Consider the following 140,608-nt stretch of genomic DNA (forward strand, 5'->3'; position numbering starts at 1 on the left):
AAGCTCCCTGTGTGTTTTTGAACTTTGGAAAATCAGAATTTTGGCTTAGCAGGGTCGTGCCTGAGTTGCAGGTTCTTCGTGCAGAACCTGCCACTCTCAGCTGCGTGCACAGGCAAGGAGAGAAGTTGGAAATGATGCTGAATTGTAGGAAAAAAGGGAATTCTGCTGGAGCTCCTCCCAGGCTCTGAGTGCTCCAATCCCCCTGGCAGAGCCTCTGCAGCCAGATGTGCATCTCAGTGCCTTGGTTCACCTCCTGAAGAAGCTGTAATGTATTTAATTAATACATTACAGCTTTTAATTAATAAAATTGGGGTTTTTACCCCGTACTCTCAGTGCCAGCTACTACTCTGTGTTCATCTCCCACTTTGCCATCCCTAAAACCCAGGGAAAGCCCTTATGGAAAGGTCTGCCAGGGAATCTGGGCTGCCATTAGTTCACGTTCTTCCCTCAGGGAGGGAATCTGGATTTTTAATAGGATTTTTCTTCCCTAATTGCTTCATTTGTGAGGTCTTTTCTGGAGAACTTGGAATATCTGAGGAGGGGAAAGGCTGTTGATCAACCTGAAGCCTCACAAGCAGTTGTTGCTGGAATAAATCCGTGGTTAGATGGATCATTAAACTGCAGGAACAGTCATTAACTGAGGAGAGGGTGCTGCTGTGGCTGGGACAGAAATAGTCCCTGCCCAGGCTGGAATCTCTCACTCTGTCAGGAGCTGGAGCTGCCTCTCCTGGCACAGCTCCTCTCTTTTCCAGAGCATCAGGAAGGGGCCTGGCACCCCCTGTCCGGGCTAAAAATGTGTAAAAATAAAAGTGCAGTCACAGGGTTGTTGTGTCCCTGAGATTCTCCTTGGGGTTGCTGTTCCCCAAGGTGCTCAGGGTTCCCCCAGGGTTGCTGTTCCCTGGGAGTTTCCCCTGGGTTGCTGTTCCCAGAGTTAATCAGGTTTTCAGTCTTCTCTTTGCCCTGGGTGTTTCACACCAGAGGTAGAGACGACAAGCTGAGTCCCCAGTGCACATTTCCAAGGTTGTTTATTCTTCATTATCTCAGTTCTGTCCCAGCTCTGCCAGGCCTCCCTGGCAGGGAACCTGATCTCAGTTCTGTCCCAGCTCTGTGAGGCGTCCCCAGCAGAGCAGGACACGCGGGGGACTGGGCGGCTCAGAGAGCCCCACACCTTATGTACAGTACCCCTGACCCAACCACTGTCCACAATGAACTTTTTATTTACAAAATTGTACCAATGCCTACTACCTATGCTAACATGTCAGTTCTACTCTAAACCAATCTCTAAAACCCAACTCAGCACAAGATGGGGGACGAGAGCAAGAACAAGGAGCACAGGGGCCACTCCCCAATTCCTCCATCCTGTCTCTTCAGCCCCATATGCTAAGAATCCTAATTTCTATATTTATATTCTATAATAAACCATCCACTACTTATTTTAAATTCTTAGGATTTGTGATTCTTCCTGCCTGTGAGTGTTCACTGCCATGGACAGGGATCAGAGTCAGTGTCCTCCTGGGACCTGTGTGGGTCTAACTGAGCCCCCTGGACAGATCCCAGACCCCCTGTACAGATCCCAGACCCCCCTGGACAGATCCCAGACCCCCCTGGACAGATCCCAGACCTCCCTGGACAGATCCCAGACCCCCCTGGACAGATCCCAGACCCCCTGTCCGGTCTCCAAACCCTCCAGGGTGGCCACAGGGATGTTTTAGACTCCAACAGTCCAGGTGAGGTTTGGTCACTGATCCCTGGAGCTAAAGGGGCACTCACTGTGCTGGTGCCTCTCTCCAGAGGAGAAGGACTCCCAGGGTACAGAGAATTATTTCCTTTTCAATGTATAAAGGAGGTGGGAAAAGGATTTTCTCACTGGAGTTTGGCAGGGATCAGGGTGAAAAATGAGCCTGGTGACAGCACCAGCTTTTCCTTGGGTAATGTAAAAAAGTCATATTGTGTGGATCTACGCAGATATTTACTATATGTAATATGCTAGGTAGAAAAGTTATGCTGTATTAACATTTGAATAATATAGTAAATGTAGTTTTGTAATTAACAATAAGTTGTGGTACAATAGAAGCTGTATATGTGTGGGATTTTTTTTTTTTTTTTGCTCAAGAAGAAAAATTCCTCAGCACAGAGATAACATTCACAGGGGCCCCTAAACCTTCTAGTAAAGAAGAATTTATAGCCTCTTCTCCACAGAACCCTGAGCAGGGAGGTGGATTGTGTAAGGTTCACATTCTCCTGGGTAAAATTCTGGAGTGACTCTGTGGGGATTTGATTCCCAGATGCCCTGGGAAGAAGGTGAAATGTTAATTTTTTAGGGATTATGAGAAGTGCTTGTGACTGTGTGGTGAGGAGGTAGAAATCATGGCAAGATGTGGGAGAAAAGGGATCTGCCCCTGAGGCAGAGAAAATGCAAAGCTACTTCTGAAATATTGGCATTTTGCCTAAACTGTAGATTTCTGTTTCTTGGACTTAAAAACAAAACAACAAACGGCATTTATTTGAGTTTCTCTTTTGAAGTGGGTGTTTGTGGAAGGCATTCTGTTTGTGTTGTGTGCACCTGGTGCATGGATACCAAGGTGACAGATTCTCCAGAAATCCGCCTGAAGAGCTGTCAAGCTATTAACTTACAGAATGAGCAGAGCAAAAAGGACAGTGCAGAAATTAAATATAGCACTTGAGCATTTAAACTGCTCTGTCATTTGATTGAAATGTTTCCTTCCCCCTTGTTCCTGCTGCTACAGATTTTCCTTTCCTGACACATTATCCTGTCCTGGATGGCAGTTTCTGATGTTCAGAGTTCCTGTGAAGTTTATTTTCAAACAAAACCGAGGCAGTCCGTGCAAGAATAACTATTTTGATTTGGGTTGACAAATATTTTCTAACCTGAAGCTAATATTTTTAAAGGTCCAGGCTGTTGAACAAGGAAAACTAAAGCTGTGTCAGGTTGATTTAGAGATGTTTTTGTGTTGATTTTTTTGTTTATTTGAGGGAAAGAGCACGCTCGAAATTCACGCAGCTGAGTTTTAGTCACTGCCTTAGAGGACTTTAATTTTATATCCTTTTTTCACATGAAAATAAGGCCTCATGAAGGATAAGCCAGCGAAATTCAGAAGGGAGAATGTGTCACAACATTTTTCCTGGTTTGATTTCAGCAGAGTTTTGAGGGCCGTGTCCTGTGGCTGCTGCTCGGGGTGTGTGACACTCCCGGAGCCCCCTGAGAATTTGCCCTGCAGCTCCTTTATCCCGGTGTGAAACCCATCCTGAACCTGTCCTGTCCTTCGTGGTGTCTCTGTGGGTTCCTGCACCTCGCACCCTCCATCCCGCACATTTTGGCATTTTGGAAGCAGCATCCTCCCCACGAGAACTCTTTTAAATCAGATTTCACCGGCGTGAAACTGAGCTAAAAGCCCGAGCACTCCTGGTGCCACCTGCTGCTGCTGCTGCTGCTTTTTTGGGTTGTTCCTCGATCCCCCCTCCTCCTTTGGCTTCTCTGCCAGCAGTCAACGGGGAAAAAAAAATTAAAAAAAAATTTAAAAAAAAGAAAGAAATGATTGTGAAAGAAGGCTGAAAGTCCAAGTTCGCTGCCTCCCTGGTGGGGTGGGCAGGAAGGTGGGACAAAAGGCACAACCCTGCCCGAGCGGGGCTCTCCCCCCTCCTTCCCCTTGTGCTGTGGGTGGGTTTGGAGCAGCAGCACAGTCCGTAACACAAACCCTGGGATTAGAGCGCGGTCACCCTTGCGACAGCTGCCCGCGGGTGTCCGACACAGCGCTCGCTGCTCCCGCCGCTCTTTTTCCTGGTTTTTATCCAGCCTTGTTCCTCCCCTCCCTCTGTTTCTCTCTCTGCCCTCCCCACAGCTCCACGCCGCTCCGCTCCATGCTTGCCTCGCCTCCCGAGAAGAACCACGGCCGAGTTTTCCTAGAGGAGACTTTTGCTCCCCTGAGCCGGCAGAAGGCAGAGCGGGGCTGGGGAGGGGAGCTGAACCCCGGCCAAGCCCTCGCTGCCAACCCTCGTGTCAGTGCTAAACCCGCTCCGAGACACAGGGGAGGGACTTTTTTTATTTGTAGAGGAGAGAAGGAGAAAAGAAACTCGAGCCTGGCTTCCCTTGTGGCGTGTGCGTGTCGCGGCCATCCCTCCCCGTCCCGCGGGTTGGTAAATGAGAGCACGTGAAGAACATGAGGTTTCCTGCTTGACGGGGCGGGCAGCGCCGGCACGGAGCGAGCAGGAAGGCGAGCGGTGCCTTTGCGGTGTGCCTCACACCCAGAGCGGAGCGCAGAAGTGCCCCGGGGGGTGGGAGCAGAAGGAGAAAGGGCGTCCGATGCCAGCTGCCAACATGACAGAAACCCTGCAGCTCCCGGCGCTGCGGGTCCCCGAGCAGCAGGGGCTGGAGGGCGGCTGCGCCTGGTCCAGCTCGTCCACCCCGACCCTGCGCAGGAGGCGCTTCAAGATGAGGCGGATGAAGAACGTGCAGGAGCAGAGCCTGGAGGCCGGCAGGTTCCAGGAGTCTCCTTCCTCCTCCAAGGAGTACCTGCAGCTCCCGTCCATTGAGATCACCCCCTCGAGTGACGAGGACACCCCCTGGTCCAACTGCTCCACTCCCAGTGCCTCCCCCCGCCGCAAGCGCTTCCTCCTTCGGAAGTGGCTGCGCGTCCGAGAGAAGAAGGAGTGCAGTGAGAGCAGGTAGGTCCTCTGGCCGCCCCCCTTCCCTGCTCCCAAGGTGATGCTGTCCAGAATAGGCTGGAAGGGTCTGTTGTCACCCTGGATGTGCCCCTCCCTGGAGTCTGGCCTCGCCTGTTGGCTGGAATGTGCCACGGTGCTGGTGGGATGTGCTGCTGCCACAGCAAAAGGCCTGGGAGCTCTCTGGGCAAGGCTCTGTCCTCGCTCGTGGCCCTGCAGGTGACACAGAGCCAGTGGGTGAGAAGATTTAACTTCACCAAGGTGTCCTGAGGAGACCCTGAGAGGGAGCAGTGACCCCTCTGCTGGCATTACCTGTACGTGATGATGATGATGATGATGATGATGATGATGATGATGATGATGATGATGACGATGATGCCAAAGCTGTGCCAGGGTTTTGTGGCGATGCTCATTCCCACCACTGAGACTTCCCTTGGTACCCTTAGTTCAGTGTTGGGACAAAGAGAGGACAAGAGAGGGAAACAAGCAGCCCCATGTGTCAAGGTGTCCAGGCTCAGCCCTTGGCAGCTCTCCAGGCCTGAAAGTCACACAGTCCTTCGGCTCAAAAGAGCACAAACCACTCCCAGAGACCTCCACGGGGCTGTCAACACCGGGAATTAATGCCCAGGCATTGTATTGTGTGGAGCTAAAGCTGCACCTTGTGTGACCCTCTGCAGGGCACCCCACAGGCACTGGAGTTAACCCTTCCTTTGACAGCCTGCCTTCCCTGAAGGCCCCAAATGCACAAGGAACGTGTCAGATTTCTCCAAGGAATTGCTGCTTTATAAATGCTGAGGCTGGCTCAGTGTGGGCCGGGTTTTGTGCCACTGTTTGCAGCTCCCGTGCAGCTGATCCGTGGGGTTGTGTTTAAAGGATGTGCTGCACTTCCACAAAAAGAGAGACCTTCAGCATTTCTGCACCCACCAAAGCACACTGACTCACTGCTGCTGCTTGAGTCTTCACAGGGCAGAGCTTTCAATGTCCACTCTGATTATCTGATAATTCTTCTTGCATCAGGTCCCTTTAGCAAGGTCAGTCTGTCAGCTTATTAATTTTTAAAGAACTTTCATTAATGAATGCATGCCATTGAGGAGCTGATAACCCCTCTCAGCAAGTTAACATTGAAAAAAACATCTCTTGGCTTAGGAAATATTTCTGATTTTCACGTAGCAGTGGTGGTGCAGGTAGGGATTCAGGCACAGCACACAAAATGGGAAAGATAATGCATGAGGCACATGCTGAAGTGTCAGAATATTGAAGTTATGGTCTGAAGTTCAGAGGATGAAGGATCCAGTCCTTCAGCTGAAGGACTCAGTTTGGATTTATTGTTGATGAATGAGCTCCAGGCAGGCCAAGACACATTTCCTTTGGTGTGAAGGCAGAGGAAAGAATTAAGTTTCCTTGTACACACATTGTTGACACGGCCATGCTGACAGCTTCCTGTTTATTCATCTCCAAGGGGGATTTGGGTGATGTTTCCTAAGCAGTGACTGGAAAAGAAGGTGAGGTGGTGGATGGCACAGGTGGCATTAGCACACCACAGCCAGCGTGACACCTCCTTCCCTCACGTGCAGCAGGCTCCAGATCTGCCCCTTCCGCCACGGGAAACACGGTGTTCTCAAATGGAATTTTCCGCTCCCTACCCAGGGAAAAGCTGGGTTTGGAGGTCACTGTGCTGAGCCTGTGGGCTGGCAGAGTGCAGAGATCACCCCAGGGCTCTCACCCCTCAGCAGAAAACAGCAGAGAGGCTGCAGGATCTGTGGGGAGCTGCCCATGGGAGGGTGATGAACCCTGAGGGGTTTTGTGGCATTAATTTGAAACTTTGCCGTGCCCTGAGTGAAATGTGGCTTTTCTAGGGCAAGAAGCTGTTTTCCTGTAAAAAAGAGATTTCCTGTGTGCTCCTGCTGCTTCAGCAGGGTGAGAGAGAGCACCTGCTCTGTCCTGCTGCTGCTCTGCTGTGCCGCTGCTGTTGGTGACAGATGCTCCCGGTGTCACCTCAGTGCCACCTGTTTGTTTGGGGATGACAGGGACAGCTGTGCTGGAGGCTGAAGGGGTTTGTGCAGCAGCTCATTCGCCTCCTTTCCTTTCCTTTCCTTTCTTTCCTTTCCTTTCCTTTCCTTTCCTTTCCTTTCCTTTCCTTTCCTTTCCTTTCCTTTCCTTTCCTTTCCTTTCCTTTCCTTTCCTTTCCTTTCCTTTCCTTTCCTTTCCTTTCCTTTCCTTTCCTTTCCTTTCCTTTCCTTTCCTTCCCTTCCCTTCCCTTCCCTTCCCTTCCCTTCCCTTCCCTTCCCTTCCCTTCCCTTCCCTTCCCTTCCCTTCCCTTCCCTTCCCTTCCCTTCCCTTCCCTTCCCTTCCCTTCCCTTCCCTTCCCTTCCCTTCCCTTCCCTTCCCTTCCCTTCCTTCCCTTCCCTTCCCTTCCCTTCCCTTCCCTTCCCTTCCCTTCCCTTCCCTTCCCTTCCCTTCCCTTCCCTTCCCTTCCCTTCCCTTCCCTTCCCTTCCCTTCCCTTCCCTTCCCTTCCCTTCCCTTCCCTTCCCTTCCCTTCCCTTCCCTTCCCTTCCCTTCCCTTCCCTTCCCTTCCCTTCCCTTCCCTTCCCTTCCCTTCCCTTCCCTTCCCTTCCCTTTCCTTTTTCCCTTCCCTTCCCTTCCCTTCCCTTCCCTTCCCTTCCCTTCCCTTCCCTTCCCTTCCCTTCCCTTCCCTTCCCTTCCCTTCCCTTCCCTTCCCTTCCCTTCCCTTCCCTTCCCTTCCCTTCCCTTCCCTTCCCTTCCCTTCCCTTCCCTTCCCTTCCCTTCCCTTCCCTTCCCTTCCCTTCCCTTCCCTTCCCTTCCCTTCCCTTCCCTTCCCTTCCCTTCCCTTCTCCTTCCCTTCGCCCCTTTCCCTTTCCCTTTCCCTTTCCCTTTCCCTTTCCCTTTCCCTTTCCCTTTCCCTTTCCCTTTCCCTTTCCCTTTCCCTTTCCTTTTTCCCTTGGAGCTCAGTGTCACAGGGGTTCCCATCCCATGCCAGGAGTGCAGCTATCCCAGCAAGGTGCACATTCCCAAATTTCCCCTGGCAAGAGGAGCAGCCCTCAGGCTGTGGCTCCCTCTGCAGAAATAAGCACAGCTCGCTCCCAATCACTCCATTTTTCTGGCTGAGTCACCTCAAACTGCTGGAATTTCATTTTTGGAGCCTGGTACCTTTTACCCCCTCCCTGTGGCCAGGGTTTTCCCAGGAAAACCCTGTTTGGTGGCAGGGTTTTCCCAGGACAGCTGGGAGGGAGCAGGCTGTGCTCCAGCTGAGCTGCTCCTGTGTCACAGTGGACACGGGAAGAACTACACGAGGACACGCTGGTGAGCGAAGCAGGAAAAAGGGGCGAGTTTATTTACAAAACCCAGTTTTATACATTTCCTATGCTGCCCGTGGATTGGAGGATGGAATTCCACCTCTCAATCCACGTTGGTCGAGCTAACTGTTAATCACATTTTTCCTCCTACCTAGAAATATGTAAACAATAAAAGACAGTTAGCAAAACATGGCCAGTGTTTATAGTAGAAAATGTGATAAGGTGAAATTTCTGACTCTAATATGAAGAATATAACAGAAGGCTTAAAGAAGTCTTCAAGACTAGGGTGACACTCCTGCTCTGCTCACACAGCCCCAGCAGGAGCTCTGTGACCATGAGCACACAGAAAGCATCCAGGTGAATAAAAAAAAGGCTTTCAGCACCCCCAGCGCTGCCTCTCGTGCTCCAGGTCTGCTTTTCTCATCCGGAAACTCCAGCGTGCTGGTTGGTTTTTAACAGCCCAGATAATTGTGAGCTTTGTTTACCGGCTGGTTCTGTGAAAGCTGATAGAGCAGGGTGGGGGGAACTGTTCTTTTCCTTCCATTAAACCCCAGGGCAGGCTGTGAGAGCCTCTCCTGCCCCTGGCACTGCTTTGTTCAAGGCAGTTCCTCGGGGGTAGGACTGTCCCTGGAACGTGTCCTTGTTCAAAGAGTGATGGTCCAAACCTCAAGGCTGCTGTGCAGATGATAAATAGGATGATTTTTATGAGGGATGCAGGCAGCTCCTCCTCTACCCCTCACCCATCATTTGCCAGCCAGGTAATGAAGTTATTCACTTTTATAAACTATGAACCCTGCACACAGGCTAATAAAAACAATATTTTTTTTTATTAAGCCATGATGATGTTTCTTTCTTCAGGGGCGTTTTGCTGTGCATGCAGCTTGCATGCATTATTGATGTGGGCATAAGGCAGCTGATCAGCTTTAATTTATTATTTACCTCTTCAAGCCACCCTTGTAATTTCAGGAGCTGCATGTGATTTTTGGGGCAAGAATTGCTGAGTAGATCATTCAGGCATCAATTTAAGGACAGCTCTCCCTTTGGCCCAAGATCAGGGCTGGTTAAGGATGTGTGGTGTGCAAAAGATGCAAAACTTTTGGATTTTGTTGGATCATAGGGGAGCAGCTTGTGCAGCAGCTCTTGATGCTTCTGCAGATGAATTTTCTCAGGTTGGATTTCTGCTGGAAAATCTGACCCTCACTGTGGATTCATCCAAAAGGAGACTTGTGTAAGTCCTAGAATGCCTCTAACACATTAAAAATGAAGTGTATTATGAGAAGAATTCCACCCCAGCTCAGCAAAGTGTCTGTGCTGAGGAGCTGGAGGTTTCTTGAGCTGGCAGCTACGCAAATGTGGAGGTTTTTCAGATGAGATCCTGATAACTTATCTCAAAATGTGGAACAAATGAGGGGAGACTCCAGCACTGCTCAGCACTGGGCTCTGAGGCTGCTTCCCTTCATGTTCTGAGGTAAAAATTCTCCTTTTTTCCTTACAAAACATTCTCTTGATCCCTCTAGTGATATAAATGAGTTAACAGTGAACTGCTGATTTGTTGGAACTTGAGCTGAAAATGTTATTTACAAATTGGTGGCTTAGATATTTTGAATTGGCTTAGAAAAATAAACAAGCCTTTCGTTTCAAGTAGCCCATAATGCTTTTGCTTTCCTTAATTAAACTGAAATTCACTCTGAGCCTTCCTGGGAATAAATTTATGGTCATTCCCCTTTCTCCGACTTCAACATGTGTGAAAAATATTGTGATATTTTCTAGAAGAAAAAAACCCCTGACTGATATGATTTTTGTTTTTCCCCTAAGATTGTGAAAAGTGAAAAACCAAAAAAAGCTGCAAGATTAAGGTTATAGAACCTCTTCCATTATGGAAAAGTGAATTTTAGGCACATCGTGGAGGTGTTTAGGGGTGTTTGGAGAGCTCTGCACAGCCCTGGGGAGGTTTTGGTCTCTCTGTTCCCAGAAGTTGCAGAACGAGCAGCTCTAAATTTTGCACTTCTCAGTTTTTCGGGTTTTGCTGAACTTCCACTGTGGCTCAGAGGGGAGGAAATGGGGCTGCTCCTCTCCGAGCCAGAATTGGGAAGTGGGTGTGGGCTGGGCTCGCTCATCTCTGCTAAAATTCTTGTGAAAATCTCTTTTGTGTAAAGAACTGATGGCTCCTCTGGGATTCCATCATGGAAGAGCCAAATGCTTTTGTTTCCCCCTGGTTTTGCTTGTAGCTGGAGCTGGTTAATTGAAGATTTTTGGGAAGACAAATGTTTGAGAAGCAGCTGCTCCCCTCTGCTTTTGGTTGCCTTGGAAAACCCATGAGCACAAACTTCCCTCTATGTGGTGTCTCCTAATCTGAAGTTTGAAAATGCACAAATAACGGCTTGGTAGCAACACAGTATTAATGTAACTTTTCCCTTTTTGAACCTGCAGGTTCAAATGAGGCCTAAAGTGCTCCCAAAAATGTGATTTTTTTTTCTTTTTTCAGCTGCTGCATGCCTGTCCCCTGGGAGTGCTGATGTGCTGTTTGCTGCTACTGCAGATTTTTTTGCCATTTGTTTCTGGCAGTCTGTGCCAAGTGACTGTGGATTCCACCAGCCTTGGCATTTTATTTATTTAATTTTTGTTTTGGCTGAATCTCACTGCCTTTGTGCGGTAGTTTGTGGTTCTCTTCTCAAATATTTGCCTTCCAGTATTTGTGTGTTTTAGGGCAGCCAGTCACCCGAGAGTATTAAAACCAGAGTGATTTACAAACAGCCTGGGACTGAAATGCTGATGATCTTATCTGGTCAGCAAATATTTGCCACTGGGCCACCTGAGATCTGTGCTGGTGGAATTTAGCAATTCATTCCCGATGGAGTTATTTAACAATTAATTCCCCATGGAATTTAACAATTAATTCCCATTTTCCTTAGCTCGGTGGTTTCCCACTGATTCTGTTTCCAGTGCAAGGCGTCTGCTGTGGGTTGGTAAATAAGATATTGGTGAAAGGGCACAGGGGGAGGTTGGTGTTGATGTTTTTCCTTGTGAAATGAATGAGGTGAGAGGAGAGGACTTGACCCTGCATCTGATGGTGAAAATATTCACGTGTTGTGAATATTTTGGTAGATTTCAGTTTAAAACTGTTGCCAAAGCTGTTGAAAACAACTGAAGAATTTGTGTCCCTGATTGCCAATTGTCAATTATTCCATTTCTTTTGGACACAGGTAATACTGAACCCAAGGCCTGATGAATAAAGGGGTTAATTAAACAAAGTGAATGCAAAATACTCATTTGGGTTCAGACCTGCAATTCTCACTAATAGCTGTGGGTTTTTTGCATAATGTTCCAAACTCCTTAAGTGATCCCATTTTCCAGGACACAGCTCTTTCTGTCCTATTTCTCTCCTTATCCCATTCATCCTCAACTTTGGGAAAAAAAAATGTCCTTGGATTAAAATTCTGCCGAACACACCTGGAGATTTAAAAGTACAATGGGTTTGTCACCCACACCTGGAGGGCACAGACGTTCCAGAAGGTTCTTGGTGTGCAAAAATTGGCCTGAGTGCCTGGACTTTGTGAAATGGTGATAAATATCTCCTGCTGGGAGACCTGCTCAGCTCTGAAAGCCTGTTCATGCATAAAATCAGAGATGCTGGCCCTGCCTTATCCTTCAGAGACTGAAATCTCTGAATAAAATGAGACTTTTCTGCCTTTTTTAATAAATAATAATTGTACAAAATCTAGTTTATAGCTCATAACTTCCCTAGTGCAAGAGAAATATTGAAATATTTAAGGTAACAACATCAAATTCGAATTTGCTTCAAATGAAGCGTGTGGGATCAGAACACCTGGGTTTAGTCAGTACAAAAATGGGGTTTTGTACCTACCTGGGTAAATTGCTTGGTGGAGGAGTGCTGGAAGCAGAATCTTGAAGGATTAAATTGTTAAAAGGCCTGGTTAATCTGTGCTGAGGAATTTTCTGAAGTAATAATGAAAGTGTGCATGAGAATTAAGGAAAAGCCAAAGGGCACAAACCTTGACGTTTATATTGTCTTAGAAATTACAGGAACAAAAGGGGCACCCTGGGCTTGTGCACCTGCAGATTTAAACCTTGTCCAAATTCAAGTTTATCTCTGCTGAGCTTTGGAACGAGCCAAGCTTGTTTTGCTGATTTCCTGAGAGTTTTACCCAGCTTTTCACCTCCTCTGTGGATACAAAATTCTGGCTGAATATTTCCTTCTGTGTTATCCCTCAGTACAAATCCCATGTTTCTTTATCTCCTTTCATTGTGCCATATTTTAAATTGTCATTATACCAAAGGAACACTTAATAGCAGGTTATCCTCAAATGGACTGAAAAACATCATAAAACAGCAGGCTCTGCATTTCAACCACTCGGAGCATTTCAGTGAATTTAACAGCTTCACTGCCTAATAACCAGCGAAATAATTTTCTTCTGTGTGAAAAGCTCCCAAAGCTTTATGCAAAGCACTCTTGTGGTGAGCAGCTCATGCTGAAGGGACAGGTGGGTTAAAAAAAAAGGGATTTTTTTCTCTGAGTGTTTAATTGCTCGCAGTCTGAGCTGAGGTGTTGTATTTCAATGGGCTGCAATACCTGGGTTCTGTTAAATTTTAAACCTCCATTGGGAATGTGAACTTTATTGGGTGGATGAGCAGGAAGGGGTCTAAGGTTCATTTCAGCTGTCCCAAAGGGAGTTTTCACGTGGTGCTCCCAGCATTGCTGGGCTGGGACAGACTGGGAATTCTCCTTGGGTAAGTTTGGTTCCATCTGCTCCATCTGAACCAAAATGGGAACATTTGGTGGGAGGGTTTTCAATGCAGAAACAAGAAATTATAAAAATAATCCCTGCAGTGCCTCCTCTGATCAAAGGGGGATTTCTTTGGCAGAGGAGGGTAAATGTGGTTCCCTCTCTGCTCTTTCCCAGTTCACTGGGCTGTAATTAAGCTCAGAAGTGCAAGAAAAAGATTTATTTGCTTTTATGAATGAGTTGTTCTTACCCAGCTGTCGATTTACAGCTTGGAGCCAATAGAGAATTCTTCTTCCCTTATTGCAGGAGTTTTGTGCTTTCCTTTGCCCAGCCCCAGAGCTGATTTCTGCGTTGATTTTTCAAGGATTTTTATAACTACTGATCACTAATTGCCTTTTCTGAAAGCTTCAGCCTTCTCTCCTCTCTCTCATAGCACCATCAGCGTTCTGTCTTATGCTCTGGAAATTCTGGACAATGCCAGGTGATGTCCCCAAATTCTAAAGTGTCCCCAAGCCAGGTGGTGTGCTCTCAGAAAGGTCATGTTCAGTAAGGTGGAGCCCTTGATGGCCTCAGAGAAGCAGCTGGTTCAGGAAAATATTGACTGAAATTAAGATTCACTGGCTTTTTAATCTTTGCAAAAACCTGCAAATTCTTTGGACAAAAACTCTTATTGGAAGGGAGAAGAGAAAACCAATCATTACTTTACTTATCTTATCAAATACATGGAACTGTGCTATTTGCAGTTTGGGTACTGTTTCCCCCAAAACAGATGTTACTGGATAAAAATTGCTCTTTAGAATGAAAAGTTGTATTTTGGTGGAGGTTTTTTTATCCCATATTTGTATTTCTGTGCCTCTGCACAATGTGATGTGTCCAGTGCAGCAGAGCTGTGACTGCAAGCAGCTGATACATAATTAAACTAGTTTGATTTAATGATTTAGATCCTACAAACAGAGAAATTTATCCTGAGTTTGTTGAGTTTTATCTTCTTTTTGCCAGAGTTGGGATTAAATGCTTGAGATGGTGTTTCTTGTTTGGAGTCAGCTGTTTATTAATTCTTATCTATAGTCTCACAAACTGTGAGTGCTACAGCGCTTCAAGCTAACAAACCAAAAATAGAGCCATATCTCTCTCTCTATAAGGCCTGTAAAGGATGAATTGTACAATTAAGGAGTGACACCTAAATTATTTTTACTTTTAACCCAATAACCAACCACCCATGGCCCACAATGCAGATTTTTCTACCAAATTAAAAAACACCACCCAGACCCAGGAAGAAAAAGGTGAAAAAGAAGAACTTAGCCAAAGCCCTAAATCTTCCATCTTGCTTTATATATATTACTATATTCTAGAACCTTAAACTCTGAGTTTTCCACCCTTTGATAGCACAGACTTCTATCCAAACTCCACAGCCACAATCCCAGCGCTGTCACTCAATTTTGGAGCCTGTTCCACGGCCTCAGGTCAATGCAGTGTTTGCTTGGGGGTCAGCACAGAAAATCTGAAATTCCCAGTGCCCTGGGCTCCAGCAGGAGTTCCCAGACACGTTTGTGCTGCTGCTTTCTGTGATTTCAGAGCCAGCAGAGCAGATTAAATCTCTCCCAGGAGCCCCTCCAGCCTCACCTGGAGGCAGCATCAGCTCTGCCCATGCCCACAGCAGAGGAAATGAAGCTGCAGCAGGAATCCTGAGCAGCCCCTGGAGCTGCCAGAGGGGGACTGAGGCGAGCTCCACAGGAGAAATGTGCAGGAAATGCAATTATCTCCCTCAGAACACCCAGTGCAGGGGGACAGTGACATCTTGTGGGCTCAGCTCGCAAATCTCACCAGAAATTCAGTGTTGGCCACTTCAAAAGTTGGTTTTTACTGCTCTTTTCTGCCTCTGCCTGGGACTCGGGAGGGGATAAACACCCAGCAGCTTGGTGTTGGAGTGTTTGGCTGTAAGGAGTTCTGAGATGCTGCCCAGGTGATGTGCAAGGTCACTTTTATATTTCAGAAAGTTCTCAGCGAAGTGTCACAAAGTGAGGTTAGGAGACTCCAAACCTCGTGCTGGTTGTGAATCAGGTATAAACTCAATGCCTGCTGCTGTTTCCTCCCTTCAACCCCAAATGTGGAGTGTGAACCTTGTTTTTCCTCCATCTGGATTTAAAGCTGAGTGCTCCACAGGAGTTACCCAGCTCTGTCTGTGTTTTCTTCCATCTGGGTTTAAAAATGAGTGTTCCAGAGGTCACAAAGATGTTTTCTGTACCTGGATTTACAGCTGGGTGTTCCAAAGGAGGTCAAACAGCTCCGTCTGTGTTTTCCTTGATCTGGATTTAATCTGAGTGTTCCAGGGAAGGTCAAACAGATCTGTTTTCCTCAGTCTGGATTTAATCTGAGTGTTCCAAAGATTACCCAGCTCTGTCTGTGTTTTCCTTGACTAGATTTAAAGCTAAGTGTTCCAGAGGTCACGAAGATCTGTTTTCCTCAATCTGGATTTAAAGCTGAGTGTTCCAGAGGTCACAGGGATGTTTCCTGTGATCTGGATTTAAAGCTGAGTATTTTAGAGGATGTTACCCAGCTCTATCCATGTTTTCCTCAATCTGGATTTAAGGCTGAGTGTTCCAGAGGTCACAGAGACATTTTCTGTGATCTGGATTTAAGGCTGAGTGTTCCAGAGGTCACAGGGGTGTTCTCTGTGATCTGGATTTAAAGCTGAGTGTTGTAGAGGATGTTACCCATCTCTATCTGTGTTTTTCAATCTGGATTTAAAGCTGAGTGTTCCAAAGGTCACAAATATGTTTTCTGTGATCTGGATTTAAGGCTGAGTGTTTTAGAGGAGATTCCCCATCTCTATCTGTGTTTTTCAATCTGTATTTAAAGCTGAGTGTTTCAGAGGTCACAGAGACATTTTCTGTGATCTGGATTTAAAGCTGAGAGGTCACAGGGATGTTTTCTGTGATCTGGATTTAAAGCTGAGTTTTCCAGAGGTCACAAATGTGTTTTCTGTGATCTGGATTTAAGTCTGAGTATTCCAGAGGATGTTACCCAGCTCTATCTATGTTTTTCTCAATGTGGTTTTAAAGCTGAGTGTTCCAGAGGTCACAGAGACATTTTCTGTGATCTGGATTTAAAGCTGAGTGTTCCAGAGGTCACAGATCTGTTTTCCTCAATCTGGATTTAAGGCTGAGTGTTTCAGAGGAGATTCCCCAGCTCTATCTCTGTTTTTCAATCTGTATTTAAAGCTGAGTGTTCCAGAGGTCACAGAGACATTTTCTGTGATCTGGATTTAAAGCTGAGTATTTTAAAGGATGTTACCCAGCTCTATCCATGTTTTCCTCAATCTGGATTTAAAGCTGAGTATTCCAGAAATCACAAAGATGTTCTCTGTGATCTGGATTTAAAGCTGAGTATTTTAGAGGATGTTACCCATCTCTATCTGTGTTTTTCAATCTGGATTTAAAGCTGAGTGTTCCAGAGGTCACAGAGACATTTTCTGTGATCTGCATTCAAAGCTGGATGTTCCAGAGGTCACAAATACATTTTCTGTGATCTGGATTTAAAGCTGAGAGGTCACAGGGATGTTTTCTATGATCTGGATTTAAAGCTGAGTGTTCCAGAGGTCACAAATACGTTTTGTGTGATCTGGATTTAAAGCTGAGTGTTCCAGTTGTCACAGGGGTGTTCTCTGTGATCTGGAATTAGTGTGAGTGCTCCAGAGGAGGCTCCCCAGCCCTGACTGTGCCCTCTGTGTTGCAGCAGCCAGCAGAGCAGCCAGCAGAGCAGCCACGACGATGACTCCGCGCGGTTCCTGAGCCCCCTCCTGCGCGAGGACAGGTGAGTCTGGCCTGGCCCGCTCCGTGGAGCAGCATCGTCTGAGCTGCTCCAGGCCCTGATTTATTTCCCTTGACCTTCTCAGAGCTGTTCAACAAAAAATGTGATTTGAATTGCTCTTATTGATGTCTAAAAAGCTGCATTTTTCATCACCTTGGAAGCGGGACAGTGCATCCACTCCTTGAAATAGCCAGGATTTTCTTTTGAGGCTCATTCCCCAAACTCCATCAGACGTGCTGTGTGTTGGCCATTAGCACCTCTGATCCCTAAAAACGCACAAATGGAATTTCCTGGGTGGATCCTGTCCCCTGCAGACACCTCTGAGCTTGGTTGTTTATTCACTTTTGATGTGTTGTGGCAGTCCTGAAGTTGTGTGCAGCACCTGGGACAGAACTGCTGTGAAGTTCCAGAATAACTTTAATTTGGGTTGATTAATGGCCATTTCAATGTGCAGCATTGGCACAAAAGCTGTTGAAACCCGATTTTTGCTGTTTATTTTGGTGCATGATGTATGACTGTTGCTTTGCTCAGAGCCACATGATGAGTTTTGTTGTAGGTCAACTTCTGAGCCTGAATCTGCTGAGTTACTTGCATTGGGCATGAACTTTGAGCCTTGAGTTATCACTGATTTATTCTCCTTGCACTTCTCAGAGCCATCTAAGAAGAAATGTGATTTATGTTGGTCTTAAAATGTTTAAAAAGCTGCATTTTCCATCAGCTTGAAAGTGGGAAAATGCATCCAGCCCCTGAAACAGCAGGAATTGTCTCACTTGAGAGTGACCCAATGAACATCCCACGAGGGGTGTCAGCTCAGAATCAGCACTTGGGAGTTGTAACTCACCTTTTCCTCCCTGTTTCCCTCCAATTATCCATCTCCCCATGGCTGTGGAGCCCGGACTAATTAACCAAACACCCCTAATTGACTGCCAGGTTTGCAGCTAGGAAATGAACCCAGCAAAGCAGGGGAGTTGTGGGGGCATCACCTCTGTGGGAGGAGCTGATGTTCCATTTCTGCTGGAATTCCACAGGGTTGGAACCTGTTAATGAATTTCTGGGTGCAGCAGCAGGGAATCCTCTGGGAGTGCTGCCTGTTTCGGATGGATTTAAAGGGAGCATTTAGGTTGGTTTTACTTTCCTGGGTGGAAGGCGCAGATTTCAGCAGCACAGGCAGACCTCAAAATTTTTATGCAAAGCCAGAGCAATGCTGAGCCTACTGACCCCTTATATTTAGGACCAGCAATGTTCCTGCTGTTTAAATTTAATTACAATTAACTTCTCTTTTCGTGGATCCTAAAATTATCTATGTGAGGAACAGTAAATTACCTTTTCTGCTGTTTTTTTGGTCTCATTTGCTGATGTAATTCCCTCGGCCTCCACTGGTACAGTCTTCCTTTGGATTTTGGTGGTTTGTGCTCATGAAACAGCACCAAAAAATTACTCAGACACACCTTTGAATGTAAGCTGGACACGAATTAGTGAGAAGGCTGCCAGAGCCTTTGAGAGCTTGCTGTCTGCAATTATAAATAACACAGATGAAGGCTGCTTCTGAGGCACCTTGAATCTAAAAGATTTCCCCAGAACTTGAACGAGGAGAATTTATTTTTGCTTTTAGGTTTTTTTTTTTGGGGGGGGGGGTTGTTTGTTTGTTTGTTTTTTAGGGTTTTTTTTGTTGTTTTGTTGTGGGGTTTTTTTGTTTTTTTTTGGGGGGGGTTGTGGTTTTTTTGTTGGGTTTTTTTGTTGGTTTTTGTTTGGTTGGTTGGTTTTTTGTTGTGGGTTTTTTTGTTGTTGTGGGTTTTTTGGTTTTTTGGTGGGTTTTTTTTGTTTTTTGTTTTGTTTTGTGGGGTTTTTTTGGGGGGGGTTGTGGGTTTTTTGTTGGGGTTTTTTTGTTGGTTTTTGTTTGGTTGGTTGGTTTTTTGTTGTAGGTTTTTTGTTGTTGTGGTTTTTTTGGTTTTTTTGTGGGTTTTTTTTGTTTTTTTTTGTTTTGTTGTGGGTTTTTTTGTTTTCTGGGGAGGGGTTGTGGGTTTTTTGTTGGTTTTTTTTTGTTGGTGTTTGTTTGTTTGTTGTGGGTTTTTGTTGTTGTTGTTGTTGTGTGTTTTTTTGGTTTTTTGGTGTTTTTTGGGGGTTTTTTTTGACCAGCAACAAAGATTCCTCCAAGCACAGATTTGAAGCTCTGAGCTTCTGTTTCGAAGAACTCCGAGGCAGTTCTGGCCACTTTTCCATTGACTATTGTGCACCAGATCTTAAAAAAAAACCCTAAAAACCCCAGAACCACCCAGGATTTCATGTGAGCTGTAGGATGTGAGCAGAAAGGAGGGCAGGGAGCTGTGCTGTGCCCTGGAAGGTGCCCCTTGCCTTGGCACGCTGCCCTGGCACCCAGAGGAGGGCAGGGGCAGCAGGGGATGCTCAGAGCAGGAACGAGCTGCACCCGCCTCAGCACAGCTGGGAAAGTGCTGAAAGAAGCTGCCCCGGCCAAAAGCAAAGAGCTGCTGAGTCGATTCTGAGCTGAAAAATAAATAAATGAAGAACACACAGCTGAGGATGGCTGGGCTCCTCCCAGCCGGGATCTGCACCAGAGGCGCTGCTGGTGGGGTTCCCTTCTCGGCCAGGCATTTCCAAGGGCCCTGCTCCAGCTCCTGGATGTTTTTGGAGTGGACTGAACATTTTTCCCTCTGCTCTGGGTGCATTTGATGCATTTTTGTGGAGCTGTGAGTGCTGCTGGTGCCTGCAGGGCCGGGCAGTGCTGCCATGGTCCAGAAGCCGTGCCCTGGCCAGCTGTGCCACCCCTGTGTCTGCTCCCTGAGGAAAAAGCTGTCCCTCTGCAAATCCGTGTGAGTTATCCTGGGAGCTCCACCTCGGGCTACCACTGTCCTCCAGGGTGTTTCTGGAAGGAGTGGGGTGTGCTGGAAGGGGTTTTGTGGGAGTTCAGGGCTCGGATCTTGGCGTGCTGCTTGCCTGGGTGAGTCACTGCATGTTGCTATTTCTGAAATCAGAGTTCCTTTTTTACCTCGCAGAAAAGCAGAGGTGGTGAATTGAGCCTGGGTGGCTCAGATGCTGAAACACCACTTCTGTGGAAGTACAAATTCAGGCAGAGCTGAGGGAGAGGGTCCAGATAATTGTGCTTGACTTCAAATAATTCCAGAGGCGGGCAAGGCTGGGATGGAGCCACAGATTTGGATGAGATGAGGGAGAGGGTCCAAATAATTGTGCTTGATTTAAAATAACTCCAGGGATGGGCAAGGCTGGGATGGAGCCACAGATTTGGATGAGATGTGTGCACACGAGAGACCCCATAACCACTGAAAGGAGACCAAGTTTTGCATGAATTACCTTGAATTTTCACCAAATTAACCCCAAATTCGTGAGGCTGTCCCTGCTTGATCCAAGGATTTGTTCTTTATCACGGCATTGAGGCACCCATCAGGTTTAAGGGTGCAAAGTGTGTTTTAATTAAAAGTTAAGCTACTGAACGAGAGTTAAAATCAGTTCTTAGACTCAGCCTAAGGAGGAGACAAACTGTTGGAGAGAGGAGAGCATGGAAAAGCAAGGCTGGAAATGGAGCAGAGGGAAGTGAGTGGCAGTTTACAAGAGATAATAAAAAACCTATTTACACAAAAACCCCAATGAATCAGAATTATTTACATTTACACTGCTGTAAATCCGAATGATTTACATAGAGATCATATCGAATGGAGGAAATGGGGAAGCACAGTTAACTTTAAGATCTCTGTCCTTGTTAAATCTTCATCTCATCTCAGTTCCTTAATCTGTGCAGCTCCCAATTCTGCAGCCCCAGGGCTGCAGGGCTTGCTGCTGCTCTGAGCAAGCTAATCAAGATTTCTGAATCAAAATTCACAAGGCAGCTTTCAGGGAATTAGAGAAAAGCTCACCACAGAGACAAGTTGAAGAAATTCTGTTGGCTGCTTGGATTTTCCCAGGAAGTTGCGGGAAGAGCAGAAAACAGGTCAAAGTTTGAAAATTCTGTATTATTTATGTTCCTAGGGCTTGTTTATTCTGTGTCTTTCTCCCTCTGCCCTTTTCCCTTTGGCACAACATCCCGAGCCCCTTTTCCTGCAGGATCCAGCCCAGAGCCTTGGCAGGAAGGTCCTGACCCACCCAGATCCCTGAGGAGCTTTCGTCCCTCGCGGATGGATCATCTGCAGAGAAGTTTTTAAAGTTTTTAGAGTTTTTAAAGCTGTTCTGGGCAGGGCTGGGCGGCCCTGGGCTCTCACAGGGTCCCTGATGCTTTTGCCACTGCTTGAAAGTGAGTTTGGATTTGGATCTGGCTCCAAACTCTGAGTCAGTTTGACTTATTATTAAATAGAGGTTTAAGCAGAATGATACAAGTTGATTTTTTGTAAAAAAGATGGTTAATTGTTGAATTTAATCACCAATAACAAGACGAGGCGAACAAGAAGCGTTCCATGAGGTTTTTTTATTTTATTTCATTATTTCATTTTATTTCATAGAAATATAAAAATAGTAAAACTCACAGCATAACAACAGAAGCTAAAGTTCTCTTTGTTCCAAGGCCTTTTAAAAGTTTTTTTAGCCAATAAGCTAATGCTAAAAGCTTGCAAGCATCTACTTAAGCCCATCACTAAACACTGCACATGCACCTTACAGCGTACAATATTTGCTTGTTCTGTATTTTTGGCAGCTCAGAAACTTTCTGTGCTCCAAATATTTCACAGGATCACAGAATCACAGAATCACACATTTCAAAGCCCCAAATCCAACCCTGTCTCAAACCTCTGTCTGTGTAAGCTCATTGCAACGCTGTGAAAATCCTCTGCTTTTTCAGTACCACAGGTAATATCATAATAATACAGCATAATGCTATATTACTAATAGACTTACTATTTATAATGTAATTTATAATATAATTAGAATATATTTATTACTACAGTATTATAATAGATTAATTTATGTAATATAATATATAGGATATAGGATATAGTATGTAATGTATAGTATATAGCATATAGTATATATAGTATATAGTCTATAGCATATAACATTATATGTTATATGTTACATGTTATATGTTACATGTTATATGTTATATGTTACATACTATATATTATAGACTATATATAATATATAATATATAATATATAATATATAATATACACTATATACTATATACTATATATTATATATAATACATGTTATATATGATAATAAATATATTTATATTTATAATATAATTACTAATCTGGTCTATTACTATAATATATAGTAATAATATAATAATAATTTAGATTATGTCCCTTTTTTGCCCCTCTCTCCCCTCTGGCTGCCACGAGCAGCTGAAGCTCAGCTCAGTTCTCAGCCCAGCCACAGTGAAAACTCCACTGCCCCCTGTTCCTCAGATGCCATCACCGTTGGTTTTTGGTGTTTTATTGGGGTTTGGTGGTTTATTTGGTGTTTTATGTGTCTCTGCAGGAGCGCTTTAGGCAGGGTGAGATCAGCCCTGCTGTCTGTGCCTGTCACTGAGAGCAGGGGAGCCTGACAGTCTGTCACTGCTCAGAACACGAGGAGGAGGTGCAGAGGTGTTTTAATGCCCCTCTTTTTCCTCCTCTGAGACCCTGGGCAGGCTCCTCACCCTCCCTCCCGTTCCCAGGAGCAGAAGTTTGTTGTGTAACCACGCTTCACTTCCAGGCTCTGAGAAATGGTCACCCTCAGCTCTGGGAGCGCTGGGATTCTCGGAATATTGTGGTGGAGAAGAGGCTGGGATGATTCCTGGGGCCTGTGACAGAGGTGTTTTCTGTGATCTGGATTTAGGATGAGTTTTCCAGAGGTCACAATGATGTTTTCTGTGCTCTGGATTTAGGATGGGTTTTCCAGAGGTCACAATGATGTTTTCTGTGCTCTGGATTTAGGATGGGTGTTCCAGAGATGACAAAGATGTTTTCTGTGATCTGGATTTAAAGCTGAGTGTTCCAGAGGAGCTCAAACAGATCTGTTTTCCTCGATCTGGATTTAAGCTGAGTGTCTTAGAGGAGGTTCTCCAGCTCTGTGTTTTCCTTGACCTTGATTTAAAGCTGAGTGTTCCAAAGGTCACAAAGATGTTTTCTTCAATCTGGATTTAAAGCTGAGTGTTCCAAAGGTCACACAGATCTGTTTTCCTCAATCTGGATTTAAGCTGAGGAAGTTTTAGAGGAGGTTCCCCAGCTCTATCTGTGTTTTTCAATCTGGATTTAAAGCTGAGTGTTCCAGAGGTCACAAAGATCTGTTCTTCTCAATCTGGATTTAAGATGAGTGTCACAGAGGAGGTTCCCCATCTCTGTGTTTTCCTTGATCTGGGTTTAAAGCAGAGTGTTCCAGAGGTCACAAAGATCCATTTTCCTCAATCTGGCTTTAAGCTGAGTGTTCTGGGGGATGTTACCCAGCTCTGTCTGTGTTTTCCTCAATCTGGATTTAAAGCTGAGTGTTCCAAAGGTCACACAGATCTGTTTTCCTCAATCTGGATTTAAAGCTGAATGTTTTAGGGGACGTTACCCAGCTCTGTCTGTGTTTTCCTTTGGTGTGAGTGACCCAAAGGTATTTCCCTGTGCTCCCTGAGCCTCCAGGTGTAGCTCAGCCCTTGGCAGTGCCCAGGTTTTGCCCACAGCCCTTGGTAGTGCCTGTGGTTCACATTTTAGCTTTGTTCCCTGCCCCATGCCCAGCTCAGGGCTTGTTTCCCGTGCAGCCCTTGCTGTGAGGTGCCAACTGGCCGGGGAGAGCAGGGCTGCGTGCTGAGGGATTAATTCAGATTTATTCTGCTCGTTCCTCCTTCCGTCCGCATCCCGTTCTGAGAGGGGATATGGGGCCACATCCTGTTCTCAGAGGGGATGTGAGGCCACTCATTCTGCTTGAGGCTCTCAGGGATTGTCTGAAAAGGGTCCAATTGTTGGCCTGATCGAGGGCAAGACCAGCAAAGAGAGACAGGGCCATTGTGGGCTCCTGTTGCAGCACTGGAACATCAGTTCTGCTATAAAATGAACCATCAGAGAGCCTCAGAACTGAACTGGCTCCAGCCTCTCCCAGGCAGAGCTGGGGCTTTCAAAGATGCCCAGAGGGGAGGGTTTATTGGGCAGCCTGGTGTTAATTCTCTTTGTGTGGCCGGGTTTCTGCAGGGAGTGGCTGCTTTGGGGCTGGCATTGCAGATTTGGCATTTAAACCCCGAGGTGGGAGTTGCCCACCTCCTGTCAGGGGATGCCTTCTGAGCTGGGCTGTGTGGGATGCATTGAAAGGTTTGTAACTGTCCTCCCAACCTTACTGATGTGCCCAAACCCGAAGGATTTGGCAATTTTAGCTGTAGCAGTCAAGATAACAGAATGGATGGATGCTGGGAATGAGTGCAGGGCTCCCTGAGAGAAAAGCAGAGTGTGGGAACACCTCTTTGTGTGCCTGTCACACAAACCCACCCTCCTTCGTGCTGGGAACATTTCAGCTGGGCTGGCAGCAGAAAGCAAGGTGTGAGTCACACCATGAGCGTGCCTGCAGAGAATAAAAGCTCTGGGACTGCGTTTGCCCCTTGCTCTCACCCTGTGTGGGGCAATTGCTGTGATAAAAAGTGATGTGCAAGTGAAATGGGCTGGGATGGGGTGCAGATCCTCAGGAACCCTTCTTCTTTTCTGACGTCTTTTCCTTGTGAATCATTGCAAATCCTGTTTGCTGTTGTGAAAAAAAAATCATTTGTAAATACTGTTTGCATGTGGAATTTCCTAGGGGGTGTTCTGGGACTTGGTGTGCTGTTCAAGGGGATGTAAAAATCGCTGAGACAATGATCCCTGTGATCTGAGATGCTCAGAACTCCGTCTGTGGGCCTAACCAACAGAGAAGACAAATAATGCATGAGAATGCACATAACAGAACACGGCCCTCAGGTTCTTTGCAGCCAAAATCCAGTTTAAAAGGGGATTTCCCCATTTCAGAAGGCTTCCTGGGAGGTGGAAATGTGTATCCACTCAATAAAACTCTCAAATATGATGTCAGGCATCCCAGCTGGACCACAGAGTGCCTCCTCTTGTGCTGAAGAGATGAAGCTGCTGCTGGTGGTGTCTGAGGAGTAAATGCCATCTTCTCTCACCCCTTTTTACAGAGAATTTGAGCTCAGAGCACTGGGGTGGAAAGGGTGTCTCAAGGTAGGAGCTCCTTGGGTTGCTATGGCTTTAATCTGCTTCTGCTTTGAATAAAATCTCAAAGATTTCAAGATTCACCTAATCTTGGAGATGAGATGGGGCAAAATCTCTGAGTTTATAGTGACTTTTTTGATGCACAGTGGGCAGAGAAAGGGTAAACGCACAGGTGAGGAGAAACAGTGCAGGGATAAGTGAGATAAAACCCACTTGGGAGGCAGGCAGGACTGGAGGGCACAAACAGAAGGTTTATTTTTTGTGGCATATTTCCTTTCGTTCTCCCCCTTTAAATTTTGGAGAATTTGGGCCCACAATAAACTGGAGTTCTGCTGGTCACAGCCCTGGCTGAGGGAAGCTGAAGGCACAGGGGGATGCTGATCCTCCTGCAGGAGAAATTGCTCCTGAGGCACTCTGGTGCTGCCTCAGCTTCCCCTGGGACTGGGGCAGGTTGTGAGTGCTGGGAAGGGATCTGGGAATTGCTTCCTTCAGCTGGAATTCCTGTGCTCCTGTCCTTACGGAGAGCTTTAGGTGTCACAGCCATCAGCTCTTTCTGAAATACAGCTGCTCACTGCAGGGCTTTTCTTCTTCATTCTCTGTAGGAACAAAAAAATTCTGGTCTGAACTGGGAATCCGAGGTGTTTGCACTGGTTTGGTGAAGGATCCTCCTGCTCTGGTAGGGATTGCTGTCAGTGTGGGTGCCTGAGCACTCTCCTGACCCACCCCATCGTGGCCTGTCCCTGCTTTTAGTGCTGTGAATCTTTGGAATATGAACAGATGTGCAAGGGTTACCTTGGGAAAGACGTGCATCTTCACATTTCATAGTCAGCAATCAAAGGAGAGGCACCAATTGTTCAAAAGGAGCCTGGAACATCCTTTTATGGATTTTACCTCTGCCAGGCATCCCCTGGCTTCCCTCTGAGCTGAACATCCACACTTTTCACCAGGTGTTTTCTCCCCTGTTTCAGGAGATTTGGGAAAAGCTCTGATAGTGGTAGTGGAGTACTGATGATTGATAGAGAGACAGGAAGACTGATTCGGTGATTATAAATTGATTTCACTCAGATTTTCCAAAAGCTTATATACCATTTCAGGAAGGTTAACCATTTTCCACTGCAACAATCAGGTTAAAGATCATACAGACAACTCATACATGTTACAACATCTTTTGCTTGCAGAAGTTTTGATTGAATCTCCTCTCTTGGCATAAGCAGGTTTAATCCCATCTCCAGTAATCTCCCAAGCTCTGTTTGTTCCTGGCATCTTGGTTATCAAACCAGCGATGCTAATTAAATCTGTCTCACTCTGTGTCTTGTGTATTCCCACAGTGGACAGCCCTTGGGAATTCCATCCCAGCCATCATTACCCTCCAGCTCCCTTTGTCTCGGCAGGGAATTCATTCTCCCTGCATCTCACCCCACAGCAGCAGCGCATCTGCTGAGGGCTCCGGGGCAGCTGCTCCTTTAAAACCGGATGGGAGAAACCTGAGAGCAGAGCAGAGAGCTGCTGCCTCCTGCGCAGCGCTGTGCAGCTCCTGCACAGCTCCTGCACAGCTCCTGCACAGCTCCTGCACAGCTCTGCCCTCTCATCATCCATCCTCGGCACCGCTGCCTCCTCCGGGGCCCCAAAAATCCATCCCAGGGCTGCCTCCGCCCGTGGCAGCGCCGCGTCCTTCCACGCTGGACTCCGAGGTCACGGCTCTGTGCTGCTTTTCCCCCTGCCCCACTGTGCGTGTGTAACCCGGCTGGGATTTTATCCTCTTTGACTCCAGCGGTGTTTCCTCCCCGCTGCTGAAGGGACGCTCCCCCAGGCTGTGGGGGGCTGGCCTGGGACAGGCTCCCCCCTCCTGCCGATGACTGTAACCGTGTGAGTGCTCGCTGACCTCTGCCTTTCTTCTTCTGCTTGTCGTGCTCCATCCATCCCCTCCCGGCCTGTGCAGAGGATTTGCTGTGCGTTTTGGTGATAAGGGGGCGTGTGTGGAGCAAGGGCAGGCACTGGGATGGCACCAGCCGAGCTCTGTCCTTTTTCCCCTCCAGCTTTACCCTGATCCTTTTCCTTAAGCTTTCCCTGCTGCCTGCTTGCCTTTCCCTTGACCAGCCCTGCCCAAACCCTTGGCTGCTGAGTGCTGGCTCTCCTGAAGCCCTTCCTGCTGTTTCCCTGCCAGGCCATGGCACTGTGGGCCTGTTTGGGGCTCTGGCACAGCTCCCAGCACTGTGAGGTTTCATTATTTCTGTATTCTGCAAAAGGATCTTTGCTCCAGGCTTAGACTTCTTGACGTGAGTTTGGGCTTTGTGCAGCACCTGCCTCCCCTCAGTGCCCTGAGGAGCCAGGATTGATGCTGGGCTCCCCAAGGGAGTGGCTCTGTGGGGAAGGGGCATCCTCTGCACTCTGCTCCTGTTGCCTGCCCTGTTGTTGATGCCACTGTCACTGGGAGAGCCCCTGAACGTGCAGGAGGGGCTGGGGGAGGCTCTCAGTGCTGCTCTGAAATGCCTCTCTGCAGCCTCAAGTTGTGTTCTTTAGCTGCTTTCTTCTGTCTCAGGTTTCAGAAATGAAGGATTCAGGATCTTTCGCCTTCTCTGCAGTCATCCCTCTAGCGGCTTTTATTCTTAAAACCCAAAAAAATACCATAGTGTGCATTCTTCACTGCTCTACCTGAAACTGGAGGTTGTTTTTCAATAGGATATTGCAGGAGATACCCCCAGATCCAGATGGGAACAGAAGGTTTGGTGTCTCCAGTGTCTCCATGGATGATCCCTCGGGCAGTGCCAGCCCAGGGGCTCCAGGACTGCACATAAAGATTCAGCTTGATGGACTGGAAACACTTCAGTTCCAACAGCTCTGAAGGCTTCAGGCCTTTCACAGCGCTCTGATTTGGGGAGCCTGCATGCTCAGCATTATGCTGAGTGAAAACCTTGTCCTGTTCAGGTGCTGGGCTGTGGTGTGATGGGAATCATTTCAGGCCATGAGGTAATTCAGAATCTCCTTCTCTCTAAGTGCAAAAACGATCAGGCCACGCTATTTCTGCCCAAGGCAGTGACGTCCTGCACCTTGTCACGGTGGCTGCAAGTTCCTGGCAGTGAGGGTAAAAATTAGGAAATGGCTTTCCTTTGAATTGAGCAGAAAATGAGAAGGGGGATTTCTCTTTGAGGCATGCCGTGAGTCACAGAGCTCTGGCAGGCAGCTTGGCAGAGTGGCTGAGCCTCTCCAGGGCTGGGAGAGGTAATTGCACCACCTCAGGCAAGGGGAAGGTTGAGTTCAAACAGGCAGGACAATGAGGGCAGGGAAAGAGCCAAACAACGGTGTGAGAGCAGGATTTTTTATTCCAGTATTGCTCAAGAAAGCAGCACTTACACTCTGAATCATCCCAGTTCCTCTGCCTTCCTAGTGCTGCCCCTCATTGTCCTGACACCAATATTCTTCTGTTCCCAAGTCCCTCTGGGGAATTATTTTTCCTCCTTTTGATGGAGGGGTGTTTTTCTCCACTCTCTAATTCCGAGTATCTGCGCTGCTGTTCCACGTTCTCTCCCTGCCAGGCCCCAGGGTGCTCAGGGCAGAGGCTGCAGGCAGAGCTCAGAAATGGCTCTCAGGCACTGCCCGTGGAACTACAGCTCCCGTCATGCTCACAGAGAGAGAAATGCATTTTTTTTTGCTGGAAATGAAGCCTCATGTGACTTCCCAGCTGCTGCAGCACAGAGGGAGTCCCTGCTGAGGATTTTTCCCAGGGAGATGGAGGCGTGCCCCAGCTGGCAGATGCTGTGATGGCATCTGTGCCGCTGCACATCGCTGCTGACTTCGCCAAGGACTCGGGATTTTACCCTGCTGCCACATTTTCCTGGGGATCTGTACACCTGTAACCGAGGTGCATACCCATTAAACTCTCTCCTCCTCACACTCTGACGTTCCCTGTAGCAGTTCTTCCTCTCTCCCCCGTAACATTTCCTGATTTGTTTCTAATTTCCCCTCCCACCGGTTCTGTCATTAGCAAGTTTTATTTTGCATGCGTTTCACAGACCCACAGAGGGGTTTTTTTTGGTGCTTCCCTAACTCCTGCAGCCTTTTCTTTTCTTTTTAACCATATGGGAGAATGACAGCGTGGCTGAAGTGGTGCCTCACAGGCAGCACGTTGAATTCTCTGCCTGCAGGTCAGGCACCTTTCCTGGCAAATTAATCTGTCTGAGCCTCCCCAGCCCTTTGTTTGCACTGCGTGGGCACTTGAAGAAGGGAATTTTTGAGTCTTGGAGAGGTGAGGCTGCTCTGGGGAATGTGAAGCCATACAGAGGATGCCCTGCTGGCTGTGAGTTGTGACTATTTGGAGGGTGGTACTTACAAAAAGCAATGTTTTTTAGTTTTTAAGGCATCCTTTCGGAGGCAGTTATGAGCTGGAACCCCGGGCTAACACGACCGTGGCTGTGGCTATTTATAGAGCCTGGAATTCCTACCCAGAGCTCAGGCATTTCACAGTGGGCTGTTCCCTTCCGAACACTGCACTTCCTCAGGAGATGTTTCCTGTTTGCTTTTAAGTTCAGGAGCTGCTGCAACTACAGGGAGCCTGTGCTGTAAAGAGGCTGAAACGTGGAAATTTGACTTTTTCTGAATTGCAAAGTTATGGTTCTTTAGCTCAGGATTTGCTGAAAGTCCTTCATGAAGCTGCTGTGGGTTTGTTTTTGCTTTTTTTTTTTTCCTTCCCACTCTGCTGTGAACTTGGAGGAAATCACAGAAGTAGAAATGTCATTAAGGGACATCAGTGGCTTCATGAAAGAGAGGTTGGGGAGCAGATTGTCCCCGTGTGTGGATTTGCTGTTGGTGGATCTCTGTGTCTGCACTGGATGCCTTAGGAGGCTGAAATAAATGTTCAGAAGAGGGCCTTTATGTCCCTGGTAAGGCTGCATTTCATGGAATTATGGATTGATTTGGGATGGATGGGACCTTAAATCCATCCAGTGCCATGGGCAGGGACATCTCCCACCATCCCAGGGTGCCCCAAGCCCTGTCCAGCCCAGCCTTGGGCACTGCCAGGGACCCAGGGGCAGCCACAGCCAGGGCATCTCCACCCTCCCAGGGGAGAATTCCTTCCAAAATCCCATTTAGCCTCCTCTCTTCCCCAGGATTTGTGTATCCTGAGCACAGAGGTGCAGTGTGCCAGCCTGGGATTGTGCAGGCACGCATGGACGTGCACAGACACAGACACAGGCAGAGCTCACATTTTCTGTGTGCCAGCCCAGGAGCCTTCTCTGTGCTCATGGCCCTTTCTGGGGGTGGTTTTGTCTGTAAAAAAATAGATTTCTGTCTGCTCCCAGCCTGCTGGACCCTCTGCACGTTCAGGAGGGGGACATCTGTGCCATTTCCCTCCAGCACAGGCTGAGGGCAAGGCTGGAAAATTAATATATTAAACCCCCATGGGTGTGCAAGGGGTGGAAAATATTGAATATACTAAACCTCTGTGGGTCTGCCAGGGGTATAAAATACTGAATATAGTAAACCCCTGTAGGTCTGCCAGGGCTGGAAAATGAATATATTAAACCCCCGTGGGTGTGCAAGGGGTATAAAATACTGAATATAGTAAACCCCCGTGGCTCTACCAGGGCTGGAAAATATGGAATATACTAAACCCTTGTGGGTCTGCCAGGGGTGAGAAATGGTGAATATACTAAACTCCCATGGGTTTGCAAGGGCTGGAAAATACTGAATATATTAAACCTCTGTGGATCTGCAAGGGGTATAAAATACTGAATATACTAAACCCACATGGCTCTACCAGGGCTGTAAAATATTGAATATAGTAAACCCTCATGGGTCTGCCAGGGCTAGATAATCCTGAATATATTAAACCCCCGTGGATCTGCCAAGGGTGGAAAATATTGAATATACTAAACCTCTGTGGGTCTGGAAGGGTTTTAAAATACTGAATATACTAAACTCTCATGGGTCTGCCAGGGGTGGAAAATACTGAATATATTAAACCCCCTAGGTCTGCCAGGGGTATAAAAATACTGAACATACTAAATTGTCGTGGGTCTGCAAAGGGTATAAAATACTGAATATATTAAACTCCCGTAGGTCTGCCAGGGGTATAAAATACTGAATATATTAAACTCCCGTAGGTCTGCCAGGGGTATAAAATACTGAATATATTAAACCCTCATAGATCTGCCAGGGGTGGAAAATACTGAATATATTAAACCCCCGTGGGTCTGCCAGGGGTATAAAATACTGAATGTATTAAACCCTTATAGATCTGCCAGGGGTATAAAATACTGAATATATTAAACCCCCGTGGGTCTGCCAGGGGTATAAAATACTGAATGTATTAAACCCTCATAGATCTGCCAGGGGTATAAAATACTGAATATATTAAACCCCCGCGGGTCTGCTCTCTGGGGATGGGTGTGTGATGCCCGTGGCCAGGGGAGCAGCAGTGCAGCGCTTTTGCAGAGGCTGAGCTGCCCTTTGCTGTGTTTAAACCTTTCAGTGCACTCAAACCCTGCTGTAAACCCATTTGCGGGTCCCTGCACGCTCCTGCTGCGCGGGGGGATGAATAAGCACTTTGAGCAGCGATGCTCCTCGCCCTCACAGCCTCTCCATCCGCTCCCCCTGCCTCCCTCCCAGCTCCGGGGAGCCGAGCAGCTTCCCTGGGGCTGCCTGCCAGGCTCCAGACTGATTTACTGGAGCAAAGTAGGCCGGGAGGAGCGGCAGGGAGCAGGCAGGGGGATGAGCGGGGCGGCACGAAGGCAGCGCTGCGCCAATGCGGGCAGCGCCCGGCTACGGGAGCCTCTCGATGCTGGCACCCAGCGCGCCTCTGCCCGGGGCTCTGCAGCCTCCAGCCCGAGCTGAGCGTGCAGCAAAGAGTTACTAGGGCAGGCGCGATCGTTTGTGAGTGTGGTGTGAGGTGAGTGTGCCCAGGGGGGTGCTGGTGAGGAGCCACAGCCCGCGCTCTGCGCCGTGCCCGGTACGGCTGCTCTGCACCGCCGCTGCCGCCTCACCCTCCTGCCTGCCCCCCGCACTCCTCCCTCTCCTCCCCACGGCGATGCCCCTCGTGTCCGAGCACTCCTCCTGTGCCTGTGCACTGCCCAGAACCCACCCGCTTTCCTCCTGTCCTCCTGGCTCCTGAAATGCCCACTCGGGGGGGGGAGGTGGGGTGGGGTCTGTGAAATTCCCTGCCCGCAGAGTGAGAGGGAGGATGAGCAGCTCCCTGGAAGCAGGAATGTTCCCTACTCCCTGGAAGCTGGGCTGTTCCCTGCTGGAAGCTGGGTTCTTTCCCTGCTCTCTGGAAGCAGGAATGTTCCCTGCTCCCTGGGAGCTGGGTTCTTTCCCTGCACCCTAGAAACTGGGCTGTTCCCTGCTCCTTGGAAGCTGGGTTCTTTCCCTGCTGGAAGCCAGGTTCTTTCCCTGCTGGAAGCTGGGATCTTTCCCTGCTCCCTGGAAGCTGGGATCTTTCCCTGCTCCTGGGAATCTGGGCTGTTCCCTGCTGGGAGCTGGGTTCTTTCCCTGCTCCCTGCAGGATCTCAGCCTGGAAAGGAATCTGGGAGCAGGAGGAGGAGCAGGGTCCTCTCTGTCCCTCAGCATCCTGCTGGACCCCTGGGTGGTGGCAGGGGGAGGATTTGGGGACCTGGCAGTGCCTCAGGTCTTGTGCCAGGCTCCAAACAAGTTCCTAACCCGGGGCCATCTGCTTGAGATGCTTTTCCTGCCCTTCTCAGGGTGGGGGCAGAACCTTGGGACTGACCCCTGAGCGACTCCCATCGCTCTCACCCTCCTGTCAAATTGTTTGCCTCTTGTTCTTCATCCTCTTTTGACTTTCCCTTTCTCTCCCCTCCCTCCCTCCCTCCCTTCTCCCCCGCTGCCCCTGTTCACTGCTAGGCCAAGCAGAAAGCATGGAGACGTCTGATATGGCGACAGCAAAGGTAGGATGGAAATGCTGCCGGCCTCACTGTGCGTAAGTGGTTTCGCTTGGCACCTTCTTACTCTGCCCCTGCACCTTCTTCCTGCCCCCTGCCCACCCTCCCTGCTGCTGGGACGGAGCTGAGGATGGGCTTCAAGCCCTGGGAGCATGTCAGAGCCGTGAGGCTGCAGGGATTGCTGCAGTGGTGGTGCTGGGGGCGGAGGTCGGGGCTGGCAGGGAGGGAAATTGGGGGGCTTGTGGTCCCTCGTGGGGTGGGGACAGGGATGCTGGCAGGGCCTGCTGGGCTGCGGGGTGAGCGAGTGACACTAGATGGTGCTTTAGGGGCAGCTTTCCTCTCCCAGGGATGGCTGTGTGAGGAGAAATTCCTTCTGGCAGCCTCTTTTCTATATATATATATTTATTTAATTTTTTTTGGAAAGGGTCTCGGGGGAGTGTAAAGCGAGAAAATAATTTGAGCTTATGGATGCCTCCACCCTTTTTCTGTGAGGCTTCTCTGTTGCCTGTGCCTCTTGCTTTCACCCGGCTGTGGGCTCTGCTTTCCTGTGGGCTGGCAGCCTGGAAATCTGGGAGTGGAGCTGGGCGGATCCAGATGTGTCTGGGAGGTGGGAATGGCAGCCTGGAAATTTGGGAGTGGAACTGGGCGGATCCAGATGTGTCTGGGAGGTGGGAATGGCAGCCTGGAAATCTGGGAGTGGAGCTGGGCGGATCCAGATGTGCCTGGGAGGTGGGAATGGCAGCCTGGAAATCTCGGAGTGGAGCTGGGCGGATCCAGATGTGTCTGGGAGGTGGGAATGGCAGCCTGGAAATCTGGGAGTGGAACTGGGCGGATCCAGATGTGTTTAGGAGGTGGGGATGGCTGGGAGGCCTGGGAAGCACCAGGCTGGCACCACGGAGGGGCTGCACGTCCTGGCACGGTGCCCTCAGGGCCAGGGTTTGCTTTCCTGGCCAGCAGAAGGGCTCTCCGTGGGATCAGAGCAGGGTTAAAGTGAGGGGGACGTGTCTGCAAAACGTGTTTGAGGCTTTGTCTCACAAAGAGATGAAGCTCAGCACGGCTGGAGAGAGCCCAAGGCTGCCCAAGAGTGGGGAAGGGCATGAAGAGTTAGAAATCCCAGAATCCCAGAATCCCAGAATCCCAGAGTCACAGAATCAGAATCCCAGAGTCACAGAATCGCAGAGTCACAGAATCCCAGAGTCACAGAATCAGAGTCACAGAATCACAGAATCACAGAATCACAGAATCTCAGAATCACAGAAAGTCAGAATCCCACAATCACCAGGCTGGAAGAGACCTCCAGGATCATCGAGTCCAACCCAGCCCCAACACCTCAACTAACCCATGGCACCAGTGCCACATCCAGGCTTTCCTTAAACACATCCAGGGATGGTGACTCCACCACCTCCCCAGCAGATCATTTCAATACTTTATCACTCTCTCTGTGAAAAATTTCCTCCTAATATCCAGCTTACATTTCCCTTGGTGCATTTTGAGGCTGTGTCCTCTCCTTCTGTCAGTTGTCCCCTGCTTTTGAGGCTGCTCCGGCTGAATCCTGGAGCTGGATTCCAGGGAGAAACTCCTTTCTGGGCATGGAATTCCATGGTCAAAGGTGGAATTAAAGCGTGTTCTCCATGGCTGGGCAGTGGTGCTGCTCACAGATGGCAGGGCTCGTGTCTCAGTTGGAATTGGAGCTTTTTGCAGCATCACAGAGGTTTTTGGGATGATTTCCTTGGTTTTAGCAGGTAGGACTTGGCTGGGGTTGCTTGGAGAAGAGTCTGAGAAGGGAGAAGGACAAAACAGCTGTGAACAAAATAGGAATAATGTTTCATAAATATTAAATAGAATAGTAAATATAATTATGAGTATAATGTTTAATATTTATTGACACCACAATATTACTATTATAAATAATAATAATTAATAAATATGAAACATTATACTGTAAATAGTAATAATATTTAGTAAATATTAAACATTATACTAGTAGATTTATTTACTAGTATCATGTTTAATATGTATTAATATCACAATATTACTATTATAAATAGTAATAATGTTTAATAAATATTAAACATGATCTAGTAAATTGTAATAATATTTAATAAATATTAAACATGATACTAGTAAATAAATCTACTAGTATCATGTTTAATATGTATTAATATCACGATATTACTATCATAAATAGTAGTATTTAATAAATATTAAACATACTAGTAAATATACTTACTAGTATAATGTTTAATACTTATTAATATCACAATATTACTATTATAAAAAATAATAATATTTAATAAATATTAAACATGATACTAGTAAATAAATGTACTAGTATAATGTTTAATATTTATTGATATTACAACATTACTATTATAAATGGTAATAATATCTAATAAATATTAAAATAATGTTTAATAAATATTAAACATTATCGCATGACTTTCATTTTCTGTGGTTGCCTCTGGGCTTCCGGCTTCCCCCCAGGCCCTGGCTGTGGTGGTGGCAAAATCCTGGGCAAAAATTGCCTTTATTTTCCCTCCAGCACCAATCCCTAATTCCTGCCTGCCTGGCCCTTTGTGCAGGTGTTCCTGCCCCTGCAGAGCCCAGCCTGGTTTATCTGGACAGCACCAGCCGGAATTTTTTTCATCCAAGTAGGGGGCCAGGAAAAAAAAAAACCCAACAAAAAAACTCCCCCAAAAACCCCAAAAAACACAAAAAAACCCCAATAACCCAAACAAAATAAAACAAAAAAAAAAAACCCCAAAAAAACTCCACCAAAAACCAAAAACAACAAAAAACAAAAAACACCAAAAAAACAAAACCAAAGCAAAACAAAAAACAAAAAAACCACACCAAAAAAACCCCAAAAAGAAAACAAAACAAAACCCCCAAAAAACCCCACAAAAAACCAAAAAACAAAAACAAAAAACCCCCAAAAAACAAAACAAAACAAAACAACCCCAAAAACAACCACCAAAAAACAAAAACAACAACAACAACAAAACAAACCCACCAAAAAAAAACCCCAAAAAAAACCCCAAAAAACCCCAAACCACTCTGGTTTTGTGTATCCCAGACCTAACTTTTAAAATTCACGAGGCCCTGTCAGTTTGTACTTACAGCTCAGGAAAACATCCGCTCTTCTTTTTTTTTTCTTTTGATTTTTCTCTGCTGCTCCTGATCTCCTGAATTTTTGCTCAGTTTGGGAAAGTTCTGCCTGGTTTGGGTTTTTTGCTGTTTTTAGTGTTTGTGTGTGTTCTGCTGCTTGGCTTCCTCCTCCTGAAGCAACCAGGAGCCCCAGGGGAGGTTTTATTAATGGAATTCTTGATTTGGACCAGGAATACTCAAAATGTTACTGGCACGAGGCCAGGATCTAAATGATCTTAATTCTTTTTGAAGTTTATGGGAATTTTTTTTTTCCTGGGAGAAGGGACAGGGATGGGGCAGGACAACACAACCATGTGAACTTATTATTATTTATTGTTTGTGCTGAGCAGATGATGCATCTAATTAAAAAATGAGATTCCCTCCCCCAAACAATCCAAATGGCATTCCAATAAAATCAGTGGATTTACAGCCTTTATGGCTGCAGGGGAAAATGAACCTCTGGTCTTCCATCCTGTATGGAGGATGAAAATGGTGAAAATATGAATTTATGTCTCTGTGAGGGCACCTGCACATCTTCCAGAGCTGCTGTTCAGCTCAGCTATTTTGTTTATTTTCACAAAACATCAAAACAAACTCTAAGGAAACCCAGTGTTTACCCTTTAATGCCTATTTTTAATTTTTCTTACGGAAAAAGAATTTTTACCAAAACACCAATGGCTTGGGAAAGCTTTTTTGAATTCAAAACATGATCAGGAAAGATATTTGCCACTTAAATTGACATTTATACAGCTGAGGACGATGTATCAATGACGCTTTTCACAACCATTTCCTGAATTACCACCTGCAGTTGCACAGAGCAGTGAGAGGCCAGGGATTTATAGGCAAAAGAGAGGCCAGAAATGGGTTTGGACCCCTCCAGCCACAGCCCTGACTGGTTTTTTTTCCTTTTTTCCCTTCAGTGGGATGCAGCAGGTAGAGAATCCATCTGGAATTCATCCTAGGTATTCTTAGCTCTGAGGAGGTGGCTGTGCACAGCCCGTCCCTCCCGATACCGACAGCTGCTTTTGGCTTGCCTCATTTCCATTTTAATACCTTTATTTTATTTTTTTCCCCCTCACTGGAACAGCTAAGTGCAGAGGATGGGGGAGGAAAAGCGAAGGGCTCGTCCATGCCCTTCCCTTTTCACAGCTGGCACAGCTGGATCAGCCAAAATCTGGGATTGGGGTTGGGAATACCTGATGGGGGTGACCCATGGTCCCTCCTGCTGGGAGGATTTTTGGACAGCACATTCCAGAATCCACCAGCCAGACACTTCAACACCTCCCCAGCCATCTCTTTCCTTTGGTAATTTCCCCACCCCTCACGTTATTTGGATAAAAAAAAAAAAGAGAAAAAGGAAAAGTGCATGACTGCTTATCTCTTAATACCTTTCTTGCCCGAGCTTTGATTTGCAAACATGTGACTCTGCAGCATTAGTCTGTCCCAGATTTGCCAAGCTTGCAGGTCTCCTGACCCATTTTACAGCATTTGTGATTCGCCTCCCTCCTTGACAAACCTGCAGGCCACAGTTGCAAAGCTTCTGTGGAGAAAAGCCCAGCCTAAAGCCCGGCCTAAGCTGGTGTAGGTGGGACCTAAGGAGGGCTGAGTCTGGGATTATGTGGGGTGAGGTTTGAAGGTGTTTTTTCCGTGCTGTTTGGCCTGTGCCCGACTTTATGGTTTAATGACTGCTTTTTGTCTAGAAATGAACAAAAAAAATGCATTGCTAAGTTGTTGTTGGAGCAAATTCCCAAAGCTGGGATTTGGGGTCTCCCCACCCGCCCTGGGGCTCTCCTGCAGAATTCCCTGTTTCAGTGCTGCTTCCTCAATTTCTCAAACTTCAGCCCAAGGTGCTGCTTCATTCCACCTGCCCTGAAACAATCCAAACCCTCCAAAAGTGACTTTCTGCTGAATTCAGAACTGGAACTTTGCTGCTTTTCATCTCTGCAGGGTTTGGGACAATCAGAAAAAAAAATCTTTGTTGTTTTTAGGCACAGTAGGAAAGCAGAGAACCACATTTGTTCCTTTCCAAAGGGGCTGTGGGATTCAGAATCCCGGTATTTCCTTGGATAGATGTTGCTGAAACTTTGCAAAGCAGGACAGAGCTGTGGAACTGCCCCAAGCACCCCCCTGTCCCCGGAGCAGTGAACAGAACCGAGGTGGTGATTTTACAGATCAAGGTTTTCATGTCAGTCCTCTCATAATTATCTGCAGCCATGGGGGTGGGGGTGTGAGTGCAAAAAAAATCAAAAAAAATACCATTTAAAGCCCTTCAAGAGAGTAGAATCTTTATTTACACAAAGCTGCCTGCCCTCTTTCCTCTACCACCCCTAAAACGGATTAATTCCTGCAGGATTGATAATCCAGACTGTTCCTATCCCAGGACCAAACCCCTTCAGAAGTCTCTGTGTGGAGTGAGAGTGTGGATGTCCATCCCTGGGCACTGCCAGGCTTCACTTTCTGAAGCATTTTACAAAGAAATAATGAAATTACAACTTATTTGAAATAAGTTTCAATAAATTCCCCCCTCCCTGCCAATCTGCATGCAGGAGCAGCGGGCTGTGCTCGGATCCTGTGATATGAATAGAAGAATTCCAGGGAAAAGCACCGTGTACTGCAGGAAATGAGGGTGAAAATGCAATAATTTCTTTTTTATATAATTTTTTAATGCAATGCACTTTTCCCTGCAGGCCAGGCCTTGCCCCGTGGGTGTGGGGTGCAGGGTTGGGGGCAGAGCTCTGCTCCTGCTCCCCCAGTCCAGGACTGCCGGATGAGATCCCCTCCCTCAGCTCCAGAGCAGACACTTGGCCCTTGCCTCAGCCAAGACTTTGGGTTCCCATTAGGAAATTCAGTTTCCCATTGGGAAATCTGGTTTTCCATTAGGAAATTTGGTTTTCCATAAGGAAATTCAGTTTTCCATTAGGAAATCTGGTTTTTTCCATTAAGAAATTTGGTCTTCCATGAGGAAATTTGGTTTTCCATGAGGAAACTTGGTTTTCCATTAGGAAATTCAGTTTTCCATTAGGAAATTCGGTTTTCCATTAAGAAATTCGGTTCCCATTAGGAAATTCAGTTTCCCATTGGGAAATTTGGTTTTCCATCAGGAAAACCAGTTTTCCATTAGGAAATTTGGGTTTTTTTCATTAGGAAATTCAGTTTTCCATTGGTTTTCACAGCCCTCGGGTGAGCCTGTGGGGGCTGACTCTTCCCTTCAGGAAGCTGCAGAGGGGATCTTTGTCAGGAACTGGTGACAGGACCAGGAGAAACGGGTACAAATTGAAAGAGGGGAAATTCAGGTTACGTGTCCCAGCTTGTGGAACATCCCCAGGGATGGAATTCTCTTTTTTTTGGCCTGAGCTCATCCCTGCTGTGGGATAGTCAGGGAATTGGAGTGGTGCTTTGGCAAATCCCCCCACGAGCATCAGCTGCCAAATATTGCAGCACTGGCAGAGGGAGGAGAGGACTGGGCTTGCTCTGCCTCTTCCTCCAGCTGCTCTACACGGACAGGACCTTGTCCTGGAAGAGAAGAGCAGACAAAGCTCTTGCTGCAGGAAAAAGGCCAAGGGAGCACAGCCCATGTGTGTGAGGGGTTTTCAAAGCTCCCACGGGCTCTCGCTGGCCCCAGGAACTGATTCCAGAACAGGGGAATATGGCCAGGACTGAAGAGAGGCTGCAAGAGGGATGGAGAGGGGCTTTTACAAGAGCATGGAGTGGCAGGGCAAGGGGGAAGGGTTAACAGTGACAGAGAGCAGGGTTAGATTGGATAATAGGCAATATTCTTTATTTTGAGGGGCATGGAATGGCAGGGGAATGGGTGATGACTTCACACTGAGAGAGTAGGGTTAGATTGGATAACAGGGAATATTCTTTATTTTGAGGGTCACAGAATGACAGGGGAAGGGATGATGGCATGCTGAGAGAGTAAGGTTAGACTGGATAATGGGAAATATTCCTTATTTAGGGGCATGGAATGACGGGAAAGGGTGATGGCTTCACCCTGAGAGAGTAGGGTTAGATTGGATAATGAGAAATATTCTTTACTGCGAGGGGCATGGAGTGGCGGGGCAAGGGGTGATGGCTTCACAGTGACAGAGGATAGGGTTAGATTGGATAATGGGAAATATTCTTTAGTGTGAGGGGTATGGAGTGGTGGGGCAAGGGGGGATGGCTTCACAGTGACAGAGGATAGAATTAGATTGGATAATGGGGAATATTCTTTATTTTGAGGGGCATGGAGTGACAGGGGAAAGGGTGATGGCTTCACAGTGACAGAGAGCAGGGCTAGATTGGATAACGGGAGATATTCTTTACTGTGAGGGGCACGGAGTGACTGGGAAAGGGGTGATGGCATCACACTGAGAGGGTAGGGTTAGACTGGATAAGGGGAAATATTCTTTACTGCGAGGGGCATGGAGTGGCGGGGCAAGGGGGGATGGCTTCACAGTGACAGAGGATAGGGTTAGACTGGATAATAGGGAATATTCTTTATTTTGAGGGGCATGGAGTGGCAGGGGAAGGGGTGATGGCATCACAGTGACAGAGAGCAGGGCTAGATTGGATAACGGGAGATATTCTTCACTGTGAGTGGCATGGATGGCAGGGCAAGGGGGGACGGCTTCACACTGAGAGAATAGTGTTAGATTGGATAACAGGAAATATTCTTTACTATGAGGGGCATGGAATGGCAGGGCAAGGGGGGATGGCATCACCCTGAGAGAGTAGGGTTAGATTGGATAATGGGAAATATTCTTCACTGTGAGGGGCACGGAGTGGCAGGACAAGGGGGGATGGCTTCACAGTGACAGAGGACAGGGTTAGATTGGATAACGGGAAATTTCCTTTACTGCGAGAGGCGTGAGACCCCTGAGCAGAGCAGCTGACGCCCCATCCCTGGCGGTGCCCAAAGCTGCACAAACCGCTCCGGCGGGCGCTGCCCTGCCCGTGTGGCGGGGACTGTGACGAGCCGATCCCGCTGTCCCTCCGCAGCCCCGGGAAGGGGTGGCGGCGGTGCCATGGCACGGCGCGGTGCCGCCGCTGCTGCACATGCTCAGCGCCGGGCGGGCCGGCTCAGCCCCGGCGCTGCTGCGGGAGCCGTGCGCGCCTCGCCGCGGCTCCGGGGGCGCGGGGGGCGGCCGTGCCCCGGCTCGGCGCATGGGGCTCGGCGCTCCCCGCGGGACGCTCGCCGCCCGGGGCTGCTCCAATATGTGCTGGCACCTCTGGAGCTCTCAGTGGGCAGACAAGGGCACGGGCAGCGGATTATCGTGGCTGTACTAATGAAAGGGTTCAAGCTCGCCTGGTAAGAGCGCGATGGGGGGGAAAGGAGGGGTGGTGGTGGTGGGTGGGGGGTGCTGTGGCCCCCTCCCCGAAATGGAATTATATAAAAAAAGACCGCTCTCCGCCAAGTTGCCGGCGCGGCCGCTGCGGCAGGGCCGGGGGATGCGGGTGCGGGATGCGGCGGGGGAGGCACCGGGGGAGGCTCGGGCGGAGGATGCGGCGCTGGGCCGCCGCCGCCCGGGCCGGGCTGCTCCGCATCCGCCAGCCCCGAGCCCCCGGGGCTCTGCCCGCAGCCCCCTCCCCTGCCCCGCTGCCGCCCGATCCGCATCGCCCGGGCTGCGATCGCACGGGAAATTCAGCACGGGCGGGCTCAGCCGGAGGAAGGTGCGGGGATGGAAAAGTGTTTTGGATGCTGCGTGCGTGGAATGGCTCCTGCTGGGCTTGTCCTTTAAACAGCGGCGTTTGGGGATGCTCCTCGCTGCCGTGGTGCTGTGAGGACACAGCAGAGCTCCGGGGAAGCGAGAGCTGCCAGCAAGGTACCCGAGTCCTCCTTAATTCCCTCATCGTGCCTCGGTGTTTTGGGGGGAAACTCGGCAGGTTTGGCTAAGTGGGCAGTGGAAGGAAACATTGTGTGGGTGAAAAGCGATTGGCAAAAAGCTCCGTGTGTGTGTTTGTTTGTGTCTGAAATGTTCGCACGAAGATATTTTGGTGGTCAAATTTGTATTTTACAGGGGCAGATAGATAAATAAATAAATAAATAAATAATATATGTAATAGAGGATACAATTATATATCTCTATATCAACATAATATAAACTTGACCACCAAAGGCTTACGTGGAACCCCGAGTATCTCAAAACTTTGTTTTTAAATTTCCAATATGTCAAAACCACTTAGTTGGAATAAATAGGCTTTGAATTATGATGATGAAATTGATTTAACCAGAACTTTATCAGATGGGAACGGTTCCACAGTTAACAGTGGAATGTGACTTCGTAATTTGGCTTGAATTGGATGACAAGAGCAAAGGGAAGGCCTGTTTCTTTTCCTTAATCCTTTTTTTTTTCTGGAATGAGAAAGGAAGTAATCGTAGAAATAACAGCCTCCCTGTCAAGTGCACTGCTTTGCATCAGGATGAATGTGGTGCTTTGAGATCCTCGCCTGTAAAGTATGAGAAAACAGCAAAGTTATTCTGCATTTGTTATTTTACTTAGTGTTACTATTTTAATTTTATCTTTTTTTTTTTCTGTGTAAAAAATAAAAGCACTACAGTATAGCACTAGGAAGCATCTTGTACTGGGCCCCAGGGGACAGACCCGAGCCAGGGATGACTCAATAGGTCATCTCTTCTTCTAATTTCTCTAATTCTGTCTTTTATTTAATTACACTGAGAGCCTTTGAGCCTTGCCCGTGTTTATATGGCTCTGTCTACAGATGATACGGATATTAACATTTGAAAATATTGCACGATTTTTTTTTTTAATGAATAATAAAAAAAAGCGCCTCTCTTGCAGCGATCCGCTGCCTCCTGTGCTGTGCGGTTGGGCTGAGGAGTTGCATAATAGCTCCGTGTACTACCGGGAGAGCGAAGCGTGTGCAGGAAAGGCTGGGATGGAGCGGATCCGCAGTGCCCCCTGCATCCCTGTCCCTGCCTCCCCACCAACGAGCTCGGGGCGGTTTTGGCGTTCCCGGTTCATCCCGGGGTTTGGAGCATCCCGGGGATGCTGCCGAGGGTTGGTGGGGATGGATGTAAGCAGATTACAGCGCCGGAGGAAGCGCCCGCCGGGCTGCAGTAGGTGCCGCTGCTGCCTCTGCGTTCCTCGGGCTCCGGGCAGGGCCCCGGGGGCTCCGGGCAGCCCTGGGCCCTTTGTTCTGCCATAAAGATCCCGAGCAGCTCTCCTGGAATCACTCGGCAAGTGCTGCCCAAGCCCTGCCTCTTCAGCATCCCCCTTCATCCCAATCCCAAAGCCAAATACTCTGATTGCTGCCCTTATTTAATTCTACAGCAGTCTGGATCTGTGCAGCTGTCACTCTGTTCCCCCCAGGATATTTACGGGCAGTTTTGTTTATTTGGCTGTGCTGCAATATGCAGGCACAGGAGGGTGAGTTAGGGATGTTACTGCGGGTCCTGCTTTGCCCAAATCTGTTTGTCCCTGCTGGATTGCTTGGAGGAGGGCAGATTTAAGGACAGAATGAAGGCAGCGTTCTCTGAACTCGCTGGGGGTGTTTAATGTGGGCTGGACAGCCGTGCTAAGAAATGGGTTGATGGGGTTGGTGTTGATATAAAGAAAAACCATCCCATGCACGGGCTGCAAACAAATCCTGTGGCCCTGGGTGCAGGAGCAGCACTGCTGGGGTTAACCCAGCTCTCCTCACGGAGCCATGCTCAGAGGGACACAGGATTTGTGTCTGTACCAGGGAGGGACACCGAGCTGCCGGCAGGAGCAGCCTGCGCTGACCCTCAGCAACAGGACTGGCTTCTCCCACTTTTCGGGCACCACGTCCCTCCCGTGCCTGTGCCCACACCAAACCCACCGTGTGTGATACCAGGGAACCTCTGCCCACCCCTGGGCCTGTCCTCACACCGTGCCCTGCATTCCCTCCTCCTCCTCCTCATCCTGCCCAAAATGATCTCACCCCGCTCTGGCCCCGGCGCTCTGCAGCTCCAGGGGACAGCAGAGGGGCCGGGTGACATCGCCGTGTGACAGTGGCGTGATGCAGGGACCTGCCGTGCCGTCACACTGCCCCAGCACGGCAGGAATGATGCTGCAGCCCGCAGGACGCTGTCAGGACAGACGACAGCAGCGATCTGCCTCATTCAGAGCCTCGGCTGGACCAGTCATTGTTGTGTTTTAATGCTGTTCCCGTCTTTGTGCTGTGACCTGGTGTTGTGAGAGGGAGCTGTTGCCTCCAGGCTGACATCACTGTTATCTCACAGCTCCCCGGGGACTGCAATCAGCCAGAACTCCAGCTTTAATCTCAGCAAGCCAAAATCCACAGCAGCCTTGCCCTCCCCTTCCATCTCAGGCTGTGCTGCTTGTCCTGCTCTTCCTTCTTAGGAGTTTTGGGGAGCTCATCACCCAGCAGAGATGGAAAATAATTTAGATCTATGATGAAAAATGAGAATCTAATGCCAGAAGAGCGTTCTAGGGACAAAAACAAGCTGGTAGCTGAACTTGATGTCCCATAAATGGGACACTGAGTAAAACCCTGCTCTTCTGATTTGCCTTCTCATGTGGTTCCTTCTGCATTCCTTGTGCTGCTCTGTTGGTTGGGATAGTTCTGAGCTGCAGAACCTGTGATCTGGAACCTACAGAGAAAATAAGGGCCAGAGGCTCCACTAAAAATAAATCTGTAATTCATTTTTCTGCTAGTGCCTGTGGGTGAGGAAAAAAAAAAAAACCCAACACAACCAATCTCTCAATGTTCCAACACCCTACTTATCTGAGGGAAGGATCTATTATGTAGTTGTGGGGGTGGGATGGGAACTAGGTAGGGTTACAGAACAGCAGAGCTAAAATTAGAAGTTGTTTGATGTCAGGGAGCAGTGAAGATTGACTTCAGGCAGTTTCAGTTCTGCATGCTGGAGGCTGCTGCTGCTGCGGGGCCCTTGGCACCTCTGCCAGGCTGACCCTGCCCTCCCCTGGCCCTGCACATCCGTGTGGAAATCCGTGCAAATCTCAGGGTGTGCAGAGGGCAGGGAGGGGTTCCTCAGCTGCCCCACTCGTCCCAGCCAGCTCTGAGATGTAAAATAGAGGCTTGGTGAGGCAGGGAAGGAGGGATGGGTCTGTCCTGCTTCCAGGCATCGACTGTGACACACAGAGGTGACAAACGTGGGTGAGGGATCCTTGATTACCCAGGGAAATGATGAAGCTGCTTAAATCACTTCCAATTTCGTGTTGAAGCTGCAGAGCCTTAAAGAACTGCTGCGTGCAGCACCAGTGAACTTCATCCTGTGGCACCGCAAATCATCCCGAATGAAATTGGATTTCCAAATCAATTCTTCCCCGATTTTTGGAGAAGCTTCGCAAAACAGTTTTGTTAAAGTTACATAATTGTGCTGCTGTGCCCACTGTGTTGTTTGACCTTCACACTGCGGGTTCAAATGTTGCATTTTCAATCTTTCCTGTCTTCATTGATTCTTCTGCGCCTCCACCTTCCTTTGTGCCTTTTATTCAGGGGGAAGAAATAGGTGCTGATAATCCTGGGCTGAAAACCACCAGAGCTGACCCACATCCATATAAATACGGCTCTGGAGTTTGGGAGAGGCCTGAGCTCCTTATGAATTCTGCAAATGGATCTGAGGAGTCAGAACGTTCCCTAGCTAGGAAGGGCAAACCTCATTAATGGGTCACTCATCTCCCCCTGCATCAGAACATCCTGACCTGCCCATACATCCTGAACGTTCTGGCTGTCCATAAAGTGCGTTTTTTTATCATTTTCCAGCAAGAAGATGTCGTGCCAGGTGCCTGGAAGGACAGCTTGGCAGGTTTATTTTGTGGATGGTTGTGTGGTACGCAGTCATTAAGGGGTTATTAGCAGTTTTGTGCTAATTTCTCTGCCCTTGGTGTTATTTTTTCTGCCCTTTTCCGTAGTGGGAAACCCCTGGAAGCAGTGAGGAGCCTAATCTGAGTGCACTAAAAAAGCTTTGCACACAATTCCCTTGGCCAGGCTGTGCTCGTGGGCACCAAGAGAGGCAGAAATAGCAGCAGGATCAGCCCCAGCAGCAGTTTTTGTCCTGGGCTGTGCAGTGCCACGCTGGATTAATGCCTGCAGTGGCAACAGGCTGTGAAACACGACTTTTATTTTAGTAAAAGTATGAAATTACAGTGCAAGGAGACCATTAGAAACAAAACCAAGGCATTTGGAAGCCCTTGATCTTAGGCTGGGTTTGCTGTGTGGCAGAAAGCATCCCTTTAATATTTTTGTTTCTTGTGTGGTTGGCTTTTGGCATCAAGTTTTGATTTAAATTTGGGTAAACATCTGTAATTTTGTTCTCTTAATTTATATGTGCGTATTGAAACCTCTCTGAGGACAGCCAGACAGAGCAGTTTTTTGATTTAGACCACGAAGAAGCTGCACTCTGCAGAGTTTTTGCTGCCAGCACCCAGAATCTCTCCCCCAGATCTCTCCTTGGGCTGCAGATTATTTTGGCTAATTGAATCCTAATCGTTTGTTTTGCTGGGAAATTGCCTTCCCCTCTTGTCAGATGCCAAGATCACCTTGCTCCCAGCCCTTCAGCAGCCTCAGAAATGTCAAGTGAAGGGCAAACTGCTGGGAATGGCTCTGGAATTCTGCAGCCTTCGCTCACTCAGGGCCTGGAGCTGAGGCGAATGAGGCAGCAGTGGGGCTGCTCCAGAGATGCTTTCCCTCACTAAAAAGCCTGAAAACGTGGAAAATTCAGCCAAGAAGAGATGAAATGTGGAGCTGAGGCTGCTGGGTGCTCAAAGGGAAGGGAGGTGCTGGCTGTGGGAGCCACCAGAGGCCCTGCTTGTGCCTGGATCTGTCATTGACCATTTTTATCCCACTGTTGCCTCTTTCCCACTTTCCCTGCCTGCAAAAGGAGGCAAACCAGTCTCCCCTTCCTTCTCCCTGTGCCTGGAACAGGGATTTTCATGGGACAAGTGCTGGAGGGAGGTGTTGGACAGAAATCAGCCTCCCCTTCCTTCTCCCTGTGCCTGGAGCAGGACAGAAGTCAGCCTCCCCTTCCTTCTCCTGTGCCTGGAACAGGGATTTTCAAGGGATAAGTGCTGGAGGGAGGTGTTGGACAGTGTCCCACGTTTTTGTGTCTGATTCACCCCGTGTGCGTTGCTGGCTGTGTTGGGCTCAAGAGAAGCCCTCACATAGTTGGAATTTCTGCTTCATTTCTGCTCAGCAAGTAGGAGGGGCAAGGCCTGGAAGAGGCAAAAATTGCAATCAAAATCCTTGTGGTGCTTCGTGACAGGGTCACTGTGTCCTGGGCAAGGCTTCTTCTGCTTTTCCCAGCTGAAATTCCAGATTTCTCTCTATTTTTAACACATTCATGGTGTTCCTTTGGTTGATTGAGCAGCTGCTGTGTTTTTGTTTGAACCTTCCCTGAATACCTCTAAGTTCAGGCCTGGTTAGAAAGTACATCTTAATGCCATTATTATTGTAATTGATGCTTAGTATGACTGCTAACTACTGATTTCAGGATTTTGAGCTGTTTAAAGTAAATTATTTAAGTTGCAATATACCAGCAATAATTTATCCAAGGATAGACTATCCAAGCTCAGGAAATGGAGACACCAAGCCCAAAATGCTGCACAGAATTAATTTTCCTTCTGGGTGCCCTTGCAGAGCCACGTGCTGAATACAAGATGCTGGAATGTTCTCTGAGCTTCTCCTTTCCTAAAGTTTTCCTTTTGGCCAGATTTAGGCCTGTGCTGTTGATTATATTTTAAATTTTCCAGCGGTTTATTCCCCTGTAACCATTTTTCCAGGACAGAATGCTCTCTGTGGTCACAGCCAAGCGATCTGGGGGCAGATGCTCTGCTTTTTTTTTATTTTTTTTCCCAACTAAAAAAAGATGCAAAATGCTGCCACTCTCCTTTGACAATGTCACAGTCACTCCGTGCATGTGGCAGAGGAGCAGAGAAAGAGCATTTTGTGGCCTTTTTTTTTGGAGGTTCATATATTTGGGGTATATATTCTGAATAATTTTCAGACCACTCAGAATGCCAGGTTTGGTAGAATGTGGTTTGGACCACAGCTAATTTCAGGCCTTGGAATTGGAAGGAGAAAAACGGAGGAGAAAATGAGTGGAATGAAGACTTAGGAGGGAAAAGGAGGCGTATTTTGAGGAGTAGCAAAGATTTGTCCAGAAGAAACGTCCAGATATGCACACAAAATTAGAACAAATTAGCTGGAGGGGGAACACACAGCTTGTTTAGTTCAAGAAGAGCTCCCTCTAATTAGAGTTGCTCCCTTAATGAAATACTGAGCAAATCAGGCTGAGTTTAAATGACAGGAGGAGGAGGTGGCCAGGCCTGAGGACAGCAGAGATCATTGCAAGGTGAGGACACAGAGAGGCTGTGAATGAAAAGCTTTGAACTGGAGAAGAGCAGTTCTGGAGAGCTGCTGGAGAGGCAGAGCTGTAATTTTGGTGTATTTCTGACCCCGCAGGACCAGAAATAAAGCAGCTCTGGGATGGTGAGGAGACTGAGGGCTCTGTGCAGCCCTCAGAGCAGGAATTTGGCTTTTCTCAGAGCTGTCAGCTGTTAGAGAAATGTGATCACAACCTGATGCACATTTTGGGAGCGAGGTTTGGGAGGCAAACCCGTGCTCAGCTGCAGGCCAGGAGAGACGGATGTGTCTGGAGGGCTCCCAGAACCTGAGCAATATTCAGTGGCTGCTCCATTGCTTCCAATACCTGCTGTATTATTTTTTCCAGCAGGAAGAATAAGTTCCCCGTGGATTCTGTTCTGTTTTAAAGGCAGCTGATGGCACAAGCGATCTGGGAAATAGAACTGTTTCTAAAATTGTGTTGTTTCACAGCAAAAGAGGCTCTTGAAAACAGAGATTTGCTGTGCTGGGAGATTTTCATGCCCCACCTCCAGCTTGGAGGAAGAGTTTGCATCCTAAGTAGTCAAGATGGACAAAGGGTAGAAGAAAGGAAGTGGAATTAGTGCTGGTTTGCAGATGAGGCACTTGGAGAATAAAGGTGTTTTTCCTTTTAATGTGTTTATTAATAGCTGTCTATTAATTCCCTGCTGGAAGCTTGGCTTAGGAGAGCAAAAAATCGCTAGAGTTTAAACAATTTTCCAAAGAGAGCAGACTCTACTGAAGTAAGAGCCAGGATGAGAAATGCAAACTTCCATCCCTCTCCCTGCACTTCTCACAGGGGACTTGCCCAAAGCCACAAACTGAATTTTTATCATTGTCCCAAAACAACCCGTGCTGGTGTTTGGAGATACCGTCCTTATCCTGGGACATCTGTTCTTTCAAGGATCACAGCCCAGATCAGGATGATTTGGATGTCACTCTGCAAGATTTCCCACATGGAGCTCCAAACCATGTGGATGTTTCTGTGTGTCTTGGAAGTTTTGGGGACAAAATGCAGCGAGTCCAAACAATCCTTGAAATTGTAACACTCAACCAGCCCTGACAGCAATCATTGGTCACTGAAAACCTTTAGAGCCCTGCATTGGTGCAGACTGGGCTGCTGCCTCTTTAAAAAACTGGAAATAATGGAAAGCAGAACTAGAGACTGAAAAATTGGGATATTATTGAGGTATTGATCCGTGCTCCTGCCAATGGGGTGTCCTGCACAGGGCCAGGAGCTGGACTGCAGCAATCCTTGTGGGTTCCTTCCAGCTCAGGATATTCTGTGATTCTGTTTTGTCTTTATTAACAGTTACCTGTTGCTGTTTATGAACATGACAAGTGAACGAGTTTATTCCACCTCTCTCCTGCTCCTGGCTGTGAGGATTTGACTTCAACCTTGTTTCTTTCCCACAAATTCATGTAATCTCATTCTCATTGTTCAAAAAACAAGACAAAACAAACAAACAAAAAACCAACAACAACAAAAAAAAAAAACACCCAAACCTTTTAATACAGCTTCTCTTTCTCTCCAATATTTACATTCTTCAAATATTTGTTGACCACTCCACCGTGTTTACCCTTCCAGTTTGTTTTCACAAACGAGCCTCATGAGTGCCGTGATGTTTTTGTTGCTTTCCTTTGAACTCGTTGCTGTGTAGGAAAATCTTTCTGGTCCTTTGCCACCCTTCTGAACGTGTTCCTGGTTGGGATTAACTGATCACACACAGCAAATATTTCATCATTCCGTGAGGTGTGATTGATCAGCTCCGAGTCAATCAGTCCTCCCTGCTCCTGTATCACGTTGCAGGAACATTTTTCATTTGCTTTCTGCTCCTCCCCTCTCTGTGTTGCTTTCTTGCTTTCTAAATTCTTTAAATTGCTGATTGTGGCTTTGTTTCCTCTGCTGCACCTGCCTGGAGTAGGTACAAACCCAAGGACAGCAGCAGGGCTGCGTTCCTGCTTTTCCCACACGGGAATCAGGCACAGCCTCTGTTGATTTTTCCCCAGACAGGTTTTTTTAAGTGTGTTTATATACACTTTCAAGATGAGTCACATTGTTACCTTCTGCATTGTAGAACCTCTGCGCAGACGATGGCCTTTCCCAGAGCCTGAATTCGGAAATGCCCGAGTGTTGAAGGCAAATATTTCTATTTATTCTCAATATTTCCTGTTGCTGCCTGCTGCTTTAGCAGGGAAATCCATGATTTGTGTTGACAGATAAGGTTTAGGAGGGCGTGCAGCCCCTCAGGGTGAGAATTCAGAGCTTTGTGGGGGCTGAGGAAGTGGAATTTCGAGGTGATTGGAGGGATGTTTATGTCCACGCTGACTTTGTCGTCACAGAAGTGCTCCCTGGTGGTTTGCACCGCGGGGAGGACGGGGAAATTCAATAAAGCTCAGCTCGGGATGCCAGGGCTGTGCAGCAGCAGCGAATATTTCATCAAGCTCAGCTCGGGATGCCAGGGCTGCGCACAGGAGCCGCACCAGGGCGGCACAGCAGATGGGTAAGAGCAGGAGCAGAGCAGAAATCCCGGGATTTCTCCTCGGTGGCGGCAGCGAGGAGCAGCCAGGGTTAACCGGGCGATGCGGGACACCCTTAAAGCCACCGTGGGAGCTTTCCTCCCCGGCGGGGACATGCCAGAGCCGGGCTGCGCCTTGCAAAGGCGGCTTTGTTCCAGCCATGCCAAGGCGTTATCAGAGCGGGGAATCTTTTTGTCGACTCCTTTGGCGGCCCGGAGATGCCTCGGAGCGGCAGCGCCGGGGTTCCCGGGCGGTTCCGCGGTGCGGCCTCGGGCAGGAGCGCTGCGGGCTGCGGGGAGAGCCGCGGGCGCCTCCCGGGAAGGGCGGTGCGCTCACAGGTGGCCGTGGAATCCTTCCTCTCCTCGGGTTTCATCTCCCAGGCAGGCCGGGGATTCCTTTCCGTGTGTGTGTGTGTTGGGAGGTCAGGCAGCTCCGCGGGGATAAAGGATGCGGGGCTGGGGCTGCGGTTGGATGGGGGAATCTCCGTGGGGGTGGAAGGGATGGAGGGGGGGAAAAGCGGGGGGAGACTTAAGGTGGAGAAATATCCTGAGCAGCTCTGTCAGTGGTTTTGGGGAGTTTCGGGGTGAGCCCAGCAGATTGCAGGGTTCTGCAGGAAAGGGCCAAGCAAAGTTAAGGGAGTCAGTGGGAGCAGGGATGAATCCACTGGGATTGGGATTGGAAATCAGAGGTGGCAACCAACCAGAAATCTGATTTCCAATTGGGATTGGAAATCAGAGGTGGCAAAGCTGAAGGTAGAGAGTGGGGCAGTGCTGTGTGGGAGGCTGCAGGGGGCTGGTATCTGCCTGGGTAAACAGAGTGGAACAACTGGGAGCACTGGAGGAGCTGGAACAGCCATAACAGGATAACACAGTGCAGAGGCACACACTGCACCAGGCAGTGCTGGAGAAGGAGACTGGACCGTGCACCCTTTTAGGACAATTAGGACAATTTTCCTTCTCGTTATGAGCGAGCTGTGAGCTGTTCCAGCTCAGTACAGCAGGGAGCAGGGGCAGAGGGGTGCACGGGGCCTGTCTGTACCAGGAGGCTGCTGCAGCCCAGCCCCTGGCACAGCTCTGCGGTGTCCTCCTGCTCTCCCCAATGGCAGCTATTGAAGCTCTAGGCAGCTGCAGGGAGCTCTCCCTTTGTGCTGAGCCTGCACAGGAGCAGCACAACCCAGGGCTGCTGCTCAGTCCCTGGGAGCAGAGAGGGGGTGGCTGTCTCCTGTTCCCAGTGGCATCCCAAGAACTCGTTTGTTTGTGTTGGGTTTGAGGTGAAATTTTGGTGCTGCTTTGTCCCTTCTGGCTGCCCCTGCAGTGTCACTGGAAGTGCAGTGGCACAACATTTAACTCTGTCCCGAGGGAAGAAAAGAAGGATGAATAATGGAGGCACTGCTGTGGTGATTTCTCAGGGACCTGTAATTAGTGTGAGCTCCTGTTTCTGTTATTTTCCTCTGTGTCTAGAACAGCCTTCCCTGGTCAGCCTCTTTTGCTTTTCATCCTCCCTCAAACTGGGAGCTGATCCTGCTGAGGTGCACTCAGGCCGTGTGTGCCTGGTCCTCCCAGCCCTCAGCTCGGTGCTATAACCCAAATAAAGGCAGGGGTTCCTTTCATTAGTGCTCCATCTCAGAGACATCTGTTGGCGTTATTGATGTGCCTGTTAATCTTCATTTTCGAGCGCTCTGGCTGCTGGATCCATGATCTGTCAGTGCAGGGCAAGGGCTCCCGGGGTAAAATGTGCAGGAGAACTGAACATGCAGTGGCTCCACAGGAAAAAAAACAAAAAAAACAGATGGATTAGGACCAAGCAGAGGCTGACAGGGAACTTCAGGTGTGTGAGTGTTGTAATACATGGTTAGAAATTCCAGATGGGATTTGTGGGCAGGCAGCTCAGCTTTTCCCACGGCATCGTTCCAAACTGGCGGCTTCCAGGTGGGATCTGCTGCCTGTCCCTGGTGCTGTGTGCTCTCCATTTATCCTGGCATTTATCCTGCAGTGCCTGTCCATGTTGGGATGGGATTCTCTTGGCCTCAACCTACAGGGAGAAACTGGTTTGCCTTGTGCCACTCCTCCTCCTCGTTTTCAGAGATCACACTGATTTAAAGAAGGCCAGAAGTGCATTAACATCCCCATGGACATCCCTATCTGTGAACTGATAGCTGTGGCTCCCTCGGGGATTTGGGGCAGCCCATGGCAGTGAGGAGCTGATGAGGAAATGGTCTAGACAGATCCTGGCCGTGCTACAAACGCTTCTCGTGGCTGCTGGAGGCTCCAGCTCTCACTCCTGCACTTGTTGATGCTGAACCTCCCCAGAGCCCTTTTCCCTCCCGTCCATCCCTGCTCCTGTCCCGCTCCTGGCTCTCCACGTGCGGATTGTCTGAGCCCGCTGCTGGGGACAACAGGTAGGGTTTGTTTCCTGGGTGAGGTGGGACCTGCTGCTGGTGAATGTCTTTAATTCCGTGTGGTTCCTTTTGTGCAATTAAGGAGAGCTAATTAGCTCCTTTTAGTGCAGTCTCCTTGCAGAGGTAGCTGACCTCTTGTTAATCCTGGATTAAGTTCTTACTAAGAACTGGCTCTTTGTGTGTCCCAGTTAAGATGTTGACACTTTGTTCTCTCTCTCCCCTTGTTCTCCTCCTCCCCCTCTTCCTCCCCATGCCTGTGAGCACATGATTCCTGCCTCCTCCAGCCCCCACTGCTGGAGGAATCCATGGACTCTGAAAATGCCACTGCCAGCTCAGAAAGAGTTTTGCTTGGGCTGGCACCTGTCTAGAAGCCCATTTTCCACTAGGGAAAAGGGAGAGTGCTCCTTGTTGCTTGGCAGGGTGGGGAATCCTGTGTGGTTTGAGGGGTAGCACCCATGGGCTGAGCAGGAGTTGCCAAACAGGACCAATGTCCCAGCAGAGAACTCACCCTGTGCCCTGCTGTGCAGTCAGGAGTCCACCCATTCATTCCTAAAGAGCGTGAACAGCGAAAAGCAGCTGTGGAATGAACAAAAAGCAAATTAAACATGTGCAAAATGCTAATTATCACCCAGTTACCCACTAGTGCTAATCCTGCTTGCACATCTTGAGGTTGTTGCTCTGAGTTTTCCCTCAGGACATGTTTTATTTTGACATTTCTGGTGTGTCTTTTTCAAAGACAAGGCTGGAAACACAACGAAAGAGTGACCCCTGGTTCTGTTCTGAGCTCAGCTGACAAGCAGAGATGTTGGGATGTAGCTGTCCCAGTGGCTCTAAGTTTTCAAACCAGGTCATATTAAAGGTGGGCAAAGAATTATGAGGGGAAATGAGAAACCCTTGGTGTTTTCCAATCCATTGTTGCCTGATGTTTTGCAGACAGACTTTTAAAGGCTTCTTTTTGTTCTGCCCCGCTGGTGTGGCTTACAGGGAGGGTAGGATTGCCCTGCCTGGCTGGAGAGTTGATCCCAGCCCCACCTGATGCTCCGCAGGCCTGGACACCCAGGCCCAGCTCTGTCCCACGGATCTGTCACCAGCGCCGGGCTTTAGTTACTCGGACAGTGCCTCGTTTCCCCGGGGCTGGGAGATGCAATATGCATGAAGTGCTTGTGTTACAGGCAGCAGAGCAGCCCTGCAGGCTCGGCAGGGGCAGGCTGGGGAAGGAGAAGGCGCTGCCTGCCTGGACACTGAAGAGCCTTGCTCCCAAAATTGGAGCATCCTCGGAGGGAGGGATGCCCAGATGTGACTCTGGCCTCTTGGCAGAGCTGTGCTGGCCAGGCTGAGGTGTGTGACCAGGTCATGCTCAGCAGGCAGACGCTCACATTGTCCTTCACACATGAAATAAAGTCCTTTCCTTGACTCCTGAACACCAGACTCGTGCAAGCAAACCCAGCTGAGGTAAAATGAATTCTTGAACAAGGACCTGCAGCTTTATGTCCAGAAGAGCTTCCTTAAAGGCTTCTAAAATCCTCTCTCAGGGCAGTCTTATCTATCTTTTATCACCATGAAACAAGCTGTCTTCAGGACCAGGGGTAGTGCTGCAGAAATGTAAAAACTGTTTGTCCTTTCAAGAGTTTTGGGTGAAACTTTGCAGATCTGGTGAAGTTTGTAAAGGTTTTGAGATGCTGTGTGGTTTTCCAAATTCCCCATAACTTTGCCCCTTGCACACCATGCCAGGTAAGCTTAAGAAGCTTTACTCTAAGTAAGTTTTGCATTTTTACTACTGGTCTTAAACTGGTTTTGGAACCAGCACTTTTGTTTGATTCATCTTTTCTCCTGAGAGTCTGAAGGATGGGTTAGACTCAACTTCGTGTCCATCCTGCTACTCCATGGCCTGCTTTGAGCCTTTGTGTGTTCCAGATCTGAAGTAGCCATTATATAGAATTTATCACAGCATTGGGGTCAGTGTAACTCCTGTGACTATTGAAAAATAGCAGCTGTTCAAATCTTAATTGTCATCCAGACTAAATATATCAAAATATGTGGAGGCTAAGAATTATGTTTTTAAATATTTTTTCACTTTCTGGAAAAGAGAAAAAGCCACTGAAAGATCCATAGGCTGTAAAACAAAATGGAACCATTCAGATCTCTCATTCCAAGTCCTGTTGAATGCAAAGTGTGAGGCTTGAATTGATTCTGGTTCGAGGTACAGAACAGCATTTGGGAGAACACAAACCCTTGCATAATAATGTTTGCCACAGATGGGCAATTGAGCCTTGAATTAGTTACAGTGGTTAGTTTTGTTTGCTTCCCAAAATAGGTTTCTCTTGTCTAGTCAGGATTCATCCAGCTTCAGCTTTCAGCACTTCCAGCTGATATCCAGTGGGATCAAACCTGGATTCCAGGTGAGCACTTAAATCTTGCCATTCCTTGGCCTCCAGGCTGTGCTGAAAGGATTCAGTGCCACTGCCTTTAGTGCTGGTTGCTCTTATCTGAGTTTATCCAGATTATCCACTCACTGAACCTGGATACAATCCCAGACACGGTGTTCCAGTGGGAATCACACCATCCTTGGGCACAGGGAGTGGGAAAAAACTCAAGATAAAATGTCATTTCCTTGAAATAAATTGCGAATTCTCCAGCTGTCAAACTTTGGGAAGGATTTCAAACAACAAAATTGGCATTAAGCTGATGGATGCAATGAATTTATTAGAACAGTGGCACATAAATGTGCACCTAGGTGTAATCTCTGAGTAATATGAAGGTGGTAGCACTGTTGTGGTGTCCAAAGGTGTGTGTGGTGGGGTTTTCAGTTTGAAATCCTGTGCAGCCTTTGAATCACACAGGTCTGAGCCTGCTGGAGCCCCTCCTGCTCCCACTGATTTTGATTTTAGCCGAATGATGGATCATCAGCCTTTTGGGAAGGTGCTCCCCTGGGAATCAGCACTCAGAGCTGGGGCTGATTGTGAAGAGAAGAGAAAATGCTTGGTCTGGTCGTGGAAGGGGCAAAATGCAGCAGAAGCAGGCAAAGGGCAGAGTGATCAGCATTTCCTGCATTAAGGAACAGCTCCTCGTGTTGGCAGTGGGGAGCAGCGTGGCCCTGAGGGGTCGTTCACAGCATCCTGAGTCCAATAATTCAGTGTAATCCCACACGTGGACACTTGTGCTCGGATCAGGGCTGTTAATTCACTTTTACACCATTTCCTTGCCCCACAAGGCCCGGTTTGCTTAGACTGGGAGGTAAAGTGCAAGCTGGGTGATCGCTTTGCTCCCTTATTATCCTTCAGCTTGATTTTTATTGTTCTGAGAGGGACTTACTGTCCCTTATCTATTGTATCGGGAGGGACTGAAGTCCATCTCCTTATTCTGGGATAAAGATGTCCCCAAGCAGGTTGGGAGGGATACAGTGTCCTCAAAAGGCTGAAAAAGGTGTAAACTTTGCTTGATAATGTTTCTTTAAAAATCCCAGGCCTGTTTACACACGGATAAACACGGCAAAAGAACAAAAAAAAAAAAAAAAAGAAAAAAAAAAAAAAAAAAAAAAAAAAAAAAAAAAGAAAAAAAAAAGAAACCAAATTAGCTTCCTAGACGGAGCCGGCTAAATTGAGTTGAGGTCACCTTAACTCTGAATGAGCGTTGTTTAATTCAGCTCAGATAATCCACGCGGCCGCTTAATTAGGGTTTAATTTTCCTGGCTGTTCCTGCTCACACGCTTTGAAACTTTCTCCCAGCAGCGTGTGTGCCGCCGGGAGGGCAAAACACAAAATTTCCTTCCGACCTGTCGGGTTTTACCCCCTGGCGTTTGCTGAAGTCCTGGAAAAGCGTCCAGGGTGGCTTTTTTGGGTTCCTGGGGGGAGATGCAAGGGAGGGAGGCGATGAGCAAATTGTGCAAAGCGCTGTGCAGGCAGGGAGGACAAACACAAGGTTTCCAACCTGTCGGATTTTTTACTCCTAGGGTTGTTTAAATCCCCTAAAAGTGCTTGGGGGTCTCTTTGGCTTTAGGGGGAGACACAAGCGGGGCGGGCAGGGGTGGGTGCATTATGCAAAGCGCTGTGCACACAGAGAAGACAAACTTAACATTCCCAACCTGTGGGATTTTTTACTCCTAGGCCTGTTTAAATCCCCTAAAAGTGTTGGAGGATCTTTGGCTTTAGGGGGAGACTCAGGCCGGGTGGGTGCATTATGCAAAGCGCTGTGCACACAGAGAGGACAAACATAACATCTCCAACCTGTCTGATTTTTTACTCTTAGGGTTGTTTAAATCCCCTAAAAGCGTCTGAGGGTCCCTGTGGCATTAGGGGGAGACTCAAGCCGGGTGGGTGCATTATGCAAAGCGCTGTGCACACAGAGAGGACAAACATAACATCTCCAACCTGTCGGATTTTTAACTCGTGGCGTTGTTTAAATCCCCTAAAAGTGTGTGAGGATCTTTTTGGCATTAGGGGGAGACTCGAGCCGGGTGGGTGCATTATGCAAAGCGCTGTGCACATAGAGAGAACAAACATAACATCTCCAACCTGTCGGATTTTTTACTCCTAGGGTTGTTTAAATCTTTAAAAAGCGCTTGGGGGTCTCTTTGGCATTAGGGGGAGACGCGAGCGGGGCGGGTGCATTGTTTAATGCGCTGCGCACGCACAGAGCACAAACACAACGCTTCCAACCTGTCGGATTTTTAACTCGTGGCGTTGTTTAAATGCCCTAAAAGCGTCTGGGGGTCCCTGTGGCGTTAGGGGGAGACACAAGCGGGGCGGGCAGGGCTGGGTGCATTATGTAAAGCGCTGCGCAGGCGTGTGCGCGGAGCGTGTGCGGCCGCACCGGGCAGCATCACCGGGGGGACGGGCATGGGCACGGCCGGGGCCGGGGCAGCGTGTCCGGCACGGCCCGCAGCGAGCCCCTGAGAGCCGGGGAAGGGCCGTGCCATGCTGCAGGCGGTGAGTACCCTCCCGGCCGGCTGCATGAATGAATGAAACCCCCGCGAATGCCGAGCGAGCCCCGCTGGATTCCTGCTAGCCGCTGCCGCTCCACGCTCCCGAATGGCTGCCAGGTTAGTGCTGTCGCTGTCGCTGTCGCTGTCGCCGCCGGCTGTCACACACATGTGCCGCTCGCAGGGCTCGGCTCCATCGCACACAGGCAGATTAAAGCCGGAGTCCATGTTGGTTGCTGCTGCTGCTGCTGCTGCTCCTCTCCGTTCGGGGGACGGGAAAAGCAGGCGGTGTGACATCATGGTGCGGAGATGCTTCGTTCCTCTTCCTTTCCGGCGGGCTGGTGCCTTTATTTTGGTTTATTTCATTTTATTTTATTTTTTATTTTCCTCTCCCCCCACGCACGTGCCCTGCCTCTCCTGCGGGGCTCAAACAGCCTTTTCGATTGTTCAAAACAATGGGCAAATCCGATTGTTTGCGTTCTTTTTTCTCCCTTTTCTTTTTTTTTTTTTCATTTATTTTTTTTTCCCTGCAGCTTTCATTCCCCTCGCCCCTCCTCGTTTCCCCTGCCGTGTCCCCCATCCCCCATTCCCACGGGGACAGCTATTCCTGCCCTGACATCTGGGTCCAGGGATGGAGAGGGGCAGGAGGGGGCTGGATGCGTCACGGAGCCGCTGCAGGGACATGGTTGGGTTTGTTTGCCCATGTGCTCCCTTTGCCTCTGCAAGGGCTCGTGGTTCCGCTCTGCCTTCCTCTCCCGGTGTTTGTGTGTTTGCACTGATGGGGAGAGGCAGGATTTGGTTTGTGCAGCTTTTCCAGGCTGTGCTCCAGAGTCTATACAGGTGCCTTCTTTTTTCTTTTCTTTTTTTTTTTTTAATATATATTTTGGCAAGGGAGAACAGTAGGAAGTGAGGATTCACTGCACTGTGTGTATTCACAGGAAGAGTCTGCTGAACGCCCTAAAAAATTGCTTTTTCTTAGATTACTGGTGGCTGGCGTTGTCCTGTGCATCATGGAAATACTGGTTTAAAAAAGAGAATATATTCCTCTTCCCTTGCTCCATTAAATCACATGCATCTGCAGGAGAAGCTGGTAAATTTAGGATGGAGCTTGTGATTTTGACTCAGGAGGATGGAAACTTCAGGTCAGATCTTCGGGATGTATTTTACAGCAGTGCCATAACTTGGGATCCCCAACATTCTCCTGGAGAAGCCCCTGGCTGATAAACAGCTGGATGAAGCAAGAGAGAATCTGTGGAAGGGGGGGACAAGGTTGAGCAGGTCCTCAGGACAAGGGACAGTCGGTGACTCTTGCACTGGGGGTGTCTGACCCCCTCTGTTTGTGACTCGGAGCTGGAGCAAACAGGGGGAGTGCACGGAGGAGCTGAACCAGAAATTGTTGTGTTGTTATTTTCAGAAAGGTAAAGGGAGGAAACATCAAGGGCTGAACAAAGGGAAGTCGCTTTGATCCCAGCTTTGAAGATCACAACATCTTCCATTAACTTGTGACAGGCTGCTGCTGACGAGCCGTGGGAGTGAGTGGGAAGATGCAGAGCTCCGGCTTTGTCTCCTGTTTCTGATGCACAATATCCTTGTCCGCCCCCACACTGGCTGTGAGGAGTGCTCAGAGCCTTCCTCAGAGCCTTCCTCAGAGCCTTCCTCAGAGCCTTCCTCAGAGCCTTCCTCAGAGCCTTCCTCAGAGCCTTCCTCAGAGCCTTCCTCAGAGCCTTCCTCAGAGCCTTCCTCAGAGCCTTCCTCAGAGCCTTCCTCAGAACCTTCCTCAGAGCCTTCCTCAGAGCCTTCCTCAGAGCCTTCCTCAGAGCCTTCCTCAGAGCCTTCCTCAGAGCCTTCCTCAGAGCCTTCCTCAGAACCTTCCTCAGAGCCTTCCTCAGAGCCTTCCTCAGAGCCTTCCTCAGAGCCTTCCTCAGAGCCTTCCTCAGAGCCTTCCTCAGAGCCTTCCTCAGGCTCACTGTCAGCTGGGCTTTGTGAATCCCCTGCCCCAAGGCTGGGATGTGCTCAGCGCTGTGCCAGGGATAAAGTCCACAAAGCCTTGCTGGAGTTACAGCAGGGAAAAGTGCCTGAGGTCCGCTGGAGGGAATCTGGGAGCTGTATCACACCTACATCCCCACCCAAAAGTGGGCCTGGGTATTTAGCACCAGCTCTGTTGCTTTGTCTCACTGTCCCTTGAGATAAAGCACATTTGATAGCATCATTGCATCCCCAAACTGCTGAAGGATTCTGATGTTAGCTTGGAAACGACGAGGATTAAAATAAACAGGCTTGTATTTATTTTAATTTTTATTTTTATCTTTTCAGCTGTCAGGTTTTCAAAACTTTCCTCACATCAAAGATGGTTTAACGGTGTCTGTTGTTGTTTTGTTTATTTCTTTAACAAGGCTTGCAAGCTCCGTTCTGCCCCATGTTCCAGGCTTGGAGATGTTGATGGAAGCATCAGACATTGCAGTTCTTGCTGTTAATGACTTTGTGGTGGGGAGGGGAGGAAAACTGAGCCTGGATCTGTTCCTCCTTTGGAAGCACAGCTGCAGGGTGGGTGACCTGCAGGTGACTGTGGTGGGGCTGTGTCTGTCGCCTTCACAGGGATGTGAAATTCTTACTTTGCGCTGTTTCCCCTTTACTGCTTCCCAGATTTCTTTGTGTCATCCATCATACTTTGTTTCATGTGGCTTGCCTTCCTTTGGAGCGAATGGAATTGTAAGGATTTGTGGCTGAGGGAGGGGTTTGGGGTGTGATTTATAACCCGGGGTGGTTCCCTGCACGTTGGTGACCCTTTCTTGGTGCGTTATTGGACTTTGTTATTAAGATCTGTCTTGTATTTCAGGAACATCTCCCAACTTTTCCTCGGGATTTTTGCAGTCCCTCCAAGCAGGAGGGGAGAGGTTGCTCCCAAGCTGGTTGAGGGGGAGTTTCTGTGAGAGATGAGGCGTTTGTCCATGGGTCTGTCTCCAGTGGTAACCAGGATCGGGTGATCCACGGGGACAATGACATGGTTAATAATGCATCTGCCCATCCTCGCACTGCTGGCTGTGGGCAGAAGGCAAATTCCTTCCTAATGCTTGCAGTGATTTGCTAATCCTCTGAGGCATAATAATTGCATTAATTTTATTTCATGAATATGTAAACATGTGATTGGATGTCATGGGAGGACAGCATTCTGCGAAATGTCAAAATAGACAGAATAAATCTTAAACAAGGCTGGACTTTTCTGCTAAAAACCAGGCAGAAGGCAGACTATTTTTATGATTCTTTTCAAAGCACTTGTCATGAAACACTCCTTGGTTTCTGCACAGCCCTGCAGGTGTCATTGCTTTTTTGACTTATTGCTTTCTCTTTTGTCTCTCTTGCTGGGAGATGTAATAGAAATATAACATTGTGTTATTGCTTGTAGAGCAATGGTGGGCCCAGGGAATTGCTCCGGGATCTGTGCAGGTTTTCATTCTTGGATTATCAATTTGAAGGGAGTGTAGGTTGGTGATCAAAAGTTGTTACCATCTGCTTGCTGTTTGGGAGCCTGCATAATGAGCTTCTGAATCTCCTCGTTTTCCACTGATGTCAGACTGGATGGCAGAAAAGTATCTTTGTAGGAGTGTAATTAACCCCTCTAATAGCTGTTTCTGAGGAGAATTAACTCTTTTCAGTGCTACAGCCAGGCCTGAGGTGCCTTCTTGACCCTGCTGCTCTTTTCCAGACTGTCAGCACAGTTCTGTGTTGCCCTCGAGGATCTCCTCTGGTCTTGTTCAGGAAAGGGTGGGCACAGGCTTGGCTTTGCACAGCCCGTAGATTTCAGACAGAGACAGTTCAATATGTGCTTCAATATGTGCATCTTTGCTGCTTTGGGGACAGATTGCTCAGCACTTCCCGAATTCAGCTCAAATTGCAGAACAAACTCCAACTCTGGGGCTGGAAGAACTCGGTACCAGGTCGGTGCTGCAGGGAGAAGTGAGTGATTGCAGGATGGCTCTGGGAGAGCGAATTCTTTTGAGAACTGAGGGAAAACTTGGGGCCATTTAAGCTTTCCAGATCAGGACTCCTTGAGGAAATCCAAGGGGTTGAAAATGCCCTGCAGGGAATGGTGTCACTGGTGCTTTTCTGCCCTCTGAGGAGCTGGTGGTGGTCACAGCAAAGGTGGCGGGTGCTGCTTGTTTAGCTGAGCTGCTCTAGTTGCAAAATTCATGGGTCCTTTTCCTGCTTCTGGCTGGATTCTAATGCACCCCCTGCGAGTGGCAGAGCCAGAGGGATTTGCTGTGTTGATCTGTGTCACAGGCGATGTGACAGTGCCCTTCTGAAGGTGGCTGCTGGCTCTTGGGACACCTTGACTTGGGAAGGAATCAGGACCTGCTGCAGGGTGCTTGTGTCAGTCTGGGATTTCAGAGCTGGTGGCATGGACAGACTTTGATGTCACTTCAGGACTGTTTGGGTGTCATTCATGCAGAATTCATTTAACAGACTGCAGAAAAGTCAGGTTTCTTGATGAGTTCTCCATGGAAGCATTGCTAAGAGTCCCTTTATGGTTTTAAGAACACCAAGCTTAACTTGTGGAATACCTTTCCCCAAAAAAATGACAGCTTGGTGAAGCTCTGTTCATCACCTGGTTCAGATCCTTGCAGGAATTACCCTGCTGGAGGAGGAAATTTGGCCTTTCTGTCTTGCCTGGTGTCTTGGGCAGAGTGTGAGCAGAGGCTGGTCCATGCATTGCCAAATGTTCTTTTTCATCTGCTGAAGGAAAGCTTGTAGGATCCCAGAATGGTTTGGGTTGGAACGGCCCTTAAACATCATCTGTCCCATGGGCAGGGATACCTTCCACCATCCCAGGCTGTGCCAATCCCCATCCTTGGGATTCCAGGGATGGAGCAGCCGCAGCTTCTCTGGGCATCCTCTGCCACCCACACAGGGAGGAATTTCTTCCCTTTATCCCACCTGAATTTCCCCTCTTTCAGTCTGAATCTATTACTCCTTGTCCCTCACTACAATTTCTGCTAAAATTACCCTCTCCAGCTTCCAGAGACTGGCAGGCTACAGATTCTTTAGGTATTGATGCTTTTCCTCCACGTCTGAGCAGAGTTTGGCCCCTTCCCATCCACCCCATGCTCACTGGTGGTGTTTTGATGAGATTTTTCCTTTAGGCACAGCAAGGGCACAAACCAGGGAGACAAACTCAGCCTTCTGTGCTCTCCAATGCTCCGTGCAGGGGTTTTCACCTCCGAGCAAAGGGGCTGCTGCTTAGGTGGGCTTGTTTGTGTTCTGTCCCTCACTTAATGTGTCTCATCTACTGAAGGCTGCTCTGCAGGGGGATGTGAGGCCCTGAATGCGCTGCGGGCAATTAGGTCTCTAAAGCGTTATTTATTACAATTATTTTTTTTTCAAAGTGGGTCAAGCCGTTTTTTGGCATTTCAGGCGTGGATTCCTGGTTGAATTGCAGGCCTCGGTCGCCAAGGCAACTGCAGCAAGCGTTCGTCATGGCTGGGCCTTGGGCTGGATTCAAACTGCAGGGAATGAGCAGGGCGAGATTCGAGGGGCTCGGGGCAGGGGCAGCCCTGTGCTGTCTGTGCCCATCCAGAGATCTCTTAACACACTCGTCATTTTCTCCCTCTGTGGAGTCCTTCGTATGAGAAATATTCAGATTTTCCCAGTCATCAGAGAGAAGGAGGGGAGTTCAGCCCTTCTGGGTTTGATGTTTGTGCCACTGACTTCAGGGAGATGTTATTTTTCCCCTCTGTTCCCCTTGATGTTGTTTTTCCCCTCTATTTCTGCAAAGGTGAGAATGCACACTCACCTAATGTGATATATGTGGATGGATTTGCTTTTTTAAACTAAATAAACGAGCTTGGAAGACAGAATCTGCCCAAGATTGTTCTTGCCAGAGCTGGCATCAAAACTTGTGGCTATGGCAGTGTGAGCTGGGCAAAAATAAAATTGCCAGCTCTGAGCAAGTCAGTGCTGGTGCTGCTCCTGTGCAGCTTGCTGACTGAAAAACCCACCTCGAGGAGCTTTGTGAAACCATCAAAAGACTAAAATAGCACCAAACTTCCCAGCATTTTTCATCTCGAGTTTCACCTGCACGTGTTGGCAGCTGCACCCCCGGTTTTGAGCTGCTCATTCTGAGCTTTAATTGAGCAGCAGCAAAATCTCACAACTGCAAACTGAAAGCAAACAGAGCCTGGGCTGAATTGGGCTTGGGCTTTACAGAGCTGCTCTAAACTCAAGCTCACAGTGAAACTGTGAACTCAAATGAACCAAAAATGAGACGGAGGTTGTGCGTGGTAAACTCAGGTTTTGTAGAGCTGTGGAGGAAAAATCAGTACCTGTGTGCTAGCCAGGGGCAATGGCTTCAAATTCTTGCCTTGTATTTCTGGGGACCTCTCTCACAAACCAGCTTATGTTGCCTCAGGCACGCTGGGGGCAAGCAGGGCCAACACAGCCTCAGAATTTAGAGGTTTTAACTAGAAGTCTGCTTTTTCTACAGTCTGTAAAATGGTTATTCAGAACCGTGTCCATCTCTGGGACCTCTGCTGATGAACTTGGAGTCACTTATTTAGCTCTGCTGGGCTGCTGAAATTGAGTTTAGCAGGAGCACAGACAAGGTGAAACACCCATTTTTACTGGATCAGCTGAGAATCTGTGAAGGAAACTGATGCTATTTTTAATATTTCAATAAACTAAGAAATCCCTGATAGTTTTACTTCATGTTATACCGAAACTGCTGCAGGCAGTGCTGCTGGGAGAATGGTCCAGATCATTTTTTGATTTGTTTTTTGCTTCAGTTATTATTTGGGGAGATTAAATCTTGAATATTGCCACAGTTATTGATGCGCTGGTTTAGTATTTAATATTCCTGTGCCTTGTCCAGGGAAAGGCAGGGCACAGGACAAGAAGATGTGACAATATTTCACCTGGGGATGTGCCACTGCTCCTTGTGAAGAACCCCAAGCCAAGGGGGAACTGCTCTGCCTGTCTCTGCACTGGGGCTGCCTTGGGGTTTAGGTGATTTTTGAACAGGTTTTTATTGGTCTGTATCTGTATTTCTCACCCCACTGAGTAGAAATAGGTGACAGAACAGAATTCAGCTTCATCCACTACAGAACATTTTGCAAACCCCATTCCCAAGCCTGTTCATTATCTGTGTGGAATTCCACACTTTGTGTGGTGGCAGCATCTTCCCAGGGACTCCTGTGAAGCTCCTGCTGCTGTTCCTGCCCGCTGCCAGCTCCTGGGAAATCTGATTCTGGCCCTGTGTGCTTCCTGCAGGCTGCTCAGGGAAAGTTTCATCACTTGTGCATTGACACGAGCAGGGAGCAAATAAAGGACAATTTATGGGACCAGTTCACCCAAAACCGAACCAAGCCAAACCTGGTAACTGCTGGAGGAGTGTGTTACACTGGCTGCTCACATCCAGCTAATGCTTGTGCAGTGGTTTTGGCATCTTCAGGGATAAGAAGAGATGGATTTGGTTTTTGTCTGGGAATTAGTGGAACCTCAGGCACGTGTTCAGCTCTTCTAGATTTTCAGGGAGGAAATGATCCATTTGGAATACCTTGCTGTGCCTCATTGTGATTGCTGGATGTAATTTGGCTCAAATCATAGCCCTTAAGATTATAACAACTTTATAACTTAATTATTACTTAATTCAGTCCCTTGCAGCTGTAATTCCTCCATCCTTTTCCTGCTGCCCCTGCTCTCAGATGTGGCTGTTTGGTGCTGCTCATGAGCTAACAGGATCCTGAAGAAATCAGCACAGATGCAGTCCTTGCATCAGCCCAGGCTCCTCTGTACCCTGCTGACCTGAGCAGGGCCAGCTGGAAAAGCCTGGAGGATGTCTGGGCTGCTCAGAAATAGATTTGACTCCTGAAGGAAATGAGTGACGGAGGGAAAAAACGGGTGTAGTGTGTGGTGTTTGGAAGAGTCTGGCAGGAAGGAGAGGCATCAAAAGAGAAGGAGCAGTGAGGAAATCGGAGTTTTCCTGTTCTGTGTTAGTATGTGTGTTACTGGCTTGCTGATCTAGGTGCTGGGGCGTTTGCTGAGGAAAGAGAAGTTCCATTCCCCTCTTAGTTTCTGTAAAACTCTTGCTTTTCCCGTTGTGAAAGAGGAACCTAATTTTATTTTATTTTTAATTGCAAAGGCTTTTAGGTCACAGCAAACCCTTTCCATGCCCATTTCATGTGGGAAGGGATGGTTCTGTGCAGAAAATGCTGCACTGAATGTCATCATGACTGCCCTCAGAGCCCCGGCCTTTCTGATGCTCTTTGCTGGGTATTTTCTGAAAGGTGTGACCCGGTTTCCGTGCATCCTGTTGAGAAGAGCTGCTGTGACAGAGGAGGGGCAGCGTGAGGCTGACACCTCTCTCACTCCTGAGTGCACATTTGCCTTTTGTAAGCTCAGGTGAAACTCCAGGAGCCCACAGCAGTCAACGAGTTCGCTCTTGCGGTCTGAGGGGTTGAAGGGCGGGTGGGGAAAGGCGCTGCCAGCAGTTCCTGTGCTGAACCAGAACCGCCTGAACCCCCCGTGTGCCCTGCACAGCCCGGGCTGCAGCTGCTCCCCTCGGGCTCGGTGTAACCCCGCTCTCCCTTCTCCCCCCTCGCAGTACCGCCAGTAACTCCAACCGCAGCACGCCCGCCTGCTCCCCGATCCTGCGCAAACGCTCGCGCTCGCCCACGCCGCAGGACGCCCCGGGGGACGCCATGGTGGAGAAGGGCTCCGACCACTCCTCGGACAAGTCGCCGTCCACGCCGGAGCAGGGCGTCCAGCGGAGCTGCTCCTCACAGTCCGGCCGCAGCGGGGCCAAGAACTCCAAGGTGAGAGGCGAGCAGGGGGTCCATGCTGTCCTCTGCCTCTTTCAGCTCTGCCTGACCTCACTCCCTCCTCCCCCGTGGTATTTCTGAAGGTTCTCCTCACTCTGAGTCCTCAGCACGGCTCTGAGGCTTTCTGAAGTGGTTACTCAACGTTCACACCGATTGCTTTCGGTTTTAAAGTCAGTAAAAAGGGTTTTTTCAGCACCACAAGGGAAAAAGTGAGTTTTGCTTTCCCCGCAAAGGTCAGCTGAGCTTTTTTCTGCTCTTCTTGGGAGCAGAGTGCAAATGTGTGGCATCAGGCAAGGTGTAGAGTTCAGGTGAGCTGCCAGTAGTGAGGGGTGGCTGAAAGGAAGCCCACAGGTTTTTGATTTCTGTACTCAAGGTCCTGTTCCTTGGGAGGCTCCACGGTTTTGAGAAAAGCCTTGAAAATTCACAGAATTCACAGAATTCAGAGCAGGTTGGAAGAGACCTCCAAGACCATCGAGTCCAACCCAGCCCCAACACCTCAACTAAACCACGGCACCAGTGCCACATCCAGGCTTTCCCTAAACACATCCAGGGGTGGTGACTCCACCATCAGCTGTTGCATTCATTTTTTATCACCTGGATTGTGAAGGGGCATGAAATAAAAAAGGTTTTCCCTGTGAAGGGCCTGTGCATTTCCCCAGTCCCATCCAAGCCCTCTGAGGTCAGTTCCAATGGCACAGGATCACTTTTCCAGCCCTCTGCAATGTTATGACTGCCCTGCTGATATTTTCCCCAGGAAGATTTTGTGTCTTTGACAAAATATTAGAAACAGCCTTATCTTTGCTGTGGAGGAGGAGAGTTTTGGCTCTAGGATTTGGTGTGAGCAGTGGGACCTGGTAAAACACACGAGAGACTGGGGTAGCAAACAAATCTTTGATTTTAATCCTGGTATCAGTGGTAGCACATGGATAGATATAACACTGTTAGCTGTCAGGAGCATTTGTGTTTGCCCAGATTATGGAAGTGAGGTGTTTCAGCCTGAATAATTCCACAGGAAGAACTCTGATGGCTTGTATAAAATGAATTGATAGATCTTTGCCTAATTTATTGCTGGATTGTGTCACAGACAAGAAATCTTCATCCCGTCCCCTTTGTGGCCACTCAGCAGAGGGAACAGGACTCAGTGGCCCACATTCTCATCTCTCACCACCACGGGGGCAGTCTGTGAGCTCAAAAGAGGGGGAAAGGGTTTTTCAGGCTGAATCATTGGCGTTCTGAGGTTGCCCTCGAGGTCAGCCTGGCTTCCTGTGCACACAGTGACCTACAAACCCCGGCCAGGGCTGGGTGACACCCTCAGCACGGGGCTGCCAGCACTGTGCTCCCAAAGGAAGCTGTGGGATGGCAGGCAGGGTGCCACACTGGGGGTGCCCACAGGGAAATGGGCTCCTGGGGAAGGGGGAGCCACAGGGAGGAGTTGCATCGCCCTGGCCTTCAAAATGTTGTGAGTTAAGGTCATGGGAGTGAGATTTTTACCAACACGGTGATTCCTAAAGCTTAACTTCAACTCCTGGTGCTTCCCGCAAGGAAGAGGGGGTACAATGCTCTCTGTTGGGTGTGTGGGTTTTCCTTCTCTTGATCTGCGAGGTAATTTTTCTTCTTTCCCTAATTTCTCTCTTTTCATTCCTGCATGCTTTCTCTCCGATTTAAGTCACACAAGCGCCTCTCCAAAGTAAGCCTTCTTTTTTCTCTCCTGTCCCCCACTGTAGAGCTGTGTCCTCACTCAGGAGCCCTCCCCTGGTGCTGAGTGCTGACCCCAGCCAGGCATTCTCCTGTGAGAATGCCAGCAGAGCTCAGCCCTGCCTGTAGTGGAAGCTGGGTTCACTTCCATCACTGGCATCTGGCTGGTATTTGCTCACACAGAGTGAGAGCTGGCCTGCTCATCACACCCCCTCAGCTGCTTCCAAATCCTTTCAGCCTTTGAGTTCTGCTTTCCCTTCTCCCTTGAGGTGAGCTGCTGTCTTTGCCAGGGAGAAATCCTCTGGAGTGGAACAGAACCGTGATCCCTTCTCTCTCCTGTCTTCTTCCTCCATGATTTCAGAAGCAAGAGTTGTTCTCCATGGCTCCTTCCCTGCTTTCCACGATGAATAGCATTTCTGTGGCCAGTGGTCTCAGCTTACTGCCCTTGCACGCTCTCCTGTGTGATGTAAATATGAAAGATCAGTGATTTCAAATGAACCCAGCTTGAACCTGGTAGAACAGACCTGTCCCAAATGAATCCTGAGAATTCATGGGCTCGCTCTGACAGCTGATAAGTGGCAGATCCCTCTGTGGGTGCTGGAATTGGAGATAAGATCGTTTGGGATTTGATCTCACACCTCCGTGCTACCCTCAGAAGAGTGGAAAATTCAGAAACGCAGGTGGGGTGGTGTTGGAGGAGGTGCCAGGCTGTTGGCATTTCCACTTCATGAACACAGAATGGCTTGGATGGCTTCACAAAAATCCACAAAATCCTTGTCTTGGCCTTTCCCCAGTGGATGCCTCAGGTTTCCTTCTAGGCAAGTTCTCAGAGAGCAACGCTGGCTCAGTGCCTTCCCTTGGTCGTGGTCCTCGAGACCAGCCTGACCTTGCATGGTTTGCTGGTGTCTGCTGGAAGCTTCTTGACGTCTTTTGTTTAGACAGATTGTCTTGTGCTTGGTATCTGTAGCTGGGATAACTGCAGAGGAGCACTGTGGGACTAAAGTCTCAAGGTGAGGTGTGACAGAAGTGCTGTGGAAGGTGTCAGAGCCCTGACAGGATTGCTGGTGAGTAGAGGTGTGTGGGCCAGGACAGGCTGCAGGTGCAGAGGGTTTTTAGGAGAGGATTGGTGGGGAGAAGCCTGGAACAGAGGGAGGTCTGTGTAAAATGTGAGTGCAGTGGTGCTGGGAGGTGCCTGCAGCCAGCCCCTGCTTCTCTGAGAGGGAAAAAACCCAACCACTGGGAGGCAGCTGGAGAAACTGGAGGGGAGTGGAGCCCAGAGGGAAGGGGATCCCAGGCAGGACCCCAGCAGCCTGTCAGAGCCTCCTGCCCTGCTCACACAGAATATTCAGAGTTGGATCCATGAGCTTCACCAGCCTGGAGCTCTGCTCTGTGCTCCACAAGCTGCTTCCTCTGGCACAATAAAAAATTTCCAGGCATTGAACCCCCTGCTCCTCCCAATAAAGAATTTTCAGGCATTGAACCCCTGCTTCTCCCAATAAAGAATTTTCAGGCATTAAACCCCTGCTTCTCCCCACGCAGATGATTCTGTTGTGTGCTCACACAGAGGAGAGGTTAGGAACAAAAAAACTCGAGGGGCAAAGATTTTAAACTCTCCTTTCTCAGCTTCTTCTCCCCTCCCCACCCATCTCCTGCAGGAGGAATGGTTTGGTTTCCAAATCTGTCTGGCTAAAGAGGTGGAACAGCTCGAGCCCATGAGTTTGCTGCTATGTTGGTGCAATTGCTGACAGATCTGCTTGAGCTCCCTGCCCTCTTTTGTCTGTGGTGTCCTGTCCTGCTGCAGCGCTGCCATCAGAGGGAGTGCTCCACCAGGGTTTATAAACACTGGAATTGTCACAGGGAGTGCTCCACCAGGGTTTTAAACACTGGAATTGTCACAGGGAGGGCTCCACCAGGGTTTTTAGGCACTGGAATTGTCAGAGTGCTCCACCAGGGTTTTTAGGCACTGGAATTGCATCCCAAAGGAATCTTTCCCGAAGCTCTCTTTGCCACCCTGACACCACCACTGTGCCCCAGACCAAGGTCTTTATCAGCCTTAAGCTTTTCTGGAACAGCTTTCCAAGCTCAGGAAAAACCAATCTTTTTGCCAGTAGCCAACGATGAAATATTTGTTTTTAACTATTTTGCTCTTGCCTGAGGATAAAAGTGATCTTCAGTTTCTTTCCAAAGCCTGTAGCTAATGGCGAATGCTGAGGATTAATAATTAGTTAGGGGTAAAATAGGAATTTTGGTGCAGCTGCTGGGGGTTGTAGAACAGTTTAGGTCAGGAGGAATCTCAGGAAGTCTCTCCCAAGCCCCTGCTCAAATCAGCTTGGTCTAAACCCTTGTCCAGCCACATTTTGCAGCCCTCCAAGGCTGGAGATCCCTGGCCTAGCCAGGCCCCTGCTCCAGTGCTTAACCACTCCTGTGAACAGGCTTTTTCCTCCTCTCCAAGAAGAATTTCCCCTGCTGCAGCTTATGGCTGCTGCACCTTGTCCTTCCAGCGTGCCTCGATGAGAAGAGCTTGGCTGTGTCTTCTCATCCACCCCTCCCACTGAGTGGGACAAACCCCCCTTAGGCAGTAGGTAATAAAATTCTGATCATTTGGGACTGGGGTGAGGGTTTGGGGAATAAATTCCATCATTTCCTTGGGTTATGGCCATTTACAGGCCTGGTGGGCAGCGCAGCTTTGGCACAGATCAGGAGGGGGCTGTGGAATCTGTTCCGAGCTCTGGTTCTGTGCCTCAGGTGTGAGAGGGATTCAGGGATGCTCCCAGAGCCCTGAGGTGTCTCATTCACGTGGCAAAAGGTTTCTGCCCCCCTGGGAGCAGCAGGGAGTTGTGATGCTGCTGCCAGGGGTGCTGAGAGGTAGAAACTGCTTGGGTGGAGTTCTCAGGGTGAAGTTCTGTGTGTGCCCTGCAGAGCTGTGCCCTTCCCTGGCAGTTCACGCAGAGGGGAGGTCACTAAATCACGACTGTTTAGAGGCAACCACTAAAGGCTTAGAGAAAATATCCCATTTTTCACATTCCTCCAAAGCTCTTCCTGGTTACAGTCCCCTTGTAACCACGAGCTCTGCTCTGTGCTCCTGTAGCATCGTCTCTGCAAAGCAGCCCCATCTTCTCCCTGTCTGTGTGCAGCCCCCTCCTTCTGTTATTTATTTTCTCTTTTCAGTTCTAATGCTTTTGGTTTCTTTTTCCAGTATGACAGACTTAACCTGCTCAAAGTAAGAATATGTTTTTCCTTTTTCTTTCTTTTTCCCCCCCTCTCTCCGTTTTACTGTCTCTTGATTTTCACAGTTCTCAGCTCCCTCTCAGTGAGTTTTAAAAAAAAATATAAAATAGAAGAGAGATTTAAGAGTTGAGCTTGTTTGGATTTTGGACAAGTCTGTTGAACTTGGTGGAGGCAAAAGATGAGGCTTGGGTGTTGGTATAATTAAAGATGTCAGTATAATTATGGATGCCGTCATAATTTTTATATAACGATAATTTTTTTTTGTGTGGAAGAGCTTAAAGAAGAACCTGCAGAGCTCCTTTATAAAGGACCCTTGACTCGAGGAAATTGAAATGTGAGGAGGGGGAAAAAAAAAACCAGTTCCTGTAATGGATGCAGCAGAGGGGACTGAAATCCTGTTGGGCTGTGCTGACACCACAGCATGGGCACCCTGATTTAGAGGCAGTGACAGCAGGGCCTCTGCTCTGTGTGTGCCAATTATAGTTTGATTGTGTGGGTTTTTTTTTTTTCCCCAGGAATTTCTGAATTGTGCCTTTTTGCTCATTAAGGCAGACAGATGGCAAAACAAATCTGCAGGAAAATCACTCCATCTCAGGCCCTGTGCTCCTGAGGACAAGGTGCTGTGAGCATGGTTCAGATTAATTACCCTGCTGCTTTTTTTAGTGTAGGCTGGGTTGCATAAGGCTTTTTTTTCCACGTCCTACTTGCAGGGAGGGATGACTTCAACCCAGTCCTTTATGAATGGATCAGGTATGGCCAAGTATGGAAAAGAGTGGGAAGTAAGAGGAAATTCCTCTGGTTGGAGGAATGAGTGTGAGATATGAGCCATGCTCTGTGTTCAGTCCCTCAGCTCATCTCCTTCCCCCAGGATTTGGGGGGAAAAAAGGGTGTTTCTCTTTTTAATGTCAATTTTTTTATATTTTAGCCTGTGTACTGTATTACTGTGGGGCTTTTCATTCGAGACTGGGAGCTCTGCAATGGATCCTTCAGAAATGTTGGCTCCGGGAGTGGGATCAGTGAGGTTTGGGGCTGGAGCTTGGAGCAGGAAGGTGCAGGGCTGGGAACAGAGCAGCCCCTGTATCTTCAGAGAAATCTGAGTCTCACCTCATGAACACTTCTCCTGCTTTCCACCCTGTGTGTCCGTGGTGGGCAGGCAGTTTCTGTGTCCCTGTGAATATTCCAGGGAATTCCCAGTGAAACTCCCACAGCCACAGCACAGAATGTTTCCCTTCCTATTCCAAACTGGCTGCAAAGCCTGGAAAATTCTCCAAGGTGAGCAGCAAGATGGCTTCAAAGGAGGAAAGGCAGTGAGATATTGCTTCTGTCCTTGTGTTTGTGCTCAGCTCCCACGAGTGGAAATGTTTGGGAGAAGGGGATGGCACAGCTGGAGCTGCCCCCACTCCATGGGGAAGGCTCTGGTGCCCCCAGGCTTCACTGCCATGAGGGAAATCCCCCAAAAAAGGAGGATTCCTGCAGCTCTGCCCAGTGTCCTGCCCGTTGGAAAGCCAGCCTGGCTGGAGAGGGAGTGGAAGGTCATTTCTTGCTCTCCCTGTGCAGATAAATCTCACCTCCAGCTGAAAATTGCCTGGCATGACTTTCCAAGCTGAGCCAGCTCTTTGTGTGCTCCAGTGTGTGGCCTGTCCTCTCCAACCATCTGAAATGCCATGATAAGGAGGAAGAAAAAATTCAAAAAAAATCACATGTGCAGATGATGCAAAACACTGAAATGCTGAAAAAAAAATCCCAGCCTTTTTTTTCCTTGCTTAGCTTTTCTAGTGATTTTCTACAGCACTTTTCATGGCTCTCTGTGTGTGTGTCCCGTTTAAAATTGAAAATGCCCTTGGAACATTTGCCTTTTGTGAGCAAAGCTGTGTCCCTGCCCTTGGGCTGCTCAGGGCAATGTGAGTTTTGCCAGCTGGCCAGTGGAAGAATGAAACCCCAAAGAGGTGACTGGCAGTGATGATGATGATGATGATGATGATGATGATGATGATGATGATGGTGATGATGATGATGATGATGAGCTCCTCTGTTGCTGGCTGTCTGCAGACAAGGTGACAGCATGTCTGTGTGTGTGCATGTGGACATGCACACCTTGGCCTGAACTGTTTCCTGTTCCAGACTGCTGCTGCTGGATTTGTCCCTCGCTCCTGTACCTGGGGATAAATAACTGTGTCAGACCACGCTGTGAAATCCATTGAAATCTTCTGTTTAATCCCACTTTCACTTCACTAATGATCCAAACCAGATCGGACCTGCTTTCTCTGTCCCTCTTTCTTTTTGATCCTGAGATCTCTGTGCTAACTAATGCTTCTCTTTTATTTTGTCCTTACAGAAAAGCCAGAGTTGGTATAATGTAAGTACTCCCGTTTCTCTTGTCCCCGGGTGCTGCGGGCAGGGCGGGGGGAAGGTGCAGAGGGGCTTGGCAGTGGCACTGGGGCACTGTGACCATTTCCAGCAGGAGCAGGTGGAAATGGCTCAGCACTGGCAAAGGAGGGCTGACATCCCCAGGGAAGGGATGCCAGAGAATGAGAGCAGAAGCTTTGTCCCTTTGGTCACTCCGGTGGTGCCCCCCACATCCTCAGGGGGGCCGGGATGTGGTGACACTGGGGACACTGGGGACAGGCAGAGCTGCCACCCTGCAAACCCTCTGCATCTCTCAGGGCGACAGAGGAATCATTTCCTAGCGACCCCAGAGAAACACCAACCACCCTTTGCTTCTGCCTTGGTGTCCCTGTGCCAGCACGAGTGGCACAAAGTCGATGTCCCCTTTGTACGGTGGGGCCCCACCCTCGAGGCTCTGAGGTAGCCATAGGCAAATGCAGCAGCCACCCCTGGCCAGCCACAGTTGCTGCTCTCCAGCCATGGGGCCAGCAGGGAGGGTGATTTTGGGTCAGGTCTGACAGAGGGGAGAGGCAGAGTGAGGAACCTGCTGGGGGTGAGCAGCACCGGGGGTGCCACGGGCAGGAGGAGGTCTCAGAGGCACACAGGGACTGAGGCAGTGGCCTTGAGAATGAAATACAAGCCCGGGTGGGCCAGGCTGGGGGAGAAGTGGCAGATAAGGACTGTGAGCAGATGGCCCAGCCTGACCTGGCTGCTGCCAAACCCTGACTCTGTCACCAGCCTAGAGGTGACTTTGGCTCTTACTGCTTCTGCCTGTAGCTGCTGAGCTCCGTTCCCTGCTGCATGATGCTTTGCTGTGCTCTGCTTCTGTGGGTCTCTTGTGTTTTCATGTCCTCTCTATCTTATCTTTCTGTTCTCTTGTTTTTCCTCCATATATTTTCAGCATGAGAGACAGTACATCCGGAGAGTAAGCACTGGCTGCATTTTTTTGTGGTTTTCCCCACCCCACCCCATTATTTTCCTTTGTAAACAAAACCAAACAAACACATTTTCTAGTTAGCAGAGACGTTCTGGCCAGATAAAAGCAGCAGTGTGAAAATAGAGATGAGCCACAGACTCCAGGAAGTCGGTCAGTCCTACTTGGCAGGGTTATTTCTGTTAAAAATTTGCTAATGCATCTCCTTGATAGCTTCCCTTCTTTGCCAGCTCCTTCCAGGCAGGATTTTTCTGCCTTTTGGACCATTCTGATTCCTCTGTTCCTCTCCCCTCTGAGAGCAGCTCTAGAAATGAATCAGTGGAACCTGCCTCTTCATGAAACCTCAAAATTTCCTTTGCTCCCTTTCCCCCATTCTCATTTTACATAAACCCCACCGTGCCCAGAGCAAACTCCCTCCACAGTGTTCTGTGTGCCAGGCACTGTGCAAACCCAGCCCAAAAATAAATCCCTGCCTCAAAGAGCTCATGGGCCTCAAAGATCCACAAGGAATCACCAGTTTTCTCCTTTTTCTTGCTGCTTTTACCTGGTCATTTTGTCTCTGGAGCACTGCCTTCCTCTTTGCCAGTTGGAACCCTTCCTTTCCTCTCTCCTGGGTTCCTTTATCTCTATTTTTTTTCCTTAGATGCCACCAACTCCTCCTGCCTTGTGTGTTCTCCTTTCGATCCCACCAGTGCTTTTTTGGGATTGCCATCCCTGCCCCACGGAGAGGTGGTGGAAAGGGGTGAAGTGAGGCCATGGGTTGGTTTGGCAGACCTGCCCCTCTCTCTGGCTGTGTTTTCTCTACTTGGCTTTGTAGAGGACAGATGTAAACTGGTGCAGGTGCCCTGTGAGGCTGAGAAGAGAACCCCAGTTTGGGAATAAATGCACTCAGAATTTTGGGGTTTGCTTTGTGTTCTTGTTCTCGTGGTGGAAGAGCAGAAGCTCAGTGGAAAGGAAAGATCCCTGAGGTGCTTCTCATGCCTTTAGTGAGGAATTGTGCACATGGAGACTTTGGTTTGGAAATATTGTGGTTTTTAGGGGGAAAAAGATCTGTTGGTCACGTGTGGTTTAACCATCAGTCTTGTCTGCTTTGGGTTGCGTGTCTGCACGGTGAATTATTATTAATTAATTTATTATTTTAAAACCCTTTATAAAAACAGACCTCAGACCTTAAAACGAAACTTTCTGTGTAGTTTTGTCTGCTGGAACAGAGATGTGCCTTGCTCTGTACCCCTGAGCTGCTCAGGGGGTGGAAATTTGTGTTTGCTTCCCTGAGGGCCCCCAGGAGGAGCTGCTCTGTCCATGGGGGTGTCGGTGACTCCACACTTGGGAGAAGGCGTTTGTCACCCAGCAGATGTCATCAAAATGAGAGACAAACTGCAGATGTTTTGCTGCCAGGGATAAAATCTCTCCTTCTCTCTGGGGTGAAGGGCCCCATTTCTGAGCGTGGAAATCTCTCATTTCTGTGCCACAGTTGGGGCCCTGAGCCTGGCAGATCTGCCAAGCTTTTCCTGCCTCACTCTGTCTCACTTGGGCTGGTAATCCTTCTGCTTCCCTGTTCCTAAATTAGAGTGTGTGTCTCAATACCCTGCAGCATTCCTGCTGCTCCAGAGCAAGGCTTGCTCCTTAAATTCAGCACCAGGATAACCCAGAGGATGGTCTGGAAAAGAGAATGAATAGGATGATCTTGAAAAGTTAGAGAAAACACAGTCAACACCAAGGAAGAGGTGAGATTTAAATCCATGAGGTTTTCACTTCAGCTTTTACTTCCCAACATCTGCCTTGCTCTGTATTCCTTTATCTATCACACACCTGAATATTTTTCTTCTTCCTTTAACTGAGCAGTGAAAAGACATGAATTGGCTCTTTCAGGTGTTCCTAAATATGAGAATATTAGAAATATTTGCTGTCCCAGTCAGTCTGGGCAGGTGAATAGGAGCCAAATCCTTCCCACTTGTATTTGGGAGAGCAGAGTGTGCAGGGAGTGGGACAGGGGACAGTGGGACAGCTCCTGCAGCTCTGCCAACAAATTTGTGCACACAGGGCAGCCCTCAGCCTGGCAGGAGCTCAGAGTGTCAAAAATAAACCCAAAATGCCAGCAGGGAGGCAGGTAAAGGGGAGAGCCTGGAGTTTTCCTTTGGGAAAAGTGCAGGGAAAGCCAGGGCAGGAGCTGGCTGAGGATCTGTCGTGGACTGTGATGCTGCAAAGGGCCTTTGTGGGGAGCTTCTGAAGAATAACCAGACATCACAAGACTGATAAGAATTCAGCCCTGGCTGGGCTCAGAGTGCTGTGACTTTTCTTGGAGACCTCGTGGATACCACAGGAGGGGGAAGCTCAGCTGCTGGGAAGAGTAAAACGTTCCCTATAAAGGCAAAGGGGAATTATGCCTCATTTTAGGGAGAGCACCAAGGAAACTTTCCCAGGAGTGGAGGCTGAGCCTCCCTCAGCAGCAGCAATCGTGTGAATGGAGTTTAATGCGAAAATCCAGGCCTGATGAGTGAGCAAGGTGCTGGAGAGCCCTTTTCTCTGTAAATCAGCACAGTCATCTTTGAACTCCCATAATTTCATCAAATTATTTCTGCAGCAGTGTTAACTCCGTGCCTTTCTCATCCTGTTGGATTTTCCATGACTTTCAGCGTGTGGATTTCCAGCCTGGCTGAGTTGCTGGGTTGTAGAGGCACTAAATTAGCAGTGAACTTCTGGTGCAAGCTGTTGTGATGATGAACTCAGGTCCATTTTCCAGCTCTGATGGCCAGTGATTACTTTGAAGCATCTTCCTCTGCTTTTCATTCACTTTTAAAGGGAGAAAAAGGACAAAGATGGAAAATCTGAGCAACCAGAATGGGTTTAGAGGTGATGCTGGGGGAGAGGTGGTCACGTTCTTTGCTGGTTTTTCATCTCAGCCCAGCTGTCAGTGGGGTCTAAACTCTCCCACGTGAGCAGGGAATGTTCTGTTTATTCCAGTAGTCTTCCAGTGTAAATGGCAGAAGTCCATCAGGCGTGAAAACTGGATGAGGTTTTCCTTCCCCCTCTCCTCTGTGCCTCCTGCCATCCCTGCTCCCTGTTTTCTGTGCAGTCCAGGACTCCACACTGCTCAGGATTTGTGTTCTCAGCCTGTCCTGCCCCATCCCCAGCAGGATTTGGCTGTGTGTGACAGGGAGGTGTCACCACGGGCAGTGTCCCTTGTGCCCCATTCCCCTCTCCTTGGCAGTGCCATCCTGTCCCGTCCCTCTGTTTGCAGTGCAGTTAATGTTTGCTGCCTCCAGCTCTTCCCAGCACTGCTGCCATTCAAAGGCAGGTGGCCAGGGGTGGTTTTTTTGTTTTATTCAATCCCACTTGGAGTTTCCAGCCAAGAGGGCCATTCAGCAAAGCAGTACAGGTGGCTGTAATGCCAATTCTTTGTCCCCCACAGCTACAGAATGCTTTTTTTTAAATCATTCCCTCATCTTGGGGTGCAGATGGATGCAGATGGAGAGATCGCTGTGCTCCCCAGCAGCAGCAATGATTTTGGGGTGCAGCTGAGCAGACAGAGCTTGTCTGAGCAAACTGCACCCCTGGCCTGGAGCAGGGCAGGGCCTCTGCAGGGGCTGGGTTGGTTGCTTGGTGCTTTTTGAGGTCTGTGTGCCCAATTCTGGAGGAATGAGGGGTTTGTTTCAGTGTTTGCTCACAGCTGAGCAGATCCTGGGTGTTTACCTGGGCACTGAGCAGGGAGATGGAGGGGCTGGGGCAGAGGGACTCAGGGAGTGCCAGCACCCCAAACAATCTCCTGGAGCTGCAGCAGCTCAATCCCTGCAGGAAGCCCTTCATTCCCAAAGTGACCTCACTAATGAATGAATCCTACAAAATCCTATTTTGGGGGCTCAGAGATGCACCCAGGAGTGGTGCAGCCCCTCAGATTCCTGCCTGGGTGGCTCTCCCATGGCTGGTTCCTCGCAGCCACATCCTTTATTTTTTGCCTATCACACACCTGAATATTTTTCTTCTTCCTTTAACTGACCTGAGCAGTGAAAAGACACCATTTATCTCTTTCAGGTGCTTCTAAATATGAGAATATTAGAAATACTTGCTGTCCCAGTCAGCGTGGGCAGGGCAGTGGGAGCCCAGTCCTTCCCACCTGTGTTTGGGAGAGCAGAGTGTGCCCACTGAGGATTGCAGGGAGCGGGATAGGGGCCACATCCCGGCCTCTCCTCACTCCCCTCCTGCCAGCACACTCTGTCCAGCAACTTTCCATGACAGGAAACATCTGCTGGGAGGCAGGGCTGGGTTACTGCAGGGCATTGGCCGGCAGAATTCCCCAGCCCCAGGAACTCCAGGCGTGTGTCAGAGTCATTTTGGGATCTTCCCCACCCACGAGGAGAGGCACAGAGGCTGAGGCTGCCCTGGAGAGCAGAGAGGGACTGCAGGGGAGAGCCCGAGGCAGGCACTGAGGAGTCAGAATCGCTGCTGTTCTCTTTCCAAGGAGCTTTTCTGCTTCCAGAGAGGGGGAAAAGCTGAGCTGGAGCTGTTTGCCTCGCTGTCGGGTCCTGGAAGCTGCGTGAGTGGAGGGGGCCGGAGCTGTCTGGGGTTGGATCAGGCACTCCTGGAGGTTGGCAGTGCCCGGGGGCAGCGCAGGTGCCCTCACACACCTGCCAGGGCTCCTGCAGGGGATGCCCACTGCCAGGAGCTGCTGAGGCTGCAGCAGGAGGGCTCAGAGGGTCACCCTGAGCAGTCACCCCGATGAGCCTCTTTGGGAAGAGTCCTCCGGAGGGCAAATCCCCGCTCAGACCCTCAGGGGCTGCCTCAGACGAGCTGGATGTGGGCAGGAAGGCAGGGGAAGGCACCTGAACTCCTGCCAAGCTGCTGCACCCCTCTCGACTTTGGACGTAAACAAGGAGCAGTGGGAGCAGGGTTGGAGCGGACACGGGAGCTGTGCCAGTGCTGAGGGGAGGAGATGGATTCCCTGCTGGAGTGTGGCTCCCTCTGGGATCTTTTCCTGGATCAAGAGCTGCCATGGCTGCGCTGGGACCCGGAGGGACTTGTGGACTTCTCTCGAGGAAATGCCAGCCCTGGATGTGGTGAAATCCCAGCTGTGAGTGTCTCTGAACTGGTTTGCATCCTGGCAGAGCTGCTGGGGCTGACAGAGCCTCTGCTAGGACAGGCTTTAGCTCCTGCTGAGCTGGGCTGCCCTGAGCCCAAAGCTCAGCCCTGCAGGGATTTTCATCCCTTTTCCCCACTCCGTCCCCATCCTCTCTGCTTGTTCCTGGAAATCTTGGCCTTGGGCTCTTGCTGGAGCCCATCTCAGACCAAGATCTTTTCCAGATGTTCAGGCTGGGAGCTTGGTAAGTTAAATTCCTATTTCTGTCATCAGCTGCTTGGCAGGTTTTACTGAGAGTGAGATCCCTTCCTCTGGGCCCACGGGGCTGGAGCGAGGCTCGGAAGTGCTGAGCTGACCTTGGAATATTCTGTTTCTAGTCCCTGAATATTCTATTTCTAGCCCATTGAGTTGCTGTGAGGAACAGGGAACGTTTTTGGGGGCGAGGGGTTGTCTGTGATTTGACAACCAGCACCAAATCTGCTGTGATCTGACAGCTTTTGGCAGCGCTGTGAGGCTAATTCTAAATAAACTCTGTGTTCCTCCCACCCTGTCACTCCACCACTGTTCTTAAGCAGAAACTGCCTCCTCTAATCTCAGAATTTTGGGAAGAATCCCACATTTCTGCCCTAGATCGGTGCTTCTAGAGGAGGATTGTTGGATAAAGAAGGTTCTAGCCCAGGTGGTTTCTTCTCCACGTTGGTTGGAGAAGGAGCTCTGCAGGTTCCCTGGGGATGTGAATTCCCACCTGCTCTGTTCTGAAGCCTTCAGGAGGGGCTGTGGCTGCCGGGAGCAGCTGGCACAGGGTGTGGGAGGTGTGGAGTCACACCAGGAACCCCAGAGAGGAGCCTGCTGTCCCTCCAGCCCAGCTCCCTGAGCCCTTCCCTGGGACTGGGACACAGGACAAGGGCAGGGCACGCTTCAGTCCCTGGGAGAGCCTTTTTGGGGTCCCACTGGAGTATCCCCACCATCCCAGCACGTGGCTGTGTTTGCTTGGTGGGGAGAGGGCTGGGGAATCCTGAGCTCTCGGTGACAGTGTTTGCTCAAGCTCCTCTGGCAGGGCCGAATCCCTCATTTTCTGGGGTGGATCCCCTGTGTTCTCAGGTGAATCCCCCATTTTCTGTGATAAATCACTTGTTTTCTGTGGTGAATCCCTGTTTTCTATGCTGCATCCCCCATTTTCTGTGCTAAATCCACCCTTTTCAGGGGTAAATCCACCATTTTCTGTGCTGCATCCCCCATTTTCTGTGCTGAATCCCCCATTTTTTGGGGTGAATCCCTGTTTTATGGGGTGAATCCCATTTTCTGGGGTGAATCTGTGTTTTCTGTGCTGAACCCCCATTTTCTATGCTGAATCCCCCATTTTTTGGCGTAAATCACCCATTTTCTGTGCTGAATCCCCCATTTTTTGGGGTGAATCCCATTTTCTGGGGTGAATCTGTGTTTTCTGTGCTGAATCCCCCATTTTCTGGGGTGAACCCCTGTTTTCTGGGGTAAATTACCCATTTTCTGTGGTAAATCCCACATTTTTTGGAGTGAATCCCTGTTTTCTGTGCTGAATCCCTGTTTTCTGGGGTGAACCCCTGTTTTCTGTGGTAAATTGCCCATTTTCTGTGGTAAATCTCCCATTTTCTGTGCTGAACCCCTGTTTTCTGGGGTGAACCCCTGCTTTCTGTGCTGAATCCCTGTTTTCTGAAGTGAACCCCTGTTTTCTGTGGTAAATCCCCCATTTTCTGTGCTGAATTCCTGTTTTCTGGGGTGAACCCCTGTTTTCTGTGGTAAATTGCCCATTTTCTGTGGTAAATCTCCCATTTTCTGTGCTGAACCCCTGTTTTCTGGGGTGAACCCCTGCTTTCTGTGCTGAATCCCTGTTTTCTGAAGTGAACCCCTGTTTTCTGTGGTAAATCCCCCATTTTCTGTGCTGAATTCCTGTTTTCTGGGGTGAACCCCTGTTTTCTGTGGTAAATCCCCCATTTTCTGTGGTAAATCCCCCATTTTCAGTGCTGAATTCCTGTTTTCTGGGGTGAACCCCTGTTTTCTGTGGTAAATCCCCCATTTTCTGTGGTAAATCCCCCATTTTCAGTGCTGAATTCCTGTTTTCTGGAGTGAACCCCTGTTTTCTGGGCAGCCGCACCGTTCCCGGCACTGGCCGTGCCCGATGCCAGCAGAGCACACTCCGTCCCTCGGGCAGTGTAGGGTTGCAGGCACAGAGAACTCCCCTGCACCCACAGCCTCTGCAGCCTTTTCCAGCCTGGATTTGCTTTTCCAAGCCAGGTTCTCCTCTTGCTCTCCCTCCCCTCAGCCCAACCCCTCCCATCGCCGGGCTGCGATGAGAGCTCCCAGCCCTGTGAGTGCCTCTGTCCCCCCTGCTCCTGCTGTGTCCCCGTTCTTCCCGCTCCGTGTCCCTGCTCCCCCAGCTGCCCCTCTCCTCACCAGCCCCTTTTTGTCTGCAGGTCTTGAGCCCGACCTACAAGCAGCGGAATGAGGATTTCAGGAAGCTCTTCAAGCAGCTCCCGGACACGGAGCGCCTCATCGTGGGTAAGGCCAGTGCTGAGATCTGGGGAGAGAGCAGCCATACCCATCCAGATTTTCATTCTTGGCAGGAGAATTAACCCACAAACACCACGGGGTTGTGTCCAGAAATAAGACAGAGGAGTCCTGGGAGTTTATTCAATGGGGCATTTCCCTTGGGGTCTCTCAGATTTTTACAGGACGCAGCCTCCTTTTTATCCCAATTTCCCTGCCACATTTCCCTCTCTCTTTCCCCACTGGCTGAGGTACTCGAGAGGTGCAGACTTCCCAAATCACCCAATGCAGACCCCTCCTAATGTGTACCGCCTTTTTTCTTTTCCTTCTGCACTCAGTGGAATTCCCATGGAATTTATGGCTCCTCCGATCGTTTCTTTCATCTCTCAGGATCCAATTTTATTTATCAGCAGACCCACAGTTTGTAAAGACAAATCTCTCTCATTCCTTTCATCGATCACTGGGATCCTTCCCATTGTTTCCTTTCTCTCTCAGTGCCGGTTCTGTCTCCCAGCAGACCCACAGTTTGTTTGTAAAGAGAAATCCCTCATTCCTTTCATTCTCCCAACACTGCCACTGACAACAAGCCTGTTTTGTCTGCCTGGAGCACAGGCAGAGCCCCATTTCCAATGGATTTTGATTTTCTGATGGGTTTTCCTCATTTGGTGCAGGATGATGTGATTTTCTTCCTTTTTTTTTTCCCCAACATCCCTGCTCACCCAGGGATGCTCACACCCAAACCTCACCTCACAGCTGGTGGGATGCATCTGCTCCCGTGTCCTACATAACTCCTGATCCCCCCTGTGCCCCACGCTGGGGAAAGTTCTAGCAGAGGGGTGGAAATCATTAGGGATGCTTAAACTGGGGGGACAAAATGCACAAGGACTCCCGGGAGGCAGAAAGGGAGAGACAGATTAAATCTGGAAAGAGCACGTGGGATGCTGCAGAGCCCAGCTGATCAGGCAGGATCACCAGGCAGGGGAGATTGGCTGTGACGTGTCCTTGGAGGGAGTAGCCCCGTGGGCAGGGCAGCAGCTGGGGCTGCCTCTGCCTGGCTGTGCCTGCTCTCGGTGCTGCTGCTCATCCTCTCCTTCAGGCTGTCCTGCTGCCTTTTCTCAGGCTTACCTCGAAACAGAGGCCAGGCAAAGTTAAAAGCATGCATTTATTAACTGGAGATATTTAATGAACGGCCTTCAGGTACATTTAGGGCAGGTGAAGCCTCCCCAAGTGTAGAGGATTGAGAGAGATGGGAAGACTGATTCATGATCAGAATTTGTTTTACTGTGATTTTCAAATGCTTATACACTATTCTAGGAAGGCTAGTAATTTTTTACTGTAATGATTGGGTTAAACACCACACAGACAAAACTCATACATTTTACAACACCTCTTGCTTGCAGAAGTTGATTCAATCTTTTCCTGTCACCAGTCTTGATCCAATCTTCTTCAAAGCTCTGTTTGTTCTTCAAGGCATCTTGGTTATCAAACTGGCTGTGCTGATTAAATCCACATTAAGTCCCCTGTGTCCCATGTCTACACCCGAGGGGGCTACATCCAAAATGGACAATAGTCTTGAATATTCAATTATGAATTTGGTCCTTTACATACCAAGGGTTAATCCTCCAATTACAGCTTCAGGTAATGAAGTCACATTCCCTCGGTTTTCTCCCTTTCCCAACTCACTTTTGTTTATAATTTTGAGGCCTGAGGCTGCCGGGTGTCCTTGGGCTCCAGGCCCGAAGGGATTGTTCTGTGTGACCAGAGTGTGAAGAGTTAACTCCACTTTATATGGGAATTTAGAGTTATGCACTGATCTGAAAAACACAAAGGCAAAAACCTTAAGGCACCAGCCTCATCTTGTGTTTTTCCTGCCCCTCACTGGCCCCGTGCTGCCCTCCACAGATTACTCATGTGCTCTCCAGCGAGACATTCTCCTGCAGGGCCGCCTCTACCTCTCCGAGAACTGGATCTGCTTCTACAGCAACATCTTCCGCTGGGAGACCCTGGTAAGGCTCTGCCCCTGCTCCCCGAGCTCGGACTGTGCTCAAAGTTGCTTTGGAAGCTGTTAAAAATACATATTATAAAGGGTTTTTTTCCAAATATTAAGATGAAAGCTATATTTCAATTATTAATTTCAATTATTAATATTAACGCTAAAATAACTTCGCTATTATTTCTGCTATTAACAAAAACTTAATAGTAATCGTAGCTGATGTAATTATAAGTGAACTGTCTGTTTAGTTGAGGTAGCATCCAATAAACATGCAATGAAGACTGCTGTTAATTACATTAATTATTAATATAATTAAAGAGGTGGGGAAATCATCTGTGGAGGGAAATACAGGTTTAGTGCTTCCATGAGTACATTCCAGCACTGTTTAGTGGGAAATCTCATCCATGAGCTGCTCTGGGTGTAGCTTCCTGATAGTTTTAAATAACTATTACTTAAAGATTACTTAGAGATTGTGCCATGGAAAAATCACAGTGGCAGAACCTGGGCTGATGGTGGAGGGTTATTGGTGACAGAGCCTGTTTGTGCTCAGTGGAACAATCTCTAGGCCAGACATTAAATAAGTAATAAAATATAAAACTGACAACATCTGCTGTCTGAAAAAGTATAGACCACAGCCCAAACTAGAAGTGATAATAAAACCATAGCCAGGAAACAGTCATGCTCTAAAAAAGCAGACCCAAGGAGGGGCCATGCTAAAGAGTTCTCAGAAAAATATGAATATGCATAATAATCTATAAATATACAGCAGGAAGATGTAATAGAAAAAAGTATTTAAAGAATTTCTCCAAGGTAGTAGGTGTGCTCTTGGCTGAATGCCGAGCACCCGCCTGTTTTATCTCTGTCTCCTATTGTGTCTTTATTAAACTTTTTTAAATTTAACCAAAAAAGTGAACCTCATTTTTCACAGAAGGGCTCTCCCTGCTGCCTTTCTCACCAGTTTCTCCCTTTGCTGCTGTTTTTCCCTCCCTGGTGCAGCTGACAGTTCGCTTGAAGGACATCTGCTCCATGACCAAGGAGAAGACAGCACGGCTCATTCCCAATGCCATCCAAGTTTGCACTGACACTGAAAAGGTACATCCCCATCCCTCAGGGCATTTAGAGTGTGTGGGGGGTTTTTCCAAACTGGGGCAGGGTTTGTGCTGAGCTGGGGCTCAGATGAAGGGTGTGAGGCCAGGTAAAATATCCAATTTTATTTATCAACAAAAAAAAAGCAGCACAGAGCTGTTCCAGTGCTCACTCCCAGTGAGAGCCTCTCCACGAGCTTCACTCTGTGCTGTATGGGTGGCTCACTCCAGCTGGAAAGCGACCCCAAACCAGTATTTTATATATATATATAACCATTATATGTACCAAACCAGGCTTGTTGTGTCCTTCTCTGAATTTTTGGCTGTTTTCTGAGCTGTTTTTTCTCTCGCTCTCTCCCCATCCAGCACTTTTTTACTTCCTTTGGGGCTCGGGACAGGACGTACATGATGATGTTCAGACTCTGGCAGAATGCTCTGCTGGACAAGGTACAGAGGGAAACCTCAGGGCTGGGCTGGGGTGGAAGGGTGGGGATGGATATGGGCAGGAGCATCACCTCTGACTGGAAAAAACACCTAAAGACAGCAAACACAAGTGTTGAGGCAGTAGGGACAGCAAACACAAGTGTTCAGGCAGAGCAGGTTCATGACTGCAGGTGTAATTCCCTCTTTTTGCAGGGAATTTTTTGCTGGGGTAAATCAGACATTTTCTGGGATAAATCACTCATTTTTCTGGGGTCAGTCACCAGGTAAATCACCCATTTTCTGGGATAAATCACCCATTTTCTGGGGTAATCACCCATTTTCTGGGGTAAATAATCTGTTTTCTGGGGTAAATCACCCATTTTCTGGGGTAAATCACTCATTTTCTGGGGTAATCACCCATTTTCTGGGGTAAATCACACACAGTAGGTGCCACTCTGCCTCTGCTGAGGAATCAGGGTCTCAGAAGGGAATTTTTTTTTTGGAAGTCTGTAATTCCACAGTGGAGCAGCCCTCAAGAAAGCAGTTCAAAAAGCAGCAGGAATAACTCACTGTGCACACCGAGCTCTCAGTAAATCTGTGCTCCAGGAGTGTGGAGGTCCAGACAGGACAGAAAATGAATGTTCAGGGCACCCCAGATCCAAGTGAGAGCCGCTGTGGGTGCACTGGGTTGGATTTTAAAATAAATCTGCTCCTGCTGTGCCAGGGGCCCTGTAAATCCTGGATTTGATCCGGGTGTCTGGTCCACAGTGTGCAGGGTGTTTGTGCCTCCCTGCAGCAGGAACCTGATGTTAGTGCTCCCAGCATTTCGAGGTGTCCTGGCTGGAATTCAGACCCCATCCCAAAAAACAGGGTGGGATTTAGGAGGAGGAAGGATCACCTTGGGCAGCCTCTGTTGCTCCATGGGCTGTAACCTGAATTTTGAATTTCCCCACGAAATTCAGCGCCCTTGGTCTCAGGGTCAAGGCAAAAGGGAACTGAGAGTGATAAACACGGGAAGCACTTCCAGAGCTCTTTTTCCACATGTGGGATCCATGGCTGGCAGGAGAAAGAGCTGAATCCAGTTTTCCTGATAAGACATGGATGTGAGTTAATGTGTGTGGGGAGGAGGTGGAACAGTCACATTTTTTGGATGAAAGTTCCTCATTAGAGGGTTTTTTTTCCCCATGCTTTTGGTTGCTGCTGTAGGGAGCTAGATTAAAAAATTCCTGCCTTATCCCATGCAGTTACTATGGGAAGAAATTCAAGCCAGCAACTCAGAAAAAGTTCACTGGGTTTGTTTCCCCTCATTACTAAGAAATCTTTGATGTTGGTCATAAGTTTCTTATGGGTGAAAGTCCCCTTTTATCCCTGTATCACATCTTTAACTCACAAGTTTTCCTGCCCCATTTTTCAGAGCCTCATGTCACAGTCATGTGGTGATCACTGATCTGCATCCCTAAAATCTGGGCTTTTTTCAGTGGTCTGGATAATTATTTTTCTCTTTTTTACTTTTTTTTTTTTTTTTTTTTTTTTACTTTTCATAGGGATGTCTGGTGACACCAACTCCTATTGATTCCAAACTGCAGCAGGAAATGTTTTTCTTCGTTGCTGTTTTAGATAATTTTCCCTGCAGCTGGGATTTTTCAGGCAGCTTTAATTTAAACAAAGTTGAAGGGAGGAAAAAAAAAACCTTGTAAGGTCTTGGGGTCTGGTGAAGCAGCAGATATTAAATGGAGGCAGAGCAGAAGAGGTGGGGAAATCATCTGTGGAGGGAAATTCAGATTTAGTGCTTTAATTAATACATTCCAGCACTGTTTAGTTGGAAATCTCATCCATGAGCTGCTCTGGGTGTAGCTTCCTGATAATTTTAAGTAACTATTACTTAAAGATTACTTAGAGATTGTGCCATGGAAAAATCAGTGGCAGATTTTGGGGCAGAACCTGGGCTGATGGTGGAGGGTTATTGGTGACAGAGCCTGTTTGTGCTCAGTGGGGGCAATCTCTAGGCCAGACATTAAACAAGTAATAAAATATAAAAATAAAAAATAATAATATAATAAAACATTGCATATAATAACATATATTACCATATATTGTCATATATATTATATATTATGTAAAGCATATTTTATATAATATATATGTGTATGTATATCTATAAGTAATACATTTTATATATAAATATTATTGTTGTATATACACATATATAAACCTAAGATTCCATTATATGTAAATATGTATTTTTATATATATTAAAAATATAAATTTCCATTATTTATGAAAATACAAAATTCCATTTTGTGGAGTTTTTTATTTATAAAGATAATTATTTATTTATTTTTATTATTTATTTTTTATTTATTCTATTTTTAGTTATAAAAACAAATAATTATTTTATATAAAAGTTATTATTGAAACAAATTAGTATAATAAATAATATATAAATAAATAATTTTATTTATTAAAAAAAACCCACATAATAAACTCCGTAAAATGGAATTTCACAGAGCTGAACCCACAGAAGGGATCTCAGCTCAAGTGTCAGAATGTCTCACTGCTCCTTTCAGGGCAAGGAATGGTCATTCCAGACTTTATTTTGCTCTTTTTGGCTGCACACGTGTGATGTCCTGTGTCCCCTGTTTCAGCCCCTGTGCCCAAAGGAGCTCTGGCACTTTGTCCACCAGTGCTACGGGAACGAGCTGGGGCTGACCAGTGACGATGAGGACTACGTGCCCCCCGACGATGACTTCAACACCATGGGGTGAGCGGGGACGGCTCAGCTCTGCCTGGGAGGGGGCAAAAGCAGCCCCAGGATGTGCTGCACACCCCAAAGTGCTGCTGGTCCTGACACATTCCGGGGTCTGGCCGAGTGTAGCGTTTCCTCCCGGGGGCTGGGAGGGGCTGAAACGCCTGCTGAGCCAGCTGGGCAATTCCAGAAATGCCAAAGCACAAGGCCAGGCTGTGTGGCGTGGCCAGAAAGTGCTGATGCTTGCCAGTCCCTGTGTAAACACCCCAAAAATCGAGGCTTGCTCTCCCCTGCACTGAGCCATTCCTGCTTCTGGACAGCGTGGAGACTTCATAGAAACGTTCTCATTGCTCTGTGTGTGCAGCTGTAGCTGTTGTGAGAGGGGTAACCATAAAAACCTGTGTTCTCTGTGGCGTCCCAGCTACTGCGAAGAAATCCCCGTGGAGGAGAATGAGGTCAACGACAGCTCCTCCAAGAGCAGCATGGAGGCCAAGCCAGAAGCCAGCCCTCAGCTGCCAAAGAAATCTGTCACTGCCAGCACCCTGACCTCCACGGGCAGCAGCGAAGCCCCAGCCTCGGTGAGATTTCTCCTGTCTTGGTTTGGAAAGGGAAAGCTGGAGCTTCCCTTGGAATGGAGAATGCAAACCTCTCCCTCCAAACTATTGTCATTTTGAAATTAAGGGGCTCTCAGGCAAAGATATGGCAATAGGGATAACAGTTCTTTACTAGGAAGATAAAAAATACAAATGTAGTAGTACAAAAGACAAGCAAACAAACAAAAATCTTAGAAACATTGGCAGAGTCAGCACACAGCCTGACCCGCTGTTGTTCAGGGTGCTGCAGCAGCCCAGCCCAGCCCTCCTGCAGTGACAGATGTGGCTCTGTTGCAGCAACGATCCTGGAGCAGGGGCAGTTTCCTCTGAAGGTGCAGTGGGGTGAGATGGGTCTGTTCTTCCTCTGGGAATGCAGAGCACACAGGCTGTGCTGGGCTCTGAATGCCAGGGTTTATCCAGGTGGGAATGCAGAGCACACAGGCTGTGCTGGGCTCTGAATGCCAGGGTTTATCCAGGTGGGAATGCAGAGCACACAGGCTGTGCTGGGCTCTGAATGCCAGGGTTTATCCAGGTGGGAATGCAGAGCACACAGGCTGTGCTGGGCTCTGAATGCCAGGGTTTATCCAGGTGGGAATGCAGAGCACACAGGCTGTGCTGGGCTCTGAATGCCAGGGTTTATCCAGGTGGGAATGCAGAGCACACAGGCTGTGCTGGGCTCTCAGTCCCAGGGTTTATCCAGGTGGGAATGCAGTGCACACAGGCTGTGCTGGGCTCTGAATCCCAGGGTTTATCCAGGTGGGAATGCTGGGCTCCTCCCCTGGGTGCAGCATCTCCCATGGATGATGGAATTGGATCAGCCCTGCAGGGAGCCTCGATGGCCCCTGGACAGCAGAGATCCCCTGGAGGGAGGATGGGTCCTGGAAGGGATAAAGAACCCTGCCACAGCTGGCTTGAACAGATGGCACCACCCCCTCCCCCTGGAGTTATAAGGAATGGGTATACAAGAGATAAAACAAAAAAAAGAAAACAACAAAACTTCCCCAAAGAGTTTCAACAGACAGAAAACAGAACACACATTTTTGGTTACTTATTGCAAACCCAAGACATCTCCCTCCTGTGGCAGCAGGGATTTGTTTTCCCAAAAATCCAGCACCCCGTGGGTTATATGAGGTTTGGTCATCCTCCAGCTCCCGTTCCACTGCTGCTGATTTCAGTCCTTGGTCAGTGATTTTCTCATTGGGACTCTCAGCAGCAAGAGCATTTTCCTCTCTATGGTGCTGGATGAAAAGCCTTGGACATAGAAGGGTTATAATTTCTTCCCTTCTTTCAGTTATTCCCTAGAAAACAGTGTGTACCCTCCTGGTATTCTGGCAGAGCAGACCTTGTTTAGATATTCCCTCAGGTTCTTTTAGCTTGTTCAGGAGCAAACCCAGTATTGGACAATATTGTGCTTGTCTGAACAAAAACCTGGCGGTGCCCAAAGCTTGAACACTGATTTTTTGAGAGGTTTTACAAACACTGTATGGCAATTGTCCTCCTCTATTTAATTTCCAGATATGTCAAGGCCAAATACTCAGAAATTGGCTCACAGCCGTGAGGGTTTTTGAAGCAGAGCCCATTTCCAGGTGCTGATGTTGCCCTTGTTGTGCCCTGTCCTTGCTGCAGTTCGATGGAGTGCTCCCAGAAGAGGAGGAGGCGGTGGCAGAGAGCCCTGTGGAGAAAGACCTTGGCATTGCCAACATCATGGGAGAGAAAATCGACATCATTGGCCCTGTGAACTCCCCCTCCCTGGACTTCAATGACAACGAAGACATTCCCACCGAGCTCAGTGACTCCTCAGACACCCACGATGAAGGTACGTGGGGAAAGGCCGTTCCTTCAGGGGTATTTCCACCTCATCCCATCCTTCCCCCTCAGGGAATGGAGTGGTGACTCCTGAAATCCTTTTCTGGACCATGAAGATGCAAGGAATTCCCATTGTGGGTTGCAGAAAGTGAATGTGTTTAAATTTTAGGGTGTGCCTAAAAATTTTAGGATGTCCCTAAAACGAGCTGTGTAATTATTGATCCTTTCTGACATCCCAACTCCTGCCCTGGGATCAGTGCAGAAAAAGCATTGAAGTCCCTCCTTGAGGTTCCTTCTGAAATATTGAGGTCCTGGTGTATTGGTTTTCATCTTCTTTTCTGTTAGAACCAGGATTAAATGCTCAAGGGATGTATTTCTTCTTCGAACTCAGATGTTTATTAATTCTTATCTATGTTACAGTCTCACAAGTTGTGAGTTCTAGCTAACAAACTAAAAATGGAACCATATCTCTCTCTACAAGGCCTTTTAAGGGTAAACTGTCCAATTGAGAAATGACACTTAAATTATTCTTCCTTTTAACCCAACAACCAACCACCCGTGGCCCGCAATGTGGATTTTTCTACCCAATTTCAAAACACCACCAAACCCATGAAGGAGAAGGTGAAAAAGAAGAACTTAGCTAAAGTCCTGAATCCTCCATCTTGCTCTATGTATATTACTATATTCTAAGACCTTAAACTCTAAGTTTTGCACCCTGTGATATTCAAACTCCACACCCACAATCCCAGTGCTGTCACTCAATTTTGGAAGCCTTCTCCACGGCCTCAGGTCAATGCAGGGTTTGCCTGGGGGTCAGCACAGAAAATCTGGAATTCTCAGTGCCCAGGGTTCCACAGTGGTGCTGTGCAAGCACATTTTCCATCACCCTGGAGGGTCGTGGCTGGGTTTTGAGGGTCTCTCTCCCCACAGGGGAAGTCCAAGCCTTTTACGAGGACCTGAACGGGCGCCAGTACGTGAACGAGGTGTTCAACTTCAGCGTGGACAAGCTCTACGACCTGCTCTTCACGGACTCCCAGTTCCAGAGGGACTTCATGGAGCAGCGCCGCTTCTCTGGTGGGCTGCTGCTGCTGCTGGGGCTGCCACAGGGGCTGCAGGGGCACGGCTCTGCCTTGGAGGGACAATTTTGCCTGCTGGGGTGACACCATGAGCAGATATTGGGACAGCGTGGCCCGTGCTGGCAGTGACCAAAAGCAGGCAGGACCTGTGTGCTCATCTGGTTTCATTTTCTAACAGCTGAAGCAGCTTTTTTAATAGAAAAAGGAGATTTTTTAATGTTATTTTTTATCATCACCTAAGGCCTGATTCTCTGTTCAAGGCTTAGCAGTGTGAGGGAAGAGCTCTTCTAGCTCCACACCTGACCCTGGCACGGACAGAGCTGCTGAGAGAAGTCACAGTCCTCCTTTCCCTGTAACTGTAGGTTTGCTGAAGGAGATAAATCCCCAGCCTTTCCCCCTTTCCCTGCATTTGAAAGAGGGGAAAATATTCAGATTTAGCACAGGAGCCCTTTGTTTCAGCTGAGGTCTAGAGCAGCCCAAGGGGAGGGAGATCCCATCCCCAGCTTGGTTATAGGGTTCTGCCTTTCCCCAGGGGACTGACCAGAGATCCCTCCCCAGTTAGCTGACTGCAGTGTTGCATTGTCCTCTCAGATATTATCTTTCACCCCTGGAAGAAGGAGGAAAATGGCAATCAGACCAGAGTGATCCTGTACACCATCACCCTCACCAACCCTCTGGCCCCCAAAACTGCCACAGTCACTGAGACCCAGGTAAGTGACAGCAGAGCAGGGCTGGAATGCTTGGTAGAAGCTGCTCTGGGAGTTATTTTCTTGTCCAAAGCATGTTTTCATTGTCCCTGTTCACATTCCCTTGATTTAACTTGCTGCCCAGAGTCACTGCAGCCATGAATAGTTAATCTTACATCAGATTTTAATGGAAGCACCACAAATTTCCCAGCAAAAGTAGCTGAGTTTATGAACAAGGCAGCACATCTTAAGAGCTGTTTTCCTCACCCAAACTGGTGTTTTTTGAGCTGTGCTCAGCTCAGCAGTTATTACTCAAGATGCATTGGAGCAAGACCATGTGGGGTAAAATAAAAGGTGGTTGGTGTCAGAAGTATTGGCAGCATTGTGTGGCAAAAGCTGATAGTCTGAAAAGCATTTATAAGGTATTGTAAACAAGAAATAGTTTGGCTTCTGCTAGAATGGCGTTGAGTTTTACACCTCTTGTGTCTCACCCTTCTACGAGATCGAAAATGGAATAAAATCTTTAAAAAGCCTCTCAGCTGCCCCATCTCTGTAGAGCTGTGTTTTTCCAACACCAGTCCCTCAGAGCCGTGTCCCTCCCGCACTCAGAGCTGCCCTGCACGCTGTTTTTTCCTGCAGACAATGTACAAAGCCAGCCAGGAGAGCGAGTGCTATGTCATAGACGCAGAGGTGCTAACCCACGACGTCCCCTACCACGATTATTTCTACACCATCAACCGCTACACGTTGACTCGTGTTGCCAGAAACAAAAGCCGACTCAGGTACCTCCCCCGGGGAGGGGATGATGAGCAAAAGGCACCTTTGGGAGGGAGTTTTGCTCTTTGGGTGGGTTAGGAGGGGTTGAGGGGTTGTTTCTTTGTCTTCATTCCTGTCGCGAAGAGTAGGGGCAGGATTTTCACCTGCTGGGTTGGCATCAATGCAGAGGAGTTAGAGCTGCATCAGGGAGAGGATTTACAGATTTTTCTTGCCTCTCTCTGACAGGGGTTTGAAAAGCCTGTTATCACTGCAGACTCTGAGTGGATGATGAGCAAAAAGCACCTTTGGGAGGGAGCTTTGCTGTTTGGGTGTGTCAGGAGGGGTTGAGGGGGTTATTTCTTTGTCCTGTTGCTGGGACATTCCTGTTACGAGGAGTAGGGGCAGGATTTTCACCTGCTGAGTTGGCAAAAGCTGCATCAGGGAGAGGATTTACAGATTTTTCTTGCCTCTCTCTTGGATGCAGGGGTTTGCAGAGCCTGTTATCACTGCAGACTCTGATAAGCAACAAGATGAACTTCTCCTGGGGGGAGGAGCACAGGAATTGGGCAAAGCTGTGACTCTGTGTGACTTCAGTACTGATAATCCAAATGTCTGCCAAATGGCCCTGGGCTACTCTTGGGAGAGGCTCTTCCTGAATTTGGGAGGACTTTTCCAGCAGCACTTCTCCTCTAGAAACGGGAAGGGCTGGGACCATTCCAGAAATAAGAGTGTACATGATTATTTCCTGGATTTACACCGACAAAGATTGCGAATTAACATCACCCCCAGGATGCAGTGACTGATCTTTCTCTCCTCACAGGGTTTCCACAGAATTACGCTACAGGAAACAGCCTTGGGGGCTGGTGAAATCCTTCATTGAGAAGAATTTTTGGAGTGGCCTGGAAGATTATTTCCGTCATTTGGGTAAGAGTGGCAATGCCAGTGGCACTCGTGTTTGCCTGGGAGTGGGCAGCATGGTCCAGCCTATAAAAGGGGCTACCACAGCCAGAATACCTGCTGGAATTAATCAGGGCATCAAATCCTGCTCCCTGTCAGGCAGTTTGGGGTCAAATTATGGTAAAAGACTTGAGGAATGTGGAGCACAAATCTCTCTTCTTTGGCCCAGCTGATGCCTTTTTTGGGCTTACCCAAAAGCAGAGCCCAGACAGAATTAAGAGAATAAAAAGCAATTCTGTTTATGGAAGGGCCTTCAGGTACATTTAGGGCAGATGAAGCCCACCCAAAATGGACAATGGTCACAGGTTTGCACACTTTGATCAGTTTGGTCCATTTGCAGATTGGGGCTTCATCTTCCAATGACAGCTCCAGGTAATGAAGTCATTGACCCCAAGTTTGCTGCCCCAACTCACTTTTGTTCCCATCTCTCAGGCCTGAGGCAGTGAGGTGTCCTTGATTGCCAGGCCTGGAGAGGAATTGTTGTGTCTGCCCAAAATGGGAGAACATCAGCTAACTCTCTATCTGGAGTTTAGAGTTCTACACTAAAGAATTGCAGGATTACAAATATGTAAAAATAGAAAAGCTGAAATCCTCAGGCATCACAGCAGAGGGGTTAAACCTCTCTCTCTCTCTCTCTTTGCAAAACCACCCCTCTTCCCGCTCCCCTTGGCGCTGCAGAGAGCGAGCTGACCAAAACAGAGAGCACGTACCTGGCCGAGGTGCACAGACAATCCCCCAAGGAGAAGGTGAGCAAGCAGCCCACGGTGCGGCGGCGGAAGCGCGCGCACGCGCACCTGCGGGTGCCGCACCTGGAGGAGGTGCTCAGCCCCGTCACCACCCCCACGGACGAGGAGGTCGCCCATCGGATCAAGCACGTGGCAGGTGAGGAGCTGCACACCCCCAGCCCTGGGCATGGGGACAAACGGGGGCTTTGTCACAGAGGGGGGTGTAGCTCTTTATCTTCTTTTTCTGCCAGAGTCGGGATTAAACGCACGGGATGGTGTTTCTTGTTTGGAGTCAGATGTTTGTTAATTCTTATCTGTAGTCTCAAAAACTGTGAGTTCTACAGCACTTCAAGCTAACAAACTAAAAATGGAGCCATATCTCTCTCTACAAGGCCTTTAAATGATAAACTGTCCAATTAAGAAATGACACCTAAATTATTTTTACTTTTAATCCAATAACCAGCCACCCATGGTGGCTTTTCTACCCAATTAAAATTCTTTTTTTTTTTACCTTTTTTTTTTTTTTACCAGTTTATTTGGTAACCAATTACCAAATACCAATTCATGCAGACTTTTCTACCCAATTACAAAACACCACCCAAACCCATGAAAGGAGAGGGTGAAAAAGAAGAACTTAGCCAAAGCCCTAAAACCTCCATCTTGCTTTATATATATTACTATATTCTAAAATCCTAAACTCTGTTTTGCACCCTGTGATCTCACACACTTCTATCCAAACTCCACACCCACAATCCCAGCGCTGTCACTCAATTTTGGAGCCTGTTCCACGGCCTCAGGTCAATGCAGTGTTTGCTTGGGGGTCAGTGCCTGGCAGCACAGAAACCCTGAAATTCCCAGTGCCCAGGGTTCCAGCAGGGCAGGGAGGATGTGTTGGGGTTGTTTGGGTGAGGTGGAGGGGTGGGTGGAGGCTCAGGGGTTGCCCTTCCCTGTTTCCCATCCCAAATTCATCCCCATCTCCTCAGGTTCCACTCAGACACGGCACATCCCTGAGGAGAGCCCCAGTGGCTTCCACCTGCAGAGTGTCTCCAAGCTGCTCCTTGTCATCAGCTTCGTGTAAGTGAGGATTTTCTTCTGCTTTCCTTCCCAGTCAGCTTTAAACACCTTTGGCTGATCTGTGTTCCTGGAGTTCTGTGCTCCCTCCTCTCATTTCCCCTCAGTTTTGCCCTTGTTTTAGCCAAGCATGGGCTTTGCAGATCTGTTCTGAGTCCTAAAGGCAGGGCTGGGACACTGACAGTCAGGACAGAGGCAGCTGTGCAAAAAGAGAGGAGTCAATACCTACAAGAGAAGAAATGCAACACGTATAAGTGTTTTATTTTTTATTTTTTACTTCAGGAACACAGTTAAGAGATTTTTAACAGCATGTAGAAACTGTGTGTGTGGGTAATTTAAAACAAGTGATTTAATTGCTGACACACAAGCTGCTGTCATGGACAATGACTGTGCAAAGCTCCCTGGGAGTCACTGCCACAACAGGGCTCAGTGTATGTGAGGATTCTGTCACATCTTCCCTCTGGAAAAACCTTTCCCTGTCTGGAGCTGGGCAGGGATTTTGGTCAGAGGCACAGCCAGAAAGCAGCTGCACCCTTTAGAGGTGATTCCTGCACAATAAGTAGAGAAACACCTGAAGCACGAGAGATGGCTGTGATTTCATCAAACTCTGTGGTTTGGGTGTCTTTCCTGCCGCACCTTTCAGGACTGGTTTAGACTGGGATGTGCTCCCCAAGTGAGCTGGGAATGGGCCCCTCACATCCCTGGGGCTCAGTTTAATTCCTCACCTCTCTGTTTTTACTGTTCCTGTGCCCCTGGGCTGACTGCAGCCTGCATTTAGTGCTGTGGAGTAGAGCAGTCTGAAGCAGTGATCCAGGCTTTTCTGACCTGGGCTCAGCTTTTCCTTAAGCTCCACCCGGCTCCTAGAGAGGAGTGAAGTTGGGATTTCAGGACTGAAATTCCAGCTCCAGCTGAGCTCCTCCCTGTGATTCCTGCTCCCAGAGGTTTGCAGCAGCACCCAGGCAGGGATAAATGAGGTGGTGCAAGGTGCTGTCGTGATGAGAACACAGCACAAAGGTACCAAATCTTTGTGCCAGTGCCTCCTGGCAGCTTCACTCGGGTCACAGAGCCCTCTGTGACGTTTCCAGAATATTCCTCTGGCCAGTTGCCATCCGCCTGACTGAACTGGTCATAGTGGGCCATTCTTCCAGCAAAATAACTGCACTGTTCCCAGCCAGGCACCAGCCTGGCATTTTGGAATCTCTTCCTGGGGAGGAGCAGAAACGCCCCTGTGTGGTGAGGGGTGAGAGGGGCCGGGCAGGGCAGGGCTGGCAGTGGGGAAGGCTGGATGTGAACGCTGTGTGTGTGTCACAGGGCCTGCACGGCCACCTGCTGTCCCCAGGAGCTCGGCTGTGCTGAGGGAGCTTCACCAGCAGTGCAGGCACACGGATCCCTGTCTGTCCTTGCTGCCTCTCTTCCCTCTGCTCCTTTCTTCCTGTCCCTCTGCCCTGTCTGAGCCTCCTCCTCTCAGCCCAGTTCGTGTCACTCCGTTTCTAACCTGCAGCTACTCCGTCTTTTCTCTTCGCTGCTCCCATTAGGATCTGTTTCAGGTACTGTCTCTCTCTTTTTTTACCTCTTTACTCTCCCATTTCCCTCCCTTTCTCTGCATTCAGCGCATCCACTCACCCAGTTCTACCTCAGCTGTCACCCCTGTCTGTCTGTCTGTCTGTCTTCCTGGCTCACACATTTCTTCCACGAGGTGAAGTTTTGGTTGCTCACTCAGATGAAATCCCCACTCACAGCATGGACCAGGCTTCAGACACCTTTAAAGTCCTGGGTGTTGTCCCAGGTGCTCCTGGCAGGCAGAGAGCTGGGAAAGGCTCCTGAGCTGGCCGTGTTCTCTTTGCAGTCTGGTGCTGCTGGTCATTCTCAACATGATGCTGTTCTACAAGCTCTGGATGCTGGAGTACACCACGCAGACGCTGACAGCGTGGCAGGGCCTCAGGCTGCAGGAGAGGTATGATGTGTCTGGGTCATAAAGATTTCAGCCTGCTGGCAGCTTTTCCCCAAGGGAAAAATTCTCGAGAAAGATCCTTCTCAGTCTTGGCGAACAGCTAACTATCCTTTCTCAAAACAAATCTTTCTCCGGGTGGTGTTTTGCCCTTCTAGTTCTCAAAAAAACCCCCATTTTAGCTCTTTCTCTAGTTTAAGAGATTAGAGGGTTAGAGATTAGAGGTGGGATTAGAGGGGTGTCGCTCCAATCATGTTAAATCTGTATTGGAACACCTTACAAAAAGCAGGAAGAATTTAGACAATAATGCTTTCTCTATGCCCTTTTCCTCCTGAAATACTTGGAGTCTCTCATCTTTTTCGTGTCCCACAATGACAGGGCACAGCCACACCTGGGTCTCTCCTTGTTTCATGTCAGAGGCTCCCCCATCACTCCAGAGCCCTGGGCTCTCACCTTTGTGTAAAACAGGTGAAGCTGAAGGGCTGTGTGCATTTCCCCTGAGCTGAAGAGCAGAGTTAAGGCCACCAGGGGATGCTCTGTGAATAAATGCTCAGCAGTTTTGGTGAGGTGGTCACTTCCCCTCCTTTGATGCTTCCCTGTGCATGGGAAGCAGCAGCTTAGAGTGATCCCTTTGCACTCAGAGGAGAATGTGGGACACACACTCTGTTGGGTTTGTGTTTTGGAAGGTGTGGATCCAGATATCAGCAACGTGTCCTGCCTGAATGGTCTCTGGTCTATTTTTAGAGGCTGGGAACATCCTGCATCCACTTTTCTGAGATGTTTTTGTCCCCTTGTGTCCCTCGTTTGGGGTCCCGGTTGCTCCCTTGCTCCCTGGGTTTAACTTCAAGCATTCATAGCCATGTGCTACCACTGTGTTGGAATTTTTTTCTCTATTTGTGTCATTTCCCCTCATTAGGGCAGGGAATTTTTATCTTCCCCATAACAGCCCTGCTGCTTCCCCACAGATAGATACTTTAGATGATTATAGACACTTCAGGTGATTTTATCTTTTTTCTGTTGCTTTTTTAGCCTACTGCAATAATATTTAAGTACAGAACTTACATCCTGTTTGCACAGTGTGATGTGCAAATGCTGGAATTATGTGGGTGGCTCCACACGGGCAATTTTTGTGTTGCAGCCACGATTGCTGTGGAAGCATCTGAATCCATCCAAGCCCCTGGACTCCTTGTATGAGTCCTGATTCCACTCCCCTCAGTTCTGCTTTGGGGATTTAAATTGAAAGGCTTGGGAAAAAGAGCCAGTGCAACTATTCCTCACAGTAAAGAGAGATGTGTGTGCAGACTGTGGTTTTAGGGGTGCTGCCTGTGTTTTTGTGGCAGGTTACCCCAGTCTCAGACAGAGTGGGCCCAGCTGCTGGAGTCCCAGCAGAAGTACCACGACTCGGAGCTGCAGAAATGGCGCGAGATCATCAAATCCTCCGTGATGCTTCTGGACCAGGTGAGGCTGCACAGCTGCAGGCAGGGCTGTCACCAGGCTGTCACCGTGTCCTCCCAGTGCTGCTCCCCATCCGTCAGCATCTCCTGCCTCCACCACAGCCCCTCAGGTGTGCCAGCTCCTCTAGCTCCATCTCCTGCTGGTGCTGGGTGCCACAAGGGCTGTCACAGGGTGCCACGGCTGCTGTCCCCCGTCAGAGGGGTCCATGCACGTCAGGGAGAGAACCCCAGAACCCTGCAGGGCCAAAAATCTCATACTGGCACATTTGGGGTCTAATCTCTGTCATCCCAGTTCGGAGAGCAAACTGGTTGTAGCTGAGCCCTGGATTTACAGGGAGGGGACACGCTGTCATAGCACAAAGCCAGGAATTTCAGGGTGTGCCCCCTAAAAAGCACACAGGGCTGCTGAGAGCAGTCCAGAAATGAGAGCTGCTTCCTCACGAGTCCCTAAATGTGAGCTGCCTTCCCTAGGGAGAGAGAACTCCCTGCACTCTGCTCACCCCTTCTCTTGGAGAATTTTGCCCCACATTCCCCATTTGTACATCCCTGCTCCCCAAACCACAATTGTGGCATCAATACTTCACAGGGAAAAAAGAAACCCTCAGGTTCTCTCCTCTGGGGTGGCACCACAGTGGAGAAATCTCTTGTCTTGCAGATGAAGGATTCACTAATAAATCTCCAGAATGGCATCGGGTCCCGGGACTTCGGGTCAGACCCAGAGGAGAAACGGAAACGTTTCCATTAACAGGCAGGAATGCAGGAGGCCAGAGGACGGTGTGCAATACCTGTAAATAGGATATATAAATATATATATAAATATATATATATATACAGATATAAATATATATATTATATACAGATTTTAAGAGAAAAAAAAAAAAAGAAAAAGAAAAAAAAAGCCTGAAGAGGGGAAGGAGTGACCTCCAACACTGGCTGAACTGGAGCGTCTCTGGGACTGTGGGGGGGGTGTGTGTGGGAGGGCTGTGCTCTCCCAGCACTGAGGTGTGCTTAGGGCCGTGCCCAGCTCTGCTCCCTGGGCCTGTGCACTCTGTAATATTCCTGTCTGTCTGTCTGTCTGTCTGTCTGTCGTGGTTCTGTTGTCTCAAAGGGAAGCATCAGTGTGAGTGCCCCCCCTGCCCGTGCCCGTCCCCTCCCTGCGCATGGAGGTCCCTGGCTCGCTCTATTTATCCCTGAGGGGACACTGTCACCTCCCTCACCTGGCTGGCTTCAGAGGTTTTGGCAGTGGCAGTCAGTCCCTTGCAGAACTGCTCTGGAGAGGAGGGGGAGTTCTGTGGGTCTGTGCAGGGCAGACCCCCCTGGCAGGAATTTGCTGTCAGGGCAGCCAGGCTGGCTCAGAGAGCAAAGCACAGAGCTGCAGCCCCCTCCACAAACCCGAATTTGCTGCCTGCTGCTGTGGAGGCTGCAGTGAGAGCCAGGGCAGTGTCTGCCTCCAAGGTGACAGTGTCCCCTTCTCCTGTTCTCTGCTTCCCCTGTGCTTGGGCCCTGCCACTGAGCCATCCCTGTGCTGCAGGTCTGCTTCACTGCTGGAGTCACCACGGTGGGAGGACACAAATTTAAACAGAAAACCAAAATTAGGATTGGTTTGCAAGCACTCCCACTACCCAGCTCAGCAAATCTCTCTCCTGTTTGCTCACCCAGCCCTTGTCTTGTAAAATCTGTGGGGAAACGGGGAAAAACAGCAGCTTCCTTTCCTTGCCTGGGATAAATTTACATGATTGCATCTATGCAGCAACAGCCATCACTGTGGATATTTATGTGACTGCATCTGTAGAGCAACAAGGCTTCCAAAAATCCGGGAGAGGTCAGGAAGGGTCACAGGGACCAAGGGAGGAAAGGACAAAGGGCCCATCAGGGGGTGGCAGGGCAGAGCTGGGTGTGAGGCACCTGAGGGTGTCTCCATCAGGGGTAGTGCAGCCTGGGAGTCAGCCAGGGGGTAGAGCTGCTCTGAAAGAAAGCCAGTGTGCATTTTGAGTTGTTCTGGGGGATAATTCCAGACTCCATTAGCAGCCAGATGAGGAAGAGGGGCAGCTTGGCTGTGCTGTGCAGTGCACAGGCTCCACAGGGAGTGCTGGGGATGCAGGCTGCTTCTTGAAGTGTTTAATAAATGCTTTGGCCTCTTCCCCAGCCAGGTAGATGAGGGGAATGTGAGTCCCACTTAGCCCAACGCTGGGATTTTTCCACCTTCTGGCTGGCAGTGGGGAGGCAGCTGCACATCCCAGTGTGGACATGGTGCAGCTGTGGCTCCTGCACTGCCCCCAGGGTCAGTGATTGCTCTCACACCATTCTGTGGCACACAATATCCTCACTGCAGGCTGAGGAAAACCCTCTCAAGCTCCCCCTTTCCACTTAGGGGAAGGGAATGGATGCAGGAAGGAGCTGCTGATTCTCCCAACCTGCCTGCAGTCCCCATGTCCAAGTGCAGAACACAAAACCCACACGTGCATGGGTGAAGCCAGGCTGTCAAAAGGACATTTCAGACTGTGAAAGCAAACTCCAGTTGGGGAAACCCAGAGAGTAATGTCTATTTATGTCTATTTATTTTATTTAATGCTGCTGACTACTGTACTGCTCCCTGATTTTTCCCGGGGAGGCTGCTGAAATGGCTGCTGTACCATGAAATTGAGGTGCTAGGGCCTGGGAAGGGCTTTCTGTGGCTCATTTTCCCCACTGTGACCTGCCAGACTGTCCCAGAGTCCCCTTTCCCCTCTTAAGTCACCCCCACAATTACTAAGCACACAAAATTCCCCTGCTGCTGGAATTTTCCCCTGCTGGAATTTAATTTCAAGCAGCGAGCAGGATGGCACAGAGGGCTTCACCCTGCCCATGCCAGGAAAGAGAAAAACACTGAAAGAGGAGCCTGGAGTGTGGGCTCTTGTCTCTGGAGACAGAGGAATCACAGAGGGTCACAGATAAATGCTGCTGATCACTATTTGTCACTCACCAATGTCACATTCCCTCTGTTGGGGAGGCAAGGAATCCTTTTTCCCATCCTGAACCCTTTCTCCTGTGCAGATTTCCCCGGGGAGTTCCCTCAGGCTGGGCCCAGAGACAGAACTGCTCAAGCTCTATTGAATCAATGGCAGGCCAGGCAGCTGTAGCAATCTCCACACTAATATTTGTCCTACCTGCACTTAAAGTGGGTTTTTAACCTGTTTGACACCTGTCCTGACACCCAGCAATGTGAAATCCTTCAGGAGGAGCACAGGGGTGGTGCAGAACCTTCACACTGAGGGAGGTTTCTCTTTGAGGCCTCAGGGGTTTTGGTTTTCTCCAGTTTTTTCTTTTTCCCACCTGGCAGCCAGCCTGGCTTGGAGTTGGATGGGATTCACAATCTCTTTTTGCCGCTTAATCTCTAATTACAGTAGTAATAAAAAGGGGAAAAGCAAGGTCTTAAGGCACTAATGGTGATGAGGGTTTAAACAAAACCTTGGAGTGTTTTCCTCTGGAGGGCTGGGGTAGGAATCAGCTGCCCCTCCCTGGCCAGGTTAATTCCTCCTGGAGCCAGAGACAGTTTTGGATTCCATTTCCTGGAGGGATCAGTAACACTTTCTAGGAGTGAGAGGCCTGAATAATGCTACAGAGGGTGGTGCTGCCCTCAGCACTCAGCCAAGCCTGCCTTCCACCAGCAGGGTTTTCCTTCTCCCCGTGCTCCCCTGTGCCAGAAATCCCCCTGGATTCTCCTCACAGCAGGTGCATTTCCCTCCCAGTCTGACCCTTCCACCTGCACATCTGCTGGGGTTTGATTTGCAGGATCTGAGCAACCACAAAAACAGGGATTTCTTTTTTTTTTTAAAGGCTTTTCTCCAGGCAAGGAAGCAGAAGTAATGCCAACAGCTTGTAGCCTAAATCCTGCCAAGGAAAATGCTTCCTGTTGGGAGGGGGGAGTAGGGGGAGGCTGATCCAGCAGTCTGTGACATCCTCACTGATCTTACCTTGGCACAGCCTCACCTCTGACAAACACACCCCTTCCAGTGCTTGTCTTGGAGCAGTTCTGGCAGCTGGGATGGGTGGATTGGAGTCCTGGATAACTGCTGTGCAGCCAGGCATTCCCAGGGTAGGACCAGAGGTTTCTGCAGCAGCAGCTGCCTGTAAAATCTCTGAAGGACCAAAAACCAGGTTATTCCAGGTGAAGAGCTGCCCAAGGCAGGGGCACTGCACATTCCAGGTAGTAAATGTGGGAAAATGAAAGATAGAGAGGCACTTACAATGGGAAGGAGCTCGCTGTTAACAGGATAAAGAGATTTTGGGGTGCTCTGCACTGCAGGCACTCTTCAGTCAGAAAACTGTGCTGTCAGCTCACACTGACTGACACTAGCTTCTGTCTAAACCCCTCTGGCTCCCTCAAGTCCTTTGGGAGAAGAGAAGAAGGGCACAGGACTTTGAGCTGCCCGTTGTGCTGTGACACAGAGGCTGCATTTCCACCTCTGGCTGCTGTCCCTGCCTGCTGGGTGACACCTGACCCTGCTTGGACGCTTCTGATCCTAAAAACAGAAACCTTGGGGACAGGAAATGTCTTTAGTGTAACATGACCCTGGATTGGAAGAGGAAAGGTTTCAAAGCACAAGGCTTTGCTGGATTTGGTGCCCTGGAGGCACAAAAGTGCCTGAAATTACAGGGCAGGTATTGGGAGATCCCCTCTAGGAATGCCAGTCCTGGAGTGCTGACTGTCCTTATCAGTTTCAGCAGCTCACCTGGCTGTAGATAAGGACAGAATTTTCAGCCTCCTTGGCTCCTCAGCGCTGTCCTGGTGGCCACATGGGAGCTTTTTCTTACCTTTATGCAAGAAAGGTAGAAATTTCTTTTTCAGAGAGTGACTGGAGACACTTTTGGTGTGGGTACTTGAGAGCTTCTGGGGTGTGCTGCACAGGAGCACAGAAACAGATTCCTTCCTGATTCACAGCTGGAACTGTAAATGGTTCCACAAGACAGAAAATCAGTCCTAAAATCACTGTTCAAAGCAACAGTGCCTGGCTCAGGGGAGGCAGCTCTGTCCTGTCTGCCCAGGCAGCTGCTGCCACCCCCAGCTCCTGACAGCTCAGTGCTTCCTGCACTGCCTGCTCAGCTCCAAGGCTCCTGCCAGGCTGCCACCAACACTGTCCCTGGCACTGCCACCTCGACTGTGGCTTCGACTTTTCAGCCTCAGCACCACCTAAAATACCTGGCAGGGGCTCAAAACACAGAACAGAGACTCTGGAACCAAAGCCCCCGAGGGAAGTGGCTCACAGAAGCCCTGTGCCAGTGTGGTTCCTGTGCTGATTTCCCACTGGATCTCTGTGCTTTGCAGTCTCTCCAGCACGAGTCTCTCTGTGCCATAAACCCTCTCTCCCCCTGGATGTGCACACTGGCCAAATAATCTCGTGTCTTGGGCGACTGCTGATGGAGGCCATTCCCTGATCTGGGCAGACAGCATGGGCTTCTCTTAGCATGGACCTGTGGCATGCCATGCCCTCCTCCTCTCCCACACGTTTTGCAGTGCTTGCTATGGCTTTGCCCTGTCCCCTCCCACCTCTGCTGCTGGACAATCATTACCTGTGTCATAGATGGTCTGACCTGGTGCTGTCCCTGCCTGCCTTCCCCTCCTGCGGTCTGTATGCTCTCTTCAAGTGAATGTGTTTTATTTTATTTTATTTTAATTTTTTTTTTTTTCAGTAGGGAAAAGGACTTCCTTCTGCTGAAGGAATTATATTTGCACATGGCTCGGGGAGGTTCCTCCTCTGGCCGTTTCTGTTACCTCACTCATTTAGGCCAATTCCATTGCTAACGTTCAAGGCCACCTTCCCTGACCCAAACCCCGAGAGTAGGTGGGGAATGAACCCCAGGAGAGAATGAATGAACCCCAGGAGGGAATGAATGAACCCCAGGAGGGAATGAATGAACCCCAGGAGGGAACAAACCCCGAGGTGCAGCTCAGGCTCTGGAGCCACATGCTCGCTCCCCCGGGTGGAATCAGGATTTGGCAGGGAGCTGTTCCAGCTCCATCCAGCAGGGAGCCTGGGCCGTGCACGGCATCCCCATCTCCACATTCCCAGCTCCTGGGAAATGGCCCTTGGAGAGCAGGGATGGAAGCACCCGCCTGGCTCTGGGCTGGGTGTGGAGGGAGGGAAGAGCAGCAGAGCCGTGGCAGCGTCACAACCTCCCACGAGTGGCCTGGCGTGGCCATGGCACCTCTGGGACATCACCATTCCAGTGGGATTCACCTCCCACCACGTGCTCCAGGGCTGGAGAAAGCTGCTAAACCCTGGGGCGTGTTCTCCCCACCTGGATCCTGCAATTCCTGTGCCTGAGCGAGGATCTGTTCTCCTCAGCACGGCACAGGAGCAGGTCCTGCAACCACCACGAGCTTCCCTCCTGGAATCCCCTCCAGAGGCAGGGGACTGATGGCCGAGGTGACTCTGGGGTGGGTGGGGGAAGGATTGTGGGTTTGTTTTAGGAGTTGTCCCGACTGTCAGAAACTTTTTGCGCTGTGCGCAAAAAAAAAAAAGAAAAAAAAAAAAACCACAAAAAAACCCCAAAATCAACCCGCGGTTAAAAATCGATACTGGAACGTGCTGGAATGTAGGGATTGTACAGGCTCTGCAGCCAAACTCCGTGTAAGTAGTTAGTACCATGGAAGTACGGTATCAATTAAAAAATCTATCCAACAACCAGCGTGGCTCTTTGTTCTTTTTATTATCCTGCCTGTTCCGGAGTCTCCTCTCTCCTTCCAGACACACACACGTAGAGTCTTTGCCAGAACCATCTCTTCCAGGTCTTGAAAAATCACCAATTTTTAAATTAGTAATTCTTTTTACTTTGTTCTGCAAGATTCTTGAGCAGAAATTTGCACCCCGTTTCCTCCTGCTTGGAGCACCACGTGGCAGTGGTCACCTCTGCCTGCAGGAACTGGAAAAGTGGAAGATTTGTCCAAAAAAAAAAAAAAAAGAGCATCTGCAGAAGATGCCTGTGGGATACAGGAAGGTGCAGGACAAGGGGACGGCCCTTCTTTACCACCTGAGGTAGCTCTCAAGAAGTTCTTGGGTCCACTCCTTTTTTGATTTAACAGTAGGACACCGGAGGGTGATCCGTGGTTCACAGGGACTGAGGAGCAGAGCTGAAGTGGGAGAGAGGTGTCCTAAAATTCACCATGGGCTCCAAGCCGTGCTGGAAACTCCAGAGTTCCAACCCAGTCCCTCTGTTGAGTTCAGGATTCTGCCAGGCAAACTGGGACAGGGAAAAGGATGACATCCAGCTGGATTCAGAGGAGCAGCTCGGATATTCTTCTGGATATCCCTTTTGGACATCAGTTTTTTGGGAACTGGTGCCCAGACTACGAGAGTGCTTCATGTGGAAAATGTGCTCCCCTTGCCAGGCTTGGCTCTGGATTTGGGAGCAATCCTACTACCAAGACTGCACTGGAGTCTTTTACTAAAGACACCCACTCTAAAAAAAGGGTTTTGAACAAGTGCCAGTTGGAAATCTGGCCTGGGCCTGACTTACAAACAGGGCAATTCCCGTGATTTTTAGTGAACACATAAAAAGCAGCAGAACAAAGCAGAGGGGATTCCGTGGGTGGGGAGCATGCCTGGAGTCACAAGCGCTTTGGAACTACTTACAAGCAGTCAATGGAGCAGAATTTGGCAACTCTGGCAAAGCAGCACAGGCTCCATTGCAGCAGGGATGTCACAACTCTGCCATGCAACAAACCCAAACCTTCCCCAGCTGGTTTTACAGCACAGCTCCACCCTGGCCAATGTTTGTGCCTTTGCCCCCTTCCAATCTCAGCTGTTGAGCTCAACTGATCTGCACTGAAGGGCAGAAAACAATTTTTACTCAGCTTAACCCTCAGAAAAGGTAAATTTGCATGGGAAAGATGGAATTTCCTGGGCAACAGAGGATCATTTAGGATAAATCCAGACTATTTATACTGGTGATTAATTACCTCAAGAGAGAATTAGGATTAACTGGGAACAGTGGGTGTTTTCTGTCTACCCCTCTAGATGGTGCTGCTCCAGCACCAGAGAACCATCACAGTTATAAAACTGCAACCATTTTACCGGGCTGCCATCCTGTGAGGGCTTTGCATCCTATTTATTCCTCCTGCCTACCAGCATGAGGCTGCCTTCCTTTTTGGGGTTTCCCAGGAAAAGCTGGATCCTGTACCTCGTCCTGCTGCCTGGCAGCTGCTGCAGGACGTGGCTGTGCAGGTTCCTCCTCCCACTGTGCACTCCAGGAGCAAACCTGCTGTGCCAGGCAGGTGGAAGGGGATGAGGGTTTTGATAAATGAGAGGGATAGAGGGGATTCGTGTACTCACATCATCCTGCTTCCCATCAGGATCTGTATTCTCAATTCCCTCCAGAAGGAAGTGTAAGCATGGCACAGGGACCTGTCCTTCCTACTCTGCATTTCCAGTTTTAGTGCATTACAGTCCTCACCCTACTCTGCTTGAGCATGGACAGCCTAAAATTCAGAGTGACTTCATTAATTGATTAAATTCTTCCTGTTTTAACACCAAAAAACCTGGTTGGGCCACATTATGTGGTGGAATAACCCCCTAGGAGAGCCTTGTTCACAGTCCTGCAGCTCGGAGCAATGTGCCATACATATCCCAGACCTCTGCAATGGAGAATTAGCACATTTAGCAAATAAAGGTGGTGGTGAGAGCAGCTAAGAAGTGACAGGTAACATTTACAAAGCCATTGAGGTGATGATGGAACAGAAACTGGGGAAGGAGCCGTGCTGCCCACAGCCCTGAGCCGTTTGCTCAGCATGCTTCCACCGGGGAGTCCTTCGGGCTGGCAGGGCTCACGGGACCAAAGTCAAGGCTGTACAGAGTCCGAGGCAAATGGAAGAGAATTTACACCTCCCCGTGTTCCTCCCGACGGCGCAGAGCTCCCCCTCAAACCTGGCACGGTCCTTCTGCCTTCAGAGCCCCTGCAAGGGAGACAAATCCTCTGGGACCTCACAGGAGCGAGGATCGTGACAGAGCTAACACAGGAACTGATGGGAGGTGAACGAGAGGGGGAAAGATCCAGATTTTAATCTTCAGCACACAAACTCCTTCCCAGAACGTGTGTCCTTTGGGGATGGAGCCCTGACAGTCCTCGTGGGCTCACACACAGGGGAAAGTGAAGATTCCCAACCCCACAGCAACAGGTAAAGGAGGCATAAATACATCACAGCCTGTGTTGGTTTGTGGGTTCAGCACCTAAAGACACCTATGGCTTCCAAGGTCACTGGGGAATGTCCAGAGGAGCAGAGGCACACTCCAGGAGTCCCCAGCCCCACCACAAGGATGCTGAGGGATGGACAACACAAGGAGTGACCCCCTCTTCATGACCCACCTTGGTGCCGTTCGCTCCGCTGCCTCCTCCCTGCTACTCCTCCACAGGCACAGCACAGTTCTCCTTGTTTTCCGACGGAATCGCGAGATAGTCTGTCCTGTCGTTGGAGGGAAGGAGGAAAGCACACAGTGTAAAGCCCAGTCTGGCTAAACTCACCTCTGCTGAGTGTCTGGGAGCATCTCTGAGGTAGAAAACGTCACCTGTGGATGCTCACGGTAGGAAACTCAGGAGCAAACACAGAGCCTTCCCTGCTCTAAAATCCTACACACCCAGCCTTCCTATGTACAAAGAGTGCTCTGATCCAAGCCAAGTGTGTGCAAAGATGGGAAGGGGCCAGGATGGAGCCAGACCTTCCAGGAGAGCATCTCCACGTGGTCCAAACCTGGAGTACTGCTCACTCCCAGCCGGGTGTGTGGTGCAATTGGGCACAGCCTTGGTGCTCCTGAACACTGCAAGGGCTTTGGACAGAGCAAACACCAACCAGACCATGCCACAGCAAAGACCATGCCACAGTCCTCCTGCAGCCCCCTCTGGAAGAGCTTTTGCAGAACAGATCTCATCTCCAGGGTTCCACTTACGCGTTTTCCTGCGCAGCCTCCTCTGCCTTGGAGACCTTCCTGTAGCAATAGACCATCTCAATCAGCAGCCACAGCGTGAGGAACACCAGCAGAATGTACATCATAATTTCTGAGATAACAGAGGTGAAGTCTTCTCCAGCTGTGAATAAAATGGAACAACCCCTGATCATTTCCATGCAGCTCCACGGACACCTCCCACCCTTGTGTCATCCTTCCTAACCTGCCTTGCCAGAATCTCCAGGTGCCTTTAGGCTGTGAGGGGGCAGAAGAGAGGGAGCTGCAACAGGCAGGGATCCCAGCGTGTGTCTCCAGTGGGATCCAACACTCACAGCCTTGTCTGTGCCTCTCATCCTGTGCCACCCCCACATCCCCATGGATTGCTCCCCTAGCTCATCCTCCTCTCCTCCCTCCCCGTGTCCTGCTCACCGGTGTTACTCGGCTCTGCTGCGCCGCCGGGGATTTGTAAAGGATCGAAACCCCGAGGTGTTCATGGGGGACAGGGAGGGGAAAGGGCAGACAGGAGGACTGGAAGCTGCCAGCCCTCTGAAGGGAGCAGCAGGATCCCCACCGCTTCACGCCGGGGTTTCAGCAACGCCCCGAGGGACAGAAGGGCTCGGGAGCACCACGGAGGGAAGGAGGAGGAGCAGTAGGCTGGTATCAAAATGGAGAATGGGTCGTTGTTCCAGGAGGGAGGGGGCGGCAGCAAGGAAAGGCTGCGGCTCGCTGGGAAAGGCTGGGCTGTAACATGGGAGGAGCTGGAAGGCTCTGCTGGCGCCTGCCCAGCTGTGCCCAGCTGTGCCCAGCTGTGCCCGGCTCGCTGTGCCTTCCCACACTCACACACAACCAGCCTGTGCCTAAAAAGAGCCTCCAGCCACCAAACAAGGGACAGGCTTTGCCCTCCTGAGCCGCGTTCATCTCTGACAAGCTCAGAGCCCTCTCCTGCAGCACAGTGACAAACTCCATCCCCGGGTGACAGCACGCAGTGACAGCCCCGGGCAGGCTGTGGCAGCCCCTCGTACCCTCCTCCACCACGGTGAGGTGGATCAGGCGGGAGCTCTGGAAGAGGGGCCGGTGGATCTCGAACTCGAACTCGCGGGTGATGTTGCAGGTGTAGATGCCCGAGTCGTTGAGGGTGATGTTCTGCACGGTGATGGACACATCCTGCATGTCTTTGCTCCCGTTCCACTGGATGCGCCCGCTGAAGCGGCTCGGGAACTCGTGGTTTGTTTTCCTGTACTCGTAGATCTGGGGGAAACATCAAGGGGTGTTCTGGTTGATCTCTGCCTGGGACAGGACCACGGCAGCATCCCCCTGCAGCTGCACTCGGGGAGGTTCTGAGCTCCCTTGGTAACAGCAGCTATTCATATTCCACCATCCTGTGCCTCAGAGGATCAGGTGACTTTACAAAAGACAGGAAAATGAGTGATCAGGGATCCGGCATCTCCATCAGAGAGGGAGGAAAATTGAGGCACAGCGAAACAGGGATGGACATGGACACAAAAAATCAGCAAAGGAGCAGAAAAGTGGGATTCTTCATGCCTAGCAATGTGCCTGTCAGTCAGTGCATGTGAGATCACCTGAGGAAAGAACACGGAATATCCACAGTGGAGACAAACAGCCCTTTTTGAGAAGCCCTGGGATATTCTACTGAGACAGAAGCGCTGCAGGACAAATATCAGTGTGACATTCTGGCTGACCACAGTCCCCATCACAACCCCAGCTCACTTTGGTTGGTGTTCTTTGGGTTGCCACTGGCAAATGGATCCCCAAGGGCACTGGAAGTGAATTCCCATCTCCTTCCTTAGCCTGGTCCCTGTAGTTCTCGGACAGAAGGAGAATATTTGTCATCCTGCCTGGCCCTGCTCAGTCACAGCCACTGATTTAATGCTTTAGACTCAGATAAAATAGCCAGAAAGAAATGTGCACTCAGACTTTGTCTTGTTCTCCATTCACCATTCTCTCTTGAATTCCAGCTGCCCCTCGTCTGTCCGATTTCCATTTTGATTCGCTCTGAAAATCAATTTTACCTTTTCCTGACAGGGACCCAAAGCAACTCCCAGAGATCCTCCCACAGCCGGGATAACACAGCTTTCTCTGAGGCAAAAAGAAGTAAATCCTGCCCTGCAGATTAGTTAGAGGCCAATTTCACCTCCAAAAGAACAGCCTTGGGATTCAGAACTGATTCAGACAAGGGTACTGAGTGTCAGTCATATTTGAAATCCTCAGATATTGGGTTTGAAGTATTGGGTGAATGGGACTGGAAATTGGCAGTGATGAATCTACAACCCAAAAGTTTGAACTCAACAACTGATCCCAGCTTTTCCTGCCAGGAGTTTGTGCCGTGCCCAGGTGTGGAAATGGGATGAGCAAGGAAGTAAATGGCAAGGACTCACATCCCAGACATACTTACAGGCTCATCCTTTCCCCCCTCAGGCCTGTAGAACCATTCCACCACCGTGCTGGCCGTCACCTCTTCCCTCTTCATGCAGGAGATGCAGAGCAGCTTCATGTCCATCCCCTGGACAGCCTCTGTCTCAGATGGGACTTCCACACACACTGAGGAGCACAATCCAGCTGGGGGAGAGGAGCAGCAGAGGAAGAAACATTAAGACAGAATTAGAGAAATATCAGTTATTCATATCTTGGCATTAATGTCCTCAGTGGAAAATGGTTTGATTTATTACTATCGCTGCTTGATAGCAGATTAAGTCTCAAATGTCAGATTTTACCAAGCTTCCTTCTCCTGAGATATTAATAATTCATAATAATTAACAGAGGGTGATCACTTCGCACAGATTCACCTCTCCAGCCTCTGCTTTGCCACAACTTTCATCTTTCCCTGGTAATTAATGCCTCTTTAAAGGCATTGTTCATTCCCTCCCATGCATGCTGGGCATGCTCCTGTTAGAGCAGCAATTACAGTCTGGGATGAGGGGAAGCCCAGAATTCCAGAGAGGAGGAACAGCTCTCTCTTTGTGCTAAGTTGGGAGGTCTGGATGCTTTAATTCAGCAAAACGGGGAGGGTCCAGCACCCTCCCTGTCCCTGGGCTCCGTGGGCACTACTGGGAACCGAGGGCTTGGACGGGAGTGAATTTGGCAGCAGGAGGAGTTATTGATTTCCCAGGTATTCCTGCTCAAAACGCTTCCAATCAGAGCTGTGCTAGGGCTGGCAGCTCTCGAACGCTGCTCTTGCAAAGAGGACAGGAATGGTTGCATGCGAAGCCACACGCTCGAGCAGAGAGGGATCCTTCCAGCACGACATCTCCCACCAAATCCCTGCTGACATTTGTCCCCTGGGCTAAACAATCCCGGGCTCTGCCTGTCCAAGGCTGTCTCCAGAGCCCAGACGCTGACTTTGCTGGCTGCTCCCTCCTCCCCAGCCTCTGAGGCACCATTAACCCACTCTCTCAAGCAACATATTATCCCAGAACTATTCCTGGAAGCAGCCTGCTTCCAATTCTCCCGTACTCCCAGCTCCACGGACAGCAGCAGCTTTCAGGGAGAAACAAGGAAAGCTCCTGGATGCTGCTTCACTCCGAAAACGAGATCTGCACGCACAGACAGGCACCCACACACAGGGCTGGAGGCACACGCACAGCCAGTGGGGTAAACCCACCCAGCCTCTCGTCGTGGCAGGAATCAAACTGCAGTTACAATCGATTGATTAACTCCAGCTTACACAGCCTGCACGGGAAACCGGCACTAAAACCCCGCTTAATGGGCTGCACACCCTCCCCGAGGCAACTCGATGTTAAATCACGCTGCAAACCCAAACGAACAACGAACACCAAGGGACCAGCACATGCTCTGTGCTCGGCGCTGAGGGGTTTCCTCCGCTCGCATTCACTCCCGCACACTCACACCAACTCTGCACGAGCGTAATTCCCTTCTCCCGACAGCACAAAACCCCACAGGGAGGGCAGGGGTGAAGGGAGCATCCTCCCTTTCTTCCCAGGGGCGCCGGGGCGGGAGAGGGAGCGGCAGCACCTACCCCAGAGCAGCAGGGCGAGCGCGGCCGCGCACAGCATCCCCGGCAGCGCAGCCATTGTTCGCAGCCGGCGCGGCTCGGGCTCCTCGCACGGCGCTCTCCGCTCCTCGCTCCCGGAGCAACAGGAGGCCGGGCCGGCAGCGGCGGGGCGGGCGCGGTCCGGGGGCTGCGCGGGGCCGCGGGGGCGGCAGCACCACGGACAGAGCCTGAGCCCCGACAGACGGACAGAGCCCGGACAGACGAACAGAGCCCGGACAGGCAGAGCCCGGACAGGCAGAGCCCGGAGTGAGCCCGAGCCTGGACAGCTCCGCCGGCTCCTCCGGCTCCGGGGCTCCGCGGGCGCGGCCGGCGCTGCGCAGGGCGCGGGCGGAGCGGAGCGGGAGCAGAGCTGGATCAGCAGCGGCAGCAGCGGCAGCAGCAGCAGCAGCAGCAGCGGCAGCAGCAGCAGCAGCAGCAGCAGCAGCAGCAGCAGGTGCCCCGCTCCGGGAGCGGCTCCGCGGGGCGCGGCCGCGGCGCCTTTGTTGCGCGGGCTGCGGGGTTCAGAGCCCGGCGGGGAGGATGCCGAGGAGGAGGATGCCGAGGAGGAGGATGCCAAGGAGGATGCCGAGGATGCTGGAGGAGCCCGGGCGGGGGGCACGGCCGGCACATGCGCGGCCGCCTCCCCCCGGCCCCGGGCGCGCCGGGCTCCTCCCGGCTCAGCGCAAGCAGCCCGGGGCTCCGGTGGTCCCGCGGGCAGCGCCCAGCTTGGCTGGAGACATCGCAGAGACCGTATCACACAATCATGGAGTGCTAAGGCTTTGGAATGGACCTTAGAGCTCAGCCAGTCCCACCCCCTGCCATGTGCGGGGACAACTCCCACCGAGCCAGGTCCAACCTTCGAGCGCGTCCAGGGCTGGGGCAGCACCCTCCGGACACCCCGGCACCGCCCTCACAGCAAAGCGTTCCTTCCCAAAATCGGAATTTCCCCTCTTTCCATTCGTTCCCCTCGCTCCTTGTCCTGTCTGCACAGATCCACTCCACAGCCCAGCATCACCGTCCTGCCTCCAAACAAAGCCAGGGGTGGGGGAAATGGGGGGAGTGATCCCTGCGGGGTCACAGAAAGGCCTCTGCTGCTAATAAGTTTAATACTAACATTTGCATGGCTCTGAAGGTCACAGTTGGAAATACTGGGAAATCCTCTCGCCTCATGTTCCTGCCTGATTCCAGGGAATTTAATGCCAGCAGCAGGCTGGGCTTTCTCTCCTTGGACAGGGGCCACCGTGCCCTGGAGGGCTCCTCCAGCTCTGAAGGTCACCGTGGACAGAGGGAGGGAAATGAAGCGTTTGTTACATGTGCTCCTTTTAAAGCACCTAAAGCTCGACACAGAGCACAATCTGCTGAGGTAAACCTGCCCAGCCCCACCAGAAAATGGCCCAGGAGCCACTGGCAGAGCCAAAACTCAGCGTGCGGGTGGCCAGAGCAAAAACCAGCCAGCACAAAAACCAGCTCCAGCTGTGCCTGGGCTCTCAGCTGGGTGAGAGTGGCCACTGCCACAGCTCTGGGGCACACAGGGGCACACACATGAGGCCAGGTCCCCGCACTGCTGGAGGCGAGCAGGCACAGAACAAAGCCAACACTTTTCCTAGACATTACCTAATTGCGTTTGTGTCAGCAGGTTGCATTCATCATCTGCCAGCGGCCACACACAGCAGCTGCCTGCACGTCACCCTGCCCAGGCTGACTGCTCTGAGCAATCCCCAGCCAAGGAACCCTCCTGCTGCCTCCTTCTCACTGTGCTGACTGCACAGGTTGCTCTGCCCTGCTCCAGCCCACAGCTGACTGGGATTCCCAAAACCTTTGCAGCCTGAGGCATTCCAGCAGGGACTGGCGAAGCCACACGCTGGCTGTCAGGTTGTCCTCGCTGTCCCCTCGGCTCCCAGGCTTCTTTGGGTTCCTGTGCACTCTTCCAGCCACCCACCCAAAGAAAATAAACCTATTTAATAGACCTGCAGGAGCCAGGGAGAACAACAGCTTGCAGGTTGCTGATGCCAGCACCACAATTCCAATCCCCCCCCCCTTAGAAGACATCCATCATGGATGTAGAAATCTTAAAATCTGATTTTCTCCCTGGGAAGACAGAGCAGCAAATGTGACACCCAGAGCTGCATGAAGGACATTGAGCCATTTCTTTCATCCCATTTCCCCTTGTTATCACCACAACAGCACAAAGGGAAGGGCAGGTTAAGCCACAAGGGTTTGTTCCTAACCCTTCTAGAACAATCCATCCCAGGCACAGCAGACGAGTGCTGGGGGTGGGATTTTTATAGCCACAGGAGCATCTGGATAACGTCCCTGGCTCTGTCTCTCCTTTGACAACCACCTGTTCCACAAGAGCACCGAGGAAATCAGAGCCATTCCCAGGCAGGCAGGTGCCCTGGCAGCACACGGAGCAGGGATCAGCAGGGCTGCACTGTTTGTGCTGCTGCCACTCTAATTACATCTATTACAGACAATCCTGCCAGGGATGAGACTCAGGGGCCAAGAGGATTAAGAGGAAGCAGCAGCTCTACCACACTGACTCAGAGTCACTGATTGACCCCCCCAGCCCTTTCTGCTCCTGCCTGCTGCTCCCCAGGTAGGAACAGAAGCCTTTTCTCCTCTAACCCCAGAACCCGCCTGCCAAACAATCCAAATTACAGTGGCAAACATCCTGAAAAAGTAATGAGTTTTCCCTCAGAATCACTCATCTACCAGCCTCAATTACTTCATTCCAGACCAGCGTTGTAGCTGCTATTTAAAGAAAGGAAATGGGGCCCTGAGGTGAAGAAAACCTCGGGTGAAACCGGCCTTGGATTTGGGTGGATTTTGAGATGAGAAGTGACGGGTCAGGGAGGTGACACCCTATTCCCCAGCTCTGGATGAAGTAATTCTTCACCTGTGATTCTTCACCTCGAGCCTGCCTTGTGTGCCACAGGCAGATCCAAGGTGATTTGGAATAAATCCTGTAGTCCATCCGGTTTCTTCACCTGCCACGAGCTGTGCTGGGTTTTCAAAGAAAACTTCTTTGGGTTCACTCAGAGAGACTGAATGGAAGGGTTGGATCGTTTCACCCTTGCTACAATCTGTGTTTAGCTGGGAACCCCTCCAGTGTCACCCCGTGCCTGCTTGGGACAAGCAACAAACACCTCCCTGCCCTCTTCAGGAAAACCTGCAAACAATCGGGATGTCACACTGGAATCCTGTTTCAATTCTGAGCCCTGCACAAGGGATGGAGAGCAGAGATTCTCCCAAGCCCATCCCACGCCAGGATGATGCAGAAGCTGCTCCTCCCTGCCCTGACCCAGCCCTGGTGCCTCCAGTGAGTGGCTGGAGGGCAGGGGTGGCCTGTAGGGCACCCCAGAGGGCCCTGGCACTCCAGGGGAAATGGGGAAGGGGATGCAATGCTGAGAGACAGAGAAATCTTGACTGTTGAAGGAGAAATCTCTGCAAGAAGCAGCCCAACTTATCATGCGGGGGTTGCTATGGCAACCCACCCAGTTAATGCTTCACAGGAGGAAAAAAAAAAGGGAAAAAAAAAGGCTGAAAAGGCTGGCACTTGTGCACAGGCACAACAAGACGAGGAGATAAAAATAATTTCAGCACCCTGCCCCCACTAATCCCTCACTGTCATGGTCCCTGAGGCTGGGACAGGGCAGTGGGAACAGAGCCCTGCGTGTCTGGCAACATCAGCAGCTTCCTCTCCCATCCCCAGCACACTCTGCCATCCCCAGCACTGCCATCCTAATCACACACTGCCATCCTAATCACACACTGCCATCCCCAGCACTGCCATCCCCAGCACTGCCATCCCCATCTCTGCCATCCCCATTTCTCTGCCATCCCCATCTCTGCCATCCCCATCTCTGCCATCCCCATTTCTCTGCCATCCCCAGCACTGCCATCCCCATCTCTGCCATCCCCATCTCTCTGCCATCCCCAGCACTGCCATCCCCATCTCTGCCATCCCCATCTCTCTGCCATCCCCAGCACTGCCATCCCCATCTCTGCCATCCCCATTTCTCTGCCATCCCCAGCACTGCCATCCCCATCTCTGCCATCCCCATTTCTCTGCCATCCCCATCTCTGCCATCCCCAGCACACTCTGCCATCCCCAGCACTGCCATCCTAATCACACACTGCCATCCTAATCACACACTGCCATCCTAATCACACACTGCCATCCCCAGCACTGCCATCCCCATCTCTGCCATCCCCATCTCTGCCATCCCCATCTCTGCCATCCCCATCTCTGCCATCCCCAGCACTGCCATCCCCATCCCTCTGCCATCCTAATCACACTCTGCCATTCCCATCTCTGCCATCCCCAGCACTGCCATCCCCAGCACTGCCATCCCCATCTCTCTGCCATCCCCAGCACAGCAGCCCAGCCCCTCCTGGCCAGAGCTGAGCCACCACCAGCATCAGCTGCTCCAGAGGCCGGCCCATCCAGCCCTGCAACCCCCTCAGAGCTGAGAGACCCTCTGTGTTCCCAGGAGGAAACGAGCAGGGCTTTGCAGAGGAGCCCCGCAGGACAATGACTGCCAATTTGGAGATGTTGGATTTAACAGATGCAGGCGCCCTTCCCACGCACACCAACATCCGTGCCACACAAACCCGTGGTAAGGCTCTGGTTGCTTTCACAGGGTGCCTGGGGGGTTATCAGGCTCATTCAGTTTTCTCTCTTCACACTCGAGGTTTAAAATGAGTTCCCTACGTACCTGCCAACAGCTGGATCCTCTGAACATCCTAAACTGGAGCCAGCTCCAGCTCTGCTCTTCACACGCCTTTGCCCCTTCATTTCCTGCTGGTGCACAGATCCGCTGCTGAGGACTGGGTCTGCAGCTCCAGGTGCACCCAGCCCCTCCCCACACAACATTCCAGAGGGCAGGTCCTTAATCTTAATCTGAGACCATCATTAGTGCCTTAAAATGCAGCTCCCCAGAGTGCCTCTGCTGCCCAGCATCCCACACAATACCCTCCTGCATTTGTGCTGCACCTTTTTTGATTTTTGCCAATCTGCCTTCCCGTGGGGTGTAACAGGGTGAATATCCCCACAAACCCCAAAAACACTGCCCCATCCGCAGCAGCCTCAGTGGTTCCTGTCACTGCCCCTCCTGCAGGGCCTCTCTCTGTCACACACACACGGAGCTTGTCCTTGGTGTGCTGCTGTCCCTCCCTGCCTCCCCCAGGGAGATCACAGCTCCTCTGCCATCCTCCCCTCCCGGACAAAACCCAGGCGTGTTCCACCTCCTCTATCCATCCTCGGCTCCCAGGGTTGTTTTTCCACCCATCAGGACAAAGAACCAGAGGGGCTGGATTTCAGCGAGCCCTCCCCTCTGTCTGTGAGCACTCCCAGAGCGTTCCCAGAGCGTTCCCTGCTCCCAGAGCCAGGGAAATGCTTCCTCAAATGAGGAGCATCCTCACGCCAGGCAGAGCCTGCGCATGCACAGAGGCCTGGCAGGGTCAGGGATTCCTTGGAACAGCAGCTCTGAAGGCTGGGCTGAAAACGTCCAAGAAAAGCACGGAGCACATCCCTGCTAACACACTGTGGGCAGCAATTAAATCTTTTTTTTCTTTACCCCGAGACCTTTAATCCAAGCCGTATTTGTTGTTGTAGACATCCTGGAAATTCTAAGCCCTGGTGTGGCTCCAGGAGCTTTTGGGCATTGTTCTGTGGGGATGGATGCCAAGAAAATCCGGCAGTGCCTTTGTGTGCTGCTTCCCCCAGCCCAGCCTAATGAGGTGGCACTTGCACAGATTTGCTTTTAGGCAAACCCATTAGCGTGTCAGGTTGCCACACGTCTTCATTCACATCTCCTCATTTAATTTTGGGGTTCTCACTGCTTGTAGAACACACGAGCGCATCAATTATTTCAGAGGATTGTGTTCTTGTGGAGGAAAGCTGGTTCAGCAAATGTTCTGTCTTACCTTGGCTGCTGCTTTTCCTGAAACGTGAATAAAGGAAATGAAGCTGGATCTCCTCCCAGCTGTCAGCAAACGTGGACATAAATCATTCCCACATCCTTAAAACACCAGGAGATTTTGCAATGGAGGGTTTTGGTCAGATGCCCCTTTCTGCTTTGCACAGTCAAGTCCCCCATTGTCAAAAAGGAACTTTTTGGGATTTTGGCTGCGTTTTGCACCCTCCATCTGTGAGTTCCCAGCTTTGTGCTCCTCGTAGCACATTGTCAGCCTCTCTCACCTAAAATGGAAAACACGTTTGTAATAAATGAGACACCACAGAGGGGAATGAGGAGGGAGGAGGAGGAAGGAGGAAGGAGGAAGGAGGAAGGAGGAAGAAGGAAGGAGGAGGAAGGAGGAGGAGGAATGAGGAGGAAGGAGGAGGAAGGAGGAGGAAGGAGGAGGAAGGAGGAGGAAGGAGGAGGAAGGAGGAGGAAGGAGGAGGAAGGAGGAGGAGGAGGAGAAGGAGGAGGAAGGAGGAGGAAGGAGGAGGAAGGAGGAGGAAGGAGGAGGAGGAAGGAGGAAGGAGGAGGAGGAGGAGAAGGAGGAGGAAGGAGGAGGAAGGAGGAGGAAGGAGGAGGAGGAAGGAGGAGGAGGAAGGAGGAGGAGGAAGGAGGAGGAGGAAGGGGGAGGAGGAAGGAGGAGGAAGGAGGAGGAAGGAGGAGAAGGAGGAGAAGGAGGAGGAAGGAGGAGGAGGAGAAGGAGGAGGAAGGAGGAGGAAGGAGGAAGGAGGAAGGAGGAAGGAGGAAGGAGGAGGAGGGAGGAGGAGGAAGGAGGAAGGAGGAGGGAGGAGGAGGGAGGAGGAGGAGGAAGGGGGAGGAAGAAGGAGGAGGAAGGAGGAGGAAGGAGGAGGAAGGAGGAGGAAGGAGGAGGGAGGAGGAGGAAGGAGGAGGAAGAAGGAGGAGGAAGGAGGAGGAAGGGAAGGAGGGAACAATTTCCAGCCTAAATACGACAGAATTGAAAGGCCTTTTGTTCTCTGTCAGTGAGGAACATCTCCCTGATCACATTTAAAGGTGCTGTGTAAGACAGCAGAAGCTACCCAGAGCTTTGAATCCATAAAATATAATTTTCTTTCCCCAAAACACCAATTTTTTTCCAAAGGTAACTCCTTGCTGGCACTTTGGCTTCTAAGCAGGCACCTCCTCCTGGCTGAGTATTCCGCTATATTTTGTTTCTTTCAGTGGTCGCTTTATTAACTTGAAACAAGGGAACAATTAGGAATAGAAATGAAATAAATGAAAATAAAAATAAATGAAAATAAAAATAACTTTAAAATAAAATACATTAAAATAAAATAAAATACATTAAAAGTAAAATAAAATACATTAAAAGTAAAATAAAATAAAAATAAAAAAGCAAAATAAAATAAAACAAAAAAATAAAGCAAAAAAATAAAGAAAAAAATAAAGAAAAAAAAATAAAGCAAAATAAAATAAATCAAAATAAAATAAATCAAAATAAAATAAAGCAAAATAAATTAACGTAAAATAAAATAAAGTAAAATAAAATAAAATATAAAATAAAATACAAAATAAAAAATATAAAATATAAAATAAAATATAAAATATAAAATATAAAATAAAATATAAAATATAAAATAAAATATAATAATAAAAAGTAATAATAAATAAATAAATAAATAAATAAAATAAAATAAAATAAAATAGAATAAAAAAATAGAATAGAATAGAATAGAATAGAATAAAATAAAATAAAATAAAATAAAATAATTTAAAAAAGGAATTTAGCGCCATGGTGGGTTTCCATCCCGAGCCCAAATACCCTTAAGGAACAGACTTTATGGAGGAATGCCTGTGTGGGCTGGGGAAGGTCAGGAGCACCCGTGGGTGTGTTTGTACCCCCGTGCGGGTGTCACAGACACCTCCGATGCCGGCAGAGAGCGCTGCGCCCCCGAGGCCGCGTCCTGCTCCTCCTCCTGCTCCTCCCGGTGTCATTGCTGCTCTTTATTCACCTCAGAGAGTCCCCGGCACCCTCAAAAAACCCTTTATAAACCCCGCACTGACCGCTCACCGGAGCCTTGCTAAATCCCAGGATTTAGTGACTGAGAGCCTCAGCTGGAAATCACTTCTCTAGGAAATTTTTTTCTATAATTTCTTTCCTTTTTTTCTTTTCTTTTTTTCCTTTAATTTATCTACAAACAGCCGAGGTGCCTCCATCACACCTTTTCCGCGGCTGCTGTGAGAGGCTGCAGAAATACATGAATTCTCTTAAAATAAACAACCAAATCGGGGGTGCAGATCCACATTAAAGCGTCACACAGCGACTAATCAGCCGCACTAATTAATATGCGGTGAGCAAATGCAAATTGTCCCCTTTCAGGCCGAAGATTTGAGTTTCTTGGCTTAGCAAAGCCGAGAAACGTCTGCGACAGAAGAGCCCTGACACATCCTGAAAGCATCTGGCCATAAAGGACTTAAGTGCTGCATCATCATCTGCGAGCAACCCTCAGGATTAGATTTCCAGAGGAAACAGGGATGCAGAAATTCCTCTCTGGCGTCCCACATCCCCCTGCCCCACTCCATGTGTTTTCCTGGCTGTCCTGTCCTCAATCCTCCCCCAGGAATGGTTTTTTCGGGAATAAATCCCCAGAGCATCCCCAGCAGGAGCCAGGAGCTGCCCGCAGGGCTGCCGTGCCAAGGGCAGCTGGGACAGCTCAGCAGCTCCAGCTGATGTTTAAGCCAGGACTAAAATCTGGTGCCAGCTGCCAGAGATGTGTGCGGGATGAAACAAAGGAGACAGGAGAGCTCCTGGCACCGAGTGCCAGCCCTGGCCCCAAATTAACAACACCAAAAGCTCCTTTTGGGGCGGTGCTTTGGGAAAACAGAGTTTCCTTCTGGCTCTGGAGAGGCTCCAGGACAAGGGGACGCTGTGAGGCTCAGTCCTGATCATCCTCACACAGAGAGAAATGCAGAATATCAGCACCATGCTCCCAGGAGGATTTTATTATGAGCAAAAATTTCTACTAATGTGGGGAAAACAGGCTTTTGGTTTTTTTTCGTTTGTGCTCTCCTGAAAGAATTAATTTTATCTGCTACTTTTATAACATTTTCTTTATTCTAATGCATACACTTGAATTATCAACATGGAAACCATTTGGGCTCTAATCTCTTTTCCTTCCCTGTAGGTTCAGCCCCAAAGGATCCTTGTCCAGGTACAATCACCAAGTGATAGCAGCTGAGCTTTGTCACTGCTGATGTCACAGCACAGTGAGATATATTCCCGCTGATAAAAGCTTTTCTATAAAATTGGATGTCCTGGGAGCATCCACAGGGCCACAAATGCCCAGGAAGGAGGTGAGAGGTGACTGCTGTGACCCACTAAGCACAGCCATTCCCATTCCAGTGGCACCACACACAGCCCAGCAGGGCAGGAGTCAGGAATTCTGACCATTCCTGCTCTCGGGTGCTCCCAGCACATCCACAGCACCTCACTCAGGGCCTTCTTCACACAGTGCAAACAATCCGTGGTGACAAACATTTCTGGAAGGACAGTTTGCATTGGGAAACCTCAGATATTTTATATTATCAGGATTTCCTGCACAGGATCAGCAGAGCAATACTGGAGGCTGAGGGAGGCAGAGCTCAGAGCCCTCAGGGATGGTGAGAAAACCATGGTGGGGGTGTCCAATTTTTGTTACAAATGTGCTTGAACAAAACCTTTGGGGAGGAGAGAAAAAGGACATTTTTTCTATAACATACATAAGCTTTATGCCAGAAATCCCATTCGAAAAAGAGCCAAGCAATGAAGTGTAAAGGAGAACCCTGCAGACTGCTCAGCCAGCTGCACCGAGGGTGAGATGTTTGTGTGGCAAGGATCAGGTCCTCATCCCCTGCAGGGAACCCTTGTCCAGGAGCTCCACCACAGAAGGCACCTCCCTGCCCTGCACAAAAGTCCTTCCTCCTCCTCCTCCTCCCTCCCATCCTGATGGGAACCAGACAAGGATCAGGCACTTTCCAAGCGATGAGGTGTCCTATAAAAAGCCTTTTTCTCACGTACCACAGGCATCACCACCCTTTCCCAGCATCTCAGGGCAAGAACAAATAAACAGCAAACAAATAAATATCAACACTGGCTGTTTCTGTGAGAACTGAGGCAATAAAGCACATTAGTGCCCGCTCTGAAGGCATAAGGATGAAGCCATTTCTGAGGCAGCAGCAGCAATAAAACTTCACACATCCTCAAGGAAAGCTGGAAGCTCATCTCTATTTACAGAGAAATGTGCTTGCTCTAAAATGCCACAGAGCTCCTCAGCTGGAATAAAGAGTATTAAGTATTAAGAGTATTAAGGATGATTTTCCTTTCCCAGCCACTCTGGGGTCTATAAATATTGAATTTGAGATACAGAGACAATAAAGACAAGGAGGGTCAATGCTGCACCTCCCTCTGGGCTCTGTGGGCACCGGGTGCACATCCATCCATAAAATAATAAACTCCTTTATCTCCTGAACCCACGGAGGTTCCGTGGAAGGAGGAAGGAGGAGGAGTGGGAACAGGGGTGAATCAAGGTGGGGCGATTTGCTCAAGGCCACACATTAAACCTGGGCTTGGGCTGAGGGCCCTGCACTTCCCATTTCCTGCAGTAATGACCAGTTTATGGCACCTCCGCCCCCACACTGACCCCCATTCCTTCATTGCTGCCCCATGACCACGCCAGGGCTGCTTTAGCAATGTCAGTCTTTCCCCTTCCCTCGCTCGTCTTGCTCAGCAAAACCTCCTCACCTCATTTCCCTTTCTAGGCAGAGCTTTACGGGCTCTTCCTGACGCACTCCTGGGGCAGCCAGGAGCCAGCACACAGCAGGGAGCACTTCAGGGCTTTAGAGTATTGAAAACTTTTGTCTTTTTAACTTCAGAGAGTCCCTGACTAACGGGGTTCCAGCACTAAACCCAGCTTTCCTCCTGGCAGTATGCTTCACTGTGCTTTTTGTCCTCTTCCAATGCATTTTTCCTTCTCGAGGCATCAAATCACCGACATTTTGTGATTTTCCAGTTATTAAATATGCAAATAGCCATGATTCTCTATTAGCTGACTGCATGTCCTGCTAATTTAGTGTTTTCCAGAAAAAAAAAAAGCTCAGCAGGCAGCTTGAAAAACCTCCCAGGACTCACAGTCAGCATGGGATGGAGCAAGGCTGAGCCCAGTCTGGGAATCCATGGTGTGACCCCAAACCAGGCTGAGGCTCCTCAGGAAGAGCTGGGAATCCATGGCATGACCCCAAACACAGGATTAAGTTCCTCAGGAATCTCTGGGAATCCATGGTGTGATTCCAAACCAGGCTGAGGTTCCTCAGGAATCTCTGGGAATCCATGGTGTGATTCCAAACCAGGCTGAGGTTCCTCAGGAAGAGCTGGGAATCCACAGCATGGCTCCAAACACAGGCTGAGGTTTTTCAGGAAGAGCTGCTGCAGCCAGGAGCATTTCCAGTGGAATATAAATCCTCCTGTGGGTTATTTTAGTCTCAAAGCCAAACTGCTGCCTCAGAAGGTTCATACAGGGCAGACAAAGCTGTGAGGAGGAGCTGCCTCCTTGTCTGGTCCTGGTTTTGCTCCAAGTATTGACATTGCCACCAAAGGGATCTGCTCACTCTGGCAGTGGCAGCATTTCCTGATTCCATGGAAACTCTGTCCCACAAAAAAAACCAGAGCTCAGCTCACTTGGAAGGGTCCAACCCAACCTCAGCCCTGCCTGGCCCAGCAGATCTCAGATGAACCATCTGAGGAGAGAACCTGCCATTAATCAGAGCAGGAAAACTCCCCAGCTGCAGGATAACATTGCTAATTCATAATTCCCCATCTCCAGCTGTTTTACAGCTAATTTAAAACCACTCTCTTAAAAAAAATTTACGTTGATCCCTTCAGTGTAATTATTAAGAATTTGAAATGCATAATTCAGTTTCGATTCCACCAACTCATGTTTCATGGGGCGGCTCCACATTCCTGAAAATTCTCCCTGAACACCAAAATGCAAATTCCTTTCAGCTCCAAATGACAGTGCCACCAGATTGGATGTGCCAAGCTGCCTCCAAGAGCTGAGCAGCTGCTGAGAGGAAACCAGAAGGGGGAAAAAAAGCAGGGGAGAGAGACGTGACTGAAGCAGGCTGTGGGGGAAGACAGAATTCCTGCTCGGGAGAAGTGCCTGGAGGTGTGGAACAGCAGACCGCAACACTCACCTGGGCAGCAAGGAGGGCTTCTGGGGAAAGGAGCTGCTTGGTCGCCTCTAATGAGGTCAAACCAGCCTTGGCTTCCACTGGGATTTCCTCCTGCAGCCCCCAAAGCTCCCCAGGCTCTGCCTGGAGCTGCTCACGGGTGCTGGGGGTTCTTGTTTTCCCTGCAGCTCTGGGAAGTGGGGAGGAAGCAGCACCCCCACAAGCCCTGCCCCATCAGCAGCTGCCTGGGCTCTATCCCCCCCTGCCCCTCGTGGCTGGGAATCGTTTCCATCAGGAGGCAGCAGGCAAAGAGCTCTGGAGCAGGGCACAGAGAGGAGCAGCAGGGCAGAGCTGGCACCAACCCCTGTGCCAGGCAGGATTTCAAACACAGACCCTGCATGCTCTGCTCCAGTGGGGGTGCTCAACCCTTTCTGTCAGTCTCTGCTGGGAAATTGATAAATTGCTTTTTCTTCCAGCAAATTCTCCAGAGGCATCCTGGTACCCCCAAGTCCGTTCTCACATCCCTGTTGAGCTGCTCATTTTTCCCATTCCCATTTTCCCATTTCTCCCTCACTGCTTCCAGGCAGGGTTTTTCCCAAGCCTTGAATTTGTAATCCACCCCTTTATCCTTGGGGTTTAACAACCTGCACAGCCCAAGGTTTTGTTCAGAGTCAGTAGGAGACAAATTAGTGTAATGGGAACGATGTCTGTAGGTGTGACAGGATTTATGGCACTGAGACAGTGACCAGACCACGGAGAACATCCCACAGGGCCACAGGAGATCCCTGCAGGCAGCAGAGCAGGAAAGGAAAACACCTCAGAAATGAGATCCATTTCCAGGAAGACATAGAGAAGCAAAGAATTAAAAACCAGAGGAATGGAAAAATGGAATTCAAAACTGAGGAGGCAGAACCGTGCTCTGGGCCATGCCCAAGGCAGCCCTGACACGCTCCAGGTTACAGAAGCTTCTGCTGGAATCAACACCCAAAAATGCCCAAACCTCCTCTTTCCCCCCCAAAAACAGGTTCAGGAAGGCCTGTGGCACATTTTAACCAGCAAGAGAGTCCTGCAGCAGGGCTGCTCACTGCCCTGAGCCCCAGAGCAGCTGCTGGCAGCCAGGGGAAGGGATGATGCCATTCCCAGACATGCACGGACTGGGAGGCCAAGTTTTGCTGTTTATTGACTTATAAAGCAAGAACTGAAAGTAGGTCAGAAGGGCAGGACACCCCAAAGGTGGAGGGAACCGTCCTCCAGAACCTCCTTCCAGGAGGGTTCTGCCTGGTGGTTCTGATTGATGGTTCTGCATGAGCAGAGCTGATTTTTTAACAAAAATTTTTAACAAAAAAACAGAACCTGTTTGAGCCCTAGGCTGCAGTGTTCTCCCCCAGGCAATTCACCACTCAGGAAAAAAAAAATGAGATGTTCACACCCCACTGCCTGAGGGCCCCAGGCAGAGGCATGGAACCAACCCTGCATCCAAACTGAATCAAAAACCAACCCCATGTGCAGCAAAGCAGAGATTATAAACCCAGATCCAGCCCAGCACTCACAGCTTTAAGCTATTCTTCCTGAGTGTCCTACATAACAAACCCAAACAAATTAAGAATGAGTAATGAGAAGGTAGGAGGTGGCAAGGCTTGTTTTGGTTCAGGAAAGGATCCCCATCCCTTGCTTGGAATCTAAATTAGATTCAGTTTAGATTAGAGTGAGGCAAGGCCAAATTCCCCTGGTGAATGAGTTGCTGCAGTAAATCACTCAGATTTTGCAGCCATTCTTCAGCAAATGTGTTTTTCTTTTTCCTTCTTGTCCTTTTGTTTCTGGTCCTGTCAGCCCCGTGCCATGGCCCTGTTCCTCTGGGTTAGGAGATCCCTTTTTATCTCCCTCAGAAAAGGAAGAACTAATTTGCTGTCTGGAAGGGAGAGAAGCTGTTCTTGGCCTGATAAGTGGATTATCTCCCTAAACAAGCTCTGCAATGCAACAAACCCCACACGCACTCACAAAACCAAAGGAACCCATCACAACCAGGGATTGACATCCAAAAGTGAAAGCTCCCTCTCCTGCACAGCACTCCCAGTGCCACAGGCAAGCTTTTGCTGGAGTAAAAATCCAGGGAAAATGCACAAATTTAAATCCATATTCAGGCTTGCTGTGGCTGCAAGTGCAGCTCTGAACTCTTAGCACCATGTGTAGGGTCACAGCACCTGCCTGTGATTTCTCTTCCAGCTGAAAACCCTTAAACAGTCTAGAAATGGAAAAAGAGAAACTATTTCAGGAGTGCAGCATGAGAACACCCCCAAAAAGATGGGAATTGAGGAAATGGAGCCGGTGACCCCCAGGAAATGGGCACTGCTCAGCCTTTACCCACTTGCTGCAGCCCAGGGTCGGGGTTTTTCCTCTGCTGCCACCCTGCACCCCACAGGTTATCACTGGAGATGTCAGTGATATCAGCCACGGGATCCACCCCCTGCCAGCAGGAACCGACAGCGTGCAGCAGCTTAAAATAGAAGCTGGACTGAAACTTTTCAGCCTGTGACTCACGGCCAGAGGGAGCCAAGCAGGTGGAATTCACGTGAGATGCAGAACCTTGGACCTGACAGACCTCCAGCTGCCACCTGCTGCTGCAGGAAAGGGATTTATTCCCTTAGGAGTGGATTTGCAGCTCGTTCCCCCTGGCTGGTGGGTGCTGCCCGGAACACAAAAATCAACGACACGGAGGCAGAGGTCTTCAGTGAAAGCTGCTCCCCATCAAAAAAAAAGGGGAGTTTTTTTATTTTATTTAAGTAAAATTTAAATAAATTTTAAATTTTTCTGTTTATTTCTTTTCCTTTTATAATTTTGTGGGTCTGGTAGCAGATTGGCTCCTGGGGTTACTCCCCCTTCACCCCACTGGCCAGACCAGCTGTCAACCAACATTGTTTTCAGGCTGGAAATATGTAAGCAAAGGACAGTGAGCAAAAACAAGAAAGGTTGTTTATGTTCCAAAGTGTGAGAAAGTGAAAAACTGACCCTTAATATTGCACAGTAACTAAAGAACTGACTCCATCTTATAAGAGAGTAGAAGGCTTTAAAAAAAATCTCAGAAAAACCAGGGCAACAGGTGGGGTCTGTGGGACCCCAAGGGCTGCTCTGCCACGTCCTGCAGGGCTGGAAAGCTCCTGGCTCCTGGTTTGGATCCACAGTCGAGTGCCTGAGGTAGCTGAGATGATTTGGCATGAGCCAGGCACTTCTCCAGGGATAATCCCTCTCTGTCTGATGGATCAAAATGAAACTGCTGTGTTTCACTGGCTTCCTTTGGAACCACCCCCATTTCTGCCTCTCCCTCAGAGAAGCCAATTTCACACAGGGCAGCTGCAGAAACACGGAGTTTTCATTTTTAGTGCTTACCTTGTGCTTGAACACGCTCCCTCAGGCAGAAACAGCCCATTCATCATCCTGTGAGCACAAACACCCAGAATTACTTCTCAGAGTACAAGACAATTCCCACAGCAGTGGTAATTTATTAAGCCTGATTTTCTTGATGATGCAATTTTCCTTTTCTGAACTTTGCAAAACTCTTTCGCTGCTGTGTTCCAGCCTTTGTTTCCTGCTTGCATTGCATATAATTCCTCCCTTCTGCTGTTTGGTTTTACACGGTGGTAAAATTTTTCTCATTTTGTAGCATCACATCATTAACTGAATAAAATCCTTCTGGTTGGTGCTGCAAGACAGCAATATCGGAATGCAGGGTTGATTTTGTGCATTAACCTGATAAAACCAGACATTGTTCCAAGGAGCTGCTCTCTTGAATGGATGCCCAGAAACTTCTGAAATTATTAATCTTAAAATATCCTGTGCTAAAGAGTAATCTGCTTCCAAATGATGCAGCAGCCTAAACTCCTACGTGTTGTGAAGCCAGTGACAAATGGTGTAAATTTTCAGGGTCTGAAACAGCTAAATTGAAAGTATTATTCTGTGCACAGGAAATATCGAAGTATCTGACTTGCCTTCCAAGGAGGAAAACACTGCCTCATGGATTTTTAATTTGCTGCGATTACAGTTTCCATAGGAGAGAGGAATAATAATAATAATAATAATAATAATAATAATAATAATACTACATATTTTGGATCTTTTTTAGTCATCCCACCGCACCCTCTGTGCTGCTCTGCAATTTCAAACGATCACAAGGAGATAAGGATGGAGTTTATTTTTGCTGAGAGGTGCCCAGTTCATGTCAAATAAACCCCTGGATCAGTAACTGAGCTGTGCCCGTCCCCAGAATTAAATTGATGTGGGCACCAGGAGTGAAAACTCAAACACTGCAATCCTGATGGCACAAGAGCTCACATGAATTACCCACGGGCACGGCTGTTTCCGTGGCTTTCAGGGCACTTTGTGGGATCAGTTTTTTGTGGGATCAGGATCCCAAAGCCCTGCACACTCCTCTCCTCAGAGTTCTCTGAGCTGTTTTGGAAGGGGAGTGAGCCCATCCCGACCCCACATCCGTCACCTCTTGGATTCAATCCCGCCTTTTCCACTCCTCCCGATCATCTCAGCACAGAGGGAGCTCCAGGGGCAGGAGCCAGCCCGTTTATAATTCACATTTCAGCACTCTCAGATCTGCAGGGCGCTGTGCAAACACCAATTACCGACTGGCTGATTAACCCCGGCACGGCTGCTTCCAGATCCCTGCCCTGGGACACCCCCACACCGCCCTGGGAAGGGTCTGCAGTCAATAATCATCCACACTGGCATCCAAAAATCATCCAGGGTGAGCACTTTGAGCACCCCGGTTCTTGTGGGAGCTCTGCAGGACAGGCTGCAAAGCAAGGGACACACAGCAAAGCTCATTTGACAGGATAACTCTGCTTTTCCCAGGGCTATCAAGAGCATAAACATCTCCTGCACCTCACAGCCCTTCGCCTTGTTAAGCTCAGAGCATCTCCTGTAATTTTATTTTTGACTCCTCCCTTCCACCTGCAGAGCCGTGGAGCACCCGGGGTTTGTCCCGGGAGAGGAACAGCCTCCTGCACACTGGGACCACTGGGGTCACACTGAAAGGGCTCTGTTTGCTTTCCCTCTTGTCAAAAGCCTGAAGGGAGGTTTAGATTGGATATCCAGAAGGAATTCCTGCCTGGGAGGGTGGTGGGGCCCTGGCACAGGGTGCCCAGAAGAGCTGTGGCTGTCCCATCCCTGGAAGTGTCCAGGGCCAGGTTGGAGCAGCCTGGGATAGTGGAAGGGGGTGGGATGTGATTATTTTTAAGGTCCTTTCTATCCCAAACCAGCCTGGGGTTCTATTTTGGCTCCCAGCTCCCAGCAGAGTCACTTACTCATCACAAAACTTCGCACGCTGAGATGGATTTGGTGACACACAGGGAGCCTTTCATTCATCCTTAGCTTTTCCACAAATCATCTCACCCCAGATGCATTCAAAATATTTGACTCTTGGAGCAAAACTTGATGGGATTTGCCAGATCCTCTTTCAGTCAAAGTCAGCATTAACTGCAAGTATTTCTGCAGGAAATCAGTGTGACCAGCACAAGCTCAATTCCCAGAAAAATGTGTTCCCAGGAAGGCCAAGGAGCACGCATGCTCCTGTCTGGGGCTGGCTCAGACACGTCTGAACACAAAACCCAAATCAAACTTGTTTTAGCATTGAAATAACATCACCTGGACTCATCCCTGTGCATTTGTTCCCAGGACAGGACTGTCTGCCTGCCCTGAGAGCAGCTCTTTCCTCTGGAGCATTTTCCCTCCATCAGGCAGAGGACACGGGGTAATTATCATCTCCTCTCTGCCTGCCACGCTGAGAAACTGCTGGCTGGAGGTGCTGCTTTCTTCCTCTTGGCTACAAAGAGGAGCTGAGTGATGAGTGCAGAGTGAAATTAGATGAGCTGCATCCCATCCCAGGCAGCTCTGTGCTCGAGTTTTGCAGCTCTTTAGCAAATTAAGCAGGCAGGAGACACAGAAATCAGGCAAGGACGAGAGTCAGGGCTCGTCCTTTCACTGGAACCCTCCAGCTGGGGGTCACACACGGAGAGGACACAATTCCCAGCTGGATTTCCTGGCTGGAAATGGAAAATTTGCTGACCACTAACAGTCGTTGGTTGTTTTAGACAGCACCAGGGGCTTGGAGCAGCCTGGGACAGGGGAGGTGTCCCTGCAGGCTGATCCTGCACAGGTCTCTGCCTCTCCATGACCCCTTTCTCTGTCTGCAGGGTGGAGATGATGCTCCCAACCTCCTCTGCCAATTCCTCTTCAATTTACTGATGAAAAGAACCCCAATCCTAACACAGGTGTTACTTCTCATTCACTAAGGGCATTTAAAATGCCTTTTTTTTTTTTTTTTAAACCATAGTAATAAAACTTGTGACCTTCCCTGAGCTGTCTGTGAAAACAGATCCCACAGACGTGACTTATAAAACAGAGAGCTGCAGGGAGAAAATCTAAACCCAGCTAACCTTTCCTGTTCAACACTTCAGGGCTGCTCAACACGAAAAGCTTCACTAACCCAAGGCTAGGGAACACCGAAGCACACATTGCAGCTAAAAATTCTGCATTCTTTGTGGGTAGAAGAGCTTTACAAAACATTATCCACGCAATCCAGAGCCACTTCCAAAGCCAGGCAGCCTGAAAATCAGGGAATTCATGGCTAGGCAAGCTCTGAGCCTGTAGCTTTATGTATTTCTGAAGTGATTTTGCTCCAGTGTGCGTGGAGCAGGTGGTTGGACTGGTTCTCAGCAGCACTCAAACAGTACCCAGGGTAAAGCACAGCCGTGGGCATTTTCCCAGGAGGAAAGGAGGGGAAAGGAGAGGTTGGATTTTCCTGCAGCATGAGGGGCCCCAAGATTGAAAGTGGGAGGTGAAAACTGTCTTAAGCTGCACCAAGGGAAATATAGATTGGATATCAGGAGAAAGTTTTTCATGGAGAGAATAATAAAGCACTGGAATGATCTGCTGGGGAGGTGGTGGAGTCACCACCCCTGGATGTGTTTAAATAAAGCCTGGATGTGGCACTGGTGCCATGGGTTAGTTGAGGTGTTGGGGCTGGGTTGGACTCGATGATCCTGGAGGTCTCTTCCAACCTGGTCATTCTGTGATTCTGGGATTCTGGAATTCTGAGATTCTGTGATTATGAGATTCTGGGATTCTGGGATTCTGTGAATTCTGTGATTCTGGAATTCTGGGATTCTGGGATTCTGTGAATTCTGTGATTCTGGGATTCTGTGAATTCTGTGATTCTGGAATTCTGGGATTCTGGGATTCTGTGAATTCTGTGATTCTGAGATTCTGAGATTCTGGGAGTCTGTGAATTCTGAGATTCTGAGATTCTGGGAGTCTGTGAATTCTGTGATTTTGAGATTCTGTGATTCTGTGATTCTGTGATTCTGTGATTCTGAGATTCTGGGATTCTGTGATTCTGGGATTCTGTGAATTCTGGGATTCTGTGATTCTGGGATTCTGGGATTCTGGGATTCTGGGAATTCTGTGAACTGCCCACCAATGGGGCCAGTTCAGGTTGGCACTGCTGGGCAGAGCTGGGAGGCCCTTCCTGCCTTCACAGCCACGGCAAACCCCTGGCTGGGGCACCTCTGCCACCTTCCAGGGGGCTGGGAGGGAGCTGGCACCCCAAGGGAATGGCACTGAAGGGAATGGCACTGAAGGGAATGGCACTGAAGGGAATGGCACTGAAGGGAATGGCACTGAAGGGAATGGCACTGAAGGGGATGACATTCCCAGAGAATGGCACTCCAAGGGAATGGCACTGAAGGGAATGGCACTCCAAGGGAATGGCACTGAAGGGAATGGCACTGAAGGGAATGGCACTGAAGGGAATGGCACTCCAAGGGAATGGCACTGAAGGGAATGGCACCCCAAGGGAATGGCACTGAAGGGAATGGCACTCCAAGGGAATGGCACTGAAGGGAATGGCACTAAAGGGAATGGCACTGAAGGGAATGGCACTGAAGGGAATGGCAGTGTTAATCCTGCAGCTCTGCCCGTAGGGACCCACAGCACCTGAAACCTCCTCCTTCCCCAAGTGCCAGGGAGTTGTTCCATGCGCCGTGGCAGAAGTTGGAGTGCCCAGCCAAAATGTTTGGCCTTTGTCCTGGTTTAGGGCAAATTTTAGGAGGAAACTTCTGAATGGGGTCCCTCTAGAAAGCAAATTCAAGCGGCCCCTTCCCCACCTGGTTGGGGAAAAATTTCCATAGAGAAAAGTGGAACAAACCTGTTTATTCAGCAAGCAAAGTGCTCACAGGCATTAAAAAAATATGAATAATATTAAACAATAAAACCTCTCGCCACACAAAATGGAGGAAGTCCTTGCCGTGGGTTGTAGCTCAGCTCACCCAGTCTCTTATCATCCCTCTGGTGCTGGAAAATGCTGTCCTGGGCCCCAGTGGGCTGCAGGCTGGGTTTTTGCTGGGTTTTCAATCCAGAACAGGTTTAAAGAGTTGCAAAAAAGAGAAAAAAACCACAGTGCAGGGAAATTCTCTGCCTCAGCCAGCTAAAAACTCACACAAAATTAAAGGAAATCTCTGTATCCCTGCCCATCCATAGACAACCCAAAAATCCTTGGCCTGAAATGGCCTCGAGCTGTGGTGGCTGTGCCAGGTCTGCAGGGACACCAGGCCATCCTGGCATTTACGATGAGGTTGTAACACAGTTCAGCATTTCAAATGCCAGGAGCAGAACATGCAGGAGTGAGTGCAGTTTTTAAAACAAAGTGCTCACTTCTTCTTTTCCCCCTTTGCTCTCCGTCTGAAAGGTGCAGAGCTCATTTCTGGGCTAAACAGATGAATGGGGATACAAACATCATAAAGTGACCCCAGGACAGCCTTCCAGGGGAGGGGAGGGTTTTCCCTGTGGATTTCTTACCCTCTTTCTCACAGCACCTTTCTCAGCATCCTCATTTTGCCTTTAATTGTTCCTGTCCCACCCCCGACTGTGGCACCTGGGCTGGGTTAAAGGATGCTGTGGCACCTTTGGGTGCCCTGGCACCCACCCCAGCCCCTCCATGGCTTTGACAAACACCAAACGAGTTTTTCTTGACCCCAAATATTTTTTTCAGCGGGCTGAGTGCGAGTGCAGGCAGGATTTCACCCTGAGCTGTGCAACAAAGCCACGTGATCCTCAGATTCCGCAGGGAAAATGCTGTTTGCAAGCTCAGAGCACAGCCCAGTTGTGCAACACCTTCAGCTATTTCAAGGCCATTTTCTCTGACCCCAGGAGCCTTCTCTGAATTTTGCTCAAGAGCACAAACGTGACCGTGACAGTGATAATGGAATTTCTAGAGGATAGAATTTCTAGAGTTTCCAGAGGGTGGGGTTTGAGGAGGAAACAAAAATGAAAAATAAAATACGTACAGGTTGTCTGAAATACCTTTTCAGAAGGTATGAGGAGCTGAGTGGAGAATGTTTTCCTTCCTTTCCTTGGAAGCAGCCGACAGAATTCCACTGTGGTGATAATGCATGGAAATGAGAAAATAAAATTAAAAAAAAAAAAATAGGAAAATGGAAGAAAAGGGGGAAACAGCCTCCTCTTGAAATGCTTCCACAGATGCCTTCCGTGCTGCCTGCTCCGGGAGCAGCTCCAGAGTCCACCCACTTTTCTGGGAATGCAAAAAAGCAAAAAAAAAAATCTTGAAACCAGCCATGGCTAAACTCACTTCACCCACCGAGCCACTGAAACCACAGTTCCCAACACCCTTCCCAGCTCCTGGAATTGACCTTGGCTTCCTGCTGCAAGCCTGGCACTGCCAGGGCTGGGGGTGGCAGTGCCAGCGCCGGCAGCTCCTGAGAGCCACGAGCCACCCCTGGGCCAGCCCCAGCCTCTGCAAGCCGTGACTAAAGCCCAGCCTGGCTCTGCCAGCTGCTGTTGCAAGCTGTGAGCCAGGATTTTGGCATTCCCAGCTGAAACCCCGGGCACCCGTGCCCTGCCAAAGGGACAAGGTCAGCGAGGTGACACGGCAGGACGGGGCGGAAGGGGACGGCGCTGGGGTGACCCACATCCAACAACTGAGTCAGGCTTAATCCCTCCCCAGGTCATGCAGCTGTAAACATCTGGCTGTGGCACCTCAGCCACCTGCCAGGGGGAATTATCCTGCCCGTCTTGTCCTGCTGAAGCTGTTGGCAGTTGTTTGTGCAGTCACAGCGGTGTGCTGACCTGCTTTCCACCACAAAAACACCCCCAAAAAAGCCACAGAACTGGGATTTCCTGAGCAAATCTTTGCCAAATAATGCTCAGTTTGGTTCAATTGTTTGTGCAGTCACAGCGGTGTGCTGACCTCCTTTCCATCAAAAAACACCCCCCCCAAAAAAGCCACAGAACTGGGATTTCCTAAGCAAACCTTCGCCACAAAATGCTCCGTTTGGTTCAATTGTTTTGTGAATTCTCTGTGCAGTCACATCAGTGTGCTGACCTGCTTTCCACCACAAAAATACTCCCCAAAAACCCACAGAATCAAAATTTCCTGAGCAAATCTTTGCCAAATAATTCTCAGTTTGGTTCAATTGTTTTGTCAAATGTTTGTGCAGTCACATTGGTGCACTGACCTCCTTTCCATCAAAAAAAACCACCCAAAAAGCCACAGAACTGATATTTCCTGAGCAAATCTTTGCCACAAAATGCTCGGTTTTGTTCCACATGAAGTTGGGAGGAAATTCTTGCCCACTCAAAGCGATTTTTGGTGGAAAATGGACGTGGCTCCATCACAAAAAAAAAAACCCCAAAAGCCACAGAACTGGGATTTCCTAAGAAAATCTTTGCCAAATCATTCTCAGTTTGATTCAATTGTTTTGTGAATTCTTTGTGCAGTCACATCGGTGCACTGATCTGCTTTCCACCACAACATAAAAACACCCAAAGAGCCTCAGAACCAAGATTTCCTAAGCAAATCTTTGCCAAAAACACTTGGTTTTGTTCCACATGAAGTTGGGAGGTAACTCTTGCCCACTCAAAGCGATTTTTGGTGAAAAATGGATGTGGCTCCATCACAAAAACACTCCCCAAAAAGCCACAGAACCGAGATTTCCTAAGCAAATCTTTGCCAAAAATGCTCGGTTTTGTTCCACATGAAGTTGGGAGGTAATTCTTGCCCACTCAAAGTGATTTTTGGTGAAAAATGGACGCGGCTCTTCCCGAGTCTGGAAATGGAAATTTGCTGGTCACTAACAGTTGTTGGTTGTTTCTGGGCAGCAGCAGGGGCTTGGAGCAGCCTGGGGCAGGGGAGGTGTCCCTGCACATGGCAGGGATGAGCTTTAAGGTCCCTTTAACCCCAAGGATTCCAGGATTCTGTGATGCTGCGATGGCTCAGGGCACATCACACATTCCAGGGCTTTTACAAGCCTGGCCACTTCCTCCCCCGGATTTGCAGAGGTGCTTTGGGGTCAACACACCCCTGAAAAAATCCCATTTTCTCTTCCTGTGTGTCCAAATTCAGCTGCACAGAAGCCCAAAGTCACAGCCCTCCTTTAACCATCCCGGTTTCCTGATTCCATCCCAAAGAATTCCTGCCTCTGCCGCTCTCCAGGCAATGATTCCTGTCAGGAATGAGGCTGGGTGTGCTCTGGAGCTGCAGATTCTGACTGCAAACCACAGGCTGGTCCTCTGAGCTCCTTATCCTGCACATCAGATAATATTTTAAAATGAATTTTCTATTTTTTTCACTTGAGAATGATCAAAGCATCAAGACAGCAGCTGTTTGAAAGACTGGAATTCACAAATTCCTATAAATCATGAAATATTGGGAATATCACCATGATTAAAGAAAGAAGTTCTGCATCAATTTCCAGTCCTGACTCTTCCTGGCAGCCCCAGGAAGTTACAAGGGGGAAAATCAATTTTCTTTAGTGTTTTTTAAACCAATATGAATCCAGTAATGGTTCATCTTTAGGAGCATGAGGAAGCAGGAAGATAAAATATTAAGAAGAGTAAAATAGTCCTGGATGCTGTGACTCACTTGAGATTTGTTTTTCTCCCTCACAGACACAAAACATCGACAGAAAATCGATTCTCTGTGATATTCTCCCTAACAAAAAATGTGCAAATTCTGATTTTTGAGCTCTGTTTGGGCAGGCAGCAGCGAGCTCAGCACACTCCGATCTATAAATTAAAGACAGCCATGGCTTTTTGATAGCCCACATGAAAATGCTTGGAATGAGCAGCTTTCCATGTTAAAAAGTGGAAATATTGCTGTAGAAACCCAAAAAACCCCACAGCACACAAGGGTTAGAGATGAAAAACCAATCACTTTCCTCAGGATTCACCAGCTCTTCTTCAGGTGATGGGAAGAAATAAAGGATATGTGGAAATACACAGACATGAAATGTTGAATTCCACTCGTGTCACCTCTTTGTGGGCGTTCAGAACCCACCTCAGCTTCCCAAGGCTGAGGGAAAGGCCAAATCCTTCAGGAAAATCAAACTTTGGCCTGAAATGACCTCAGGCTGTGGTGGCTGTGCCAGGTCTGAGGGGACACTGAGTCACCAGGGCATTTACAACACATTTAAATGCCAGGCTCAAAGCTGGCCATGAACCCCTTGGCTCCTCAGCAATTTCCTACTCGTCTTGGATCAACAAGAATGGAGAAATTAGGAGGGGAAAAGCCCAGAAATTTGGGGTTCCATGAGCCCCATGAGCAGCAGTAAATGTGCAATGCCCCTTCGAGGGAGGTGAATGCTCAGACAAGGAGTGGTTTACAGCCAATGCCTAAATTACCACTGTCCAAATACCACTTAAGCTTGGTCTTAATTTGGCTCCTGGGAGGTTTTTACAGGTGCTTGGCTCATTACTTGTGGCCTCTGAATTACGGTTTAGCATCTTTGGGCTAAATTAAGGAGAAAAACAGGTAAGATTTGGCACTTGGCACTTAGGGGGATTGGGAATTTCTGCTCTCCACTGAGCAGAAAAAAACAAGAAATCCTCAGGGCTTCTCTCCTGGGCAGAGGATGGACCCAAAATAAATTCTCAGCCCCTTCCACATGTCTGACTCTGGAGAGTTCAGGGTTTTACCTTTGGCCTTGAGGGAGAGAACAAACAAACCCCAAACAAAACTAAATTGTAGAATGGCAGAACTCCAGGATGGTTTGGGTTGGAAGGAACCTTAAATCCCATCCAGTCCCACCCTGCCATGGGCAGGGACTCCTTCCACTATCCCGGGTGGCTCCAGCCTGGCCTTGGACACTGCCAGGGATCCAGGGGCACCCACAGCTGCTCTGGGCACCCTGTGCCACCCTCACAGGGAAGAATTTCTCCCCAATATCCCATCTAAACCATCTCTCTTTCAGTCTGAAGCCACTCCCCCTTATCCTGTCCCTGCAGCCCATTGCAGAAATTCTCTTGCTGCCTCACTTCGTGCACAGGGAGGTCACAGCGAGGTCTCTTCTCCAGAAAAGCTGAATAATCCTCATTTTCTCATCACCCCGGAGCCTCCTCTGGCCTCGCTGCCACAGCTCCGCGTCCCTCCCATGCACTGCAGGGGAGGTGACAGGGACGTGCCGGGACACCAAGGCAGACTCGAGCTCATTTCTGGGGAATTTGGGGAATTTTTTAGGAATTCTCGGAGGGATCGCAGAGCGCAGAGCGTCGTGCGCCCTCTCCCGGCCCGCCCGGGAAGTGCAGCCAGCCCCGCGAACAGCAAATTTAGGCAAATTTAAGCAAATTTAAACAAACTTGAGCAAATTTAAGCAAACTCCAGCAAAATCTGGCATCGATTGACCGCTCTCTCTGTGTCCTCGGGTCCTTCCACCACTCACGCTCGTTCTGCTTCATCCAAGACACAGCAAAGCCCATCAGGCAGAGGCAGCGCGTTCTCCTCACCCCAAAATTCTTTACAAACATTCCCACTTTTACCTCGAAACCCGAGGGAATGGGACAGTCTGAGCCCTGGGATCAGCCCCTACGAGTTAAGAAATGAGACCTCCCTGTGCCAAATAACATCCAAATCTTCTCTTTAATGTATTTTTTTTTCACATAGGATCCAAACAGTTTTTCATTCCAGTGGATAAATGTGAGATGCAATAACCCAAAAGGGCTACATTATTTTTCTAGACCGATCTGTAGGGAAAAGCACACATTAACTCATTCTCCCCCCTGAGCAGGGCCCAGCTGTGGCTGTTGTGACACACCAGGAGCACACGTGACAATCCCAGCGCTCAGGTATTTTCCTCTCAGGACAAGCCACATCTTGCCAAGCCAGGGAATGGGGCAGGATTTGGCTGTGGAGCAGCCCTTGCCCAGAAATTCAGCCTGGGTTCACATCTGGGTTCTGTTCCTGGGACCTTTTCAGCACAGCCAAGTGACAAAACAAGAATTTTGTCATGGCCAGTGACCCCAGCTACCAAGGAGGATCCCAGCTGTCCAACCACCCTATGCTGGCTCACGAAAAACAAGAGATTTGCCTTTTTTACAGTGCTCCTCACCCTCGCAGGAAAAAAAAAAAAAAAAAGGAAAAAAAAGAAAAAAAAAAAAAAAAAGGAAAAAAAAGAAAAAAAAGAAAAAAAAGGAAAAAAAGGAAAAAAAGGAAAAAAAGAAGAAAAAAAAAAAAAAAAAAAAAAAAAAAAAAAAAAAAAAAAAAAAAAAAGCAGCCCTCCAGCTGACAGACTAAATGGAATTTTGAATTTTGGCCACAGAACTTCAACATCGAATTTGCCCTTTGAACTTGGCAGGACCACTCAGGTAAATCCTCTGTAAATCCTGAGCCATGGAAGCGTCCAGGGAGACCTTCCCAG

General features: G+C 49.2%; 2 protein-coding genes across 17 annotated transcripts; one reads left to right on the top strand and one right to left on the bottom strand.

The window, feature by feature from the left end:
• Positions 1-3,010: 3,010 nt before the first annotated feature.
• Positions 3,011-106,514, top strand: GRAMD1B (GRAM domain containing 1B). Of its 13 annotated transcripts, none has more exons than XM_063418021.1 (20): positions 3,011-4,683; positions 16,479-16,553; positions 66,472-66,682; positions 73,947-73,967; positions 82,455-82,539; positions 84,430-84,533; positions 85,517-85,612; positions 85,972-86,052; positions 88,674-88,789; positions 89,196-89,352; positions 90,994-91,183; positions 92,104-92,247; positions 92,841-92,959; positions 93,575-93,717; positions 94,512-94,615; positions 95,327-95,530; positions 96,357-96,447; positions 98,291-98,398; positions 99,733-99,850; positions 100,502-106,514. In XM_063418021.1, the coding sequence occupies exons 1-20, from the start codon at positions 4,160-4,162 to the stop codon at positions 100,589-100,591; spliced, it is 2,781 nt and encodes a 926-aa protein (XP_063274091.1). In that variant the 5' UTR covers positions 3,011-4,159; the 3' UTR covers positions 100,592-106,514. The 13 variants fall into 13 exon arrangements, with proteins under 13 accessions (XP_063274091.1, XP_063274093.1, XP_063274090.1 ...); XM_063418020.1 differs by having other exon boundaries at positions 3,012-4,683; positions 16,476-16,553; XM_063418027.1 differs by lacking the exon at positions 3,011-4,683 and adding an exon at positions 12,713-12,744 and having other exon boundaries at positions 16,476-16,553.
• Positions 106,515-106,611: 97 nt separating this feature from the next.
• Positions 106,612-120,000, bottom strand: SCN3B (sodium voltage-gated channel beta subunit 3). Of its 4 annotated transcripts, XR_010082868.1 has the most exons (7): positions 113,758-114,681; positions 112,177-112,340; positions 110,786-111,011; positions 109,767-109,905; positions 109,189-109,285; positions 106,858-108,778; positions 106,612-106,749 (listed from the first exon to the last, which is right to left on the bottom strand). XR_010082868.1 is itself a non-coding variant. In XM_063418041.1 (6 exons), the coding sequence occupies exons 1-5, from the start codon at positions 119,777-119,779 to the stop codon at positions 109,222-109,224; spliced, it is 672 nt and encodes a 223-aa protein (XP_063274111.1). In that variant the 5' UTR covers positions 119,780-120,000; the 3' UTR covers positions 106,646-108,778; positions 109,189-109,221. The 4 variants fall into 4 exon arrangements, 3 of the variants coding, with proteins under 3 accessions (XP_063274111.1, XP_063274112.1, XP_063274110.1); XM_063418041.1 differs by lacking the exon at positions 113,758-114,681 and adding an exon at positions 119,701-120,000 and having other exon boundaries at positions 106,646-108,778; XM_063418042.1 differs by lacking the exon at positions 113,758-114,681 and adding an exon at positions 118,491-118,738 and having other exon boundaries at positions 106,646-108,778.
• Positions 120,001-140,608: the final 20,608 nt, after the last annotated feature.

This window comes from Prinia subflava, chromosome 22 (assembly GCF_021018805.1).
Source record: "Prinia subflava isolate CZ2003 ecotype Zambia chromosome 22, Cam_Psub_1.2, whole genome shotgun sequence".
Taxonomy (NCBI): domain Eukaryota; kingdom Metazoa; phylum Chordata; class Aves; order Passeriformes; family Cisticolidae; genus Prinia; species Prinia subflava.

Excerpts from the sequence above, each read along its gene's own strand:
- GRAMD1B (XM_063418020.1), top strand. The coding sequence starts at position 4,160 with ATGAGAGCACGTGAAGAACATGAGGTTTCCTGCTTGACGGGGCGGGCA. Across the intron at positions 92,960-93,574 it reads CCACAGTCACTGAGACCCAG|ACAATGTACAAAGCCAGCCA; the intron begins GTAAGTGACAGC and ends TTTTTCCTGCAG. Across the intron at positions 95,531-96,356 it reads TCGGATCAAGCACGTGGCAG|GTTCCACTCAGACACGGCAC; the intron begins GTGAGGAGCTGC and ends CCATCTCCTCAG.
- SCN3B (XM_063418041.1), bottom strand. The coding sequence starts at position 119,779 with ATGTCCACGTTTGCTGACAGCTGGGAGGAGATCCAGCTTCATTTCCTT. Across the intron at positions 111,012-112,176 it reads AGGGGGGAAAGGATGAGCCT|ATCTACGAGTACAGGAAAAC; the intron begins GTAAGTATGTCT and ends TGTTTCCCCCAG. Across the intron at positions 109,286-109,766 it reads GAGGCTGCGCAGGAAAACGC|GACAGACTATCTCGCGATTC; the intron begins GTAAGTGGAACC and ends CTCCAACGACAG.